The following is a 118,647-nucleotide window of genomic DNA, read 5'->3' as shown; positions in this document are numbered from 1 at the left end:
AGAGGAAGAAGACATACTGTATTTACAGGCCATCTTGTTCATTTTGTTTTTGAAATCAAGTTTTTCATCAGTGTCCTTATGGAAGAGTCCCATGATGTCGAAGGGGAGCTCTTCAATAGCCTGCTTGGCCTGAGGCGTGAGATCCGAAGACCTGACTCAGGCATGGTGTTGGAGGGCCAAGGAGCCCGAAAGCTGCCAGGATGCAAATTAGCAGAGTGTTGGGCTGCTGAAATTTGATGCGAGCCCAATGCGTGGACCCCTCTGCAGGATGGCCATGGCCGTCCGTCTCTTGTCCTCAGGGAGGTCTTTGTAAAGAGGAAGAGCTTTTTCCCAAAGTTGCTGTTGGTAGGCACCCATGCATGCCGAATAATTTTGGATTTTGAGGTCCAAGACTGCAGACCCTCTTTGTCATTGGGGTTCAGAGCCATCTTTGGGGTCAAGCGGACCTGGGAGGCTTCCATGATTGCCAAGTTAGGGCAAGGGTGTTCAAACAGCCAGATCTCTTCCGAGGGTGAAATACGTTAGAGATTTCCAATTTCCTGGTGGAAGGCTGTGCCATAGATAAAGTGGGCCAAAAACTCTTTGCAATTCTGGACATGGAAGGCAGGAATGCAATAGAGGTCGGAGTTGGAAGTTTGTTGCGAACCCTTTCATCAATAGGGTTGAGAGCTTGAGAGTCTGCATGGAGGACCTCAATGTTCAAAGCTTTGCCCATCCGAATAATCTGTTCTGAGGAGGAGAAGGTGTCGTCCGAGAAGGAGGGAGTCTCGAGAAGAGCCAGAGAGCGTGGTTGGAGAGGCCAGGCATAATCCTAGACAGAGTGATCTGTGAAATCAGCGGAGAGTGATCTTGTCCTGGTCTGGGCCAAGAGGGCCTGAGAGGCTATCGGTACGGGCAACGAAGGGCAGACTTGCAAGGAGACAGCAGAGGTCGACTGCATGAGAAGGGCTAGTTCCTCTTGGGAGACGGAGGCGAGGCTCAACTGAAGAATGGATCCAGCAGCTGACCTTGGAGGCAAGGAGGATTCGGCCGGTTGGAAGGTTGAGATGAACCGGCCGCCACACACTTCAGACGGATCAAGAGGCAGGAAGTAAGAGTCCGTAGCTTCATCAAAGATGACATCCCATCTAGGGGGTTCAGCAATGACAGAGGATGTGTCGTAGTCTTCTTCATCCTCGAAGCCAACGACCTCCGAAGTTGAGCCCAGGAGACGTCTGGGTCAGAGGTGCTGCTTATGCACATGGTACCAAAGCCAGGTCGGTATCGGCTGGCTGGGGTGGCATACTGGTGTGGGACTGATGATCGGTGTCAGCGCCCGCAGAAAGATGAGGCTTTTTTGTGGGATGATGGAATGAGTCCTTGGACTTGGATGATTCAGAAGACTTACGCCTCTTTGATGAGAATGGGTGGCCAACCACATCCTGATCCGTGGACCTCGGTTTGTCGGGGTTTTGGGACCCAGAGACATCCGTATGGGGTTTGCCCTCAGCTGCAGTAACTTTGGCATGGACCCTTGGAAGAGACAAGGGGGTAGTGCCCTCGGCAGCAGTAGCCTTGGCAGGGACTCTAGAAGCCAGAGATGAGAGCTTGCCCTTAGCGGCAGTGGCCTTGGCAGAAGCTCTAGAGGAGGGAGGCCTCAAAATTTGCGCATGGAGCATGGATCTCAGGCACATCTCCCTGTTCTTTCTGGCCTGTGGAGTAAAGGCCATGCAGTGAGGGCAGGAAGTGGGCAGAGGAGGCACAGAGAGGGTCCATCGAGTGCCGGGATGTTGGTCCCATAATCAGAGCACTTCTTAAAAGAGTGTGCAGACATTTTCAAGAAAGCCAAGGGACAAAGAGAGAGAATGGTCAAGGAGTCCGAGTTGTTACCATTAGTCAGAGTCCAAAACCAAGTCCAAATCACAATCCAAAAGAGTAGTCAAAGGCAAAACGAAGTCAGAGCAAACGCAATAGACAAAAGCGAAAGCTAAGGAAGGAGCAATTCCTGAGTGAGGTTCCTAAGCTGTTCACGCGGCGGACAAAATGAACTGAGAAAGGGCGGGAAGACCTCCTGCCTATACAGAGGGTGGGCGGAGATACCACCAAAAAGTCTTCCCTAGCAATTCCAGTAGGATCTGGAAATGCTGTGCAGGCACAGAATAACCCATTTGTGTGCTTTGCAGAGACCACAAAGAAGAATGGGGAATTTCTTGTTGTCTTTATGGATTACCAAACAAACATAGGATGCACTAAAAAAAAAATAAGCTAGTTCCGTTATCCTTTTATCAGAGATGAATTACTGAGGAGGCTGGTGTTGAGTGTCAGCTGTTTCAGTGTAATTTGGTATATGCTGACACAGTTAAAACAAAAGCAACCCAGCGGTGTGTGTACCGGGAGGAAAAATACTCAGTAAAATAGTTGAAGTAATTTAGTAATCCTGTCTTCCTCACACATTTTGGTATTCATAATGGGAATACACAAGCAAGCTAGGTTTTTTTTTTTTTGGTGGGGGGGAATACAAGTAAAAGACTTTTATTTAAACAACCTACTACATACCTGTAAATACTTCAGTTCAAGTGCAGTAAATATTTTTTCAGTCTGTCCAGAGACAACAATGAAGAAACAATACTGGGCCTGGTGGGGAATTTGACCTGCTGAAAGGCAACTTCTTGTTACTTATCTACATGGAGCTTATGGAAACTTCCAAGAACCAACTGGTGAGACAACTGAGTTTCTCAAATTTTTATAATTTGAAATAATAGGGAAAAGGCTGACAATTATCATGTGGAATCTCCCATTATATATTGAGAACACAAGTTGATAGACTTATGAAAGTCCACCAAAGATTTATATTCAATGTATCATCTAAATGAACATTCTTTTGTCCACCCGAATAAAGCCTTCCTCCTATTTCCAGGTTTCCTTCCATTAGTATCTTTATTGATGACAGTCAATTGAGCCTAAGCCACCAATCATTATTTAGCTTGCTGTGTGGATGAGAAACCTTCCTGTGATGGTGCCACAGCAGCCTGGAGTAACTTTGCCAAAGCTAAAGAACCAGCGTGCCATAGTAGTTGGACTACAACTCTGGAAACCAGGGTTTGATCCTCAGTTTAGCTATGAAAACCCACTGGGTGACCTTGGGAAAGTCACACTCTCTCAACCTCAGGGGAAAGCAATGGCAAATCTCTGAACAAATATTGCCAAGAAAAGCCCATGATAGGGTTGCCATAAGTTGGAAATAACTTGGAAGGCACACAACAATAATAAATGTACTCTTCTAAGAAGAGAGTAATTTGTTTGTTCAAAGAATGGCTATGTCTGAAGAGAGATCAGAATTTGCAGCCACCTGTGCATTCTTAAAATGGCAGAGGAACCCCCTAGTGCCAATCTCTAGGTTTCTTGTGCTATTGTGGGTAAAAAGGTGCTGCTGGTGATTAGTGTTCAATATGGAAATACGCTGCTGGATTTTGGGATAAACATCAAAGTGCAAACAAAAATCCTAGATAGAAGAGCATATTTTTGCCAAGTGCATTCTGGCAGTTTACACCACAGTACCACAGATAAATGTAACTATATCTTTATTAACTTGTGCATATTCCATTGTATAATGATTTCTGAGTACTTTGTCATGAATGCGTTTTGTATTCTCCCATGCTTTAAAAAAGTATATTTATACATATTTATAGAATATTTATATAGAACAAACCTCTTCTCAACCATAAGTTATCATCACTTGCAATGCGCGTTGCTTTCTTTCATAAAGGGAAAGGAGATGGGGAAGGCAGTCCCATTCAAAGATAATGTGCAATTTTTTTTCCTGGAAAGCAGTAAACATGAATGTATTTACAGCACTTTAGCACAAATCTGCTGCACAGACAAAGATCATTGCTGACACATGGGTGTCGTACATGTGTATCAATTACAAGGATCACCACCATTGATTCTACCAATGGCTGCGAAACAAAGCTAATGTTCTTTCCCACAATTTACAATCCTAAAGATTTACAATTACAAAATAGGTAAAGCAGGAAAAAGCAGACAAATGACTCTATCCATTTTCTGAAGGTAAAGTACATAGTGGGTAGCATAATAAGCTACAGCACAAAGTGAGTAATAGATAATTTTACAGGAGACCTTCCACATTCAAACAAAGGCAACACACAAACTACTCAAAGCTGTTCTCCCTGTTTTTGTAGTGTGGCCTGTGCTTGTAGCCAGGCTGCAAATAAGCATTGTAAGAAAAGTACTACAGCTGTCTTGTTTTTCTTTGGTAGACCAAGGGAGTCCAAACTACTTTGGGGCTGCCTTATTCATTGTTGAGAGGATATGTATGTAGAGCCCCCCAAAGAGCAAAGCCAAGGTCAGCTGTGCACATAGTGTGTCTGACATCAGCTTTTTACTACAGAAATGCTGCAGTATTCACCCACTCATTCTAAAAGCAACAATAAGAAGTAGCCCCATCACCAGTGTGTAAGGCAAGTAGCATATGAGGCAGGTGGTCTGTGGCAGCTGCCGAAGGCTGTTCATGGGAATCCTTAACTTCCCTCAGAAGGGGCTTGTGTGGCAGTGAGAAGATCGCACAAGAAAGGGATTCAAAACTGGGTTTTGGCAGTGTGAAGTACCTGCTCCATACGCACTTGTAGCCTCCTGCTGTACTGACACAGGTTACTCTATATGAGTGGGCTTTGAGTGTCAGGAAGATAGGTTTTTTTTACCCCATCGGTAGGCGGGTGGGAGGATCATAGCAGCAACTAGCCTGATGAAGGGGTGAACCATTCCCATCAAAGAATCAGGCCTCAAATGAATCTCTTAAATGAAATTCATAACTAGAAGTCTTTAGTATGCATTACGTAAGTATTTTAAATACTCAACAGTGCTTGGAACGGCAATTAGATTAATAAGCTCCTTATAATGGATGGAGAAATGCAGCCTGTGGGCCGCATGTGCCCCCCCCCCAATGCCTTCCATTTGATTCCCAAAGTTTTTGGATTTTTCAGAAAAATTAACATGCCTTCACACTCCCTACAAGTGTGAGGGTCCACATTCCTTGTTTTAGGCTTAGGGAGTAAGGAGATTTATTTATTTATTAAGAAACGGCAGTAGGCCTTCTCAGAGGGCACAGGGGAATTTTGAGAAAATAGACAAAGCTGACAGAAATTGTGAGTAATAAAGGGATGTGCAGCCCACTTACGTTAGGTAGTTTCTGATGCCTGCTTTGCATCTTAAATGGAATGAGCTTTCAATGAAAGTTTTGTTTCTGTATATCCAAATGGAGAAATGACAGATTAGGAAGTAATCACGGAAAGCAAATGCACTGTGGTTAAATAGCAGGCACAAGGGATGAAAGCAGTTGGGGGTTGATCCTAATTCCCCTATTCCCTGCTGTTCAACAATTGCCTGCTTGACTCTTTGCCAATTCCCTGCTTAAATATAAGGTGTCATTTGGTCATGTGCTATAACCGTTTTCAACTTTGAGGGAAGGAAAACTTTTAAATGATCCGCTTTTCATTATTTTACAAAAGCAACTAACCATGTAGACTCCACAAGTCTACAGACTCCATCTGTTTTACACCTCTGTTATTAACAAGCTAGAATGATCGCAGTGTGGAAAACAACATTTTGAATATACGCACCTTCAAAATGCGGGGACGCAACCAAACGTTTGAGTTTAAACCGAACCATGATACTCTAGCTTGTAACTATGTTTTCTTTCCCCCCCCCCCCAAAATGAAACCCAATTTATTATTTTAAATATAGAAAACAAAACGTTTGGCAGAAATGTGTAGTGCCCTTTTTGCAACGATACAAAAAATTACTTGGATGTGAGGTTGGTTAGCCAGTATATCAATTAATGAAATTATTATAGAAGTGGAAAAATAGAGGTAACATTTACATTTCAGGTTACTGAAGTTAAGGTGGGTATGAATTCAGCTGTTACTCAGAACAAGTGTGAAGTCTAGTTTTCAGGACTCATTTACATTTAACTCATTCAATGCTAATTAAATATTTTTAATTTTGAGGTGAGAGGTTTTTTAAAAAGTATGCCTCATTTCCAGGAACAGATCACAACATTCAAGGAGATTTGCAATGAAACTGCAGCCACAAGGCATTGAAAACTCAGTTAGGAATGAGTATGAATACATAAATAGTTTTACAGAATAGGAAATAGAGGCATTGTGAAAGAAATGACAGTAATCACTATGCTATTGTCAGGAAACATCTTTAGGTGCAAAGGCAACCAATCTATAAGAAATACAACAATTCTATTCTGCTCATGATTTGAAAAGATGGCGATTTGTGTGTGAGTGAATTGCCCTACTGTGGTTGAATGCTCCTCACGTACATTACAGGCCATTTGTAGTTTTTGAAATAAGGTTAGTAGAAAAGACAATGACAAAAATGATAAAGGATCAATCAGTACCAGGGTGTATGGGTAAAATAAATAGATAAATATTAACGCATAAACTCACCTGGAAAGTTTGGAGGACCAGGAAAAAGTCTGGGAAGTCACACATTAAAATGCCTCAGAAGACATCTTATTGATTAAGAAGATGCCTTCCTGACCCAGCGGTTGCTTTTTGCTTCATGAGGCAAATTCCATGTCAGAGAAACATCGCCTTGCAACCACAACTGGGCCACAGATACTTATGTTCCACACCGGTTAAATCATTGCAAGTGATATTTTATCCCATGCAAATATTGGTCAGTTTTGCCAACATGGGGGAACTAAAGTTGCCCAAAAACACCTGTTCAAAATAACCAACAACATACAAAATAAGGAAGCTAACAGACTGGTGTAGTTGTTCCAGAGCTGTCCTACACGCTTCTCCCTCCCTGGCCTGTGCACCTGGCTTGCAAGGCTGCTATCTGGCCTCTTCTTCACATTGCCCCAATGATATCTTCATTCTTGGGTCCAGCATGTGGTCCAAGCAGCAGTAGGAACAAAGTCAGAGCACCAATGCATTACCAATGGAAAACAACCGTATTCTTGTTGTAAGGCATTAGCAAGATAACGTCAAACATGCTAAAATGCAGTAATGCAAATGGTTAAGGACACTTTATAAGCACAAAAATAGAAGAAACAAAACTCTGAACACTTCAAAAGATACAAAAAAAGTGCCTTCCAACAGCAGTGCTTTAAAAATGCACACAATGGTATATTCTTATTGCTCAAGTAAACTATTCCACAATAGGATAATTTAAGCCCAGGGCACATTTGGGGAAGGAGATCAGCATCAGATGACACAGCACCAAGCCTTTCCTGCTTTTAAAACTCTTCCGGTCCAAGTTGTACCAAGGCAGGTATGTCTGAATTTTCTTTTTTGCTAGGGCAAAATGTTTCCTGTTGGAAAACCTTTTTCTTCATAAATACAAATGGGTCAGGGTGGACAGTTTGTCGGAATGACTAAGCCCAATAAATAACTCCTGCTATCTTAATACTTCAAAATGTGCGGATAAACTGCGCTAACTGCAATACTCACCACTCCAGTTTGGACACAATTCTCTTTCAACTAATCAATGTTTAAAGTACAGAACAAACAGAATGTCCTTCCTCCCTGACAGACAGATACACCTTCACAGCATAAACAATATGCAGTTTACGATAAATGTCTCACAGTAGTCAATATGCAGAATTTTACCACCTGTGTATTGTATTGCACTGCGTATACAGTACTTAGTGTTTTAGATCTAGGAATTCTTCATCTAAGGAAAATACATGGTAAAAATACACTTCCAAAGTTAGCATTCCTCTTATACCACAGGCCCTTAGTATGAAGCACTGTTTTACACTGAAACCCAACCAATCAGAAATGGCAGAAGCTAAGGCATCCCCTACTGTCTAGCTTTCACACTGAATTTTTACCAGTACCTGGTGTATGAGAAATGCATCATTATTTCTAGTGCCTTCCCCCCCAGATGTTTCCTGGGTCAATAAAGCAATTTCTCCCCTCTCTGCTTTGCCTTCTTTCCTCTGCCACCTTCCAGCTGTTTAACTGTTGAATGCTTAATAAATGCTCCCCTTTCTGTAAGCAGCTGAAGAAATCAGGGTGGTAGTTGCATGTACACTTAGATTAAACCTTAACTTGAAAAGATGCATGTGCAATGGCCATATGTAAGCTGGCACACTGGCAATCTGAGGAATGCCAACTGTCAACCTAACTTAACAGAATCTGCTGTCAGATATGCCATCAGCACATCCAGAATGCTTTCAATTGGAGCTGGCAGATACACCATTTCCATTTAAATGCAAAAGACACCCACAAGTACATAAAAAGAATTAAAAATAAAAAACAGCCAAGAATAATGGGTATTTCTTTTATATGATCCTGCCAAAGTAGACCCCACTGAGTGCATTAAAAGTTACTCCCTATAAGCATGACTAGATTGCAGTTGTACAGCCAATTCCTATGCTTTTATGCAGAGGAAAGACCTGTGTTCAATAGGGCCCAAGTGTGCACAGGATTAATAAAGAACAAGTCAATTGTTAGGTATTTTAATTCCATTCGCTCTCTTCTTAACCCTTTTCTATTGTCCAAATATATTCCACTGCAGCACCACTGTACAGCATTTTTTTTTCTATTTACGGACCTAAATCTCAGTAGTATTACAAACCAGAATGTTTTGGTAGATTGTGTATGTATTTTTCAATCAGTTGACAATGTACAGAGACTGGCATAATCTGTCAGCATTGTATACCCGTCAGCAACTGCCAATAAAGGTCTTTGCCAATTTAAAGTGCCCCCTAATATCTTCATTTTTCAAAGGTAAAGGTTTTTTCTAGTTAAGATACACAATCCAAGTTCTCGTAATATATATATATCTATCAGTTGACTGAAACAATAAATACAGATGTACAAAAGCATTCTGGTTATCCCCTATAACTGCAACAAAATATTTCACAATATATTATATACCTACATTTATAATACATGCACCAACATGTCTCACGCTGACAGACAACAGTTGTTTTCCTAAACTGAAGGAAAAAAGAAGTGTTAAAGAGTTTGGTCCAATCCATACGAAGGATTTTAAAACCAAAACATTTCAGCCTACCCCTCATCTGGATAGACCAAATACAGACAGTAAACCCTTTTTGAATTGATTCTGGAAGTAAATGTTGTCATCATAGCTACCATGAACAGCACTTTTTATATGTGACTGTGGATATTAGGAGTCGCAATGCAAGTATGTCAGACCTGTTGATTGTAGCGTCTGCCAGAAGCCAACGTGTATCACACTGTCTTATCACCAGTCTCTTGACAGTTTAGTGTTTTGATCTCTCTTTGGAGGTGCTGGAGGTGGGCCCCTCCGTAAAGTTGCATAGCCTGATATATGACTACCTCCAAAATTGCTGGTCTTCTGCTTATCTGTGAGAAGTTCAGGCGGGGGTGGGGGCAAAGCCATGTCATCCATAGTCGCCGTCGGCTCTGTTCTCGATATCCGGGCAGAAGAGAGGGAGCCGTGGCGGGTGATGGATTTGCGCTGCAGAGTCCTGTTCAGGTCAGCCAGGAAGCCAGGCTGAACACTAAGGCCGGACTTGGGTGAGGTGGGCACTTGTGGGGCGGCTGCAGTCACCTGTGATTCTGCCATCTCTGCCTGTGTGAGTCGGGTGCTGTCGTTACGTTTGGGACGGGTTGGTGGGGGAGCTTTTTTCGCAGAGGATTTAGACCAGGGCTGAGGCTGGGGATTGACAACAGCAACTTTTGGAGAGGTACTGCCTGAAAATACAGCTGGAATCTCTATGGGTGGTAAAGGAAGATCTATTTCAGGAGGAGGTGGGGGAAAGTCTGAATCTGATGGAGGCGAAGGAAACTCTTCTACAGCACCTTTCCCAGGTCCTCCTACGGCAGGTGCTTTTGCTGAAATCCCTGCTTGCTGAAGTGCTATAGGCAGACTGAGCTTTCCTGGCTTTGGAGGCGCTGCAGGAGGAGTTGAAGACTCCTTGGCAGGAGACCCTGAAGGCTCTGGTGGATGTGCAAATTTGCTAACCAGGCTGTCCACAGAAGGTCTCTTAGATTCATGGTACTCTGCCGAGCTGTTAGACTTTATGCTGGAATTGCGCTGAGGAGTAGGGGGTGGTTTCTTTCCACCAGGACTGGATGTCTTACCAGCTTTTTTGACAGGAGAACCTGCTGTCTTATCTGGGGTGGGAGATACTACTAGTGGAGAAGGAGAAGGTGGAGGTGGAAACACCAGGGTACTTTCAGGGGGAGGAGGAGGAAAGTCAGGAGAAGGGGCAGAAGTGGGCTGCCATTTTGGTTTGGCTTTCACTGCTGGAGGAGATGGTGGTGGCACACTCAGAGGGGCTGGCTTTAAAGGCTGGGGCTCTGAGACTGGCAAGGGAGGAGGAGGAAACTGACTGGCTATTTGCTTCACAACTGATGGCACGGGGGATTGTGGAGAAGGAGGAAGCTTACTGGAGTAGTTCTGCTGCTTGGGCAAAGTGGGTGGTGGAGTAGGGCCTAGAGGAACAGGAGACAATGGCGCCGGGGGTGTGGTGAAACTTGGCTGCTTCTTTACTGCTGAAGGAGCAGGAGCTGGAGGTGTGGGATGAGTCACTATAGGAGAGGCAGCTTTTGTGCTGTTTTGGGTAGGCAGAGACATGGCAGGCTTGGGAGGAGCCTGTGGAGGTGGGGGTGCAGGCATTGGGGGTGGAGGTGGTGGTAGTGGCGGTGAAGCAGCAGGCTGGTGAACACTATGATGAACCTGGTGGATTTTGAGAGGTGGGGCTGGAGGGGGTAGTGGTGTGAACTGTGGTACTGATGGGTTGGAGGGCAATGGCTTCATGAGCTGTGCCATGGCTGACCCTGGAGTAGGGGGTGGGGGTGGGGGTGGGGGTGGAGGGACCACTCCATTGGGAGGTATGAGGTTCTGAGGTTTTCCTGGTGGTGGGAGTGGTGTCACTTGCTGCATCATAAGGGGAGGTTTGTAGAGAAGACCACCATGTTGAGCAGCATTTTGTAATCTTGTAATAGTGCTGTACTTCACAAACACGGTTGCTGACCCACCTCCAGATGACACAGACTGGCTAGGGAGAGGGGGCGGAGGGGGTGGTGGAGGCGGAGGCGGAGGGGGTGGTGGAGGTGGAGGGGGTGGAAGGGGTGGGGATGGCTGGGATGTTGTATATGGGGCAGCTGTTTTAGCCTGTGGGGACAAAGGTGGGGCAAGTGAAATAAAGGGTCGGTTCATCGAGTCCATTCTAGCCTGGAAGAAGGAAGAGAAAAATATATTCAAAAATATATTTATGGCAAAATATATTAATTATTATTATTTATGGAAAGCTTGTCTGAACATGCATAGTTATAGTGCCGTATTAAATATTGAATAAAAAGTGTCATACAACTCATGGATAAGTGTGGCTATGTGGTAGGCTGAAAAACCATGTGTAACAATTTCTGCATAGTCATAATTCTGCCACAGAGGACTTGATATAACAGAGTTTGCCCCTTAGCTTTTAAAACTTTAATCCTTCTCAACTGTAGAAGAAAAGAAAAATAAGAACTAATGTATCATCAGTGGAACACATAAATAAAGATGATCAGTACAGAGGAAAAGTATAGGTGAAAACTCTCATGACTTTTGTATCATTGTGCTGGAAAGGCAGTCATGGCATGCATGATACTGTTCATGGGGAACAGCAAGAGGTCAAACAGAACACAAAATACTGGTAAGTCTTGGTCAAGATACTAAGGTAATTTAATTTGTAACATCATATTAACATATAATCTTGGAACACAAAATGAGACAATTCTATGTTTTATGAATGCCTTGCCCTCCTTATGCAGTTCTTTGTAGCTCTGATTCAGATTACGCATACTACTGCAGAGAGCAAGCATCTGAAATTCAGCAAACCACAGCACTGTTTTAATTTTTTTCCACTCTGGGAAGAATTTTCCAGTAACCTATGCTAAAGGAGAACTAGAACAGATTAATAATAAACGTGGGGATGCATAACACTGTTAAATTAGGCAATTAGAGACTCAGACACTTGTGCACTAACCATCGTGTTTAAAGATTAGGTCTCGGGGGGGGGGGGGAGTTAGTCTGCTTGATTTTGGTTGCACCATTCACCCAGGTTAATAGGTCGAACAAGGCCCTGACCTTAACTCTAGCCCTGCTTAAGCCATCACTGCAGTGGAGCTCTCAGCTGATCCAGGTTTTGCGTTTGCCACACGAGACTGAGGCAACAGGAAAAACAAGAACAAAACACAGCATGAACCACAAGGGAGCAAGTGACAAGGTAACCAAGGGGGTGACAGGAAGCCACTGTTTCTGCAACGGCACATTCTCAGAATGTATGAAACTTTTATCGTTTCACACTTAGTCTTGCAAGGGAGAACTCTGGCTTTCTTGTTTGCAAGAATCAAGATTTGCAAGCAAGGCCGAATTTTACAATAGCAAAAACGAACATCCTGCAAAAACCATCACGTAATGCCAACTGCTTATACTTACACTTATCCTACCAGACTCTTCCAACTGAGTACCACGTTTCCAGGCCTCTGAAAAGATTGAACTAACAATACTTTGGGAACGGACATGTCCTGTTTGGGTGTCTGAAAGTCCGCTGTCTGATTGATTAGAGTGATTGGATTGAGATTCTGTTGAAAGAAGTGCAAAATAACAAACCTAAATACATGTTTGGCATCTTTGTTCAAAAAGGAACTGACAAAAATTAATTGATATTTTAATTCTGAAGGATCACCTCCACATCCTTCTGTGGCTGTGGAGTAAATAAGCAACAGTAGTACAGTCTAGCAATTCTCTGATAATGTTCAAAACTGCGGTCTTAACAAGGTGAGAAAAGACACACTTCATTAAAGAATAAACCTGTCTTACCTTGATGGTTACACATGTCTTTACCTAAACAAGCTCTAAGTGTAATCTCTCTTTAACCCACTTCTTTTCTGTCTGACAACCAGTTTATTTCATTTCTGAATTTAGACTGTAAATATCATTTTCAGGTTTCCAAAGGAGATGGACAGATGAAAATGCATATTTTGTTACAAGAAACTGAATCAAAGCTTTAAAACATTGCATTTAGACATACCACTGTGTATTTTAAGGCTTATTGGGACTCACCTGGCAAGCTAGATGAGCTGGATCCTGACTTAATACTAGAGCTGGACAGGGATGTCCAGTCATATGCCGATTCTGTCCTCTTCAGAGCTTCTTGATAGTTTACATACAGTTGCTTTCCATACTGAATAAAAAAATCAGGCAGTGTCAATACTTTTAGAGTTCGTATTTCCCTCTTGCATCATCCAACTCACACCCTCCTAAATAACCTTTAATTTTAGAACAACAAACCTGACAAACCTTGGATTGCAAAGAATAACTGGTGGAAATGTAATGTAAAAATTGGAGTCTTGATTTTCCAAGTCATTATTGAGCTATCTGTAAAGTTAAAACAGATGCTTGCCTTGTGGACTAACAGCAGTAACTATTTGGCAGATACACCACAAGGGCTACAGGGTTAAAATGGACACCTTCTTGTAACGTGCTGTTTCTAGACAGCCTTTCTTTTAACACTGTGGGTGACAAATTTCCAGATACTCTTCTTTAATCTTTGTTGCTTGTGCAGAACACAAGCAACGACAGTGCTTCAATATTGACTACGATGATAAAATAGAAGCCTACATATGCCCACAAATAAAGATTTCTGGCATGTAAATTAGAAAGAGGGACACTGTTATTGGTTAGCTGACTAATATTACAAAGTAGGAATATGACACTTTTAAATGTAAAAATCTGGAATTTCTTTCTTTTTTTAAAATAAAATTTATTCAAAATATATCATACAAAATCTTACAATCATAAGACAATGGTATAAAGAATTTCAAATCAACAAAAATCCTTCCTTATTTCTTAATATGTGACAATGTTGTTGTTAATATTCCACCATTTTCCCAGCTCAGGACTCAAGGTGGCTTACAACAATTAAAGCAAACTTAGCTAAAAATTCACAATATACCCATGTTTAAAATGTAATTAAACTATCAAAAAAATAAAAGCTATTAAAAGCAAGCAAAAAAGATCGCATTCAAGCAGAAGACCACATAAGCACCCATCTTTCTCTTCCCTTCCTCTTCTTCTACAGGCCCTGCAGCCTAGCCCTCTAAATACCATCCAGGAAGATGGGAGCCACATAATGTGAGATATGTTGCTGCACCCACTATTTTCCGCAGTGGTGGGAGTGTGTGTTCCTGTGAGGCATGAGGCTATGTTACTGGCAGGGCCTTCCATGTCAGACAGGCTTTTGCTGAGGAGCCAGACTAAAGATGCCAAACAGCTATTGGGAAGCAGCTGTGGGGTGGTGGTGATACTGGCGGAGGATCTATCAGAGACAACAGCAGGATCACCATAGCTAACACTTGTTAGTACTGTGCAGAAGGAAGCATGGAAAAGCCTCCTTTTGAAGGTCTTTTACCATGAAAACCCTATGATGGGACAATCTAAAATGAAGTAAGAGATATGACAGTCGCATGGCACTCCACAAGCTACTGGGACCTATTCTGGGTAGCAAAAGAGCCAATGAACCCAATTGTTTCCACCCATGTGATTCAATGGTACTGAAGTTACGTACATATGATAAACTTGCCATATTCTTTGCAGCCAAAAATTACTCATTTTAAAGTAAGACCGGTAGCTTTCAATATGCATATATTGGATGCCGCGAGTATGTCCCATGACATAAATTAACAGAATCTGTTTCAATGGATATTCTTCACCATTGTTTCAGGTTATGTAAGTCACCATTTGCAAAGGCATACATATGTTCCACCCAGACTGGAGAAGTTTAGGGTAGAGGAATGGGGTTCATTGTTGACACGGTTGAACCACTCAGCACTAAATCTGTCTGCTCAGTCATAAAAATCTGCTTGTCTTCTGCACTTTTCTCACTACTTTTCTGGCTCTCAGTAGTTCCTTGCTTTAATTTACAGCATTTTCTTTAAGCACTTGGCATGGGTAGGACCAAAACCATAAACTATTGTTTTAATTGATTTTATAACTGGACATTTGCTTGGTCATTGATATATGGAAGTACTGGTATTCCCTTGGTCTGTATTTGAAAGGATGACTTCAAGTAAGCCTTGCTGCCATCACTGTTTACACTTTCCTTCTCTTATGATAGATAAAATTTATAAAAACTTCTGATTCAGGGGGAATGCCCAATCACAAAATTTTGTGAAAAGAATAGAAAAGACATAAGGACATACCTTAGCAATACGGATGCCATTTACCCATTGATGAAGGGTTCTTATATCATCACAACACAAATATTTAATATACTGGGATTTCTTCTGAATTTGGGGGTGCTGAAAAAGAAACAGTTTATCTACTTAGTTCCAACTGGATTAAAAACAACTTTAATATTCCAAATTTAAGAGCCTTTCAAGGGAGGCAGAACAATCATATTCAGAAGCGTTTCTGATCTAATATGTCAATAAAAGTTGATATACTTCACACAGGCACATCAAAGATACAGAAGGAAAACGACTTCAAAACATGGTTAGGAATTTCCCTCTTTCCCTCTTACATTTTTTTAAAAAGGCATCTGTGCTCAGGCTGCTTTTAAGGGGGTACTTCCTAATCAAATTCAAGATGATTGATACAACCTGAAACATGCAATGCTAAAAGAGATTCATGGTTACATTCAATAAGATGGACCATACAGGCAATACAGATACAAGTTGTATTCCATTATCAATTTTCATGGCTCTTTTCCTTTGCGCATCCATTCATTTTTGATATTGGTACACTGAAATTACCTTTAGTACTAGACAATAGTCTGTCGGGGCTTTATATTTGTTCCGATAGTCTTGCCCGTAGTAAACATTTACATGGTCTAGCTGAAGAAAACATACAAGATCTCGTGAGACCTATAAATAGAAACATATTTGATCAGGACAAAAAAAAAAGATAGAACAAGCATTTTACTATTACTCTTTCAAGGCTATCTCTTGGTGCTGAACACTGATGTCCACTTCTAAGAAGCTAGTTTCAGACAGAAACCTCAAGCCAAATAAGATAATCTGTGACCATAAATCTTAAGAGCCAGATTGAATTGCTGGTTTTGATCTACACTCCCTTGTTTTGGCTATATACTCTGATAGCACTAGGACCACCCTTTTGATTGAAACCTACCTGTACCTTGCAGTTGACAACAAAAGTCCTTCTTTGTGTGTCATTCCCAGACAAGTGAGAGAGGGGGAAAATTTGGGGTCTTTTTCAAGGCAGAACCCATGAAACACTTTCATCTACAATGTTTGCTTAGCATTGACACTATTCTTTTTTGATGTCAGACAAGACATTACTTCGGCTTTTTCGGTCCTAGAAATGATGGAACAATTGTGGATGAATTGTGTTCATTATGGATTGTAGAGGGAGGAGGGGCTAGTGCTGTTTGGTGTAATGGCTGAGGTCAGGAAAGGGCACTCCCTAGATTAGATTAGTTTTCTAAAACTATCATTGAGTCCCTTTGGGGGCAGTTCTTTTTCTTATTATGAAAGCAAGGAAAGCTAATGTTTTGATTATGAACATCTCCATTTCATTGCCTTGCTGATAAATATGTGTTTACCAAGTATGTGATTAAAAACAAGAAGACGATGATTAATTTCTACAAATTAACTTTGATAGAGTTAAAGTAAACTGCAATAAAATTTCAACAAAAATTTCAAATTATTGACTGAGTCAGTTTTGCTTTAAAAACATGATAGTCACACTAAGATATTGCTCCTGGAACCTTCTGGCACCAGAGTCCTGCCATTATCTCCTTACTGTGGAGTGATGCTGGGTGGCTGTCTATACATATGTCCCACTGTGCTGCCTGCTGGTGCAAGTCACTCCCTCTGAGGTCACAACAAGGCACTCAGTGTCAAACAAATGGCTGGGCACATTACAATCTAAGAGGGAGCAACTAGTGCCAGTGGTGACACTGGGTGGCACAGTGGGATGCATGTATAGACTACCACCTGTAATTGCTCTGGTGTGCTCTGAATTTTCCTGCAAAACCTGGAGCAAAAGGTGAGTTTTAAAAATCTGATTTAGGCAGGGACAGGGAGGATTTAGTGTAGAACTGTGAAGACAGTCCATACTTAAATTGGGGCTTTGGACCAGTGTTGCACAGACAGGTCACGGTAAGGAGAGAATGAGACTGGTGTTATTGACCCATGTAGACATGCCCAAAGTTTACCTTAGCCTTTCCTTTTGGAACATAATAGATTCCAGAAGCTCTCAGAAGAAAGTAACGCTTCTTCCAAGATTTTTTGCCATCATCTTTTAGCCACAACACTCCTTCAATTTCTGGCACTGTTACTGAGCTTCCACAAAAACACTCCTAGAAGAAGAAGGAAAATTTACCAGAAATTTTCTTTTAAAATTCATTATTTATACTGAAGCATCAATGTTCTCCTTCTCTAGCCCTTAAATGAGCAGTAATTTAAACATGTCATGGTACAGTATTACGAAATTATTTAGACTTGTATCAGTAGGAAACCTGACAGCGTATTTTTTCTCCTGTTTGGGCAATTTAGTACCTGAAAAAGACTCTACATGACATATTGTATATTGCTATTGTCATCTATCTGTCGCCTGCATAATTTCTGTATGCCTTTCTGGTCTCCTCTTTTAATGAAACCAGTTTCCTGCTGAACTGTTCTGAGCCACTGTATCTTCTTCTACCATAGGAAATTAATTAACACAGCTTCTTGGTCCACCCAAAGGCTACAGCACTTGTAGCCTCTTGGATGTTGATGTTCCACTCCTATGATTACTAGTTAGCACAGCCAGTGGTTAGGCATGCTGGGAGTTGTAATTCAGCAGTATCCACAGGTTTCCCAACCTTGCTCTAAAATTTCCCTTTTTTATGAACTGCTGAAAGGATTTAGCGTATGAGCTTCATAGGTGGGAATGCCTTCAGCACTATCAGATGCCATGTTGTATATAATGCAATTAATGGAGTAATCTACCATTATATTATTAATAGGAGTAGTAGTGAAATGACTGCAAGCTCATCAATATTGTAGGAAATCTTACCTCCAATAGTACCTCTTTGTTTCTGTCTGCCATTTCAGAGGTTTCTTTTTTCCCAAGAAGATAATTCTGTAAGAAAGAAATCAAGACTTCAGCTGCAGCATCTAGAATAATTCAGTAGCAAAGCTGTTATCTTATTCCTGCCTCTCCTTAATATTTGTGAGTGCATCTTCCCCAGGCTTCTGAAAACAAGGAAGCTAAAATATTCAGTATCTTACCTTCACTAGGTTTTGGAAGCTTTATGCAAAATATAAACATGTGAAAATGCACAGCACAGACACAGCAACTTCTCTATATATTCCCAGTGACCGAAAATTGCTTAACTTTTAAAATCTTATGAATGTTTGTTCACATTAAAGCAGGCATTACTCCCTTGTAAATTTAGGATTAAATTTTATACCACTTCTAGGAAAATCCCAGCCTGAACCTTCCAGAATGATGGAATTTGAGAAGCCAGCTAGATTGAACTATGAAATCTTAGTATGCTAAGACTAGATGGGATCAGCAGTTTGATTTGTACATTAATTCCAACCAGCCTGGCATCCTTCTGTAGGTCACTAAAATAAGTACCCAGCATGTTGGCGGCAATTAGTTTACACTTTGTAAACCGCTTAGTACATCAGTAAGCGGTATAGAAATGTACTTGCTCTCGTCAAGTACAGTAAAAGTATTATACTCACCTGGGGATTTTTGAAAAGTGCATATTTTTCTATACGTTCAACAAACATAAGTTTGTTTTGGCTGTCTCTTGTCCAGTTGAGGAGGTTTTCAACTAAATTTTCATGGTCTTCAAAGATTCTCTCTACATAATTATAAGGGATACAGTAAATTTTAGTCATGAAGCCTAGCTTCCTGATTTTGTGGACGAAAAGTCAATGATTTGCTGGCACGTAACAAAACATTTTAACAGAGTGCTGTACTGGAAGAAATCCATATTTTTCAATTACAGAGTTTCTATAATGCACCAAGTACAGTGGTGCCTCGGGTTACGAAAGTAATTCGTTCCGCGGCCGCTTTCGTAACCCGAAAAGCCTTCGTAAGCCGAATTGCCATAGGCGCTAATGGGGAAAAGCCGCGATTCCGTGTAAAATAGCGCCGAAAAGCACCAAAAGTTTTTTCGTAACCTGAAAAAACATTCGTAACCCGGAACAATAATTCCCTATGGGATTTTTTCGTATCCCGAAAATTTCGTAACCTGGGTATTTCGTATCCCGAGGTACCACTGTATGGACAGGTGCTCTCCCCATTAATATCAACACCTACAGACTGGAAACAAACTATGGCCCTAATCCTGAGGGATCCAATTATTTTATGAGTGTGTCTGTTGCATAAAAAAATATTTAACTGATTTTGCAAAATTAGGGACCATTTCAATGTAGAAAATCCAAACCTATGGTTCTCTCTCTTTTTTCATTTGCCCCCCCCCCCCAGAATGTGGCCATATTGTACCTCATGCCCCCAAACCACATAGATTTGATTTCATCAAACTATCTGTCTGTTAAAACCAGAGATATACAGGGACATTCTCCATAAAAGGGGAAACATGTATGTGCATCATCGGTGCAGACATAGTACATATTCTCTGGGTGGGGTTGCAAAAATAGTCCTGAGGGTCTACGTACCCTTAAATTTCTACCCCTGGTATAGAAGCTACTACTGTTGTAAAACTTGCAAAGGCAAACTTGGTTTTGTCTAATAAAATGTATCATAACAAAACAGAATTCTGTTCTGTTCATTATTGGCATCTGTTCAAAGGTATCCCAAAACCTGAAATGAAACTCCCAGCGAGGCCTTTCATTTACACCAAGACAAAGGAGAAGATTAATTTTTTAAGTTGTAAGACACAGAAGCATTGTCAACATAGCCATTTTGAAAAGAGATTGAAGCCAGAATGACTAGAAGGAGAATTAGAATGGAGTCACGGGAAAGGGAATATATAGGGGGAAAAACAATACAGAGATGTAAAAGGGGCAGAAGAATCCATCCCATTATCTAAATACTGATAAGACATTTTCTTGTTTATATATTTCCAGTTTCAATAATGGTTTCCTACTTTTTGTTACAATACTTTCTAATTGCCATTATGAGAGTAGCTACACTTGAAAAACACATCTGATCACTTCTTGGGATTTTAAAAGGAGATTCCCACTCTAAAAGTCCCTGAGCAGTTGTAGAACTTATTTAGAAAACTGAAAGCTCAAATACTTCATCAAGTTAGCAAAGAATCCTGTATTATGATCAAGTATTGGTAACCTTCTACATCAGTTTAGCACAACACATACGAAGTAGTCTATATCTCAAGCTTTACTAACCCATTTGTAATTCTGAGATGGTTTCTACCAGAGACCAGTCTAAGCTAAACCCGCAATGAGACTTGTCCATCAAGTTGTCCAGCACTTGTCTTACTGTCTGCCTTTCGTCTACCATCATCGTCTTGGAGCTGTCATCAGACATGTGGACTCGGATTACAAGCTGTATGTTGAGAAAAGGAAGGAGTTTGAGAATCAACCAAATGGAACTTGAAAACATAGAGTGTTTTATCACTTTTGTTCTGATATCTTTTCCTAATTAGTTCAATTTTGCTGTCAATTACTTTGAAGAGGCCACAAATGTGGCACTTAAGAATTTTGGCTTAATGAATCCATATTCTGTGAATGGCTCTAATTGTCCTGTTGGTACTTAAGAGCATGTTAAATACCTGCAAAATAAGGGATGCCCAAATCATCATTGAATAAAATAATTTCAATCATTATAGTTCTTCTCAGTAAAAACAGAGTAATTTTGCTGCTTCCTATTTGTGAAGTTGTGAACACTCCACTATAATATTGGTTATAACAACAATTACTGATTTTAAAAAGTATTATGCTTCAATCTTTATTGACAGAGTCCCCTTATTACTACTATCTTCAGAAATCAAGCACTAAATTGTGATGAGATATAAGCTGCAGGAACTCCTGGGAAAATAACTCAAGATAAAAGATGACATGAATACACTGCAATGTATATTTGCAAGAGGGAGAATGCTTTAGGCATATACTCAACAACAGAAAGCTAGTTTTTCGGACCAGACACAATTGCAAACAAATCTGATTTTGAACAGTGTAAAAATGAAACTATAGTTTACCTTCTTAACTTGTGCTTCTTTAATCTTCTCTAAAGCAACCCTGATCTTTTCAGCCTTTAACTTTGCAGCCTGTTCCTCCTGTGGGGAAAGAAAACATTATTTAACTAACTAACATTGAACTAAGACTGCAATCATCCAAATACTAACTGCTTACTGGCAACAATCACTGGACTAAACAGAAAGGCAAACATCTCCTCTTGAGGCAAAAAATACTATTTGTCAGCTCCCTTATTCATCCTATTGGCATTTTCTCCCATATTCTCAGTTGTAAGTACTTCAAGAAACTTCAACTATAAAGCACAAGTATTTTCCTGTTTTGAAATTACTTCTCACTAAGTAAAGACAGCACCTGTATTAATCCATTATGTACTGCATACCCTCTCTCTTTTTAAGTATTATTATTATTTTTTTTGATTAATAAACATGTGTTATCCATGTTCAAAGTTTTACCTGATCTAACCAAGGTATAAGCATTGTTGCTCTCATGCTCATCTTTTCATCCTCCCAAAGAGCATCTCCCCAAGTCTGTTCTTCTAGCCACATGTAGCTACTTCCTGTCCCATCATTTTCATTTTGTACTACAAAGAGTAGTGAAAAGGCAACAGCTGCTGATAGCAATGGCCTTGTTCATGAGAAACACAATCATCTTCAATGAAAGTGACAAGTCAGTTGATAATAGCAATGATAAATGGGGCCTGAAACATTATCTGAATAGTCAATTAGGCAAGAAACAAAGGATATTATTAAGCTGGCATAAGGGCCCATTCTTATTCAACATGAAGATGGTTTCATGTAGCTTGAAAAGTGAAGCTAGCACAACAATTCTGTAGCACAAATTTAGAAGCAATTGAATTTATGTGATAAAACATACAGCAAAAGAGAATGAAACATTCAAGAAGTCACATCCTCCTTAAAGGGAACTTTCTCAAATACCTTCAGTTTCAAGGAAGGTTATTTCTATTTGATCATACCTATTCAAAAGAAAATGTGCTAGAATTGAGAATTGTGTGTTATTGCCTGGTCTCACAGAATTCAACAGGTACCTGATAGCATTTCCTGTATTGTTTTGTGATGCACTGTGCATTAGCAGAAGAGAGGACGACAGTGATATCCCTGAACTCAAGCAAAGTCTTTGGCCACCAATTCGCACCTGCTAACCTAACACATTACTAAGTAGTACTGCCCTGAATGGCTAACACAAGACAGACCAAAGGCTTAAAGCTTTAAATTAAAACCTTGACATTAAGTGTCGAGGCTTTCCAGGTGCTATATTTTAGGTGTCTGTGGAGCCATATTTTATTTCATCTCAAACTGTATATCTGTTGCTGGTCTATTTGTCAGTGGGAACTTTGTGTCACTGGACTACACTGGACTGTGGGTTTTTTTGTACCACAGTTTTTTAGGTTAATGGTGTGCTTCACACCTCACAGGGCTAAAAGCTATTTTAAACGAAAGGGAATTCCAACTTTAAATGCTTTAAATAAGTAATTTTTTAGAGCTAAATTAGAAGAGTTCATCCCTGCTTGTTTCATTCCTTTATGACTACAGATGAAATGACTAAAAAGCCAGTAACAGACCAATTGCTTTACAAACAAGGCACGGCTTTGTCAGCTTAAAAATATGCTCAGAGGTCTTATTGATCAAGTATCAGTATCTGCTGGAGAGTTCTATTTAATTCTTTAACATTAAACTAAATAGAGGAATTTACTATAAGGAGAGAAAGGCAATCAGAGTTGAAGCTCTGCTATTCCTGATTTCAATGTCTATGGTTATGGAAAGTGAAAAGTACTGAGACATTTTTCTTGAATTCATTTCCATTGCTGATAAAAACTATTTTTTAGCGGACAATTTCATTCAGGACTATAACCTGTTGTTAGTCCTGATTAGAGTAGACCTATTTTACCAACATGATTTAACCTATGTGTTGCCTCATCATTCAACAATTGACTGAATAGGTCAACTCTAGCTGGAAATAAATAATAAGATGTCGGCCTGATGGGCATGGGTAGAACATTTTTACCTGTCTAGATACTCATCTTCCTAAACGAGTGAACAGTTAATTCAGAGTTAAATTATGTGTCTGGTCTACCAGCATACTTAGCAATCAATATATTGCTCTAGGAGAGCTCATGCTGAGACCCACTTCATCTGAGGAAACTACTATATTTACTACCAGCATGTAAATGTAAACATTTGTCCAAGATGAATGACATATAATTGATCATAGTTGAGGGATGGGACAGATGCTTTTAATTATCTGCAAGACCAATGATAGATTGGAAAAGAATATTAACGCAGTATCAGATTTCCCCATTCTATACCCATAGACATATGTTAGGTCTGCCGGAATAGACATGCAAGTTAAGCCAACTTCCGGCTGGTTTGGGAGCATGGCATTTACACGATCATGCTCCCAAGATGCCCAGCCAATCAGACGAAGGTGGCTTCAGGGGTGTGGTGTTTACACACTGCCGGAGTGCCCAGAAGCTGTCCTGAGGTTGTGGCTGGGCCGCTTAAGGCGGCTTTTTACTGGCCCAAATAGGAGTGGATCTTTTCCGCTCCTATTTAGGTCAGTTCAAGGGCAGATTTGGCAGCCCAAACCTGCCCTTTTCAGGCCATCTATTTTGGCCCTATGTTGGTTGAATGAATAGGTCTTATTTGTTCTCTGTGTGCAGTGGTTCTCAACCTGTGAATTGCAACCCCTTTGGGGGTTGAACGACCCTTTTGCAGGGGTCGCCTAAGAACACTGGAAAACACATATTTCTGATGGTCTTAGGAACCAAGATGAAAATAATTTTATGGTTGGGGGTCACCACAACATGAGGAACTGTATGAAAGGGTTGTGGAGTTAGGAAGGTTGAGAACCATTGTCTGTGTGGCTGAAGAATGGGGTCATAAAATCTGATCTATAAATCTACACTCATCCCTCCATATTTGCAGCTTTGATATTTGCAGATTTGATTATTCATGGATTTGATTAATATGTTTTTCTAGGAATATTTAGGTCCTCCAGTGCAACTCTATGGTCAACTTTAACCAAAAGTTGCACTGAAAGACCTAGAGATTCCTAGAGAGAATACTTTACTAGGCACTTGTAGCTCCTCCAATGCAGTTCTATGGTCAGTGTCTTTTGGACGTTGACCACAGAGTTGCACTGGAGGACCTAGAGATTCCTAGAGAGGTGTCCTTTCAGGTAAAAACATGTTGTTTTTGTTATTTGCGGTTTTTCCATATTCATGGTGGTCTTGTGCCCCTAACTCATGCAAATATGTAGGGACAAGGGACAATCAATCAATCAAGACTAGAGTTTGGAATTTAAAATGTACAAGTAGCATTGTTAAAGGGTCATAAGGGTGTAAGAAAGCTACATTTTAAAACCAAATGTAAGAGCAAAGTTACTTTACTAGTGCTTTTAAGAGTAATTTAAGAATAATTTTGACAGAATGTTTTCAAGTTGTACGTCATTCTCTTATTTTTGAAAACTGAGTTTGAAGCTCTGATTTAGAGAGAGCATTATGCAAAAGAGTAACTTTTGCTGTGTGGCTTTATTTCCTTTTCATTTTTACATGTTCTTCCTCCCTTTCCTACAGAACACCTGCTAGAAAAAATTATCTGCTCCAAAAATAATAATGATAATAAATACCAACAATAAATTTCAGGTTTCAGGGCATATTTAAATCACACATCACCACAGCCAACACAGTGCTAGTTCATGCGCAAAGCCAAACTTTAGCCTGACATTACAGTTTCACAAGTTTCTTCCTGATTTGAACAAACCCTAGTTTATTATTAGATTCATGCTGACACACTATAATTTATGTTTTCCTTCTAAAGCAGGATTTCAAATTATCTTCAAATCACAGTTTGCCAATTTGAATATAACAGAAAACTCTGTTATAGTACATGAGGGAAGTATTCATTGTGACACTGTGAACTCTTATGGCTGAACTTAAGCATGTACATAATTTTTGGGAGAAGCACAAATAATCACTCAGATACAGTGGTACCCCGGGATACGAATGCGCCGCCTTACGAAATTTCCGGGTTACGAAAAAAATCCATTCAAAAAAACTGTTCCGGGTTACGAAGGTTATTTCGGGTTACGAAAAATTTTTTGGTGCTTTTCGGCGCTTTTTCGCACGAAATCGCGGCTTTCGCTATTAGCGCCTATGGGTTTTTCGGCTTGCGAAGATTTTCGGGTTACGAAAGCGGCGGCGGAACGAATTAAATTCGTAACCCGGGGTACCCCTGTATACCGTTTACATTCTCCCCCCCCCAACATATACAGTCCGCCCTCTCCTTACGCGGGGGATCCGTTCCAGACCCCTCCGCTTAAGGCGAATTCTGCCTATGCTCAAGTCCCATTGGAAACAATGGGGCTTGTGTGCGGTGGCGCGCGGGGCACAACAGGCGTGCTTTTATTTTGTAAAACAAAAATGCTAGTGTGCTATTTCCTAACATCAGTACAGTAGCCAAAATGAAGTGTTACGTGCCTAGTACCAAATGAGTTTTAGGTTAATTTTTCTCAGCTTTCAGTTTTTCTAACTCCAATTTCACAACCTTTCTGTGCTATGTCTTAGAAATCAGGTGGTCTCCCATCCCAGCAGAAGTCCCCTAAGCAGCTCTTCAGACCTCAGCCATTAGTAAAAAAATGACTGGTAATTCAAGTGCTCATTCAGGCTTATTGCAATGTTTATTTGTTTATAATATTTCTATGTCTTTTGGGACAATGCTTTCTCAAGGTGGTTCACAAGCTAAAACATTAAAACAATAAAATGTTCAAACACCTTAAAATATTTAAAGGAGTTCTGTGAATCTTTTAGATTGTTTCTGAATTTTGTTTGGTAAGGTGAAAGATGAATGAGCACACCTATGTGAAGTCGAAGGCTTTCATGGCCGGCATCCATAGTTTTTGGTGGGTTTTTCAGGCTATGTGGCAATGTTCTAGAAGAGTTTCTTCCTGACGTTTTGCCAGCATCTGTGGCTGGCATCTTCAGAGAAGATGCTGACGAAAGGTCAGGAAGAAACTCTTCTAGAACATGGCCACATAGCCTGAAAAACCCACAAAAAACTAAGCACACCTATGTGTTTCACAGCCTTAGACACCCATCAGATGCAGAAGGAAAACAACTGCCAGTGTTGCAGTGACTCCTTAGTTAGTTTGTATGACAGTAAGATTACTTGTGAAGCTAAGTTCATATTGGGTGAGAACAGCCTAATGCAATTAGTCTTAAAAAGCTATCCAGACTCTAGATGAATGGAAGCTTGAATGAAATAGGTTTTTTGTCCATTCACACAGACACACATACGCTGATCAAATCAATGATTTGCTTACGAACTACAATTAGAATAAACTAATTGACCAGTTCAAGAAAGGACTAATGAGTTCTGTGATGCTGCTCTAGAAACAAACTCTTGATGCTACTATGTGCTACTTATTTTGATTGAAAAAGAGCTACAGTTTGGTTATACAACAGTTTTCAAATGGGATCATCTTCTCACACTAGATCTTTGATGTTAACTGAAAACAATATAAAATTTTACCAGTGAAATATTACATTCATGGGTCTGTGATATTTTGGGGAGGCAATGTTAAATTGTTTGCCATAAAAAATTGCTTCTGAATGATCTGTTCAAATAGAAAACAATGCTAGAATACAGCCACCTTCTGCAACAACCCAGGTACAGTAATGGCTTTGGAGAACACAATGTTTTCATTGAGGTTTTGATATTTACCCCATAAACATGCATTAGAACATGCATCTAAATATAGTCCTCCCCTTTCCAGGAGGTCTAAAAATTACTTTTAACAGACAATAGTTTAAAAATCTATAAGCTGCTCTGAGAGCGTTTCTGGCTCAAGTGCAGGGTATAAATACAGTAAAGAAGTAAATACATAAATCGTGCCACTATATGAACCCCACTCTCAAAAGGATTTTTAAACAAAAGAATATGGAATAGCACAAAATGGCTTCTTTTCATGGACTGCGGGTTCTATGTGCTGCAGAGCATCAGTACTGATGATCTTCCTTAACTGGAATAACTCCCAACACAAAGAGAATTATAGTAATGGACTACTGACTATGTAGTTAATTTTTGCACTTCTAAGTTGGCTGGTGATCTTTCATGATGGGAACAGAAAGAATGGTGGTTTACTGTGAATGAGCTAATTTCATTCCTGTTCAGTTCATCTTACAAGTGGGAACAACTAACAAAACCATCTGTGATTTGTTTAGTGTGATGTGCAAAGCAGGACCTTAGCTTTTTCTTCTTTCCAAGAAGCCAGAATTATAAGTCATCCTGAATTATCTCTTCCTTAATCAGCCAGAGGCCTTACTTCACACAATTTAGTAAACAAACCATGGAGGTCTGCTACTGTTTGTCCATGTCCATTCACAGTGGGAGAGATCAGTGTTTATGAACATACTGCTCCTAACGATAAGCCAGGCTTGCCATGACAGAGGAACAAGGCCTACACGTTGCTCAATACCAAGGCAGACATGATAATTCTTAAGGGTGATTTTCATTGCCTCAGGAGAAAAAAAACACATCCCAATTCATTTTAGAAAGCCTTAAAGTACCTTTTAAAAATACTTAAGTCTGAATCTACCTACTGAAACAATGGAATTTGTACTTATGCACTTCCAGTTATAACTGATGTTATTGCTGATTTAATGAGTCTATTTCAGTTGGGACTAACTGTAGGATTTAGGTCTTAAAATTCAATTGGTTCTAGGTAAATATTCAAGTTGCGACTGAATAAGTAAATTCTGAGACTGAACTGTTTCTTCTGTTGCAACGAAGAAGTAATTCTCTTTACAAAATGTGAGTATGAGTATGAATATCTTATTATCAAACTAAAGCTGAGTCCCCAAAGGTAGGACAAGGAAGGGACTGGTAGGGAAGCCAAAGGCTTTGCTGGAATGATTTGCTTATCTGAGCTGACCTCTCATCCAGTGTGGCAAGAGATGAGCATGTACTACCAGAACTGGTTGACTATACTGAGTACCTTCAACTGCTGGAACTTGCATTCCAATTACAACAAATGTAAGTAACCAGTCCAGAACACAAGAGAATGTTTACTTCACACTTAAGCTCATGGGCTTAAACATAATGAGAAACCATGGTTTCCCAAGACAGCAGGGGTGGTTCTCCAGATATTATTGAATTGCAAGTCCCAGCAGCAAACCAACACTGAGGAATGTTGGCTGGGAACAACATCTGGAAGTCTGCACAATTCCACATTCAAGATTTGGACTGAATCTGGCATCTTGTGTTGCATTTAGATTCTTAACAACATCAAAATTCTATTTAGTAAGGTGCAGTATGCAGTGACAATTCAGTTTTTAAAAGCAAAATGCAGATGTTATTCGTATTCAGTGGGCGGACACTGTCTTCACTCTTCAGCTCATGGTTGCTTGTCACTTTTCCCTGCCCACTCATCTTTATTTGTCCATGCCACAGAAGTTATGCAAACATTTAAATTTTGGTTTCTGGAGGTAGCATTTAAATGAAACACATCTATACCAAATGCTTATCCTGAATTGTACTGATTTATGTAATTCATCCTAGGCATAGGAATATTGCAAACTGTAATTTGGGGTTTTTGGGTGGGGCAGGCTATGAACAAGCCAAGTTTTACAAATGTTCTTTTCAAGGGTATTATGCCACACAGAGAGCAATTACAAATAGCAAACATGTTTTTACTATAGCACAACAAAGATTTGTATTAAACAGAACAGTTTACTGATTTTTTTTTAAAAGCAAGAAAACATCTGTGCCATTTTGAAATGCCTTACTATCCCTGAGAACTTGCTTCTGGAATATCTTAAGTTTACAATGGTCTGATCTTGGGAAAAGACACATGAACAATTTGCAGATTTAGACAACTAAGTATATTTTAAAATAAAGACTTCCCTCTGAACAGAGGACAAGTTATTCTCATAAACACACAAGCTATCAGAAGCAAAATCCAAATGCATACAGAGGCACACACACCAGGAACACCCCTCTATCTACAAGGAAATGATCACATGCAGGTGAGAAGTAGTAGTATCACCTTGGTCAGCAAATGAGAAGGCTTTCCTGCAATGTTTCTCAGAAGAAGGGAGGTTTCCCTGTCCAAATAGGAGTGCTTGTGCAGAAAAGAAAAGAAAGAAATTAAGTCAAAAGGAAGTCAGAGCTGGTAATTTTATAGTGCATGACTAGCAGCAGACAGGTGGTATATTTTCTTCTTTCCATATGAAACACAAAGAGAGAATTCTAGGTGAATTTTCAAGCTGAAAATAAGCAAGCAAGCAATAAAGAGGTTCTTTTTGTACATCTGAGCAACAAAGATTTGTGAACTTTGTAATTCTGAAGTTATGACTACTTGCGCTACTTGTTAGAGATTTTCAAATATATTGCAGTCAAATATAACACAAGAATACAACTCTTGCTGTCAAGGACTCTGTGTGTTCTTTAGTTTTAAGCAAATAAAAACAGATTAGTATAGGATACTAACCGCATCACTCAGAGTTGCTTAAAATTAAAAGCAACCATTTTCCATACAATTTTTCCAAGTTATATCAACACACTAGACTTGAATGGATAAAGTATGATGATGCAAGAAAATCCACAGAAAAACTTTAACCACTTATTCAAACATTTCATCATAAGGCAAGAATAAATTAGTAGTATAGATTTTTGTTTTATTGACAAAATAGGAATGGGCAGAATGTAAGCTTGTTGTAAGCCTCCTTGAGTTCTGTGCTGGAAGAAAGCTAAAATATAAATGAAATAAATGTAGATCCCTGGGTGAGCTGGCACGGGTCGGCAAGGATTTCAGTTATTCAGTAATTTAGCAGTAAAAACAGAATGACTCTTCTCAATACTAAATTCTAATGGAATGAAAGAAAGTGGGGCAGTGGTGGATTTCTGTGTGGAAGAACTGTACACTCTGATTAGTGTATATGTGTGTGTGTTATATACCTTCAAGTCATTTCCAACATATCGTAACCCTAAAGCGAACCTAACATAGTTTTCTTGGCAAGATTTGTTCAGAGGGGGTTTGCCTTTTCCTTCCACTGGGGCTGGAAGAGCGTAACTTGCCCAAGGCCACCCAATGGATCTCAATGGCTGAGAAGGGATTCAAACTTTGGCCTCCTGGAGTCCTAATCCAACATTCAAATTAATACACTATGATAGTTCACTCTGTTTAATGCTGGCATTTAAATCTAATTCCTAGCCCCAACATTATTTAAATCTAAGTGCTATCTTTGTACCAGGCTCTGCTTGCTGGATCACAGCATTCTTGGTTTGTATGAAATCTGACCAACCCTGGACTAGAGAATACACTCAGTTCCGGCAGTTTTCAGATATACTTCACTACACTGCTAGGGATGCCTGGGATTGACTCTACTTCATCATAAACGCCACCTGGAATGTGTGACCAGATGATCCTCTTGTAGTCTCTTGCGTAAAGGCAACTGAAACCCAACAGAAATGGCTGCTCCTCACCTTCTAGGCCCATTACAGCTGCAGGTTTTAGTCAGCCTAGTTCAACCAGAGAGACTGTATAAAACTTGTCTGCAGCTGCCAAGCAGGTGCCAAACTAATCCCAGATTAGCTTTATGCACTCAAATACAACCTGTTCTGTAAAACACAATGAACTCAATTCAAATAGGAGAATGAAAATAAAACTGGCTGGTTTGATTTAGTTCCCTTATAATCCATACTTTTAGCTCATGGGTAGAGACCCCGACTATTTCTGTGGACCTCAAACCCAAACCAAGTCCCATTTTGGGTGCGTGTGTGTGCGCATTGCAGGAGTGCTGATTCACCAGTTAAATATTCACAGCAAAGTTAAATATCCCCGCAATAAAAAAAGACTTTGTTTTCAAAACCAGGCCTTTCAAAAGTAGCCTACACCTTTGGCATTTTTGCCAGTCCATGTGGCCCTTAAAGTTTCTCAAGGGCAGAAAACTGGCCCTCAGACTCTGCTAAAGTAGCCTACACCTATTTTAAGCCACTTATTTCCTGACTCATTTTGATTATGATTTCTCCATTCCTTGTTACTAACCATGTAACTACTTGACCTGAATTTTTAAGTATATGTTGCTCTATTTTTGAAGGGGGAAACTGTGTACTCTACAGAAAGCCTGGACTGGCAGCAGCAAGCCATGAAGTTTTTGGGAGAATTTTTAGGCTCAGCTCAGTTGAGCTCCATTTGAATGTTCAACATTGCAAGAAAGGATGGGGGGAAATAGAGAAATGGGAAGAAATGGCAAGGTGAAAAAGGCCTACTGAAGTTATCTCCTAATAGCGAATGTTAAAAGTTGGTTGGCTCTGCTGGGTTCTGAATCTAAGAATCCTGGTTCAATGCCCCCCCCCCCACACACACACACATTCCCAATTACTGGGAAGCAGCCACTGAAATAGATGGGCAGCGGTTTCCCTGCGCCTCAGAAAGCACTTGGTTACTGTTTCCATTCCCTTCTGTGAGCAATCTCCAGTGCAATAACCAGAAGAAGGACCTATTACAATTCTCCTTCACGTCCAAGACTGCTCTCGCGAGGAGGGAGATTGGGACTATCAGCTATCTGCTTCCTGATCAACAAGGGAACAGGAATCATAGTGGCTGCTTTCCAGTGAGTGGGGATTGGCCCCTTGCTGTTGTGTGCCTTCAAGCTGTTTCTGACTTATGATGAGCCAAGGGTGAACATATTACAGTATAGAGATTTCTTGGTAAGATTTGGTCAGAGAGAATTTGCCATCACCATCCTCTGAGGCTGAGAGAGTGTGACCTACTCAAGGTCACCCAGGGGGTTACCATGACAAAGTGTGGGGTTTGAACCCTGGTCTCCAAAGTCCTATACCAATGCTCAAACCAATACACCACACTGGCTATGTAGCCCCTAAACTGGCTTAGTGAATTCCAGCCACTTTCTTTATTCTAGACAATAGCACTGTTTGTCTTGAAAGCCACATCTTCAAGGATTAGTTAATTGAGTAAACCCATCCTATTATGGATTATTTAATGAATGAAATCACTGTGCTTGGAGAGATCTTGTAGCACCTTTGAGACTAACTGAAAGAAAGAAATTGGCAGCATGAGGTTTCGTAGATTTCAGTCTACTTCCTCAGATGCATTATAACCCACCAGATTTGGTTGTGTACTACCACTGAGAACAACTGAAGACAACTGATAATTATTTAAATGAATGGTGTTCTCAGTCGTTGTGCTGTGCACCCCCCGCCCCCCAAAAAACCCCAACTTACATTTATTTGTTACATTTTTGTCATTCCTTCCTCCAAGATGCTCAAGGTGACATACACAGTTTCCCCCCATTTTTGTATCCTAACAACCATCCTGTAAAGTAGGTTAAGTAGAGAAAGTCCATGGGACAAGGTCACCCAGTGATTTTAATGGCTGAATGTCAACTACAGAAATACCTTGTATAATTGTGTTTTATTACTTATTTTATAACCAGGTTTTTTTTGCCTCATCTCCTTAAGAGAAAGACAGGATATAAATTCAAAACAAAGTTCTATTCCTTATTACTACTCTACAGAGCAAACTTTTATGTAAACGTTCTGAAGAGAAGAGTTTATGTAACTTCTAAAGTCCAAATCAAGATGGAAGTGATTATGTGGTTAACAGCAAAAATCACAACTCTGAACTCTGTGCATTGTGGACTGCAGATATGTTCCCAGGAACAGAACCCCATTACAAGAGATGTTTACTGTTTTTGGAGGCTGAACTGTGAGGAGAGGCTGACCATTATTTTGCACTGTAGAGAAACTGTCTAATAAATTGCTGCTTTCCATAGATTCCACTCTTGAGTTCAAGCTCCCAAGTCCTACTTATTTTCTGTATATGTAGAACCAAATTAAAAGGACTCCACACATGTAGACTTTATGTCCTAGCAATAGATGAAGCAAACAACAAATAATCAACATACACATAAGAAAATAAAATTATTTATGTCCAGATAGAAAGGACCTACAAGAAGAACAAAGAAAAGAAGTCCAGAAAAAAAGGTCTACTAGAGGAACAAATAAAAGTTAAGAAGACATTTAAATGTGCACAGCTAGAACAAATGTAAAGCACAAAATCTGGTAAAAACAAAGACCCTCCTATCTCTGAGAACAGGAAGGTGCTCTTCTATAAAATATATACTGTATATAAAACCAGGGATTCAAGACATAGGAGAGCTTTTAAAAGATTAAAGTATGTTTGTTGTCTTTATATTTACAATGAATTTTTTGTATTTATGAGGGGACGAATCACCAAAAGCTTCCTGATATAAATTGCTTCCTCCATCCTAACAATCAGAGGACTGTTGGCTGATTTTGCTGTCATGTTAATATCTCATCCCATCCCTGACCACACAATGATAAAACACACTGCATATAAGTATCTTCCACACGCACCTACTTATGAAAACAAAATATTGCCTGATAATAACCAAAATATGTTCCAACTTCTATCTTTATGAATAGTAGATTTATACTGATTAACTTTATATTAATAGTTTATTTTTAATAAACATCTTGCAAACAAGTTTTTGCAAACCTCTTTAAAACCTTAACATATAGCTAATACTAGGTGATGTGAAATATTTTAAGTTAGCCTAGCCAATTTTAAATGCAGTAACTTTAGATAATTTTATTCCTATTTTAGTCAGCAGATGGCATTATTGTACAGTACTGTAGTTAAAAAGCAAAATGCTTTCACAAAGGATGGGAAAAATTTCATTCATTGAAATTTCTGGTAGGAGTCTGTATTTGAGAATTAAAAAAAAATACAATGTGGCAGAAACAGAAACTGATTGATTTGTCTGTCCAAGCAAAAGGGTTAGCTTTTTACAGTGCTTAGCTATTAAATGTCGTGCTGTGAGTACCAGCCATGTTTGTTTGGTGGTGAACTTGGGCTTCACTTGATTTTTCTTCCTGACAGAAACCAAGGCCAAAATTCTCTATCAGCTATTTAGCTGCGTACTAATCACCTTAGCTATGTAGGATCTTCTGATCCAATCCCCCTCCGGTCACTATTTATTGGGCAGCTGCTGCTGCTAGCGCCTGGGATCTGTTCCCTTGTTGAATGGGAAGCAGCTGACTGATAACGGGAGAGCCAAAAGCAGGGTCCCTGTCACAATTCCCCTTTGTACCAGAGATTGCTTGTTTAAGGGGTGTGTGGGAATGTCAGTCAGCTGCTTCCCAACGGGAAAAGAATCTTCATCGTTCACAGCATTCACGGGGAACACGTAGGGACTGTGAATACAAACCAGTCACAAATGTGTTAAATTGGCTGTGGAACTGAATTTTCAGCTATATGCACTGGACAAATTCAGCAGATAACAGTTATTCCAATCATGTACCTTTCTGCCATACAGATATGAAGAATGTAGGTCAGAACTCTGGTCCACATCCTTAATATCTGTATGGCAGAAAGGTACATGACTGGAATAACTGTTATCTGCTGAATTTGTCCAGTGCATATAGCTGAAAATTCAGTTTCATACTGTCTTTAAATATTTCTTCATAATGAAGATGGAAAGACATAGAGACTGAAAAAAAATCAAGGTCGAGAGAAAGCAAAATTGAGGTATGCCCATTCTTAGCTTTCACACTACTGCTTCACCTAGTTCTCCATTACACAACTTTCACATTGACAGTGGAAGGAGATAAACCTATACATGGCGAAAAACACTTTTAAACATCCAAGTAATTTATCACCTAATAACTTATACTGTGTTGAAAAAAGAGATTAGCTGCAACTCTTCCAACTGCTTTGAAAGTTATCTACCCATAGACTAGATGTTCTTTCATTTAAGCCTAGAAGGACCTCCATGTCAGAAACTGCTCTTCAAGAGGTATATTATCACAAACCATGTATTGGGCTGGAAATAGCAACACACTATTTAATTAAAATGCACATCTTGAAAACATGCCAGACGTGTGCAAGGAAACAGGCAACAGATACTGTATCTCTTCATACTCTGGTTCACTTAAGGGCTGCCTGATTTCACTGAAATATAAACTATCAAAACATTCACAGGCTTAAGATTTTCTTGTTATTTCGGAGGCTAAATGAAGTCTAAGGCACGTTACAGACTGCCCAGAAGGGGCGGTCTGCCGCCGCCTTCATTTGCAGCGCGGAGGAGCCCCAGCGTCCAAACCGCAAGACTCCTCCGCGCTGGAAATAAGCGCCAAAATGGCGCTTCTCTTTGCGGCGCAGATATGATGTTGCGAGGCGCCAATGGCGCACTCTCAGCATCATATGCGTTGCGTGACGTGTGGATGCAATGCGTCCGCTACGTAAAGATGGCGGCTCCCGTATGGAACGGGCGCCGCCATTTTGTACGGACTTGGTCCGTATTAGGGTTAGGGGCGTCCGGAAGTGACGCCCCTTTCCAATCCTAATATGGACCCAGTCCGTACTTTATGCCCGTTTGTAACGGGCCCCAGTTCCCTTTTGCATCTTTCCAGGCATTGTGCAATTGTCATACTCAGTTCATGGTTGTGCAAGTGTTACTGGTGTACATATGGTTGCATGGTCATGTATGGTGTGTAACTATTTGTTAGTATCTTCACCAAATTACAGTGGTGCCTCGGGTTACGAAAATAATTCGTTCCGCGGCCGCTTTCGTAACCCGAAAAGCCTTCGTAAGCCGAAAACCCATAGGCGCTAATGGGGAAAAAGTCGCGGCTCTGCCGCGGCTCCATTTAAAATAGCGCCGGAGTTTTTTCGTAACCCGAAAAAACTTTCGTAACCCGAAACAATAAATCCCTATGGGATTTTTTCGTATCCCGAAAAATTCATAACCTGGGTATTTCGTATCCCGAGGTACCACTGTACCTCTTGATTCACTGAGGAGGAAGTCTGAATCACAATTTAATTAGCAAGTGACTGCCATGCAACCCCCTCATTGGCCAATGGAAAATAAGTAAGCACACTGACAAATACACAACTGATTGTGCAATACTGGCACTCATAACAGCGGTGGTAACCACTGCGCAGCTTCATGGCATAAATTTACACTACACAACTGCAATGTAGAGGCTTGGCCTATGTGATTAACTGGGACTGAGTATGCAAGAGTTACTGAGTTGTAACCTTTGTCAAGGACTGGTCCCATACAAACCTGCCTATGACTAGCTAGATAAATCTTTCTCAGCATGTCTCTGTCAATGTAGATCAGACAAGTAGTCGATATCAAGCTCTTTCAAGAATGAAACTCCAGCTCTGGAAAGCATTTTCTCTGTTTTATGTCCTCTTGCATAGGCTTTTAATTTTGTTTCAGAGTAAACTGAGCTGATTGCTCTGTTTCTTCCAATGTGCATTTGACCTTTCTGTTGGGTTTAATGCAGCTTGTACTAGTGGAACCCATACTGCAGGTTTCTTCCTCTATACATTGTCTATAAAGGAACTACAACATGCAGATGCACACAGACAGACACACACCCTACCAAAAACTTACAGGAGCCAATTCGGCCTCTTCTTCAGAAAAGTCAATGTGACGTCTGGCTTGCTTGCTGGAATGTTCCATAGAAACAATATGCTGTGAAAATGTCAGAGGAAGAAGAAAGGGGAAGGAGAAAAGAATGGGGGGAGGAGCAATTTACTATCATGCAGGATAGGGGCAAGGAATGGTAATGTGAATTAAATATATTGACCAGCACACATCATCCTTGCAGACTCTATGAGTTGTTTTTTATAGAGTTACCATTTTAAGGAAAATATGTATTTATTTTCACTCTTTGTCATATTTTCTAATATACAACTTCACAGTTTCATTCAACAATGAAGACAGAACAGTCACCATAACCAAATTCTAGGTAAAACCAAAGTTTGTGCTGTCTCTTAAGCCAACTGTTGAAACACACAGGATAGGGATATACATGGGATTTCACTTTAAATCTATTTAGGACTGATGAGATAAATTCAGTGTCCTCCACTTAACAAAAGGGGCCTGGGCTTCACAAAGGATGGAGGCATGTTAGATTACAAAGAAGCATCTTTTCTGTTTTGCAAATAGATGTTACATTTCTTGGACTTTGAGAATCTCCCACTGACCACATGGCCAGAAGGAGGAGGTTCCAGCCTGAAAGTAATACCATCCTGAAAGTAAAACAGCAAAATGCAGGCCCATGACTAACATCTTCATTCCCCCCCCTTTCTAACACCTTGCCTGATGAAGAAGCCAGTGGTGCTTTGAAAGCTTGCAACATGTAATTGTGCATTTTGGTTGGCTCAATAAAGATATCATTCTTTGGTGGAGTTAGGATTGAGCTGCAAGATAGTCTTTACTGTTCCACTCATCCCTTTGTTCTTTATTTAGAAGCACTACCAATGAATGAAGAATCAGAATGAATCAATTAATGTACAGGAAACCTATCCAGTACTTTCTTTTTCTGTCTGCTGTTTGTATTGTGTTTTACTGCTTCTGTAATGAATTTTAAATTGATTCTTGCTACATGCCTTTATACATACTGTATTTGTATGTTTCCTTGTTTGGGCTCTGAAAAGAAATACAGAATAAATAATAAATATTTTACTCCAAACTCATATGGTTGACATTTGGGCTCTCTAAGAAAGCGAAGCCCTGTTTTAGCTCCATCTCTGATGATTTTCTGACCACACACAAAGACCATTTTATTCCGATGAGCCTTTGGTGTTCCAAGATAATCTCTTATCAGCTGCAGCTGTTGGATTTTAATTGGCTGATTTATTGATCTGTTTCCTTTTTCACTGGCTTGTTTTACTGTATATACTGTTCTGTGTTCTGTTTTATTCTGTTTGTTTTTATTCACCTTGGGCAATATTGTGTGTGGAAAGGTGGCATATAATGAAATAATAATTTGGCATAAAATAGTTAAGTACTTTCTCACACACAATAGCCATGAAATGCTGCAAGGCAATTTTTGTTCGGAGAAAGATGTTAGTCTTAAGGATATTATCTTGGAACTATTCAATTAAATGCTATTCCACTGCTCATTTGTGAGCCAGTAGCTGAATTTGTGTATCATATTTGCATATATGATGGCTAAAACCCAGTTTTATATATGCCAAATTAAAGTCCAAACACACACAAAAATGCAACGTCCGCGCTGAATGCAGCAAAGGAAAAAATCATGTCCAAAGATGCTGGTTTGTGGTTTAAGAGTCCAGTGCATAGAGGCATTCTATATGGATTATGTTTATCAAAATTATGTTACTGAAAAATATTTGGAGATTTCTAAAAATCAGTTCAATAAGTACTTCAGAGATGTGACTAATATTTCTGAATATGGGATTGGATCTTCTTAAACCACACTTATGATTATTATTTCCCTTTCCTGAAACCTGTAGTGCATATACAAGACTTTAATTACGAGTTTAGGCTACTTTGAATAACTCTGCTGGACCTGTTCCAATGGAAGAGTGAAAGCTTTGCTTTCATTTTTGTTCCAGAAATAACAGATGCTAAGCTGCTGATATTTATGCTGCCAATGCTGCAGGCCAAAATAATACTTCAAGATCATTGCTGATAAATATTCTATATTTTTCTTCTGAATTAACACACACAAAACCTCCCACTGCTTATGGTGAACTATCATAACTTCTGTGCATTTTGAAAAGGAGTGTTCTGCTTAAGGAGTTACATATGGAAGAATCCCTACACAAAAAACAGTTTGGTTTAAATTACCAATTATCAATACAGAAATTATTTTTTTAAAAACTATGCTCTTATATAAATAATTTTTATGATAGTTGATACTAATAATTGCTTTTTATAACACTTCATACTAATAATTAGTGATCACTGTGCAAATAACAATATGGTCGAAACACTATTGGTCTGACTTTTAAATTATTTTATAGTTACAGGAAAGAGATTTTGTTGTTGTTGTGTGCCTTCAAATCATTTCTGACTAATGACAACCTTAAAATGAACCTATGACAGGATTTTTTTGGCAGGATTTGTCAGAAGGGGGTTGTCTTCACCTTCCTCTGAGGTTGAGAGAAAGTGATTTGCCCAAGGCTGGTCACTGGGTTTTCATGGCTGAGTGGTAGTTCAAATCCTGGCCTTCCAAGTGTCTCAATCCAACACTCAAACCACTATGCTACAACACCCTGGCTTAAATGGATGATTTCCAATTCACAAAGCTGACTGTCGTTTGCAATTCTGTTGACTAAAATGGAATTTAGATTGCTGGAAGTTTTAGTAAGCCATATGTGACCTGGCAGACCATGACCCAAACAGAAAGGAATAACATCATGATTCAGAGTAATTTAAGTCTGTCCATACATATGAAGAGAACAGTTACAGGAATCACACTAATATTACTTTATTTCCAATTTACCAGTGAAACAAAACACTGGATTTTTTTCCTCTGCTACTCTTGATTCTTGGGAGGATGAAGCTTTAAAAATAACTGGAGCTATACGCTGTGAACATTAGCATAACTACAACACTCAACAATTATCACTAAATGAAATTGGTATCATAGATATGAACTAAGCCAAAAATATTTTATATGAAGTAAAGGGACACTGAAAATCATAGCAACTGGAATCATGTTGGAAGATTTACATATGCGTAAACACCTAGTAATGGCAGATACAGTAAAACAAGAAACTGAATGTATCAACATTGCAAAACTTGGGAGTTGACAGGAATGGGACATTTTGAATCAGATAATTACACAGTGTTTTACTCAGGAAATGAAAATGTAACAGGAAATGGGGTGGCATTAATAGCGAGGAGAGAGGCAGCAAAAACAGTTAAAACATATAATGCAAAGTCTGACTGAATCATATCAATAAGACTTCAGGGAAACCTATAAATATAACCATAATCCAAGTTTATCCTCCAACTACAAAGGCAGAAGAAGAAGAAATTGAAAGATTCTGTGCTAGAATCAAGGAGGAGACGGATCACACACCAAAACAGGGCTTGTTTTCAACCCCAGGTGGTTGGAATACAAAAATAGGAAACACCGCACACCTTCCAATGAGTGATCTCCAGTGTGACAGGCAGAAGCTGGACCTGAGTCACAATTCTGCCTTGGGCTGAAGATCACTTGTACGAGTGAAGAGGTGGAACTGTCAGGCACTTGCTTCCTGATCTGACAGGGGAATGGACTTCCATCAACTGCAGTGGCTGCTTCCCGGTAAGTGAAGGCAAGAGGATTTTCACAGTCCCTATGTAGCCCCCAAAACAGGGGCTATATAAGGATCATGAATATGAAAGAGTCACCAGGGATGTAGCCAAGGGTGGTGGTGGTCCTGTAGGGTCCGGACCCCCCTTCTGTTAGATACAATGAATGGTGTGTGCCGCTGCACCCAAGCACCATTATAATGGTGTCACTTATTCTGGACCCCCCCCCCCCGCTTTCCCAAAATCCTGGCTACATCCCTGCAGTCACAAGTGTGTAACTCTAGGGTGCACATTTGTAACTGCCCAATAGGATTCTGGCCATAATGTCACTTCTTGCTGCCATTTTGGGGAAGCAGGGAGTGGGGTTCTGGAGGTGGAATACCCAAACTATGCCATCTGCAGGAAGTCTGGGGACTCTGGATCAGATTCTGGATCACGCTTTTATGACTCAGTCCCAGAAGGGACTTTGGGGGCCATAAAAGTTCTGTCTTCTGCAGACAAGATCACACTTTCCCTAGTGTAGATAGGTAGAAGTGTGGTGTGACAGCAACTTGCAAAACACATCAAGATGTTTGTTTTCCCTTAAATCAACCCAATGGACTCCATCAGGTATTATGGCTCACTGATTAAGTTTGTGATCTATAGTAGTAGTGAAAACTGTCTTTTTGCAGGGGGAAGGCTGTACTTGCTTCACTCCAAGACATTGGCTTGGTTAAAATTTTGTGGGTTTTAAAGGTTAGAGGGACACTTAGCATACTATGTCTACTTCCACATGACACTCCAGTCCCTGCCTTCTGACTACTCAATTTTGAGCAGGATTGAGTGACTCTGCTGTCTCAAGAATTTAAAAAAAAATGATTGACATAATTCTATAACAATAATAATAACTATTATTATGTTTTAAACGGTATATACAGAATAAAATCTTCTGCCTTTTAGGGACTGCAGTTTGTATGTGTGTTTCCATCTAACACCAACAGAAAGAACAGTATTACAAACATTTTCCCCTACCGTAGCCAAAGAAAGGCACAAACTTTGGAGTCGTGACTCTCAACTTGATTTAGAACCTAGGTTGAATTTGACAGTTCCCAAATCAGTCCAAAATAAACCAGGCCATTTTCCAAAACACCAAATCACACTTTGACTTGTGCAGGTCATTATCACAGTGTTTGCCCACTGGGAAGCTAGGGTTATGAATTCAATAAAGAGCTTGGGGGAGGGAGTGGAAATTCACCTCAAATTGGTCAGAACTCCATCCAGTTATTAGCAGCTCCACTTTGTCATGCCCCATTTCCCACTACTCAGGAACCTCTCAGAAAGGCAGGGGAAGAGGGGCTTTCAGAGAAAGTGCAGGAAAACTTTTTTCCACGATCACTATCATGGAAATGTTATAACTTCTGTTAAAATGTTCCTTAAATTTAACTTATCCATTAACTTATGCCATTATATTGCATTTTTTGTTTAAATTTGAAAACTAATAGTACATGATTTGAACAAAGAGTCCTCCAGTTTGACATTTTATCTTACATAGTGGCTAATACAGAATGCATCAGAAAAGTTCCTAGGAGAAATCAATTGCCTCCATTTATACATTTGTCAAGAATGTCAAGACATTTTGACTGTGGTTTGTCATCACTTAACTCTCATAACATAAATTAATCCCATATATTATAGACAACGAGTTTTTAAAAATAAAAATAAAATGAGAAACAACAAAAAATCTGTTAAGAAACATATCTCTTCTGTGGGATTTACAGCACCCCACACAGAGATAGGAAGGACCATGAATATAGTATATGGGTGAACAAGAGGGAACCTGCCAGTATGATACCTAGTTTTCATCAGCAACTCTTTCCTTCATTCTGGGACTCCTTCAGTTATGTCTACGTGTGACTGTCTCTTTGTAAGACTGATGCCCAGCCAGTGGGTCCTCCAACTTGATTGTGTTAGCTACTTGGAATGGGGGATATCCATGAGACTCCTGCAGAGGTGAGGGCCACTACTATCAGGAGAAATCACAATGGGTGAATGTCCTCTTGGAGAAATCAGTTCAGCTTCACCCTTATACTACCTCTGTTCAGCTGTTTTAGGGAAGGGAGGAAAACTACCTGCTTATTCACACCTCTCTGCCAGAATAAGTTGCTGGCCATTCTTTTGGATCGTATTGTCAACAAAGCACTTGTGTATTGCTGAGGGGTGGCAGGAGGCAGAGAGATTATTAGGCTTCTAGAGCAGGTGTCACAGTCATACAGAGCAGAGAGAGTTTTGCGACCTTAAGGGAAATGTTCACACTGCAGTGTTGGTGATTCCCACACAGTTCAAACAGGCTGGATAACTATGGTAACAGTCCCCCTGGGTTGAAAATACTGGTGCCAAAGGCCAGTTTGGTAAATGAAAAAACAACTGTCATTAAAGACTTGATCCTGGATGAGCAGGTGGACCTGGCCTGTACTACAAAGACATAGTTGGAGGGAGGAGTAGGATGGAGACATATCTCTCTCAGCTTTGTCCACCAGGGTTCTCTGTCCAGTAGCAGCAAGTGGGAACTGGGGGCCTTGGAGGTGGAGTTGCAGAGTGTATCAAAATTCCACCCCCCATTCTACATTCTGCAGGTTTTGAAAGTGGGTGGTTGGAACAGGTTAGGGAGTTGGCTAGTGTATTGCTCAGTAATACCTCTTCCTGAGCTAACTGGAGTGGTCCTGGAGGTTTGGAGTCTCCTATGCTAATAGTGCTCTGGGACTTGTGCCTCCCCTGTCAGGAGTGGCTCAGGATTTCATGGCCATGACAACTATGGGTCTTTTCCAAATGGTATCTAGCCCTGCTCATGTTGCCGGGTACACAGTGTAGACATTGTTTTTTGTGCTGAATGGGATGGCGGTGACCTAGAATGGAGGCGCTTACTGGTTTCATGTGCAGGTCATTTCTTGGTAAAGTTTAGACTTGGTGGAACTCAGAACTTCAGCAAGGATGGGGAGCCAATTAAGATAATTTGCTTCAGGTGATTACAGTATATACTTGACTATAAGTCGACCTCATGCATAAGTCGAAGGCAGGTTTTGGAGCCAAAAATGACCAAAGGATAAGTCAAGGATAAAACTTAAGGATATGTAACAAAGGATCTAAAGGATGAAGCAAAGGAAAATAATGTCAAACAACTTACAAAATTCCAGCAGGCATAACAGTTTGTATTCATATTAAAGACTGGATGGATGAGAGAATAGAGGGGGACAGTGTTTTCAGGATAGATTATACTCTTGCCTTCCACCAGAGGATGATTCCTTGCTTTATAAGAGTTGAAGAACAGTACTTATATTGACCAATGGATAAGTTGACTCTTGCTTTTTTGGGCAATACTTTGACCTAAATTTGTAGACTTATACAGGTGTATTTATAGTAATAGATCTGTATGGTTTCTTGATGGTTTCAGGGGGATTTTCCTCTCATTGAATGGAGCTAAACCATTCCCTAGGTTCTCCAAGGAGCTGTCAGTAATGAAATCAGTAGGACGGCAACTAGAGGGATGTTGACAGACGACCTAGAGCAGGTACAATAGCTGGGTTACAGCTATTCAAAGTCTTGTGCCATGGCAGTGTGGGCACCAAAATTAAAATACTTTTTCTATGCCACCAATATTTGCAAAGAGCCATCAGTTTCAAGTAGCTATTGGTCTTTCATAACCTGACGCACAAGAGAACTGAGAACAACAGCCATACAGAAAAGTTTTGCCCAGAACTCTGAATATAAAGCACCTTGGATTCAAACCAGCATGGATGCTATAGTTGACACAGTTTTGTTGCATGTAACTTTAGTCTCTATTTGTCCAACAGATACTTTTTAAACCCAAGGATGTGAACAAGATCCTTGGAGAGGTGAGATCCAACACATATATCTCTTGGCAAATGAAATAGACTGTAGGTGGGACAGAGTGAGTAATGGGAGTGGTCAGTACCACTTTAAAGCAAGGCAGAGTCCCAACATGCCTGAAAAAGGCTGTTGCGAGATGCGTACTGAAAAAAAATTTCTTCTATTGACTTCAGCCTCATTATAAGAACTGGACAGGAGAGGTCCAGGCCTCAGAGAGAGAGAAGAAACACTGGACGTAGTTCCCTTCCCCACTGCCATTCCCTTCTCCTTTTGTGACATGACTTTTTAGATTGTAAGCCTGAGGGCAGGGAAATGTCTAATTAACTAATTAATCTCTGCAAATGCCATGTAAATTTATGGTGTTATATAAATAAACATTATTATTATTATTATTATTATTATTATTATTATTATTATTATTATTATTATTATTATTATTGAGAAATATGTCCCTCTTGGTGCTCTTAGATCTCTAGACAGCGTTCATTATCATCAACCATGGGTTGCTTCCCTGAGATGGGACTTAAGAGGCAGTGTTTTACAGTGTCCCCATCCTTTTCTAGAGGGGAAATCAGAAGGTGATGCCAGAGAACTCCTGTTGGACTACTTGGCTATTGGCTTGCGGTGCACCTCAGGGTTCTGTTTAGCCCCACATGTTATTTAACATATACATAAAATTACTAGGAGAGGTCATCTAGAGTTTGGGGGCAGGTGTTATCAGGATGTTGATGACACCCAGCTCTATTTCTCTTTTACACCACCTTCAAGAAAGTTGTATATATGCTAAACTGATATCTAGCAGTAAATGGCCTAAATAAGGGTAAACGAAGTTTAATCCAGACAAGACAAGAGTACTCGTGGTCATCTGAAATGCAAATCAAAGAATAGGGATTCAACTAGTCTTGGATGGGATTACACTCGCCCTGAAAAGGCATATATGCAGTGTGGGTATACAGTACCTCTAGATTCACCCTTGAGTCTGAGGTTCCAGATTTCTATGGTGATCAAGTATGCATCTGCATGGTTAAAGCTAGGATGCCAGCTGTGTACATTCCTAGAAATGTCTAATTTGGCCACATTACACCTATATTTGTTTTATGCACAAAAAAGAATGTGCATGTTTGAATGTGCAGACTTCAGACTTTTCCACCTACCCTTTCTTTGGAAACCACTCTCTCAGACTCCTCTGTTTACTGCATCTTTTCCCTTTTAACCACATGCATCTGGTCTTTGTTATTTTAAAGTGTTCTCCCTTGCTGAAGGTCCTCACTGTTAGTTTCAAAGTTCACCGTCTATCCAAAATGGTTTCTCCTGTATGAGGTTTTGATCATACCCTGCCCATCTTCACAGAATGGGGGCTATGAACATTTCCTTGTTTACAACTCTGTTCCTTGAGCAGTTGGAAAGTGCAAGACCCTCAAGCTACATCAGTTTGTATTAGAAAGCAGTGCAGTGATATAACGCACCAAATGCCCAGCGTAAGAGCTAAGAATAGGTCTAACATGTTCCTGTACCAATGAAGCTTCACAGGAGAGGAATGGATGTCCAGTTACCCTTGTGGAAGCTTTTGCTGTCTTTGCACCTGTACAAAGACAGTGGCATTAAGATGGTTACTGTTTTAAGATGAAGTGTACTAGCTCTGGCCAAGGAATCAATATAAATTCTGTCACTTTGCTGTTTATATTATATAGCCCTGACCATTTACACAAATGTTTGAATACTTCAGTGTTCAATATGCAATGTGAAAGTAAGATGATCAGACAGGAAGATGGCATTCTGTTCCAAAAATGTTTGAAATGTATATAAAACACATTTTACAAAGTCACTGGGATGAACGAATGAGTTGTATTTTAAAAGCTTAATTACTATGAAGAATAAATTATACTTTACCTCACTAACAGGCTGCCCTTGTTGAGTCAAATCCAGTTCCTGGGGTCTTGTCACCTTATCGATGTCTAGGGAGTCCATACTAGAGGCTGCAGACGTGATGCTAGAGCGGGAGGAATTACTGATAGAACGGACTTCAGCATCACTCACAGTACCTGCCGATGCTGTTCTTCTATGCTGTGTAGCAACAACAGGCTTACTGTCTTCCATTACAGGTTGCTGAGCAGCTTCATCCATGCTAAGAGATGCCTTCTCTAATTGTGCAGTAATATCATCCAGAGAAAAGATGGCATGTGAAGGCTTTGTTACCCTACTTGATGATGATAATCCTTTCATACTGCTGTGTTTGGCAGCCACTCGACCACCACCAGGTGGTTTCTGAGCTGTTTTTCCATCTGTGGCAAAGCGCTTCATTGACATACTGTTTGCTGACTGTGATCCAATGCTACTGAGCTCCTGCTCTATGGAACAAAGATCGGCCATGAGGGCATCAAGATCCACTGATTCTCCTTGATTCAAGGCTTCTGTAATGAACAAGAAGAATAAGGTCAACAACCAAAATTCTACTGCTATGTTCAACTGTGTTAAACACTTCACTGTTCTACTGCTGAGCTTACTTAGTCAATCTATGGCAGCGATTTTCAAATTTCCTATCTACACCGATGTCTGATGAGAAACTGAGGGTCTGTCACAGAAACCGTATTAGTCAACGTCAATGACATTGCATGTCTGTATCAGTGTGCCCACGCTGCCACTGATGAGGCAATGTTCCACTCTGTGGATGGCCTGCTGATACAGCAGGCCCACTGTATTTTATAAAAAATCCTAGATTTTAATACACACACACATGTATACATGCACACTCTTTTGTATGAGGAGCATCTTAATTCAAAGAATTTTCTTCTTTATTGAAAGTCCGTTTAGTAAACCATCTTACCATTGATATTGTACATAGAAAAGCGATAGGAGAAGTTGGCAATGTTAGTTTCTTGGCGAAGAGGGGATCTTTTTACAGGTTCCATGGGTTTGTCTGTATCCAGACTCTAAATAAAGAAATGGGAAGAACAAGCAAAATAAGTTAAAGTAGTGTAAAACATAAATGAACAAAATGTTTAAAACATAAATGAACACATTCGAGCAAATAATCATTTAAATGCCTGTGTCATTTAAATTTAAATGTACAGTGCGCCTGCACCAGATAGGGGTGCACTATTCATGGCTTCCAGCTTACGCAGAAGCCCCATGACAAGAAAAACAATGGTGCCTGTGTCTGCACCGCCACATACACGCACCCCATTGTTTCCAATGGGATGTAAGCATACGTGGATTTCCCCTTACACAGGGGGACTGGGAACAGACCCCCCGCGTAAGGGGAGGGCCCACTGTATCTTTTTCTTATATATACTTGCCAGTAAACATTTTAATGGGCACCAGTGCAGTCAATCTAGTCAAGAACAAATTAATACCAACCAAGGAAAACATAGTCTCTAGTGTAGCTTACTATAGTACAATGACATATTCACTGAATATTACCATGGAAGTTACAAAAAAAGAAAGAGTGAACTGAGAATAGCCCATTATAATCAAATACCAATTTAACAAATAGTGGGCATTAAGCCCACTATGCTGAATGCAGCATTAAGCCAAAATGGCTTATTCGTAATGAGAAGCTGAGTAGTCCCTCCTACCAGTGGGAGCAGTTGAAAAAATCAGACAGCACTGGCTTGTTTAACAGGACTTATGAACTGAGATTCTGATTTCTACTTTATTTGGGAGGGACAAACCATGAGTCTCATATCACAGCAAGAGATTGAGGTTGTTTTATTTAGTTACTCCCACTGGCAGTAGAAACCAAGCAGGAACAAATGAGCAGTAAAAAGATCCACATTCATCACAAATGAGGCAGAATTCTCAGTGACTATGGTTTACCACTCTATGCAAGTCAATAGCTACAACTTTCTTCACAATCTACTGTATATGCTTGACTATAGATTGAGTAATTTATGCCCAAAAAGTGACACAAAAACCTGGGTCAGCTTATATACGGGGTATTACTGTAATAGGCTTGCTCCTCAAGCATCTTCCTCAGCCTGGCTGCCTCTGGAAGGGATAGCTGGGCTAAGGAAGGGCTTGGGAGGCAAACATTTGCTTCCCCATCCTTCCTTAGCTTGAGTGTCCTCCCGAGGTCCTCTAAAAGGACAGCCAAGCTGAGGAAAGGCAAAATCCCTAACTTTGGTCCCCAAACCTGCCCTCGACTCATACAGGACATCGACATATAGTCAAGAATATGTGGTATGCTTCTTTACCATTTCAAGTTAACATATCCAGATACTGAAAGATTTACACCCATTTTGCAATTCCTAATCCATATGCTTCACTGAAGACATACAAGAAGTGTAAATTGAAACCCCAAATCAACTATGTACTCACAGAATAAGAACATTTGTAAATTTATACTTTTAGGATTCTAGCAGAAATTTTATCATCATATAGCAATTCTGGACATACGGATTTTTGATGAAATGCAAGATGGAAAAAAAATAAAGAGTCCATTACCAACTCACATGACAACAATATTTTCATCAAAGTCAATATAAAGTGGCAAGATTAACAACTGTCAGATTATCAAGTACTCTTTTCCATAATTCCCATTTTTAGAAGATTACAAATGCTATTTTGGCATCCCAGTTCATCCATTCATCAGAAGCAAGCTACAATATTTTAAGTCAAAGTTAACATCTAGTATCACCTTCTGAACGAGTTTTACCCCTTCTTACATTTCAGAAACATCATTCTACCTATCTTCTGCCACAACCAACTGGAATATCACTATGTTACATGGAATAAACATCAGAGATGTCAATTTATCATTCTGTCACCTGCCCAGTAGTACAGTGAGGAATTGCACATATCAGTATTACTCCCTCTTGCTGGTATGACCAGTTGACAACAGCAAACAGCGGCATATCATACTAAATTAAATGTGACTTCCTTTGCTACGAAATGCCAAAAGTATTGGAGACAGACTTTAACCTGTGTGAGTTTGTCTAACTCTCCCAGCCAGGCCCCAAACATCTTGTCCAAATCCTGATCTTCTTTATCACTGTCTTCTTCTGCACCATGATCAAGTTCTTCATCAGATAGCTGCTCCATCTAAGAGAAAAAACAAATGAAGATTTAAAGGCAAGTCCACTGTATATTACAGTATATTACCTCACAAGAATACTAATGCTCGATCCTCTTCCTAACATTTCTTTATAAATAAATGACCCCTGCAATCAGTTATGTTTGAAGTGTTACTGGGTCTTCAGAGACTGAGGGCCTGAACAGAAAGGCCAAAATAAAGCTGCTTCAGAGATATGCTGTTTAAATGACACACATGCATTATTTAAACAGCATACCTCCAAAGTGACCCGAAGCAGCTTTATTTTGACCTGTCTGTTCGGGCCCTCAGTCTCTGAATTGGAAAGATCCCACAGGTATTGCTTGAAACTCTGAACAATCTGCAATGCCAGATAAAATAATGGTTATGGAACACATTCTAACGGGAAACAAATACAGATTAACCCCTCTCTCATTCAAAGTGTTATTACATGAATGTATATGCCAATATTTTATTGACATTCTCTTCCTTTTATCGAACAGATCTGTTTTTTTAATGTGTTCTAACAAGGAAAATATGATGGCTACAACAGGGAGTCATCATGAATCCCCAAAACATTTGCATTGTATAAAAAACTTCAACGTCACTATTTATGGGGTTCCAAGTTGCACCCAATGTGAAAAATATAAAACAGGCTGATTTGAAAGTTCATCTTGTGTTAATATATCTCCAGAAAGAGTGAACCACAACCTAATGCTTTAAATCAAGAGTTGGCCATGTATGGCCTTCTACAAGAGAAGAAAAAGCAGAAGAAAAAGACAGGAAGGCAACATCTTTTCTTGAGAAGAACCCGTAGGTTTATATCGGCAGATTAAGAAAACATGCTTCCAAAATGAGTCTATACAAGCCATTTTTCCTAATGAGTAGAAACCCAACGAAAACCTTTCCAGAATCCCAGCATGCATCACGACTTTACTCAGGTTAGTAGCTGTTGATTTTCCACCAACTGATTTTGCACAGGAAAAAAATGATAGCACAGAGATTATGAGCTGACCATAAATTGTACAATACAGCAAACAAAGAAATGTGCATTCTCAGATAGCTAAGTATACTTCTACTTACAGAAATACTGCTTATATGGCCTGGAAGGTGTCCAAATACCTTCAGTAATGGTGTGCACAACATACTCTTTCCATGAAATTTTTTAAAAAGCAATTGCTTTTACTGGAAAGTGAAGTGGAAAATACTTTTACCCATCTTCTTTTCTCTCAAGAGAATTATGGAGACTATTCAACAGGAAGTCAGTTATGTGTTATTATACAATCCAGATGATGCTATCCCTATAACCTATGCAAAGTTTTGTTATTAAACAGTAAATGCTGCTGAAGGTTTTCCAAGTAGTCAATCCTGAGTTTCTCAACTGAAAAATTACTTCAGTATACATACATGGTCATATGCTCTCAAATCACTTGTTGGCTTATGGTGACCCCATGAATTTCACAGGGTCAATACATTCTGAGAAATTCCAATAAAATTCCAATAAAACAACTATACAAATTTATGTTTTTAATAAAACCTAGAGTTAACATGAAGTTTGCTGTCACTTATGGGACATTCAAAGCACTCTACATATATTGTCCCAGAATACTTTATAATCCGTGAAGATTAGTTGGCCTAAGGGCGCTTGATAGGTTTATGGCTAAGATACAATATGAAACAGGAATGTTGTAGCTTCTGCACACAGGCATCAGACTATACTAGCTACCTCCCTCACAATTTATGAACTGGTAAAAAACCTACTCAATATTACTCTAAAAACAAAAAATTCATTTGTTGAGATTCACTCACAATAAAAAATGCAATATACCACATTTTGCCCTTGATGTGAGTCAGTCAAATCAAAGAAATCAGACTGGTGAGCTGGGGAAAAAGTCAATCCCAGAAACCTTTGCTGTCACTCATGGGAGATAAACAGTAAAATAGACCAGTGACTGGACATAAGGTAGCTTGGCATCTTCACAAAAGACCAAGAAACCAAGGAGGCATCTCAAACAAGACTGTTTTGCATGAATACAATCCTATGACATACAGAGGGACAGGCCAACAACTCAAGATAAAAAGAACAGATTTTCTGTAGCAAAATATATTGAACAAAATTCAAACTCTGAGCACTTGAAAGTGCACAAACCAGTAGGAGAGCACCCTTTGAGAGACAATTACTTTGGACAGTGAGCAAGGCATCCACTACTTTTATTCAGACACTGAGAAATTCTGCCAAAGGCTTTAAAATATCCTGCTTTCAAATACTCTCGTTCCAACTGCCCTCTGAATGTCTAAAGGAATTGTAATGTTCCCCCCCACCCACCATTTGTTTTTAAAGTTTTTATCCTTGTTGATCATGGTTGGAGGGTTCAGCTATTTAGTTATTGTGAGGAGGTGGTGAAGGAGACAATGATGATGGTGGTGGTGCAATCTGAAGGAACTGCAATGAGCCCTGGGCTCTGATGTTTCCCCTTCTTTTCCTATACAAACAGCAGCAGGGGTCACAAGCACTGCATTCTGCTTTCGCCATGTTATCTAGGCTGAACTGTGGTTGATATTAATTACAACTGGCTTCAGAAAAGCTAGCTCCAGTAACTATGGCCTGAACCTAATTTGTAATTAAACGCAGTTAACATTGAGCCCAAAGGTGCAAAGCCAGTACTAGATCACATTTCTATTTTCCTTGAAAGATCAAGCATGCAACTTGGAAGTGATCCTGGCATGAATGTTTCCGGTGGAAATGTTGGCGGTATTAGCATCTAGGAGACTCTCTTGTGACATTAAGCAGTTTTTCTAGCTAAAGCTCTATTTAGAGTGGGTGGAAACAGTCTTCCATGAACTAGCTACTTCCAAATTTAACTTCTGGAATTTCTTTTACCTTTAGCACTGTTTGGAACCATCAATTGGTCCATGACCTGCACTGGTCACCAGTGCATTGCCACACCAAATTTAAGGTACAAAAATGTTTGGGGCCAGGTTTTATAATGCATCACCTGTACACACATAATTCATGTTCATAGCAGGAAAACCAATTGGGTAGGTGGCCATAAGAGACAGGGGCTCCCTAAAGGAGGTCGCAGAACTGTGTAATTCTGTTTAAGGTCCCTTTCTGTGAAATTATAGCTTTAAGGTCCAAGCTTTCGATTGTGCCTTAAAAACCAAGCTGCCTCTTTTAAAAAAGTGTTTTAAACTTGATCCATCAAATGTATCTCAACGTGATTCATCTTGGTGCATGTCCTGAAAGACAGCACATGGTTTAAATGTACAAAAAATGCTCTGTGCTCTAACTACTTACGTAACAATCTGTATTAAGACAACACTGTTATTAAGGCTAACTCAAAGGTCACACAAAATAGTGGGGTTTCAGAAGAAAAAAGCTGGGGCAGGGAGTGGCTAATGTCTGTATTCTGTCTTAAGATGGAATGTGGGAGGAGGGTGCAAACTGTACTTAACATTCTTGTCTCACAGCTGTCTCGTAGCGGATGCGCCATCGGCGTTTGAAGCTCAACATGTCCAAGATGGAGCTTCTTGCCTTTCCTCCTAAGTCCACCCCCTCAACACTCCTTTTCTGTCTCTGTGGACAACATTTCTATTCAACCAGTCCAGCAAGCCCGTAGTCTTGGTTTTATCTTTGACTCTTCTCTGTCGTGTATCCCTCAGATCCAGACCACAGCCAAGGCTTGTAGATTCCTTTTGTACAATATTGCCAAAATCCAACCATATCTCTCTGCCTCTTCTGCCAAGATCCTGGTCCATGCCCTAGTGATCTCACGACTTGATTACTGTAACGTCCTCCTGGCTGGGCTTCCTCTTTCTCACCTCCGTCCATTAATTTCTGTCCAGTATTCAGCTGCACGCATTACCACATCCGCCCACTGCTCTGACCACATCTCTCCTGTGTTGGCATCCCTTCACTGGCTCCCCCTCCCTTTCCATATTCAGTACAAGCTCCTGCTGTTGATGTTTAAAGCCCTCCATGGGCTGGCCCCTCCTTACTTATCAGACCTTCTTTCTCCTCACCTTCCCACTAGGGCCCTCCATTCTGGTAGTCAAGGTCTGCTGTCCCAGCCCAGGATTTCCTCTGCCCCATCCCGGATTCGCCCCTTTTTGCTTGCTGCCCCTCACTCCTGGAACCTTCTTCCCCTGCAAGCAAGAGCCATCACTTCTTTAACCAGCTTCAAAATGGAGTTGAAGACCATCCTGTTCAGGGAAGCGTTCCCAGGCATGCATAACTGTCACTTGCTATTTGATGTTCTTTTGTTGCCTGTTTTATTGAATCATTTCCTGTATTGCCATGTACTTTATATGTATTTTGCTACTAGAGAGGTCCCTTCCCCACCACCACTCCCTTCTCCTTTTGTGTCGTGTCTTGTTAGATTGTAAGCCTGAGGGCAGGGAACCGTCCAATTAAAAAGATTGTATGTACAGCACTGCGTAAATTTACAGTGCTTTATAAATAAAGGTTAATAATAATAATAATAAGAATAATAATAAGAATAATAATAATTGAAACTGCCTCCATTGGTAGGTTAAATACACAAGTGCTTCATAGGTAGGCGGAAAACAAAAGAAGAGAAATATTATATTAAAAAAATATTAACAGACGAGGGACATATTTTCATACAGTGTGCTAAGTAAAAGGAGTCAGTAGCCAAATTGGGCATCATTGCCTAGCAGTTGGAGGGGATGCATTTTCACAGAATGAAGTCCCTGCTTCAGGCAGCATAGATCGCTGTTTCTCCCAAGATCTGGCTGTTGAATGAATGGTTCCATTCAATATTCTCCAGTTCACACAAAAAAGAAAGGTGTCTGTGTCTCCCTGTATGGAAACCAAACTTTTTTCTTATTGCAGCATAGCTAATTTTGACTTTTGTGGCACTCAAACAAGACTAGTGTTTGGTTCTTCAAATATGACAGCACAGTCCTGCCTCCAAAAGTGATCTGAGAAAAATCATAGGCTTCCAAGTCTAGACAACAAATTAAACAAATTCTAGTGGGGCATAGAAATGTGAACATATAATATACACTTTCTACAAGTCATTTATATCAGGACAAGATAGTGTGAAATGCATTTTTATATCTAATTTATAAACTGCCATCAATGTTTGCATCTACTTCAATTTAATAATTCATCCACACAGAATATTTTAACATCTCTCCTACTGCAAGAACCTGTTCTTGAGAAAAGGTATCATTTATATTGATTTAAAAGTCTAGGGCAAGTGTTGCTTTCTGAATACATTTGAATCCTCTTCTCATTCCAAAATGCTTGCTTAGTTCAACAGAACAGCCAGTACATTCTCCTCCAGCACCTGCAAGAAAATTTAAGTACAACACCAGCCAATTTCATGAAATCTAAAAAGAGCCACTACTCTGTAGATTATCTTTAAGCAAGTGGAGGAAAAGACACTAAAAATTCCTAGAACAGTGGCAGTAAGATGAGCAAGAAGAACATCTGAAGCCTGCAGAGTGAAAAACGAACACAGTAAAATCTTTATTCATGCCTGCATCCTGCAAATCCCACGGCAGCAGCTTGCCAAATCCAAGAAAAGGAAGAGCTTTATCGTTTAGTTCTTGATTTCTTGAACAAGGACATCAGTCAGAGAACCCAAGTGGTTGTTACACCAGCAACAATTACTATAATAGTGTTCTAGCAATACATTTTAAAACCACTTAATGCACTTTGAATCGCTCTCTTACTAGAGCAATAGGAAAGTTACTAGTGGCACCCCACTAAAAATGGATGTTCTATAAATCTTTCGCTACCACAGAGCTATTTCTGGTGCATAAAAAGGAAGTTCAGGCAGGATGTGTATGTAGGGAGCATTTAGTTGTTTTTTGTTTTCTGCAAGAGACAGCTGTTACCTTGTTAAGAAGAGTCCAATTATTGTTTTGTGGAAAAGATGTTTATAACCAAGTCAATAATTCTCCTTGATTAATAATGTTATGTTCATAAAAGGGAGGAACACACTGCATGTAAAAAGGAGGTAATCATTAATGTTGCCAAAACAGCATAAAATAATTGCCGGAGACTATCACTGGTCTACAGATATCCTCAACGGAAACTAAATAAATAAATCCTTTGTTCTATCTTTTTGATGCATTTAAATAAATTTACAATCTGGAGTAGGCACACATGTTGCTAGGACTGACAGTAGCCCTGAAGTTAATAATCCCTGGCCATGTATCCATATTCTGTTTCTCTAATGATGAGGGAACACAACTAGGATTATTATTAGCAGCAGTATGTGTCTTCAAGACATCTGTTGACTTATGGAAAGCCCATGATTTTCATAGGGTTTTCCTAGGCAATGAATTCTCAGAGGTAAATCTGATTATGGCAAGCAGCATGTAAAGTAACTAGTACAGTGTATTTCAATTTTGGTTGTGGAGGTGAAGTGAAACTGTTTGCAATGTTGGGAGCAAGCTACTTTCCAAAATGGCATCAGGCTATATCTGTAGCCTTAGCACCATCAGTTGTCCTGAGATGGAAAAGATCACCTACCTCCTCATAGCCCATTATAGATTCCCCATTAAAACCCCTTCAGAAAGCAGAAGCTATAAATGGGATGTGGTTATGGTAATACTGTGCCCTTTCCTGTTCCATAGGAAACAATTTTAAAAAATCAGAAAAGCCACATCATGGCTTTTCTATACCAACATTAGCCCATGCAACATGCAATCTCATGTGCTAATGGAGTGAATGCCAAGGGAGCCCTGGTGGTGCAGTGGTTAAATGCCTGTACTGCAGCCATTCACTCAAAACCACAAGGTTGCGAGTTCAAGACCAGCAAAAGGGCCCAAGCTCGACTCAGGCTTGCATCCTTCCGAGGAGGGAGCTAAAATGAGTACCCAGACTGTTGGGGGCAAATTAGCTTACTTGCTAATTAGCTTACTTGCTGTTCACCGCTATGATCTTTGGAATAGCGGTATATAAATAAAACAAATTATAATTAAATTAATTAAGATGGCCACCTGGCAATCAGCTTTAAAACAGACAACCAGTGCATTCCCCGCAATCACTCAATATTTGACATTATGGAAGGAAGTCAATCTTTTACTGAGAGAAACAAAATGAATGCACCTTGAATAATGATGGCATATTTTCTTTAAGTCTCCCAACACATAGGATTTTTGTTGTTATAAGTTGCTTTCGATATAATTAAAATATATACTTAACACTTTGTACATTAGCAATGTTTGTTGGGACTGGGTTAGTTAAAATCTACTTGTCCATCCCTTAAGTAGGATGCTGTTTTTGGCAGGGACATGCAGCAACAGATGTCAAAAAACAGGAAGTTGCCAAACTCTGAAATATTCCTTCACTGAACAGTGGGGCTGGCACATTCAGCCACACACCAAACTTTGCTGACTTGCACTAATTAATTTTGGTCAGCAGAATAACATCAAACAAACTGGACAAGCAACACTTTCAGCAGAAGACACCCAGTACTCAATGAACCAGTAAGAAATGGAAACTTAGCACACTGTAACACAACTGAAAACCTAAGCACTTTCAGATGCCACTGTAGTTGGACTGCTCATCCCCCTCAACCATGCAATAGCCCTAAAGTGTAGAATGAAGTAAAAATGCAGGGAGAATATTGGATCTGGATACTGTATTTTCCGAAGTGACAATACATAAGAATGATCAACCCTCCTCCACCTGTGAGGAAATTAGCTTATCTGTTAATCTATAAGTAGAAAGTCTTCAATTCGTTGAAAGCATCCTCTCATCTGAGCAACAATTTTCAACAGGGGTATCTATGCTAGTTTGTTATAGCAAAGGCAAGCCAGACTCTTATAACACTTTAAAACTAACAAATGTACTAAAATATAAGCCGGCATGGACTAGAGTCCACTTCAAAAGGTACATGAAGTGTCTTGCCTATAATACATGTATATACAGTGCTGAGGCAAAATTTCATGTGTCTGATGAAGTGGGCTGAAGCGCACGAAAGCTCATGCTATGAATAGTCTTTCAGATGCCACAAAATTCTCTTGCTCCATGTAAAGTATACTTTGTTTAATACTTTCTGAAGAATGTTTGGCAGATGGTGAATTATGAGAATTGGATAGCTATTTTCAGTATTCTGTTAAGTCAAAATCAACATTGAGGCTGGAAAAAATATTGGAATGTGAACCAAATGGAGATTTAAGCTGTACAAGGGACTACTTAGAACAGCCTAGGTCGGCCAGATTGCTATGTGTTAAGCACTTGCAAAGCATACAACATACAAAAATGAAAGCAGACTGGCTCTGTCCATGCACTTACTATCTGAAATAACCTGGAAAAGAGAGGGAGAGAAGATGGAAATTTACTCATGGGTGGAAGCAAAATTACTGAAATGTGGAGCAACAGAAAAGCTGACTGAGAAATCATGAAGCAGTCTGACCTAGGAAGTTAAAGAAGAAGCTATGGTCAGTCACTGCGCAAGAAAGAGATTTCTAGAGATTTTTGTTTTTAATTTATTTTTATTTTTTCAGGAGCAGCTTAGAAATCTTCCACTTACTTGTGGAAGCATGTAATCTGGGTCAGCCAGAATGACCAAACAAAGAGAAAAGCGGGTCATTATCAGACCAGTTCAAGCAGATCTCTAATCTAGAGCTTCTTTGGTTATGGTGAAAGAAATGGTCTTCAAAGGTCTAGGAGACAGAAACAAATCTATCAGCCAGTGACTGGTTACTCAAGGTGCTCTTATTCAACAAGAGAGATGCCTTATCAACCACACACTATTCCAACTTGCCAGCATCCTGCAAGGCTACTTGAGTTTCAAAGATCCTCTTACCTCAGTAACATCTCAACCTGGATATCTTTTGTAAATTTCAAGGAGAAATACTTTGTTGGCAGGCAAGCAATTACGGACAGCCAGGGATGGTGAAGTCAGCTACTTACAAGCCCACTTCCACAAGTTTATTTATTTTCTTTTTGGATTGAGAACACAGTTACCTCAAAGATGGGACCATCTCACCAAAGTGTGGAATCCTTCACAATCTACACAATCTCTGAAAACACTGAACGTTGTTTAGTGGATGTTTTGCTTTGTTTTTAAATCTAGCCATCTCAGACATCAAGTTTCTGGGTCTTCTATCCTTCCAGTTCGGGCTTAGATTGGTTTAATATAGCTTTACACCTTCCGACTAGCGTCATCTTTCAGGGGCTCCTGCACTTAAACACATCTTAAGCACAGGCAACCAAACATAATTGTAGTGAAGTGTTGTTGGCTTTGTGAGGGCCTCTTCAAACATCAACAGAAACATAAAGAAAAGAATTCAAAGGAGGTACGTTGGTCACAGAACAATTCAAGACTCTCTTATTCTAAGTTCTTGGTATTTTTACGTATTTTGTTTCTTAATTTATATTTTAAATGATAACATGAAAAAATAGGGCTAAATTCTACTGTTAGTCCCAACTACAATACATTTGTTGTTCCATTGATTCAATAAGCCTTATTCTAGTTAGGAGTAACAACTGCATTTACCTTACAGTGCCAAGAACATTAAAAGCATAGACAGCAGTACATTTTAAGGATGTCTTGTGAAAAGTATACTATGTGTAGCCCAGAGGGCTGCAAAGTAGAAAGGGAGATCTCAGTTTTCGTGCAGCACTGAATATTAGGCCTTAAACTAGGGTATAATAGGCGTGGTACAGACCACTGGCACCGTGTGGATGTCATGCGGTGCTTACGTAACAATGGTGGCGCCCGTGTATACAGGGCACCACCATTATTACACCCTCGTCACGTGCTAGGGTTGTGGGGCGTGTGGGCGCTCCACCCCAAGGCAACCCTAGCACGTGACGAGGGCATCACAGAGGTCCTGTATGTACCAGGCCAGATAGCCAGAACTTAGAGTCTTCCATCTATGCCTCATTCTCTCTTTCAGCACTCATATTCCATACTGTTCCATGTCCCAGCAGAGTTTCAGATGTCGAAACTGGCTAGAGGATACGGTAGTTGCTGCATTTGTAAGGTTTTTCCACTATATGCATGTTATGCACAAGAAAAAAGAATCCTCATGTTCTAATGATAAATTTATCTCTAGGGTTAAAGAGAAGGAACAAAACTGGGGGGGGGGGGGGGGGGAAGACAAGATTAGTTTGCTATGTTTACAGTAGCGAGCGCCAGCATGGTGTAGTGGTCTGAGCATTAGACTACGACTCTTGAGACCAGAGTTCAAATCCCCACTAGGCCACATTTTTTTAACCGAACTCTTCAGTAGCGTAACATGACAAGCAATGAATCCCAGTATACCAATCTCATAAAGGTAGTCCCAATTAGGTGCAGAAATGTACTTTGAATGTAGGTGCTAGATATGTCTTTAGCATGCTGATGAATGATTATTCATTAATTTTGTAGACTGTCTTAACCTTCATTCTATTTAGTTCCTGTTTTTTTAAAGTAAAAATGTGCTTTAAAAAGCAGTCTACTGTATATACACTTGTCCCTGCCAATTTGCAGAGGATCCGTTTTGGATGTCCCTACAAATCAGAAATATTGCAGATATTCAAGGCCCATTGATTATAATGGGAGCACGCTCCCATGCACACTGCTGTGCACATGCTCCATTTTGTCCCTCCACGCTTGCCATTCGCAAAGGACCAAAACCACAGAGCTCAAGTCCGTGAACAGGGGGGATGAGTGTACTCATATATAAGTCTAGAAATGTGGGTAAAAAAATTGACCCCCAAAACCTGAATTCACTTATCCATGGGTCAATGTATGTACTGTACTTTAACTCTCATTAAGAAAAAGAACCATCCTCTGGTGAAAGGCAAGAGTGCCATCTGCCCTGGAAGCACTGAACTCCCTCTAATTTCTCATCCATCCAGCCTATAGTATGTGCACAGACAGTTATAACTATTGCAATTTTGTAAGATCTTTGGCATTGTTTTCTTTGCTTTGTCCTTTACATCCTTTGTTAGATGCCCCTAGGTTTTACCCTTCACTTATCCATGGGTCATATCAAAATCCGTAATTTTGGTACCAAAACCTGCCTTTGACTTATACATGAGGTAGCCTTATAGTTGAGTATATACGGTATTCATCCCAAAGGAAAACATACTTTATTGAAGTTCTTTTCCATGTTCTTCAAGGCTTCTGGTTGTCCCCTTGAAAAATTTAAAATCTGTCATCAAAATGTGTTTGCCCCTCACTTATACGTGAAAAACGCATATACTCGAGTCCCACTGAATATAATGGGGCTCGGGCACGGTGGCGTACGCACACCATGGGCACGTGCACCATTAATTGTATTGCTGTGTGGCTTCAGGGCAAGCTGAAAGACGCGTACTGTGCGCCCACGTATGGTGCAGGTGCACTGTACTATGATATGACACACATGGTGGCTTAAGATGACATATTCTGAATTAATCACGTCACAGTAAGGCTATCTGCTTATGATTTGTTTATTTAAAGTATTTCTGTATCGCTTCGCAGCCCACATGGGCTCCTGAGTTGATCAACTAATATTAATCAACTAAAACAAAACAAAGATAAAACACCTTTAAAACACAGTAAAATATTCCATAAAAACTCCTAAAAGCAGTCTAAAACAACCTTAGAATCCAGTTTTGAAACTGTTAAAACAGCTTATCTGTTTTAAAAGATGTAAGGTTTATAGATAAATTTGGCATCAACATCCAAAAAGCCAGCTCAAAAAATGAGAAAAAAAATTCTCATTTTTTGAGAAAAGCCATAAATAATAAACATCCTTTGATTCTCTTTAAAGCTATCCTTTATAAAATGATTTAAGTGGCAATTTTGCTAGTGCCCACTTCTTAGATTCTCTGCCATGTGAGACGTTGTTAGTTTGTACAATGTGGGTACTTATCCAGTAAAACTCCAGAGGAGCTGCCAAATTCCTTTCAACAAGGACTCTGTATCAGCATTTCAACTGTGGTATGTTTTTGTTTTCATAAAGATGGACACAATCTTCTAGCTGCTACCATTTTTAAAAAAAAGATGTTTTCCCGCATATACCATACAGAATATATAATTATAGCTGACTGCCAGTAAACTAAACCCAACTACAATCTGATTCAAGTTTGTAGTTAATTCTTATGTTAACAGCCTTTTTTTTTTGCTGTGCGACAGCTACTGTGTATCTTTGAAAAACACACTTCAAAGAAATGGTGCATACAGTCCTCCCTCCATATCCATCCACAAACTATTCATACACACACACACACACATAAAGAAAAAAAAAATCCAAAAAGCAAATCTTAATTTTGCCATTATATAAGAGACAACATTTTACTATGCCATTGTATAAAATGATATCCTTGATGGGGTCCCACAACAAAACCACAGTTAGTATCAAGGGCCCACGCTATATAAGCATATTTAACTGGATTTTAGTCAGTTAGTGTGAAGAACTGAGTCACCAATGTTACCCATACTCTGTATTGTGCTCCCAGGACAGACTTCCTGGGAAATCTCCTAAGAGTGAGAGTGTTGGTCATTGCTTGATATTATTCGTGATTTATTGGCTGATCATCCTAAATCCATCACATTTAAGATTGTCACCTTTGCAGAAGCAGCACAAAAGTATCCCACAACTCACACAATGCACTTTTTCTTTAACCTTGGTTCATGAGGCTTCAACTCTACAAAAAAAAATTGCAAGAAATGAAATCTACTCCTAAACCTAGTATTTTCCTCCCAACTTATATGGTGTGTGGGACAGTGTGGTATTGGCCTTCTCCAGACTGGCCCCACACTTTCTAGGCTTGAGTGCCTGCCTCTTCCACCCAAGCCCTTCATAACCCCTCCTTGGATTTGGGGTGACTGGATCTCCAGCTGATCTCACTGTGGACTACTAGTGTGTGTATTAGCCTTGTGTTCTTTATGGTGAAGGTAGAAGAAGATAGTTTGAGCCAGAGTTAACCAAATAACAAGAGAAAAAATGTGGTTTATTATAACCTGTAGAACAGTAAAAGTTTTAACTGCATTAAGTTCTTAGCTCCAAAATATAACAATATTTAATTTGAGTTATGTCAGACCAACCTAGCTAAGTGCTGGAAAAGATGATCTCATTTTAAGGAAGGGGAAAAAAATTATATAACGATATAGAGGTAGAATGCAAGCTGCTTACAAACATAAACACTGCTTTAAAATAAGGAAGTTTAATATAGCCAAGGGTTGTTTGTTTTATTCCTTTACTGAAGTGTTTGAAGATTTCATCCTTCGTTTACCCAAGGAGACAGCTGAATCCTGACCCTGACTGTGGACAAGGAGCTTCCATTTCTCTATTGTTTCCTACAGGCCATGGGAAAAAGCACTTCTACCACCAATGCACATCAACTGTGAATCTAACAGCCCAATCTCATGCATATTGAAGCAAATCCAACTGAGTTCAATGGAACTTAATCTCAAGTATGTTAACATGTATTGTATCTGTGTAATTGTAATTTAAGAGTCAGGTCTCACTGCATTTTAGAACACTTTATACTAGAGGAAGACCAGCAGTGAGCATCTACCACATGAAAAAGCAATAAACCCTACCGTGTCATTCAATGGCTGCAACCATTGTTTTCAAGAATGAGAATGAGAAGGAACTACATTGGGCCCTCCATATTTGCTGGGGTTCAGGGCTCAGGACCCCTGTGAACATGGAAAAACTGCAAATAAGAAATTACTAGATTTTCAGCTTGAGAGAACACCTCTCTAGGGATCTCTGGTGCAATTCTATAGTCAACATCTGTGGAAATTTGACCACAGAATCATGCTGGAGGACCTATAAATGCCTAGAGTGGTGTTCTCTCTAGGAATCTCTAGGTCCTCCAACATGCCTTTGTGGTTAAATTCCAGAAGAGTTGCACTGAAGGATTCAAAGAGTCCTAAGAGAACATAGCAATGAAATCTGTGAATAATCAAAGCTGCAAATGTGGGCTGACTGTAGTATCTTTTTGTGTTGTCAACACTGTAGTGAAAGGCCAACATAAGCCATAGACTAAATACCTGTGTTGTTTGTGGTAATGATCTGCACAGGAATATATATTTTAGAATCATGACAGAACATGTTTTGGAGATCAAGAATGGTCTCTTATTATTTTTACAGTATGTGATTCTGATGCATTTATTCTCTTCCTGATGTGATCTAACCTCATAACCACACTGTAAAATCTATTCAGAGCTAATGGGTTAATTCTCAACCTTATCCACAGTTCTAAGTATAAAATACCAGCCATAATATAACAAAAGACACAATCAAATTCTTGCTCTATAGTGCCTACAATGTCTGCATGCTATGCCACTATGGGCGTCTGCCCATAATAATCCACCCTCTTCACTCACACCTCATTTTTTTTAAAAAAAGGTTTCTTTCCAACACATATAATAAGTAGAGCTTTCAGCACATACCAGAAAGAGATGAAAAACTAGCCACTACAGTTTGTAGACAAGTGGAAAAACCTGGATGTGTGAAGACACCTGTAATTTTGAATTCTCACCTGCAACAGTAGTTTAAGTGAGCCACTCTTCCTGCGTAATTACCTAGCTAATTAGTAAGCAAAAACAGTGTTGCAACTGTTCAATTGTACTGCTTGAGGCAAAGGCAATTCTTTATCTTATTTAATAAAACATAGCCTTAAAGGATGGCAATCTTTCTGCTTGGTCTGTGAATTATAACCACACAGTCTGGCTGGCACAGTGATCGCAGTAATATTCCTTTTAGCAGGCCTTTACAGGTACTTGGTTCACTAACTCAAGGGCAAACAACCTGGTCAGCATAGCACTGTTCTGTTTCTGGATGAAATAGGTTGAAACTGGGGAAGTGGGACTGGCTCTTCCCCTTTAGGGTAGTGGATTTTGATGAACAGGTAATTTGTCTTGGATGTATGGGAGAAGCCAGACCCATCCTGAAGGAAGCCCTCCCCACACTGCTGGTAAACAGAGGTTGGCATATAAATTTTAAAAACCTGCTGCTGGCCCCATCCATTCTTTAGCTGGGCACTGATAATGCCAGCTACATCTTCAGGGCAGGTAGAAAATGCTCTAGCACTGTCCAGGTGAGAGGCCAATATGAGGCATGACAGAGTTGGCAGATGAAATAAAGAAGGAAAATGAGGTGATGGTGATGGGCTTCCTGTGAAGAGAACAGAAACAGTGGTTTGCAGGCCTGATATGATGACCCAAAAGGTGTGCTGTCTCCCTGAGGCAAAAATCTGTGATGTAACAGAGAGGGTAAGAAGACTTGTCAAGCCCACCTTCCTTTTGGTCTATGTGGGACTCAATGACATTGCAAAACATACCCTTTAGCTAATCACAGGGGATTGCAAGACTCTGGGTAGGAAGTTGATAGACCTTCATGCCTCTCCTCCCAACTGAAGGGCATAGTCCAGGAAGGGAGAGAAAATAGTAGTGGGGAACAACTGGCTCCCCGGATGGTATCACTGGGAACAATTTGGCTTCTTGGACCATGGCCAGCAGTTTCATGAAGATAGACTTCTGACAAGTAACGGGTTGCACTTCACAGCAGCTAGTAGGAATGTTTTTGCCAAGAGGCTCACAAATCTTATCAGGAGGGCTTTAAACTAAGTTACATCAAGGAGAGAGACAGTATTCTTGAGGGCAGGAGTTCATCAAGTGTTGGAGATAGCAGCCTGAATGTTATAGAGAGAACTGGATGAACAGTACAAGAGTCCAAAAGTGGGAGGAAAGAAAAAAACTTAAATAAGTAGATAGGGCAGTGGACCCCAAACTGTGGCCTTTCAGAGATTTCGGAGATCCGGTTTCAGAAGCCTCAGCCATGTTGGCCAATAGTCTGGGATTCTGGGAGCTGAAGTCCAAAATCCCTTGAAGGGCACAGTTTGGGGACCACTGAACTAGGGGGAATGACCCATGGTCTTAGATAGCTCTACACTAATCCATAGAGCATGGGAAATAAACAGGATGGACTTGAACCCTTAATATAGCAAAACTAATATGATGTCAGGCATCACTGAAACCTAGTGCGATGAGTCATGATTGGAAATGTAGTAATAGAGGGGTATAACCTATTTCAAAGAAATAAACTGAACAAGAAAGGAGGAAGAGTTGCTTTATACGTCAAAGATGTTTATGTCTGTGAAAAGATCCATGATTTGAATCCTGGAAGCCAGGCTGGCAGCATCTGGTTAAAAATAGAGGGGACAGGAACAATAGTGATATTATTTTATTTATTTATTTCATTTGTATGCCAGCTTTCTCCCAGGAGGGACCCAAGATAATTTTTTAAAAAATCAATAACATTCAAAACAATTAAAATAATCTACATACAATATAAAATCACATAAAAATATAGAAAAGCTAAAAGCATAACTAAAACACACCTGCTCCATAAAAACCACCCTGATATGAATTATAAATGACCCGAAACAAACGGGCCCAAAGTGGTGGTTTCTGTCCACTTCGAGGGCATGGCATTCAGATGGTGCTCCTCCCCAAAGTGGCCAGAAGCTGCTGGAAAAAGGAGTGGATTTAATCTGCTCCTTGCGGTGGCCCACTTTGTGAATGGGCCATGCAGTCACTGTGGTCCTGGGCCAATTGCCGCCCAATCACCCAGAGGCTGCTCCTTGCTGCCCATCTGTTTCAGGCCTGTAAATCCAAGAGGTAACAAGGGGATCAGCTATTTTAGATCTGATGGTAACCAACAGCAATGACCTGGTTAATGCTGTAGAAGTGGCCAGATCCTTAGAAAACTTTCCAGTTTGTAGTGTCATCCCTCTATGTCCACAGATTCTTTATCCATAGATTCAACCATCTACTGCTTGAAAATATTTTAAAAATTTAAAAATATATGAATTCTAAAAGCAAACCTTGATTTTGCCATTTTATATAAAGGACTGCATTTTACTACTTCATTAAATGTAATGGCACTTGAGCATCCACAGATTTTGGTATCCACTGGAGGTCCTGGATTCAACCCCCAGTGGATATCAAGGACCCACTGTATTGGAACAACAATAATAACAACAATAAAGAGGACTAGAATAATCTTCTTTGCCTGGCACTAAAAGTGGACTGTCTGTGAGAGTTTTCCCATTTTTTTTTTACTTCAAGTTAAATCCTCTCTTTGCTGTGATGTTATTCTAGAGCACTATTTCTCAGGCTATCTGATGTGGGGAATTGGCAATTATTTTCCCCCAATGAGCCAGGGACTGGCACTAAATTTGTGCACATTTAGCTACAAAAGTTTCTTTCTTTCCTATGACACTGGAGCACCAACAACACTTAACAGCAAAAAATGACGCTAAAAGGATGATTCAGGTGTAGAGCCTATGTTCCTATCAGGTAAAGTCTGCACCAAGATGGAGGTTTCATAACATTCCCAGAGCAATTCTGATTTTATCACAATGGGTAGCTAAACAGAGTCAGGCCTGGTTAGTACTTGGATGGGGGACCACCAAAGAACATCAGGTGTTGCAGGCTTCATTGAGAGGAAAGCAATGGCAAATCACCTCTGAATACATCTTAATCAAGAAAACCATATAAAAGTCATGGGAGTTCCCTATGTCAACAAGTGACCAGAAGGAACAAATATACACTCAGAGCAGTTTGGTTCAACCTGTAATTATAAGGTGCTCAGCAGTCAATCAGCCTCTTATCCAGAATCTGAAAGCTAAAATTATGCTGCTTTCTGTTTCCAGAATGGAACAAGAAAGTAAATCTGTTACATTAAGATACTGTTGTAAAGTGTTTTACAGTGGACAGTAACTTCATAAAAATTCTCAAAATCATAGTTCTGTGCTGTTAGAACAAGTATGAATGAAGGAGGAAGGAAGTTCTTATTTACGCCCTCAGTTGAACAAAAAAACCATTATGTCATCTCAGCAGCTGTGCAACATATTGGCACAGTTCAGATAGATTTTTGAGTGTGAATAACATCCCAAAACAACAATTATTTTCCTTTCCTCAAAAATATCCTTTTTGGCATAAAGATGTGAGTCTGCTGGGAATTACATGAGCCAAATCTAGGACACAAGGTATAAAAATTAAGACTGATTTTAATATTGAAATCTGCACTATCAGGTTCACTGCATTGGCCTGGTTTGTTTAGTCATATTTCAGCTTATCTAGACACCATTATAAATGAGCCCTTCGCCAACAGATACAGTCCCTATTCCCACTTCCACAAGAACCAAGTTTATATATTCCCTGGTTGAACTGTGGTTTTCCTGAAGGGCTCTCACACATGGACACACTCATTTGTATCTATTAATAAGAGACAAGATCATCTAAGCATGATCAGTGAGTGAAGAGTCGTTTGTAAATCCTTTCCTGTGTTTCTTGTTCCTGAAATAATGGGGGAAAGAAAACTAGTTTTATAAGTGTAGTTGGTATTAGAATATAAAACCAAACTTTGGAGCTGGTTTGCAAACCCTAGTTAAAAGATCTTAGTCAATGCAAACTACATTTAACATCTATGGTGATATAACATGCCTTTGTTAAAGGCCAGCAAGGGAAGGGCAGGAATATGTCCAGAGCAAAGAAGGAGAAAAAATGGGAGGAACCTGCAGACCCTGCTGTGAGTACCAATGATCTGGAAGTTAATTCATATCTAAGGTATCACTCAGTTTAACTGATTAATCTATTACAGCCTTTAAAGAAGTTTTAGTAATGATAATGCAGCATAGGAATGTGGCCTAAAAATGCTGAATTAAATTTGAATATGAATATCTTACAGACGATTCAAATACCAGAAGCAAGCCACAATATATTTTGAATGCCTCTGATAGAGAAATGGACAGAAACAGAGCAGTGGTTCCCACACTGACGTCTCTAGGTATTGTTGGACTACAATTCCCAAGTTGCCAAGCCATTGGCTATACTGGCTGGGATTTTCAGAAATTAAGTCGAACTTCCTCTGATAATTTAAAGAATCAAGTCCACCATCTTACTAACAACAGTCTTCATCCCAGACACCTTAAATCTTAAATTATACACTCAATTATGCACAGAAAGAATACAAGTAGGATAGGACTGCTAAAAATTGTGGGTCAATTCACATGTCAAACAATGCGAAGTAATTGTTTTTAAAGGATTCTGTTTATTACAACATGACAAAAATACTTCAACAGATTTGATACTTATGCTGATTAAAAACTTCTGTTAATAATATCTGTGGTACATGCAATTGATGCTTTTAAAAAATGTTATGAATTACAACTTTTAATAATAGCTCCATTCAGAAAATCCATCCACCCAGGACCAAAGCAAAAGTGTTATTCTTGTGAATGCCATCCTTTCATTTACAGATATAAAACAGGCAAATGTATTATCAAACCATAAACTGATAAAGCATCTTTTGGTCAAGCCTTCCAAAATAAGAACTGAAAATGGTCAACTGATAGGCAGTAAACTGATAATCTCTGACTAGTAAATTACCATGCTAATTCTAAAGGCAAACCACCTCAGCTGCATTCTGATGATCATTCCTGGTCAAGCCCACTTTCCTCACCTCCCTCATCATAACACACGTCAGCTTCAACACAAACCGAACATCCTGTCTCATATTAAGCCAGAGTTCCCCATTATCTACAAGCCAAGGAAATCTGGCTTGATTTCAGTTAAACCTCTGTGCTACACTAATTCATACCATTGGAGACATTCCTGGCACACTCTCCTGGATGAGAACCCACTATTGTTAAACACAGTCAGCTCATATCGTCCAAATAAAATACTGTTCTTTTATTTCCTAGCTGCCAGGATGGTCACTGCAACATGGTGAGACTGGCTGACTTTTCCTACTTCATAAGGGTTCTCCAGCACCTAGGATATTGCCTCAAACTAGGAGGACCAGTCACCCCAGATTCAAGAATTTAAATATTTAAATATTGATGGATGGATGGATGGATGGATGGATGGATGGATATATATATATATATATATATATATATATATATATATATATATAACCACAAAAACAGAAAAGCATGAAAATTTTCATTGTTGTTGAAGCTGGTCAGAACAATTATCCGTCTAACCTTGGTTCAAAACACACTGCAGAAATAATCCAGTTTGAGACTACTTTAACTTCCCTGGCTCAAAGGAATTCTGAGAACTGAAGTTTTGTGAAATACTGTACAGTATTTATAGCCTTCTCTGTCTAGCACTGAGCCAGGGCAGTTAAGTGGTCTCAAACTGGATTATTTCTTCACTGTGGCTTGGACCCTAGTTCCATCTCCTTTGTCCAATGTATTAGACAGTATTTATTCCAGACTATATTACATAACACATTTCAACTGAAGCTACTCAAAACTGGGTACTGGACTGAATACTGGAGCTATGACCCTGTGGCTCTTCCTCAAACACTTTGTTTGGTACCTAGAAAGTATTATGTCTCACACACAAACCTACAAGAAAACTCAAAACTTCCATCTAATCAAGGTACAGTATGTAAAATTATTTTCTGAGGGCACACAGAATTGCCTTTTTATATCTGCAATAAAGCATGATACCAGAACTCCTGAGTGTTTTCAGCTACCAATCCAGTCATTTTAGGAGTCTTCTAGCAGCACAAATCCTGCCTATTTATCAACATAATCTTGGCGTGATGTCAACTGTTGGGCAGAACTAACAACCTGCATGTGACAAGATAGCAGCAGTGTCTTCATAAAACTTCTTACCCTTATTTTTTTATCATTTGGTCAACAGCGGATCTGAAGCAGACCAGTTTTTAACTGCACCAAACAGGCCCATTGAGCACAGTCCTACTGCCAAATCTCTGTTCAGTTAAAATCTTATTATTGTTTTAGGTTGTAAACAGTCTGCTGAGCTTGAGTTATTTCCACTGCAAAGCTATGCATGCAAACAATGAGTTTCATCCTCTACTTCCCAAGACTGAGGCCTTATCTATATTGCCCAGGATACTCCAGGGGCAGGTTGGAGTATCCTGGCCCAAGAGATGCCTCATTTCCCCCCATTACCTAGCCCTCCATTTACGTGCCATGCTCTCCACATGTGCGTCCCACTGGGCCAGCACACCTGCTGCTGCTGCAGGTTGCTTGCTTCTGAGGTCAGAACAAGGCACTCAGGAATGGTCGCATGGGAGGTGCAGTGTTCTGACCTCATAACAAGCAACCTGTGGTGGTGGCAGACACAACTGCCACCCCAGCAGGACACTTGGGCAGAAAATCACTGTGCTGTGAAAATGGAGAGTTCCAGATCTTCCAGGAAGAGCTGGATCAACACATAATTTTAAAATGTGTTTTAGCCTTGTTTTACTCTGATTCTGTTGTGAGATGTGTCGAACAGCATCCAGACTTTCCACACCAGAATCAGGGTTTGGACTATATATATTGTCCGGACAGACCACACCAGAATGGGAGGAGGGGGGGAGGAAACAGTTTTTCTGACCCATGCAGACAAGGTCAAAGTCACTTCTTGTATTCTGCCCAATTTCAGTAGGAAACAATGTCTGGAATCCATTAGTCTTCCCAACTTCGGTTCAGTTGTGTCACCTACTGATGTAAAAGAAGTAGGAAGGCAATCAGTTTGAGGGGGAAAACATGCTTTGCCTGGGCAGTCATTTCCCCATAAGATACTGTTGACAGAGCTCTAATGTACACATTCTCTCTCTCCCACCCTGCTTGAGCTTAAATCTGCAATTTTTTAGGAAAGCTGTGAAAATACCTCTCCAGGGTCTGCCTGCTAGCCACTGTAGATTTTAGAACACAAATGAGAATAATCAGGACAAATTGACACATGTTCATGAAAACCCAATCATTTGTTACTTAAAGGATCCTGGCTGAAGCCCTAGCTGACAAATAATTTACATGAGCTATATCTGAATTGAGCAAGAATTGGAGCTAGGGTGGGCAACATGTTTCTCTTCAGATTTTGTTAGATACCAGCTATCATTAGGCCTAGACAGTATGCAAAAGGATCTTACAGCACCTTTGAGACTGTGTGAAAGAAATTGTAGCATGAGCTTTTGTAGACATGGTCTCTTCCTCATGCTACAACTTCTTTCGCACAGTTAGTCTCAAAGGTGCTGCAAGATCTCTTTGCCTCCTGATATTCCAGATTAACACAGCTATGTCTGAATTCTACCATTTTAGGGCCAAAACAGACCAGCAGTAAGCGCCAGCCTGGGGATGGTGTGGGGTGTGGCATTTAGTTGACACATGCCCCGATGATGCCCTCAAGCCAGTGTCATGCTGCCTGCTCACCCAGATGGTGGCCAGCATTATGGCACTCTGGTGGCGTAGCGTTTATATACTGCACACCACAGGAGCACCATAAAATTGTGGTGGTGGTGGAAAAGCTGGCTTTTTGCTGGCTCAAAAAGGACTGGCATTTTGCCGCCTCTTTTTGAGCCAGCAAAAAGCTGGATCGGGGACATGGCGTGAGATTGTCACGGCCCTGGTCCAGCTTTCTCTGGGGTGGCTTGAAGTTGCCCCTTCAGGGCCATCTGTTTTGGCCCTTGTTGAAGATTATAGGAATTTCAGTCCAGCACTACAGGCCACCCCCATCCCAAACTAGACAGGAAACGACAATAGCTCTATTCACTAATTAATGCTTGCAGAACCAAAGGTGCTTTCAAACAATCACACCATTGTCCTACCTGATTCATGGAATTTTTGGGGTGCATGTGATATCTCCTTCAACTGGAAATTCCCTGTTTTTTCTCACAGCATCTTCATTTTCCTCTTTATTGCCATAAAATCCATTGAGGAAAGGAGAGAATATCTGCACAATGTCTTTTGTTTATGCTAAGATGCTTTGATTTAGGAAATGCTTTGGAGTCCCTCCTTCCTAACATGAATGGCTTTGATACAGACTCCTCTTTCAAAAGGGAGGGTGTTGGGTTTGATCTACAGACTTACACACTAAAAGGATATTGCTTCCACTGTGCATCTCTATGGTCTCCAGGACTGACCAAGAACATCCTCCTGAATCAGAGTGTTATCCCCACATCGCCACAAACAAAATAATCATATTGAGATATTTCTCATGACTGGGCATTAAGATATCTTGAGCTGCAAGTAACAATTAAGGAGTCTCTGCTTGTGAATGTGCTGAGTAAAAAGTTTAATAATACATACAACTGTGTTCTGTGATCCATGTTGCCACTGGCATAATTATATTATGCTCTGAAATAACTGGAACTAAAGCAGCTACTCTTCCAAATTAATTACTTGCATGCGGATTCCAACAAAAAACAGTTCTTGACAAAAACTACACACTTTGGAAGAATCGGGATATCCACATTTTATTTAAATTAAATACAGCTGGAAGGATGTATGAAGCAAGGAAAAAATAGGCATTTATCCAAAAGACAGAAGATTCTATTGGCAAATAGTTTTTCTTGTGAAATAGTCCTTAGATCTGCAATAGTTTATCCATTCTCCAGAGAAAGTTGTGGAAAATGCATCTTGCATGTGAGTGCCAAGGAGAAGCAAACTCTCTCAGCCAGTTAAGTAACTGTTAACCAATTTCATATAAAATAAAATGATATAAACATGAAGAGAGAAAGAGCTGAATTATAGGATTATATATATATAGAACAATGGAGCAGAGAGTAGAATAACAGCAACACCTTTAGAAAAAGTGCAGTGTGAAAAGAAATTACTGTAAACACAGACACTTCTATTTGTAATGGAAAGAGAGAAGCCCCTCAGTTTGAAGTACTTGTTCTAGTGCAGCCAGATCATGAGTAACAACTAGTGGTATAAGATTGGCCAATGCCTTCAGTGGCTATTTTTTGGGGGTAGGGGAAAGAAAAGTCAAGATAGAACCCAGCAATAATCTACATCAGGTCCCAGGGGAATATCAAGAGTTTCTTGTTTATCTCCTGGACTTCTTTCCAGAATGGCATGAGGCAGTCCACAGCAGTCTCAAATCTTGTCAAGGTGTCATTTGTTCCGGATCATGTGTAACATCAATCAAAAGTGTAAATGACAATAAATTTAAATAGACTCCCCAAACCACTTAAGCTAGCTGTCTATATTCAGCCTTGAGAAGGCTGTTGAATGTGATTATATTATATTTTTTGAGCCATCATCGCAAAATAAATAACTATGTAAAAAATGCCAATAGTAGACTTTTCACACTGTATAATTTGTTCAAGCAGCTTCAGGGCCATATCACCCTATTAATTTTTCCTACAGAAATATCTTATCACTGTAGGGAAATGATTTTTTTAAAAGGTATGTTCTATGATTTATAAGGATTAAGAAAACAGGAAACAGAGAAATAAAACAGATTGATAACATATAAAATGAGAGAAATCTTACACAAGTAAGATTTTTTATGCCTTTCCCAAGTAGCTGTGTCTTTCTTTAGATAACCTGGTAATTATATTAAAATTAAGCCTATACTTATGCGGTTTACACATTTATTCCATGACCCAGTATTAAACACACTGAGCTCTTCAATGCAAAGGAGAAATGTGGGAGAGAGAATATGCTTTTTAAGGTCAGGTGTTATGAATATTTTACTGATATCTGGCACCCGCATAAAGTAGGGGGTTCGACAAATCCTACTAGCCTTGTCCACCAGATCTCTGCCTACCTCAGTTTACCCAAAACTTCTCATACCTGACCCACCCAAGTTACTCTTATCAGCTATGGTAAATGTTTAATATCAGGTGTTCAGAGAATAGTGTTGTTTGCAAACCAAAGTCAGCTGTCTGCTCTGATAAGAGGAAATCTGAGCACTACACACCATGCACTGCAGCAAATGGGACTAGATGTGCAGAAGTTAGGCTCTATCTCTTTCTTATATTCAGTTTGGGGGAAATTGGTTCTCTATGATCTGCTTCCAGTAAAGGCCTAGCAAGTGCTTCTGGTATCAGAATTAACTAGTCACATGTTACTTCTTCAAACATACAATTTATAAAAGGTATTGCTGAAAGGCCTGGCTAAAATGGCTTTTAAAAGAAACTACAGTACATGGGACTTTTAAGTCAAATTTAAACAGGCTTCTGAACCTGGCTTGCTTGCATGTTACGGGAAGCTGTATTTTAATTCAGGAGTAGGGGAAAATGCAGCCCTGCAGAGCTTTTCTACAGCCCGTCCAAGTTTTCCAAGACCCACTGAAGCTCTCAGAACCACACATCCTTCCCAAAATACCAGTAGGATCAGTGTTTTGCCGTAATCCCAATCCCTCAACCTTTCTACGTATCTGGAAATCAGACCAAAAGAAGTTGAAAAAGTGTTAAAATATATGCATGGGGGAGGGGGGCTGGCCCCTGTTTATCTCTGGTTTACTGATGCCTTGTCTACTCTTGTCTACTCTTTCATGTAAAGGGAGGAATGAAGCTGGATGTCATTCATGTACATCCTAGTATATTAAACCACAATTTCTGCCTTAGCACTATGGACAAACAGAACCAGTATTTATTATGGGCTCAGTACTGTGAACCAGAAAACAGCATATTGTCATAGACCTACCCTCTGGATCCAGGACATCACCTATTAAATAATTTTCTACAACATCAGAAGAAATCATATACTACCAGTTGGTAAGCTAGTATAAATTACCTCCTTAATTGTAAATTAGCATTTTAATAGTTACGTCAACTTAATGAGCATGCATTTTTATTTAGAAGTATGTAAAGTGCAGTAGGCCCTTGGTATCCACTGGGGTTTGGTTCCAGGATCCCATGGATACCAAAATCCATGGATGCTCATGTCCCATTATATACCATGGCCTAGTAAAATGGTGTCCCTTATACAGTATAATATGGAAAAATCATGGTTTGAAATTTGGAATGAATGAATATATATATATGGAGAGAGAGAGGGAGAGAACATTTTCAAGCCATGGATGGTTGAATCTGTGGATAAAAAAATCCATGGATATGAAAGGCTGACTGACCAAACAGACAGCTTGGTTTAAACAACTAGTTACAGGATGAAACTCCTATGCTTCCCCATAGACAGGGACCAACAAGGCCTTTCCAAGACCACTAGTCCTAAGAAAGATACTAATTCAAATTTACTATGTGATGATGGTATAGTAATAAGGCAGATACATATCTTCCCTTATGTATCCAACAACATAGTGTAATCATATTATGCTATGTTAACAATGCATTTGTTATTTAACAAATAATGAAATTGTCTTAAGTGGTAGCTTTCATAGCTTACTAGTTCAGCAAGCCAAAATATAAGGAGGAGAGAAATGAAATAGATACTGTACTCAAGATGACAAATACTCAAGATGACAAATATGGGACAATGATGAGCCAATGGTTTACAGACACTAGATGAAGATAGGCTACAGCACTTACACCTAATTTGACAAGAATGCCACCATATCAATAAAATACACCATCATGAGGTTGTAATAATTGTAATAATACAGTAAAAGAAAAAGAAGGAAGACTGTGCCCTTGCTTCACTTTTCTTTGTATTACTTTTTTTGCTGGTTTTCTAGTCTTAAAATAATAAATGAAATAAAGAGACAATTCAAACGCAAGAGTTTGTTTTAGAAATTCAGTGGTCCCCAAACTGTGCTCTTTAAGGGATTTTGGACTATTGACTGACATGGCTGAGGTTTCTGGGAGCTGAAGTCCAAAATCTCTTAAAGGGCACCATTTGGGGACCACTGGCTTAGACTATGTCACCACTTATATCCCCCCCCCCCTACCCTTATAAAGGCCATTTATTTGTAGGTGAGCACCTTTTCCCAGCAAAGCCAAGTTCACAGCCACTGTGGCTGGCATAATTTTCAATGAGCCAGCATGGTGTAGTGATTTGAGTATTGGACTACAACTCTGGGGAACAGACTTCAATTCCCCACTCAGACATGGAAACCCACTGGATTTCTTCTGGATGAGTCACACACTCTCAGCCTCAGAAACCCCCAGTGATAGGTTTGCCTTAGGTTCACCATAAGTCGGAAATAACCTGAAGGCACACAACAACAACCTATCAGCCTTCAAGTTGATTCCAATTTATGGAAACCCTAAGACAAACCTATCATGGGGTTTTCTAGCCAAGATTTGTTCAGAGAAGATTTGCCATTGCCTTTCCCCTGAGGCTGAGAGAGAGTGACCTGTTCAAGTGGGTTTTGTGGCCAAGCTGAGAATTGAACCCTGGTCTCCAGAGTCATAGACCAGCACTCAAACCACTATGCCACACTGGCTCTTTCCTCTAATGGAAATTGTGTGGTAAATACATTTTGGTAAGTAAGTTCACAGAATGGCAGAATAGGAATATACCCCAAGGCTAATCTAGTCCAACTGAATCCAAACATTCTTCCTAATGTTTAAACAGAGCCTCCTTTCTTGGAATTTGAATCTACTGGTTTGGGTCTTGTGTTCTGCAGAGCAGGAAAAAACAAGATTGCCTCATCTTCAATTTTGACAGCTCTTGAGATATCTAAAGATGAGTATCATATCACCTCTCATTAATCTCTTTTCCAGACTAGACATGGTAAACTCCCTCAACCACTCTCTTACTGGGCTTTAGTTCCCTTAGCCTTCCTATCTACTTTTAACTCCTCTGACCAAATTCCAGCTTGCTGATATCCTTCTTAAACTGGTGCCCAGAACTGTCCTATGTGAGATTTCAGCAGCACATTTTGAAATGGGGGGAAATGAAAAAAGCAACACAAACAGAACAAGAATAAAGGGTTTACTGCTGTAGTACAAGACAAAGATGAAGATCAGGGAGACTTGTTCCCATACCCACAGAAAATTACCATTAAAGGTGCAATTTACCAGAAAGTCAGGGTAGTTTCTCAGTGTAAAGAAAATGGAAGCATATCCTGAAGGACAGAATAAATGAAAACAAAATATATCTAGAAGAATGGATTTGGCTGCAACAAAAAAGAAGAGACATTTTTAAAATACTAGCTGAAGAGATTCAAAAGCAATCTGGGGTGGCACTGCATTGTTTTCTGGATCTCTACAGATATTATCAAATGTATCTACAGAATCATGAAGGAGTGCTTTGAAGATGTGGCATATGAACAGAAATGGACAACCATGCTAAAGCTAGTGTCCAAAGCATGACCCCCCCCAAAGAATAACCATTTAGAAGTAATGACCACCTCTTGATGGTATATGCAGGAAGCAGTAAACCCAATGTTTATGATTTGAAAGCACCATGAGATGATAACAACAACAACAACAACAACAACAACAAAACCCTACCTAATATAACTAAAGGAATTTATACACAGCTGCTGCTGAAAGTGCATATTAAATATAACACAAATGGATCATTAACATGTTTTGTCTTGGCATGACGAAATGGCAAGATAAGCATAAGTTACGAGGTGTATGTGCCATTATAATTATGCGTGCGTATTTGGAGTCCCTAAGACTGGATGCTGCTGTGTTCTGAAAGGACACTTAGAACATAAGAAAACAAAAAAAAAGGGAGTGAAAGATACATTATGTAAGAGTTTTTAACATATAGTGATGACACTAGGCACTGTGAAATGGGAAGGGAAGACACGGCCCTGACTTGATGGGGAAACTCAGAAAAATATTAAATTATATGGCAATTATTTCAGATCTGATGTAGTTTTTTTGTACAAATCTTCAAAGAATGATGAGTAGTGTCTATATGAGTGTGTACCTTCAAGTCACCTGTCGACCGATGGTGACCCCATGAATTTCATAGGGTTTTCCTAGGCAAGGAATCCTCAGAGGTGGTTTTGCCAGTTCCCTTTTCTCAAATATATCCTATAGTACCTGGTATTCATTGACTGTCAGCACTTGGTATTCACTGACTGTCTCTCATGCCTTGCCATATTCATCTTACAATTATCCCAATACTGGCCTTGTTCTGTGAGGCAGAATTCACCTGCCCTTGGTTACTAAATATATTATCATATTTAAAGATGTCTTCTCCTGCCAAAAACTGCTTTACAAAAACGAGCTAACGGTTGCATGCCCATATGGTTACTGCAGAGTCCAGAACTGATTGCCATAGTCACAGCCTATGTATGGACATGTTTACTCAAGTGTATTCACTGTGGTTTATAATTTTCTGCCAGATAAACATGAAAGGAGAGCAGCCCCAGTCTCTCTCTCACAATACTGCCTACACACATGCTAAAAATCACAAGTAGTGGTACATTTCCCAAGAGCTGTCTCCTTAAATGTGCTTGTTCTTAGAAACTCCATTAGGAACCAGTGCGACATACAGAGGAGGGATACATGCCAACTGAAGCATGGTAAAACAATTAGCTCTATATTCTGCATGCATACCCCTAAAGAGAAACTGGCACATGAACAGCCAACACTGTTAAATTTAGTCACTGGAGAAAAGACACCAAGACACTGGATTCTGATTCAGCATTTTTCCACGTTCCTCAACTTCTCCACCTCCTTCATTTACAAGGGGTTGTTCAGCATGCAGAGAGCTATAATTTAACAGGCTACATAGAGAGGAAGAAAACTATTCTCTACTCATTTCTACACATATGGTTAGTCTCACTACAACAGGTCCCAGAAAAAGAAATACACTTTTGGTTTTTTTGCTAAAAGTTTAACCACACACATATAGCTGCAATTCAACCAAAGAAAAACTGTGATAATCTAAACCCATCTGGGATGAAATTCACTTGACTCTGGGTTATCACTCAGTTTTATCCAGCAGTCTGAAGCATCATACACTCAATTCCAGTTGTGCAGGCAATAAATCATAACATTTCATTTTTGTCAAAAGCAATAGCACTAACGTATCGCAAATTGTATAAAACACTTCCGTTCAGACTTTCAAATATAACAGATTAGCTTTACAGAACTTCCAGGTTCTGTAAAATATTCTGCATTACACAACTAGGTTCGAGATTTACTGGTGTAAATGAAATAAGAACAGAAATGGCATCCAAGGGCTTGTTTTAGGTCTTCTTGCCCAAAATGCCAATGTTAAACTAACGCTTGCAAAAAGGGTAAGTTGCCAGGAACAAATATTTGCTGGGCAATCCTCTACGTTACAAAATACACCCTCGGGAATAGCAACAGTCCTATTTCCACCACACATCAGACGTGTCTCTCTTCATTTTAATCGAGGAAGCCACCAGCTGTGCCTGCAAGAGTCTTCCGTAACACACCAGCCCACTTATACTCCGGTTATCGCAATGCATTCTAAAAGGAAGCACAGATTTCACACCCATCAACACTTTCGAGCCCTTAACACCCCGTTCTTAATATCCTTAAGTGTTCATGAATTATTCCACGCGAATCTGCATATGCCTGTAGAGGGGAATGGTGGGGTGGAGTCCCTGCTGGAACTGACAACTGTCTGAATGCCTCTCTCTGTGTGTGCGCTGCACAACCCTTCCTCCTGCAGCCCTTAAGTTTATTCCAAAGCTTCAGCTCAGTGATATTTTTGCTTCTCCGTGTATTTATTTATTTTTTGATGTGCAAACCTCTGCCGGTTTGACAGCAATCTTTGTGTGTATGTGTGCGGTGGGGGTTTGGCAGATTTCAGATGGAAGGGGAGAGCTAACCAGAACCTTAGACCCACACCGGAGGGGTGACCAGATGTCATACCCACCAAGGAGGACAGACGTGGCGCCGCAAAATGTAGGACCTTGGAGAAAAATGCAAGGCGTTACAAAATAAAAGCTGAAAGCACTCAAGAGAAATGTAAACCCATGCTTCTCAAACTTGCTCAAAATGGAGGGCATTTTGAAATCCCTTGTGGGAGACGGTTAAAATGGAGGACATGTCCTGGAAAAGGAGGATGTCTGGTTCTCCTTTTCCACCTTTCTCCTCCGCTTTTCAAGCCGGTGCTTGACTGTTTCGAGAAGGAAGAAGGCGAGAGACTGGGTGTGGAGCCTGGACCCCACTCCCAGGCAGAGGAAAAAGGATGTGATGCTGCTTTTTCTGTCGCAAGCCCACCCTCTTCCCTCTCCTGCAGGCTGGAAGGAGGAGGAGGAGGGGGACAGAAGCCCCACAGCATTGCTTTCCTAGGGAAGAAGGAGGACTTGGCAGTGCCTTTTTCATACTGCACACACACATATCCAGCAAATAACCCCCTCCCTCCCTCCATGCACCTCAAATATAGCAGAGATGCCATGCAACACCCACCCAGACAGACAGACAGACAGGGCGGGCGCACACATTTTGTGCCTCCAAATAGACTGAAAGAAGAGATGAGGGAGGAAGGGGGATTCAGTGCCAACATATTATTAATGTATTTCTTCCCTCTGGAAGGGTGCATTTCTGGGGTGGGGAGGAATTGGAGAGAAATGGGGGGTGTTGTAGTTCTGGGATGGGAGAATTGAGGGTAGTGGTGGTTCTGGAGTAGAGAGAAAATAGGAGGGGGTAGTTCTGGGATGAGAGAAATTGGGGCTAATGGTGGTTCTGGGGTGATGTTGGTTATAGGGTGGGGAGAAAGTGGGGTGGTATTTCTGGGATGTTAGAAATTTGGGGGATTTCTAGGCTGGTGTAATGGGGGTGGATGTAGTTCTAGGGTCGGGAGAAATGGGGGATAGTAGGCTGGAGAGAGGGAGAAATGGGGTGATAGCAATTCTGGGCTGGAGAAAAATGGGGTTTATAGTAGTTCTGGGGTGGGGAGAAATGGGGGGATAGTAGGTCTGGAGAGAGGTGAAATGGGGTGATAGCAATTCTGGGTTGGGGAGAAATGGAGTGATAGCAGTTCTGGGCTGGGGAGAAATGGGGATGGTATTTCTGGGATGGGAGAAAATGGGGGTGCTGCAAGTTCTGGGGTTGTGGAGAAACTGGGGGGGGTAGTGGTGTTTCTGGGATGGGAGAAACTGGGGGGTGACAGCAGTTGAGGAATGGGGAGAACCTGGGGGTGATGGTGGTTAATTCTGTGTGACCCAGAACCAGAGACAATAAAACAAGGAGAGGAAAACACTTCCCCCTGTCTCCCTCTCCCTCTTCCTCTCCCAAGCCCAGCCCCAGAGGAAAGCTCCTTCTCAGCAACCCCAGGAAGAAAATGGGGGGCAGAGGAGGAAGAAGAGGAAGAGGAGGAAAAGGGGGATGAAGGAGGAGGAGGAGGAGCCCCCTATCCCCCCACAACCAGGCTGAATCTCTCTGCCCCCCATTCATTTGGAGAAACAAGGGAAATGGAGGTCTGGAGGGAAGGAAGGCGTGGTGTTCCTGCTCCTGCTCCCTGAGTCGAGAAGGGCAGAGGATGGGGGACTCACCGTGAAGGCGCCTCCTGGGTCCTCCTCCTCCTCCTCTTCTCCTGCTAATCCTTCTCCTAATGCTCCCTCTCAGGAGCAGCGCCTAGTTCCTTGTCTCTGCTATGGCTGCCACAGCAGCAGCAGCAGCGCTAAGAGCACTAGGAGCAGCAGCAACAGTGGCTTTCCTCGCCGGCCGGGCTTCCAGGGCGCTCCCCTCCCTTCAGAGGCTGCTGGGCAGGCGGCGCTCACTTCCGGCGAACAGGCCTCTCCTCCTCCTGCAGGCCGCCCTTTTCCCCTCAGCACCTCCTTCCTCCCTTCTCCTCCTTCTCCTCCTTGGGCTCCATTCAAAGGAGGCCTCCTGGGCGAGGAAGCAAAGGGGGAAGGAAGGAAGGAAGGAAGGAAGGAAGGAAGGAAGGAAGGAAGGAAGGAAGGAAGGAAGGAAGGAAGGAAGGGCCTTTCCATCTGCTATAGTTATATCTATAGTTATGTCTTTATCTTTTCTCAGTCTCTCTCTCTTGAAGCGGCCAAAGGTCTTCCTCCTTGATATTCTCCTTGGTATAAATAAAATCAATATAAATAAACCAGACACATCCTCCTTTTTGTAAGACCTGTCCTCCATTTCAGCCTTTCCTGCCCAGGAGGGATGTCCTTCCTTTTATTTATTTTAAGTTACTGTATTTTATTTAGATTTTATTTATTTTAAGTTGTTTCCAAGTTATGGTGACCAAAAGGGGAATCTATCATGAGATTTTCTTGGCAAGATTTGTCCAGAAGGGGTTGAGTCTTCCCCTGAGGCTGAGAGAGTGTGACTTGCCCAAGGTATATATCACTTGCTGCAAAAACCCAGTGGGTTTCTGTGACCAAGACAGGATTTCAACCCTTATCTCCAGAGTCATAGTCCAATACTCAAGCCACTACGCCATGCTGGCTCCCGAGGTTCGTCTTAAGGTTGCCGCAAGTCGGAAACGACTTGAAAGCACACAACAACAACAAAGAAAGAAAAGGGAAAGAAGAACAGGGCAGGAGGGATAGACATATTTTCCTGGCTCTCAATAAACCATGACAGGAACCATAACACTACTATCAAAGATCAAGGGGAGCAACAACAACAAACCACAAATACATAACAGTTAAAAACACATATCAATTAAAAGAACAGACAAGACACATGCATCTTAAAACAACCCACAGCTCGGAGGTCACATAGCTATCCAAAGGGTTGTTCAAATCACAGCTTTCTAGTGCTCACATGAACTGATACATTAAATTATTACTGTTTAGAATTAACAGTAAGAATGTAAAGCAGCACAATCAGCATTCATGTAAAACATTAAATATAAAAAACAGACTACAGCAATAATATAGAGTTCACATACAGTACTATAAAACTTGGAGCAGGTTCAAGTATTAAACTAGGCAAGAGAAATTTATAGCCAGACTAAAAGGCCAAATGAAATTTCAAAGACTTGACCTCTGGGCTGAATGTTGAAAGGGTTGTACAGCCTGAGTGTCCCAAAAGAAGAGGAGGAAGAGGAGGTGGCAGCTATGGTTGTTTCTTGTCATCCTCTAAAATCCAAAGTAGAGAACAGGTTGTCCTCCAGAGGTCTGTTTATGTAATAATATTTTTATGTTCCTTTTTATTTTTATAGCAAGGCCTCAAGAATAATTTACAATGGTAAAAAGTAACAAGATACAACGAAATCAATTAATATAATAACATTAAAATGTGCATCATTAAAATCAGAGAAGAAGGGGTGATTGATAATACGAATTGTCAGGAAAATGCCTTGACAAGGAGGTGAATTCAGACAGTGACAGAAACCATATGTATAAGCAGTGGCTGATAGCTCAAATGCCAGTGTGATGGTTAGTCTGCTCCAGCCTTTAGTCTAGACTTTATGGCACTGATTCCCAAACTTTGGTCCTTCAGGTGATTTGGATTTCAACTCTTAGAAACCCTACTCAGCTTGATCAACAGCCAGGAATTCTAGAAGCTGAACTCCAAAACAAAGGACCAAAGTTTGGCAACCACTGCTTCATGGGATCTATACAAGGTACTGAACCTATTTCGGGGATAAGGTTCACCACCTTAAACAACTTCTTTGATTTCAACACTAAAGTTTATTGTCCGACTAATATGTAAGCTACCATTGCCTATTGCGTCTTTCTCAGTGGGAAATATTCTTCCACATTGAGTGTGTGTCTCCACACGTTACAGTGGAGAATTGTTGTGTTCCTTCAAGTCATTTCTGACTTATGGTGTCTCTTAGGTTTTTCTTGGAAAGATTTGTTCAGAGTAGGTCTGCCTTTGCCACCCTCTGAGGCTGAGAGAGTGTGACTTTCCTAAGCTCACGCTTAGGGGGTTTCCATGGACAAAAGGGAGAATAGACAAGAGAGAATAGACCTCACTAAATAAACCTCACTAGGCTGTAGGGCCTAAAGGCACCAGATCCCATCAGATCTTGGAAGGGTCAGCCCCAGTTAGTACTTAAATGGGAGACTGCCAAGAAATACCAGGTACTATAGGCTCTATAATTCAGAAGCAAGTGGCCAAACCACCTCTGAGTGTTCTTTGCTTAAGAAAACCCTATTAAATTCATGACATTGTGATATGTTGACAGGCAACATAAAGGCACATACACACAGAGGCTCCAGTATGATTAAGTAGGACCTAGATCAGTGGTCTAGATCAGTGCTTCTCAAAGTGGCAGTCCCTAAACAGGCACACATATTCCCTGAGCCATTGGCTGCTAGCCCCTGGTGAGTTTCAAGAAAAGAAAAAGCAAAAACTATGTAGCTAAAGGACACTGACATATACTTGCCACGCAGGAAGCAGGTTGAGGGGAAGGGATTGCTCCATTTGCCATACTCAGCCAGCTTCTGCTACTTGAACATGGTTTGGTAGTTTACTGGGAGACACACTGCCACATTTCAGCTAAAAATTGTCCAAAAATCTCCAGGTTGTCAGTATATTTTGAGATGGATCCTGTGGGGAGGTTTTCACAAATCCTGTGTCAGATCAGTGGGGTGCACACATTCTCTTAGCATTCCTTAATTACCTTGATTACGTTGCAAGCCAAGGCCCTATAAATCCCTTTAGTCACTCTGGCTGCTACCACACACTGAAATAAAGCAGTTTGACACCACTTTAACTGCCATGCGTCAATTCTATGGAATTCTGCGATATGCAGTTTTGTGAGAAATTCAGGCTTCCCTGTCAGAGAGCTCTGTTGTCCCCACCAAACTACAAACCCCCGAATTCCCATAGTGTTGAACCAGGGAGTTAAAGTGATGTCAAACTGCTTTATTTCTGCAGTGTGGCAGCAGTCCCTGACACGTAAGGTTAAAATGTATTGTGGATTTTTGCCTTGCACTCAGTGGTAAAAGTAGATTACATGTTTTGTTAGAGTTCCCAGATTGTTTTGCTGGTTACTCTAACTCTGTGGTGAATGTGGGGTGGAAAATGTTGATGAAACTCCCACTGGGACCTATGCAAAACACTCTCCTGAAACCTCTTCAGCACATTTATGGTGTGTGTGTATGTGGGGGGAAATGGGGTAAAGAAGTGGAGCCAGCATGGTGGAGTGGTTTGAGGGTTGAACTGGGAGACCAGAGTCTGAAACTCCATTCAGCCATGAGAGCCCACTGGGTGGTCTTGGTTGGGCAAGTCAACTCATCCTAAGTGAAAGGCAATGGCAAATTTCCTCTGAATGAATCTTGCCAAGAAAACTCTATGAGAGAGTAATTACAGAATTAGCTTGAAGGCACATAGTGCAATAATAACAATGTTTAGTCATCTGGGCTTCTAGGGAGACATTGGGCTTGATCTGTTCAAGGACCCATTTATTTGTCTTTTTAGCAGTCAACGATATCTGTAGAACTCTTCTCCAGCACCAGATTTCAAATAAGTTGATTTTCTTCCTGTCAGTTTTCTTCACTTTCCAGCTTTCACCGCATACATAGAAAAGGGAAATATGGTGGCACAGACCATTTTAACATCAGTATTCAATTATATATCTTTACACTTCAGGATCTTGTCTAGTTCCTTCATACTGCCCACCTAAATCCCAGTCTTCTGATTTCTTGACTACAATATCCATTCTGATTAATACCTGAGCCAAAGTATGGGAAAGATTAAGCTATTTCAATGTCTTCATTGTCTACTTTAAAATTATGCAAATAATCTGTGGTTATTATTTTCGTTTTCTTAATATTCAGCTGTAGATCTGCCTTTGTACTTTCTTCCTTGACTTTCTTCAGTAATTGTTCCAAGTCTTCTGCTAGTAAAATGGTGCCACTGCTGAGGTCCCTTCTTCATAATTTTCACGTCTCCTTCCTCTGAATCTTATCCTGTTTTACATATGATATGTTCAGTATACAAGTTAAACAAATTTCATGATGAAATGCAGGGGCGAGCCATAGTTCTTCATGATCTACATAATCAAAGGCTGATAGATTCTTCTGAAATTATTTGGTGTGCAGTGTAATCCCATGTATGAGTCTATATCTTTTCTGAATCCATTTTAATAATCTGTCATTTCTTACTCCATACATGTTAAACGTCTTTGTTGTAGAATTTTGAGCATCACTTTGCTTGCATAGGAAATGAATGCAATGGTCCTGTGGTTATTGCAAACCCTGGTGTCCCCTTTCTTGGGGATTGGAATGTATATTGAACATATCCAATCTGTGGGCCATTGCTTTGCGTTTCATATTTGTTGACAGATTTTAGTTAGAACTAGAATAGATTCTGTTTCTGTAACTTGAAGCAGTTCTATTGTTATGCCATCTGTTCCTGGTGATTTATTTTTCCCAAGATCTCTGAATGCAGGTTCTATTTCACTTTCTAAAATGATAGGTTCATCTTCAAACAGTTCTTCCTTGAATGAATCTGTCATCCTTTCAGCTCTTTTCCCTTGCTGGTCATATAGCAGCCCTACTCTTGGTGTAAGTTTCCCTTTGATTTCTCAGATCTTGTGGAAAGGGTCTCTTGTTCTTCCTTTTTTGTTAGAATCTTTTATTTCTATGCATTGATTATTATAGTAGTTCTTTTTGTCCCTGCACACAAGTTGCCGATCAATTGCATCCAGGATTCTGACACTATTTCTGTCCCCTTATATTTCTCATGCATCCTTAATTGCGTTAAGAGTTTCATCCATCATCCGTTGAGGCTTTTCTTTCTTTCTTTCTTTCTTTCTTTCTTTCTTTCTTGGTACTCCTCCCTGACAATATCCTTGGCTTCAGTCCGGAGTACTTCTGGCTCCCACTCAATTAGTTTTCATAATGCAAATCTATTTTTATATCATCTTTAAATTCCACAGGGATGTTTTTCAGGTTGTATTCTGGCACAATTGTTGGTTTAATGTTCTTCTTTAGTTCAATTTTAGTTCAACTCTCATTTTTTACATTCTATGTTCATGGTCTGTGCTACAATTTGCTCCTGTTCTTGTTTTTGCAGAGAATAGAAGTTCTCCATGTTCTGCTTCCAATTATGGAGCTTATTAGATTTCTATATTGGCCATCATGTGATGTTCATATATACAATCACTTCCTAGGATGCTTGAAGAATGTGTTTGTGATGAACAAATTGTTGGTCTTGCAAAATTCAGTCAGTTTCCTGCTTCATTTCTTGATCCTAGGCCAATTTTTCCTACAAACTTTGATTCTGTTCTGTTTCCTACTTTTGCATTTCAGTCATCCATGATTAACAAGAAGCCCTGTTCTGGTGCATGATCAGTTTCCTCCTGGGCTCCAGCATACAGTCTTTCAATCTCCTTCTTCTCTTCTTTTTTTCCCTCTTCTTCTGCCTCTATAGTTGGAGTAAGAACTTGAATAGCCTTATTGACATGATTTGGTCAGACTTTGCATTATATCCTTTGACTGTTTTTGCTACACCTCTCTTCCCTATTAATGCCACCCCATGTCTCCTAAGTTTTTTATCTCTTGAGTTACAACTCTGTATAATTATCTGACTCTACATATCCCATTCTTGTCCACTTTAGCTTACTCACCCCAAGTTTTGCAATGTTTATACATTCCATTTCTTGTTTAAACTATGTCTGGCTTCCCCTGATTCATGCTTTTCACATTCCATGTTCCCATAACATATGGACTTTATCGCACCACCTATGGTGCCTTATTTACCTCTTCCAAATTTGAGCCAAATTCAGAAGTTAGGCTGATTTTATCACATTGACTTTCCCCTCAAAACGGCTTCCCGTTGCCCCCAGTGTTGAACTTGGGCCCCGTAAGTTGCTTCAGCAGCCATTTTTTCCCATCCAGAAGCTTCCATCATGGGTTTCTCTTGATAAAAGACATTCAAAAAGGGTTTACTGTGCCCCCTTCTGTGCAGTAGTAACAAATATTAACCATAGTGCCACTGCGGTTGTCTGTTTCAACCTCCCACCCACCGACCGACCGACCGACCGACCGATACACTACTGCTGTCCAGCAGCTGTTTGCTACATTTAGTCTGGCTCCTCAGCAAAGCCCTGTCTGACAAGGGAGACCTTACTGACAGCACTGCTGCTATAAGCATAACCTCTTCCCTCACAGGAGCAGGCAATCTCATCGTCATGGAAAGGTAGAGCCCTTGGTGGGAAGTACAGCTGCTGCCAGTATGGAAAGGATTGTGGTGTACACACCTGTCATGAAGCTGTTAAACAGTTGGAGCCACCAGAAAAAGGAGGAGGTAACCTTAATTCATCTCTACATATGTGGCTAAAAATATGGGGATACAAAACCAGACTTCTAGGTATTCAAAGCCCTCTGCAAAAATGGGAAGTTTTACTTTTCACCCACAACTGAATTTTTAAAATCTCAGGTTCTTTCCATTCAACTGGCAATGAAACATACATTTTAGGAAGGGCTTAGCCAAAAATTAAATGAGTGGGAACTTCATGTAGTGTTAGCCAGATCAGAAAGTGGTCAGAAAACTAGTGTAGTGATTTAAGAAGAAGCATCAACTGTTCAGAATAGCAAAGGAGGTACATTAGTCTGGCAGCAGAAGGGTTGAAGATGAGATGGTGGAAAGTTAGACGATTTCAGAAATTTAGTCTATTTCTGTTGTTATGTAGGTTATGCAATATTATGTAACCCTATTTAATGTTTGCTAATTTAGACACTGACCACTTCTGGGGGGTAGGGTTGAATCAATAGTGTTTAGAATAACTTTTCTATATAAAGCAGAGATTCACACTTCTATCATTATTTAACTTTGTTGCAAAGCTTATTTTAAAAAAAATAATTAGTTAGAATTATAATTCCAAATCCACCTGTCCCTATTAATTAATTACCATTACAGTTACCATTATAAAAAAACCTAAATGCAAAAAACTGCTGGTCTTTGGTACAAAACACTCTCTTCTCATTCACCTTGTCATTGGCTTAATACCCACAACAGAACATGAGGAACACTATGAGCCAGCACTTGAACCATGTTATATTCCTCCTCCACTATTTAGGGAGACCACAGCCTTGTAACTAGAAAGGTAACTGGAAAGCTAGAGTAATACCACAAAAAAAGGGAAACTATTTAGCCATGTTAAAGCTTCAGTTTCAACATTATTATACATTATTATTGGGAAAAGGAATTTGTCAAATCTAGTCTCCAAATAACTGGTAATTTATAACTAGTTGCTTCTAAGCACTGCTTAAAAATATAAGAATAGTTGACATTTTCATAGTGCTTTATGTGCAAAGCATCTCACATCCATATATTCCTTACAACAACTCATATTGTTGTATTGTCCTCCATTATGCTGAGGATTTGAGGAACTGAGGCAGAGAAAGAGAGACCTACCCAAAGTCACCTAATAGTAAGTTCCTGGCAGAGGCAAGATTTGAGGGATTTCCTCATGCAGAGCTTGGCCTTGTAGCTACACGCACTCTAATTATGTGGGTGTTACAGTGTGTATAATAAGTCAACGAGTACTTGGTTCATTGGAAATTAACTTATGCATACAGTGGTACTGACCAGCTCAAACTCAATCAATGAATTAAAGGAAAAGCAAAGCACTTCCCAAGGCAAAAAAATAACCCCGGTTGCCGTCTGTTTGTGTGGCATGGAGCAGCCCCACACCCAGTTCTAACATGCTCAAAGGGCAATATGGCAAGCGGTGCCAGATCAAGAGGGCACACCCATGTTGAACCACTTCCCTGCTGGACAAGTGAAGCATGAGAGGACACACCCCGTGGAGCAATGCCCAGGCAAGAATAAACACCCTCCAAGTCTAGAATATATTTATATACATCTCTCCCCCAGCATAGACGGAGACACACCTAAGAACAGCAGCTGTTTGTTGTGCCCAAGGCAATGTGAAATTGCTGGATAATGAAAACAAACTTCATATATATATATATATATATATATGCATTTCTGAATGTTCAGGATGCTCCACTCCTTGCACTGCCTCAGCAATCCTTTCAACAGCCCTGCAGTGTAGTATAATTCAGGAAAGGAACTTTTCCCAATGCTGGTGCAGCCTAGTTCTTATCCCCATATTATAGTTGGGACAGCTGTTATTAGGAGACTATTGGCCTGTTGAGCCAGTGGTTTGAATGTTGAACGATGTCTCAGTCCCCATTCAACCATGGAAACTCACTGGGTACCTTGGGTAAGTCATATTCTCTCAGCCTCAGATAGGCAAAACCTCTTCTGAACAAATCTTGCCAAGAAAGCCCCATGTCAGGTTCACCATAAGTCAGAAATGGCTTGAAGGCACACAGCAACATTTGTTCTGCTAGTCATGCTGAGGCTGCAACTCTTATAGCTGATGTTGATATTTGAACAAGGGCTTCCCATGTAATAATCTTGGCTAACTATTATTCTGCATTAAGTCCCCAAAATTAAAAAAAGAAACCTGATAGATCCACTTAACATATCAATATAACATAATACATTCATTTACTTGAAATGCATTAGGTCATGTTTTTATTGGGATACTTTTAGAATTGTAGGGTATTAGAGCTGGGAGGGATTGTTACTTTATTTAAACTAATTATAGTTTAGGGAAATGTTTGTCACATATGTAGGTTGTTTAAGAAAACATAAAAGTGCAATATATAATATAAAATGTATGCAACATAAAATAACTCTAGGCCAACTATCATTTTAAAAGGTAAACACAAAATTAGTAGCCAACCATAGCAGTATAGTAAGCAGAATTTAGCCAGCATAAAAGAATTAAAATGAATTATACATAGTGTTAATAGGTCCATAGCATCTTCCAGGTGAAAGTAACCCAAAATAGATTCGGAATGCTTGGAAATGGGTGGGTTTTGGACTACAGTTACCAGACTCTGCCAGCCACATGACCAGTGGGATTCTAAAGCTATAGTTCAAACAGTACCTTTTCCAAACTATGGGCCCAAATAGACAGGGCAAAATAAAGCTGTTTCGGGTCACTTTGGAGGTAAGTTGTTTAAATGCTGCATGTGTCGTAAGAGGCCAGAAGCCATGTCAAAGCCATGCTCCAGTCCTAAGGACTGGAGCACAGCTTTGGCACAGCTTCTGGCCTCTTAAGATGAAAGTGTCTTTTAAACAGCATACCTCCAAAGTGACCTGAAGCAGCTTTATTTTGGCCTGTCTGTTTGGGCCCTATGTTAGGTAGTGCTTTAAGCTTCAGAGTGGTTTGAGTGTTTGGATGATTTGAATGTTGGACTACAACTCAGGAGGCCAGGGTTTGATTTCCTGCTCAGCAATGAAACCCACTGGGTGACTTTGGGAATGTCACACACTCTCAGCCTCAGAGGATGGCAATGGCAAACTTTCTGAACAAATCTTGCCAAGAAAACCCCAGGATAGGTTCGCTTTAGAGTTGGAAATGACTTGAAGACACAAAACAACAAGAACAAGAACAATGGGCTTTAATATCAGTTCTAAAGGTCTGTAAAGATAAAATGTTCACCCTAGATTCACTCTGAAGAGAGCTTGACAGATGTGTGCTGACAGTGGAGAAGACATGCCGGTTTTGAAGGATCTTCTGGGCATATGAGGAAAATGTCTTTGAAGCTGATTTAAATCACAGGCAGACTGATATTGGTGAGTGAATTTCCAAACCTCACAAGTCAACACCAGCAGAAATCTAGCACCAGAAATGTTTCAGAAACCAATGCAACATATCTAGTATTGGTGATACATGCTCTGACTGCCTTCCTGCCTCTGACATCCTGGCAGCCTCATTTTGCTTCAGCCAAAGACTTCAGATGGCTTTAGAGGCAGCCCCATGTAAAGTGCATTTCAGTAGTCTGGCATGGATGTCATTAATGCATTGGTAATGAAATCCACTGGGTGACCTTGGGCAAATCACATACTCTCAGCCTCAGCGGAAAGCAATGGCAAACCGCCTCTGAACAACTCTTGCCAAGAAAACCCCATGATAGCTTCGCCTTAGGGCCACCCTCAATTGGAAAGGACAAGGCACACAACAACAACAACATCAACATCAATGTAATCAACAACAACAACAACAACTGCTTCTCGCTTCAGTAATCTAAGCTTATAGAAGGGACTCAAGGTGCATCTACAGAAATCAAATAAAGTGGTCTCATGTAATTTTCACAGCGAGCTGTCCAAAAAACCTGCAGCCAAATCCAGGCCTTTCCATTTCCTCAAGGCTTTAATCCAGAAAAAAAGGGGATTTATGCTGAGTTTGAGTAGGAAATCCAGATATTTGCATGTGCGTGGGGACTTCACTCCAAAGCAACATCAGTGTGAGGCTGGAGGGAGTAGTTCAGAAATACATGCATTCTCACACATTGGTGGTGGAGGGGAGAAAATTGTAATGACCACGACTGTATGGCTTCACATACTGCGATGTATTGGACCGAGGTGAGTTTGCAAGAGAGAACTGTATGTACAGTTCTCCCAGTCTTGTCTCTCTGTGTGTAGACAAGCCTATGGTTGGTGCAGATTAGGGTAACTTGAAGATCAACTGGATTTTCCTGTCAGTATAAATACACCCCTAGTTCCTGCTACCCTCTATTCCTCTACAGATACCACAGAATTCTGGAGGGCCTCCAAGCTGTGAAGTTGTTCCTGCAGGGTACCTTCCAGCCCCATTCAGTTCTGTTTACATCCAAATGGTTTGTTTCCTCCCTGGCAGTATTCCCATTTTGTCTGGATTTAACTTGTTGTCCTTGTTTGCCTCACAAATGCTTCCAGACGCCATTTAGGAATTCCACAGTCTCATGCAAATGAATAAATAGAAATATGTCCAGCAGTATTACCATCTGAAAGTTGACCTTGGATGGCTTATGGCGTATGGTCTGCAATGTAGGATGTAACTACAACTTCCATGATGGATGGCAGTCCAGCCTGGGCTTTCACAATCCAGAAACGGTTCAGAGTTTGCCAAAAAAAAAAAAAAAAAAAAAAAAAATTTAGAAATTAAAAATCCCAGAATCCCTCAGTAAGAAAGATTCAGTTTTGGTAGAGACTTCTCCTTCACAATCTCAGAAACAGTGTTGGTTGCGGGATTCTGGGATTTATTGAATTGATGTGTCTTTTAACGAATATGTTTTTAACTGATGCCATGTATTTGTTAATAGTTGTTGTTCCCTGCCTTGATCCACCACGAGAGGCAGGTAAGAAATATTACCACTACTACTACTACTACTACTAATAATAATTCTGAAAAATAACTTTTCCATGATCCGAAATGATGTTTTATTAGTTTCACTGGATGGAAATCCCATGGCCACCCTCTGGGTTCTTGTGAAAACAGAAAGATATGCTATGATTTTATAAACAAAGGAATAAAATATTCATCAAAATAATCCATATACTGACCATATGGTCTGATATAATTATATCAGGATAGAGAGAGAAAACGTATGGGTCAGTGATATTTCCTAAGTGGTTGTATCATCTTCCCCTTCCAATTCCCAGTCTGAAAGCAGAAAAACAGTAAAGATCGCAAAAGCCCTCATTGGCATGGCATTTGGAGGCAATCCTAAGGAATATAAACCTCCTCCCCACTCCAGTTTGCCTTTTATTTACACTGCCAGTAACAATATGTGAAGGGGAAGTGTCTAGCACTGTCATTCTGATGTGTGTACACATGTTTTCAAAGGCACATAATGTCATATATTGTATAATAAAGATCTCAACCTGCTCCGGGACAAAGCAACCAAGAGTATAAAACCAGTAGAATTAGCTTGGAAATGTTCGAACAGCTCAGGGCTGTTGATATTATGGTTTATAAGCAGAATTAGGTTGTTTTGACCCAAAGGCAGCGATGTGATTAGCTCCTTTTAAAGCAGATTTAAATCTCCCCACTTCCCCCGAGAGACCAGAATATCCTTTTTATTTATTTCATTTTTGGCTTTAAAATATTTTAAAATAACATCTGCATATACAAATCTTGATGTTTTGCATTTTCAGCTACTATTTAAATTCAGCTGCCATACTTCCACCCACACTGCTTCCATTGCTGGTTATTTTCACCAAAACTGAAATATGACATCCATAATTTCTAGTCAGGAGCATCTGACATGAATCAGACAAATGAGGCCTTAAAAACAATGACCTCACTTTGCAATTTTTTTAAACAAAACCCTTAGTTTCATTTTGTATTTCAGGAATAGCTGCTGTAAGAAATGACAAGGTTAGCAAATAAGCTGCGACATACTCACTAGGATACTTTCCTGCCTTTGATTTATTTGTATATTAAGAGCTGTTATTTCTTTAAAAAAATACTTCCCATCTAAATTGATTGTAAGTCTTAAAGTAGTGAGAAAATATTTTGTCTTCTTTTCTTTCAGTGAATGTAAATTACCTTTCCCGGGTCCTCTCCTCCTCGCTTTATCTTTGCAACAACCTTATGTGGTAGATTAGGTTTAGAGAAAACGATTGCCCCTAAGATCAACCAGTAACTATCATGGGTTAGTGGGGAGTCCAACTTGGGGATGCATCTACACTGTAGAAATGATGTTGTTTCACACCACTTTAAGTACTGTAGGTCCATCCTATGGAGTCTTGGGATTTTAGTGTTATAAGGTCTTTAGCTGTCTTTGCCTAAGAGTGCCTTTGCCTCACCAAACTACAAATCCTATTATTCTGTAGGATGGAGCCATGGCAGTTAAAGTGGTGTCAAACTCCATTATTTCTACAGTGTAGATACACCGTAGGTCTCCAAAGGTACAGGCCAACCTTCTAACCACTATGCCGTACTGTATATAGTTGTATGGACTGTTGTACTAACTGACATTCAGACAGAATTGGGTGCAAAGAAGACCACTCGACTGTCACACTCACTCTTGTAATGGCAATGCAGTTTGACTCATACAACTGTGCTAGCCCATTATACACTGTATACACTGGCAAAAACTGCAGCAGTTATCTGAGACAGATGGATCACATCACATACATATGTTGTGAAGCACAGACATCTGCTTGGGCTTTTTGTCTGAAGTGGTGAGCTATCAAAGGTGCTTGGATAGTTCCTTTAATCCTATCCACAATTCTGTTTGGGGATACGTCTCAAGTTGTTGGATAGCCCATTGGAGCTCTAACTAAAACCCAGAACAGATTCACCATTCATGGAAGCCAACAGTAGTCACTGATGGGACAGAGTTAGGGAAGGCCAAGGGGAGTAGAGAGATGTTCACTAACACTTTAATCTAAAACAAAAATGCAGAACGTAGCACGCTCCAGATATTGTTGAGCTGCAATTCCTATGACCTTTCTCACTGGCTATACTGGCTAGGGCTGACGGGAATTGCATTTCCGCAACATCTGGAGGTCATGTTAGAAGCAGAAAACAGTAAGGAGACAAGCTCCATGTGCTCTTAAGATGCTCAACTGCTTATTCCATTCAAAATGGACCAAATAACCTATTTTAAATAGCCTGTTTTCAAAGAAATAAACAGTTGACCCATCTTTAAGCATGTGGAGCTTGTCTCCTTGCTGTTTGCTACAACATCTGGAGGACCATGGGTACCCCACTCTTATTCTGAGACTGATCTTAAAGGCCTAAAGAATCAGACTGCCATAGTTACACCATCCCGCACAGACCTATCAGCTGTACTTTAGTGAACAAGTTGCAACAGGATTGCAGTTTACAAACCCATAATCTAGGCTGGATGGGCAAAAGGCAATGCATACTCCTGCAGGGTTAATTGTGACTGTAGTTCTAAGAGGCTCTTTTATTCATTTTTTTAAAAGAAGACTTTTGTATTTGTATCGTCTGCCACTTGAGAGGTTGCAGAACACATGATAAGGACAGTTGGCTCCCTCCACTTCACAACATTTGTGGCTACTTTACTGAAAGATAGAAGCTATCACAACAAGGCTACCCCAGTCGTGCTTCTTATTTTAGTTTATCTCTAAAACACAGTGCATTGTATTAACAACAAACTATTTCACATTGTGTCTTTACAGTAGATATAGCACCGAAATATATAATATTGTGACAATCTGAGGAGATTCTGAGTACAAGCGTGTATTTCTTTGTTTTAAAAAACCTCCCTCTTCTATCTCCTTTACAGAGCCAACTGAAATAAAGTAGAGGAAAACTGGCCTTGGATGAACAGCTGCAATGTAAAACAAATCATAATCCATCATTTCTTAACAAGCATGTAAAGTTTGATTGTCTATATTAGAAAAAAAAGAATTACGGAGAGCACTGGGCGAGAGGAAGAATGAGGCATGGCTCCATTAAGGAGGGTCAGACCAACCTAATTCAATAACCTTTTCTCTTTGTTTAGACAGCTGGTTTTCTGGATCAGAAAAAGGCTGCTGATGTTTGGATTTCAGCAATGTGAACAAATGTCCTGAGCCACTTTAGAGGCCCCAGAAAGATGGCTGCATGGGAGAAGGGCAGATCTAGGGTGTCCTTAAAAGTTAAAAGAGAGAAAGAGCGAGAAAAAAAATGATGGATCTAATACATGGGGCCCCAGTGCTCTAGGAAGTTCTAGGAGGTTTATGGCCTGTATACAGTTAGGGACCTGTTCCACAATGGGACGACTATCACAACGGAGCAACTAATCTGTGCTCTGGGCCCTGGTCATCAGAACTGGTATCAAATAATACAGATACAATTATTCTTAAAGAAACTGCTTCAGATACAGGAATATCCTCTCCCACTTACTTATTTTGAAAACATGTGTGTCTCTCTGGCTATATATTCTAAAGGCCAAATAGCAAGCATATATAATTGTCTGCTAAGAAGAAACATTTGGGAACTCAACGCTTCATAAGACAGGATGGGAAGCAGAACTTTCCCTTTCGATAGTAAGACCTGGGAAAATATATGAACTCATTTACCATTTAAAACTAGGTTCATTGCCATTAAAGAGAATATTATCATGTTGATCCATCAGTGGTACCCACCCCAATCAAATTGGCTTGTATGTCTACCAATGATAATCCTAAATGCTGGAGGGGCTGTGAAGATAGGGAAGCCTTTGTACATATGTGGTTGGAGTGTATGAGTACAGGACAGAAAATTTACAACTAATCTCCAAGATCACTAAACAAAGTATACAATTATCACCACTCCTGCTCTTGTTCTCCATTTGTATGAATGAAAATAAAGCCCAGCAGCATAAAGAACTTATTAGTTTGCTTCTGGCTGTTGCCAGGCTTGAGATAGCGAAGAACTGGAAAACTGGAAAGTTGAATATTGCAGGATGGTGGACTAGACCAGTGATGGTGAACCTTTTACAGACTGAGTGCCCAAACTGCAACCCAGACCCTCACTTATTTATTGCAAAGTGCCATGTCCCTCTGGCTTTCTAGTAAGAAACTCTGGCAATCTCTGTGCTAGGGCTCCAGCATGTGTGCCCACAGAGAGGGCTCTGAGTGCCACCTCTGGCATGCGTGCCATAGGTTTGCCATCACTGGACTAGACTCTGGGACTTGTGGTTAATGGAGAAAATGGCAGATAATAACAACAGAGCGAGAGGCTTACACTCTGGATTGACCTTTCACAAGATTTGGCACCCATTTATTGAATACATCCAGCAAGATTTAGTCTCTAGACATCCCCCAATTTTAGCTAAAAATTTATGGGAAAATGTCTTTCAGGATCGCTGAATATACCATTTATCTATAATTTTCAGGGCCTTATCTGGATTATTGTCTTTATTTATTGTTGTTTTGGTGTACTGTTTGTTGTCATGTTTTGTTTTAGAATGTATTAATAAATTTTAATTTTTTAAAAAGGAAGTTTTCTTACTTATGTCTTTGGTTGCTGCCACACAGTAGAATTAAGGCAGTTTGATACTGCTATAACTGCCATGGCTCCATCCTATGGGATTTGTAGTTTGTTGTGGCACCAGAGCTCTCTGACAGAGAACACATAATATCCCCCAAAACTACAAATCTCAGAATTCCATAGCTTTGAGACGTGGCAGTTAAAGCAGTGTCAAACTGCATTAATTCTGCAGTGTAGATGCAGCCCTTGTTCAGTCCCCTTTCATTTCAAAGGAGTTTGTATAGAAAAACTTCCCAGTGGGTGGTGCTCCATGTTAATGCCAAAATCTTATTTATTTAGAACATTTGTATTTTCCCATTTAGTCAAAAGGCCTCCCAGGCTGGCTTGCAAATTGTTAATTTGACAGTCCCCTGCCCTCAAACTTACAAATGAAAAAGACATGAAACACAAGGAAAAGTGGATGGCAGTGGGAGAGGGGATTAAGTCCTGCAGAAGCTGGCTGCTCTTCTCTCCCTCGGAGGGCACAGTACTGACAGCTGGCATGGAGAGATGTTCTCCCACCAGCTGCTGGACATAGGGACTCTTGTTTTAGGTTGAGATCACCTCAGCACATACAGCAGGACATGCCCTTAATTTAATCTCTGCCTTGACAGGATAGGTGGTAGTCACAGAGGAAAGTGACAAATGGCATTACACTGTTGTCTTGGTCTGACTACTTCCTGGTGGTCTGAACTTAGATTCAATTCCTCCCTGCAGAAGTTGGGGTCCATATTAGATATAGTGTCCCAGAGACTCCAATACAATTCTGTGTGCTGTGACTGAATGGATCTGGTGATCATGCTGAGTGCCTGGCCTTACTTTGGAATGGCAAGATGAAATGGGCCATTGATGTGGTGGAGAGCTGTTCATTGACTGGCTACTTCAGGGAGAAGGCAGTGATGAAACAAGCTGGATAGCACTTTGACCATAGATGGCAGATTTCTGGTTGTGAAGTCATTCAAACACATGTTGGAGGACATCACTGTGCCCATTGTGTGGGTGGTAAGGATGGTAAAAAGGGCTTACTTTAATATCTCCATTGAGAAGTTCTGCTTGGCCTTATTCTTGTTTCAGATTGTTATCAGACATCCAACAGGTTCTTGAGATGATCTGGGTGTTGTTAAAAGCAATTCCAGTACATCAGGTGCTCCAGTGGGTGTGGGCAGCTTCAATGGGTGTGGCGTTCAGTTTTGCCCCCTCAAAAATATTAATGCTTTCAACTTGTTTTCAAAATTCTGGTTTGTTGGAGAAAAACCCCCTCAAGCCCCTATACTTTGCTTTGAAAAATCCCTGCTCCTGGAGACTTCCAAAAACAGATATAGTCATTTTTTTTTTTACTATGAATGGGGAAAATGTAACTGGGGAGGTCAGGAGGGGTTGGGTCCTGCAAAAACAGTCTCAAGAGCCACGTTTGTCCTAGCTGGGGAGACCATATAATTTTCAGCCCTGCTGGAACTGATGCCTTTCTGTTGGAGTACACAGTGCACTTGATGCCACATTTACTGCAGTACCAGGTTAGGAATCCAGTGCTGCAACTGGGGTCATTTTCAGTTTTTGTGGCCTAAAGACTTGGGTAAGGTGTTTGCAAGGTTTAAATGTGCCTAATAACACACCTCTCGTGATTCTTGCCCTTTGTTACCTTTTAAAGCTAACTGAAGAGTGCTGAGTGAGTGAGTTCTGGTTAAGATAAATGTTTGTAGGAGGCGGTGGTGCCATACCCTCAAACTGTCTTCATTTGGCAGGAAGAACCCTGATTAATTCTCTGTGATACCATTTTTGCAGCTGGATTGAAAATATCCCCATCTCTCTCTTTTCACTGAAACTTTACCCTTTGTCCATTTTCTTCCATTGCTGCAAACTGAGTTCTAAAGTCAAAAGTAGTTAATTCAGCAAGGAGAGAAGAGGATGGGGTGGAATCTTGCCCTTTCCAAGAGGCTCAAGCAAAAACAAATTTCTGCAGCATTTCCCAGCTTATGTGTTCTTCCTCATTAATTGTTTCTGTCATCTTGACCATACTCTGATGTTGCTTGGCCACATGTGTCCTCATTTTCAGAGAGTATGTGGTACCTGTTAACTCGAGATAGTAGTGCAATAGTTCACAAGGAAACTCACCCTGAATGGCCTGACGTTTGACAACTGGCACCCAGTTACAAATGATTCGGTTCCAGTTGGCTGAAGGACAAATCTAAATCGATTCTGATCTGCTTCTGGTTCACACTTGCATTGAATCAATTTAGTGAAAAAGATGTTGAAAAAAATCAGTGTCAAAAATCCACGAATTAAATGGGTCTGGTGCATGGCCCCCCTCACCGAATCGCTTCAGCAAATTGATTTAAGTGGGAGCCAGAGTCGTTTGAATGGTTCAAACTGAATTGCCATCTGGTTTAAAAGGTAGTGGGAATGCGGCCACAGTTGTTAAGTCAAAAGAAAACCTGAGTTGCAAAACAAATATTATATTTTCAAATGCTGGTTGGAAAATATTGGTTGAAGATGAAAAGAAGGTTTCCTTTAGAAGAATGGCTGGGTAGAATAGACATGGAGAAGCTGAGGACTGCATTGACAACTTGAAAATAATAATAATAATAATAATAATAATAATTATTATTATTATTATTATTATTATATTTTTATTTAACAAATATAAAAGGAATCACTTACATGGTATCACTCAATCTTTTGCTTCATGTCTTAATAGAAGAGGATCGACATAGTGAGAAACCTCTTCCCTCCCTAGATTTCTCTGTTGACATGAAGAGGAGGTGACAATTAAAGGTGAAGTGGTAGATACAACTAGAGTGATACTGAAGTGTGATAAGAATTGTTTTTCCCCTTAGGAATGCAAAGGTCAGTGACAGGGCTTCCACGCAACTGGTAGATGATGAAACAAAATGTTTTCCCTAGGACACTGATAAATTTAGGTACATTTTTATTCTTTCATCTTTTTCAATGCAAGTATGATTTCAGTGAATAATCCCAGGATTGTCTTCCTTCATAAAACATCTACCATGTAATATACATATATATATATGTATTACATTTCCACAAATAGATTTCCCAGTTGTGCCAAATTATGTGTGTGTTGGTTGCCTGATTTCATATCATCAGAGTGGAATATATTCTCCTACACGCTGAATTCATGATGGTTTGCACCAGGGATGCAGCTGGAGATAGGAGCGAAAGAAAGTATGATGTTGCCCCTCAAAAAAAGAAACCTGCCACCCCAAATCAAAATTTCTTTCAGTCCCCATTTTAATAGCATTCTAGTAATATAACACTTCCATTGAGAATTCAGAAACAGAGCTTAGTCACCCAAGGAAAATTAATAATAATAATAATAATAATAATAATAATAATAATAATAATAATAATAATACAATTTATTTATATTCCACCTTTTCCTTATGGAATCAAGGAATCCGTCCGTACGAAAAAGGATCAGGCAAAGTTATCCAGGGGATTTGAACACAATAAATGTAACACTTCTGGATGGGAACTGAAGGAAAAAGTGGTGCAGAATTCTTTTTGTAGGTGAGGCAATGCTCTCATTTTACCACCTCTGTAGCTTGAAGGCACACAACAACAACAGTGAGCAAGGGCTGTTTTGCATGTGCATTTACATTAAAAAAACCCCACCATCCTTACATTACAGATACACTTCTGAGCATGTTTACTTGTGAGTTGTCATACAGACAAATAAGTGAGTTGTCGTCCACAGTGGCATGATGGTAAACATACCTCTGTCACCCCTTCATATGTAAAACAGGTAGGCCTAATATTTGATGATCCAGAAATCAATCCTCCTGGGTGTTGTCTTGGGCAATGTACATTGATCATGCAGGCCTTCACAGACAATCAGCTTATCCTGCCCTGATTGTCCCTTGTATTGTTTTAATCTAAACCACACAGCTGCAAATGTTATCTTTGGCTACATAGCTCTCTAATCCTCCTTTAATTCTACCAGACTATTTGCTCAGTGGCTTTCTAGAGTGGTGGGATTCTGGGCAAATAGAAAATGCACTTTATGCGTTAAGATATTTCTGTTTGACTTCAGAACATACTTTTGTTATAGGATAAAAACAGCAGATAATTTTGTGTCCACTGCCTCTATGAAGTTTTTTTTTAAAAGTTCCTTTTACTTTTCAGGAAGTCACCACAGTGAATCTGTCATATCTTCCTGGGGTGCTTGTCACTTCAAAGCTGAATCTCTAGTAATCTCATCCGTTGAATCGTGTTCAGCCTAATCACTTTGCCCATGCAAGTTTTCTCCTCCCTACAAGTCTGCTGTTGACTTTCCAATTGCTTTATGTTTGATGAGGTAAGTTTTCCTGCTTATCTTGGGTCTTGTTAAACAATTCAACTTCTGGGTGCATTACATAAGAAATAAACCCATATAAATGGGAGCAGGAAAAGGAGGAGGAAGAGGACAAAGAGGAGCCACCACTGCTGATGCCAACACCACCAATTGCAAGGGGCAACTGTGGAGGGTCTGAGGGCCATGCCAGCTGGATTATTCTGACAGCAGTGACTAGCCCATGGTCACCCAGTGGGTTTCATGATCCAACTGGGAATCAAACCCTGGTCTCCAGAGTCCTAGTCCAAGACTCAAGCCATTATGGCATGCTGGCATAATTAGTGGCTCAGATTTAAAAGCCTTTGGGATCAGCACACCATTCAACAAAAGAAGGGGGGACATTTTGGTCAGCGTCTTTGGAGAGCAGGGCCCCTGACGCCTCAACCCCTGTCTGCTCAGACTCATAGAGAGTTCCATTAACAAAAGATTTTCAGTCAGTAGAGCTCCAACAATAGATTACTGCCGTTCCTGGCAATCTATCTCCTCTCCTTCTGAACTGTCAGATTTTGGAGGGTGTGTTATGACCGTGGCTTCCACATAAGACTGACAATGGATCTGTTCCAGGTTTTAGTCCAAACTTTAAAGGAACTATCCAAAATGCTGAAGTAAATATAGGATTCAGCACCTTGGATTACTCCTTTGAAATTTGAGCTGAACCCTAGAGTAGATTCACAGCTCCATGGACTTCAGAGTCACCACCCACCACTGTCTGTTAACTTGTGCCAAGCATGTACAGTCACCTGACTGTGCCTTTTTCTTATCAGTTTGCTTTGTGTTTTGTCTTCTCTGCCAGCAATATCACTAGTATTCAACAAATCAGTTGCAAGCTACACCTAGTCAAGTCACCTTTCACTTTGTCATGGCATTTCCTTAGCTTATAAAAGAATTAGTACTGTACTTGTTCGTAACCACACCTGCTAGACCTATTCTCCTGAATCAAAACCGATACGGACTGTGAAATGTATGACAAACTACCAATTGAAAATGACCAATGATTATTATTAATTTTTTTGCATTTGCACACAGAGATGCAACAATTGCTGTTTAAATGCACAGACTTTTACAAAGTGAAACCAATCCACATATTCTCTCCACACCCACTGAGAGTCAAAGCTTTTTTACCTCAGTCAAGGAATGGTTGTGCAATATCTCAGGACTGTTGTGAGGATAAAAAATAACAATGCCCTAGTTGTGCTGTCCTTAGCTAACAGGTAGAAGTGTGGGTTATAACTAAAAAAAAACAACAGATATAATCATTTTTTCAAATGGTAATTCTTATTTGAGGGTCAGATTTATGCATTTACTCTGCAAATAATTTTTTACTTATCCCTTGGCTACTCTTGGTTACTCTTTCAAAAATGTTCTGCACGGCAAGGCAACTGTCTGAGGGCTCCAGCCACAAAGTGACCTCAGCCTCTCCATGCTCTCACAGCGCCTGACTAAATGTTTGGAGCTTTCAGATTACTGGCTTCCCATATTGCTGGGGCAACTCCTCAGTAATGGTTTATTTTCATTAGTAGCCCTTTCTTAATACACAGAAACAGTGCTACATTTGTGGCACATCCAATGAGATCCTGGGATTTGTAGTCTGCTGAGGCACTGGAGGAGCCCTTTGGCAGAGAATTCTAAGTTTGCTGTAGTATATTGCCATCAAGTTGACTTCAGCTTGTGGTGACCCTATGAATGAGAGACACGCTGTAATCAACAATTTTGTTCAGGTTCTGCAAAGTCAACAGTGCAGATTTTTTTGACTAAGAACTTTCTCACATCAGCATGTTCTCTCCCAACAACCACATTGCTGATGCAAACAAGAGCATAGTGGTTGGAAAACAATCACTATCACACTTCACTGCTGGTTTGGCTATCTACAATCCTGTACTTGTTAATCTGCACTGCCTTACTAACCCTGTCTTCTTCCCCATGTATGCCCTACCCAGCACATGCCTTTCAATTTTTAAATTTTTTACTTCTGCTGAAATTGCATAATCAGGGTAAAATTATGAAATTAAAAAAAAGAAATATTTATTAATACAAAAATTAAACACAAGAACATAAACACTAACCAAAATCATGAAAACAAATGAACAGTGAAACATATTGTGTGCACATTTAACCTGACTGCACCTTAACAAGATGCAGCTGGGACGTGGTATGCAAGCAGGAATTATCATACATAATTCACCACTGATTCCAATGGCAAAGTACAGCCTCGCTGCCTCCCAGCTCCCAGGCGCACTTCAGAAGCCACTTTTCAAAGCTGGGAGCTTTTTGACTTGGAAAAGCGGCCACCGAAGTGTGCCTGGGAGCCAGAATGTAGCTGGGCTGTACTCGGCTGGCAGAATCAGCAGTGAATTACGTGTGATAATTCCCGCTTGCATATTGCGTCCTGGCTGCATCCCGTTAGGGTGCAGTCAGATTAAATGTGCATGTGATAAGCTGCATAGACAAACTATCTCCCTCCCCCCACCACCATAAGACAACTAACAAAGGACTTTCTGCCTATTCTCTAATTAGTTTCCTAAGTACAATAAAACATTATTACTGCTCTGTTAATCATCTATTTTCCTCTTTTGAAGTAAATAGTTATAATTATACTAACTAATATTCCTTCATTAGCACCGTAGGTTAGAGAAAGTAATATAGAAAAAACAAAGTAGCACTGTGGGGATAGTACATGGTGGCTTTTGGAAGTACAGGTTGAGTCTCCTTTATCTGAAAGGTCTTTAAACAGAGGCTAGATGGCCATCTGTCAGAGATGATTTGATCTGGATTTCCTGCATGGCAGGGGGTTGGACTAGATGGCCCCTGCGGTCTCTTCCAATTCTACGATTCTATGATTCTATGGTTTCATTTTTTTTTGGAGGGATTTTAGAATATTTGCACATACATAATGTGATATCTTGGAGCTGGGGCCCAAGTCCAAACAAGAAATTCATTTATGCTTCATATATATCTTACACACATACAGTCATCCCTCCATATTTGCAGCTTTGATATTTGCGGATTTGATTATTCACGGATTTCATTAATATGTTCTCTCTAGGACTGTCTAGGTCCTCCAGTGCAACTCTGTGGTCAACTTTAACTAAAACTTTCACTGAAAGACCATTTGTAGCTACTCCAGTGCCATTCTATGGTCAGTGTATGTTGGACATTGACCACAGAGTTGCACTGGAGGACCTAGAGATTCCTAGAGAAGTATCCTTCAGGTAAAAACATGGTGTTTTTGTTATTTGCGGTTTTTTCCATATTCACGGGGGTCTTGTTCCCCTAACCCTAGCAAATATGGAGGGACAACTGTATTTTTATACATAATATTTCAAAATAATTTTGTGCATGAAACCAAGTTTGCGTACAATGAACCATTAGAAAGCAAAGGTGTCAATATCTCAGGATTTCAGAATTCTGGATTAGAGATACTCAACCTGTACTGCATTCTACTGCAGCATCATTATCTCATAGTCTCCATAATAGGGCCACCTCGCGATATCTTGCTACTTGAGGCAATGTTCAAGATGGCATCTCTCCCCGATACATCCACACATGCAAATTAAAAAGACTGGCAGTCGATTTTCCTCCAGCACTGGTGACAGGACAGCACACATAGCTCTTTTTCCCCCAGCACTTTGCTATTGTTTTGCACCTTTCAACTGCCTGAGGCAGTTGCTTCACTTTCCTTAATGATAAGACTGGCCTGCCCTATTCTCTGCCAACTACCCCTACACATTTCATGACCCCCACGGCAGTCTCTTGTCCTTGGACAAGTCAAAAACAAAGGAATACGCTCCAGAAAATGAGAAACATTCTTTTATTTTCTTGAAGCCTGGTGTGTTGCAGTTCGAGATCTGCTGTCAAGCCTATTTGGCTCCTTTTAAAATTGGGTTTATTTACTGAAAGCACTTAAAAACAGGAAATGTTTCCTGCGGCTGGCATTAATCATTCTTACCAAACAGTCTCTCGCCAATTAGAGAAGAAAAAATGTATCGTATGGCTTCCAAAACGTAGTGAGCAATGTTATGGATTAGATGCTTTCTCTCCCCCTCTGGTGAGGCCCAAGTCCAAATATATTGTGCAACAGGCAGCACATTGTGCAATTATATAAAAATAGAATGGGAAACAGAGGGAACTGAAGCTGGCAAAAGGGTCTGATTCAGTGACTAAAGAGGAGTAGCAATTACCTGCTCTCTCACTATTCACTTCATTCAAAATAAAAGCTAAACTACACTTTACATTAAAACCATTTTTAGTGTAACATCCTTAAGGGCTTTTTTTTACTCTGCACAGTTATGACATATTCTTTCCACTTTAAATGCAATGGCAACATCCTGAGAAATGCTGGGATGGACAATTGAGGGAGAGGTCTTTAGGACCCTTAATAATAATAATAATAATAATAATAATAATAATAATAATAATATATTTATATCCCGCCTCTTTCATTTTGGGGATCGAGGTGGGTAACAGCAAAGTTTATACAATATACAACAATAAAAACAACAAGCCCCAGAAGACCCCTTAACTGGGGAATTCTTCTCCTGAGCCTCAGACTAGACAACAAAATATAGGAGGATTCCATAGGATGCACTCATGGCAGTTAAAGTGGAAGCACAATGCTATAACTGTGTAGCGAGAAGACAGGCCACAAATATGGGACATGATGATGATGATGATTTCCCCAGTTCAAGACTCAGAGTGGCTTCCAACAAATTAAACTACGTATTGTTACAAATCCACAAGCTATAAAAGTTAAAACTAGATTAAAACACGTATCATTAAAATGCATCCACACACCAGCACAATAGCACTATTTAGCGCACTGTGTAAGATGAGCCTTACGTAGTCACTCATCAAATACCTGTTGCAAGAAAAAAGGCTTTACTTGTTTGCGAAAAGAAAGTAGGGAAGGCATCAGTCTAATTTCTCTGAGAAGGGAGTTCCAGAGCCTAGGGCCAGCCACTGAGAAGATCCTGTCTGCCTTTTCACCAGATGTACCTTTTCCCCACTAAAATTACAATTTTCCTACTAAAATGTATCCCTCTCCAAAGCTGCTCTTTACTTTCAAATGTGATATTTGAAACAAATGGTACTTTCAGGGCCAGACAAGAGTGAGGGATAGGAAATAGGAAAGCACTGTAGGTGGCACAGTTCTAAACTGGATGAGGGTGGACATCAGCTTTAATGGCAACATGACCAGATCTAAACAAGCTGTTTTTGAAGTAAAATGTAGCATGGCTCTGAGGTGGTATTCTGTGTCATGGTTAAAGAATTCCATACTGAAAGTCTGAAACTCTAATGACAGCATGCATCTATACCAGTCTTGCCAAGTCAGGACTATCTCAGACCATGAGATTGAAGCACCAGAACTTGAGACCTGGTGATGTCATTCAGCATGATAACATTAACAATCAAATATAGTTGCACAGAATATGGCATAATAACAACAACAATAACAATCATTATCATCATCATCTAACCAATGAAGACTATACATGTCCCTTTGTGTGTGTGTGTCCACGCACATGCGTGCGCGTGTGCACGCATTTTAAAGGCAGCACTCTCACCCTGAGATTCCTCCCTCTTGCCCTGAGTACTGGAGAAGAGAGGTTGGGTCTGAGATCTGGAAACTCTGTTCTTGTTGTTTTGTTCCTTCAAGTCATTTCTGACTTATGGCGACCCTAAGGTGAGCTTATCATGGGTTTTTCATGGCAAGATTTGTTCAGAGATGGTTTGCCTATCTTCCTCTGAGCCTGAGAGAGTGTGATTTCCCCAAGGTCACCCAGTGGATTTCTATGGCTGAGCCGGGATTCTAGCCCTAGACTCCTGTACATCTGTAGTCCAATGTTCAAACCACTACACCACTCTCACTAATTCTATTTCACATACTAAAAAACCAAAACAAAAAAGTAACCGAGATCAATTCTTTGAAGACCAACTTGGATGTAGGGTTGGTAAACACATGGTCTTAATTATATCTGCTTTATAAAATAAAGTGTGGGTGTAGGATCATATTTTAACAGTAAAAGTGGTACATAAGAGCAACAATGAAACATCCGCCCCTCCAGTATTTCTCTCTGGTCAGCCCATTAATTCCAGGCACTTAATTTTACTCATGGGCATGGTCACGTCCAATACTGAGTTTAGCATACAATTTAGCATACTTATATATCCTATTTTTAAACTCTTTTCTGTGCTTCAGTTGCATAGTTGGCAACAATACCACATAATGAGAACTGTCAATGAACCTTCCAATGCTTCAGCTATGCAAGTTACACAAATAATATACTCTGGAACCTGGTTAACCAGCCATGTTACATTTCCTTGTGAAATCCCCTTGATGGACATTTACTCCAGTGAAAGACGGGGCCTGATATAGCTTGTCTCTTTTTCTTGCCAAATATTTGAAAGGGGCCTCTGGACACTGAGATGGAAAAGAAATTGCATTTACTGGAAGTTTCCACTGCAACTGCAAGATACCTGTCCTATCTAAATAAAAAGAAAAAAGAAAAACAGAGAAGTATATTTAGAGGCAGATAGCACTTACTGTACTGATTTTGAGATAATAGAATACAAGAATGGAATACCCACAAAAGCTGCTGCAGGAATCAGAAGGATCTGTTTCTGTGTTGAAATTATGTCCCAGCTCTCCATTAGCAGAGCCGGTCCTATCATTAGGCAGAATAAGGAATCCAAGTTAGGCAAGAGATGCTGGCAGGAGTAGGGCAGCACTAGTAGTCCTGCTGGTTCAACTATTCTCCTTTCCTCCTTTGAAGGATAGAGCTGAATGTTCCACCAGGACTGCCCTGATTCACCAGTCTATGTCCTGCTGCTGTGGTAGAGGACGCTCTTCCGTCACCAGTGCTGAAAGTGAGAACCAGTTGCCAGATCAGTCAACTATTGAGTCATAGAGGACGAAATGAGGACATTTCCTCCATCAGATAAGAATTCTGCCCCCGGTGATACTTTCCTTCAGTCCCCAAATTTCTACCATTGCAGAGAGAGAGAGAGAGAGAGAGAGAGAGAGAGAGAGAGAGTTGGCTCTCCATATTACAGATTTTTTAATCCACAGATTCAATCATCCACAGCTTGAAAATTTTAAATATTCTAAAAACTAACCTTTATTTTGCCATTTTATTTAATGGACACCACTTTACTACCCTATTATATTTAATGTGACTTGCACATCCATGGATTTTGGTATCCATTGGGTGTGCACGTGTGTGTGCGCGCGTGTCTCCTGGCACCAAACCAAACCAGCAGATACCAAGGGGCCAGTGTACTGAAAATAGTTCATACGTAGAACTCTTACATTTGCTGTGTTTGAATTCACTTCGTAACTTTATGTATGTATTTATTGTAAGTCTGAGGGCAGGGAACAGTCTAATTAAAAATAATAATTGTAAGCTGCTCCAAGACCCTCTAGGGCTGAAGGGTGGGTATAAATACAGTAAACAAACAAACAAAGAAATAAATTGATGTGCCTTCAAGTTGTCTGTTGGCTTATAGCAGCACCATGAATTTCATAGGGTTTTCTTAGGCAAGCATCCTGCAGAGGTGGTTTCGCCACTTCCTTTCTCTGAAATATAGCCTACAGTACCTGGTGTTTGTTGGTGGTCTCCTACCCAAGTAGTAACCACGAACTGATCTGCTTACCTTCCTAAACCAGATGGGATCTAATGGTACCTTCAGGGTATTTAGGTTCACTTTGGTAATAGCAATAGCAAGTACATTTCTATACTGCTTATCAGTGCACTTAAGCACTCCCTAAGCAGTTAACAAAGTCTAAGCTCATTGCCCCCAACAATCTGGGTACTCATTTTAGCGACCTCGGAAAGATGCAAGCCTGAGTCGAGCTTGAGCCCTTTCGCTGGTACTGAACTCGCAACCTTATGGTTTGTGAGTGAGTGGCTGCAGTACAGGCATTTAACCACTGCTCCAGCAGGGATCCTGGTAACTTTGCCTGCTCCTTTTTCTTTGGTTGCCTAAACCATATTTCTAGATTCTCAGCTGAAGTTCAGTTACTGCAAGGCTACAAATAGGAGATTTTTATTGGAGGGGGCAGAATTCCTATTTGGCAGGGGTCCTCATTCCCACTTGCAGCAGCTATGAGCAGTGATATCTTGCCCTTCACCTGAGACAGCAAAATATCTTGGCCCAGCTCTGTTCACTTGTATCCCTAATTTCCAACTATATATGCTGGAAGAGTAACTGAAACAGAAGAGTGGTGACATCATTTGTGCTATTTCTCCCCTACCAATAATTTGACAAATTATCCTAGTGGCTCTTAGTCTTGGAGAAAAGCTAAAAAAAACCAACCAACCAATAAACATACAGCAAGGAGCTGCAAATTTTAGCAGGATGGGAGCACAAGTAAAAGGGGGTACAGTACCCTCTGCCTCTCCTGCCTGTCCCTTTACTGCATGAAAGCAGCTTCTTACTTCCTTAGTATCTCTTCAGTGGTGAACCATGTTTTCATCCAAAAATGCTGTCAGATTTAGTTACACTAGAAACATGAACAACACTACGAATAAACTTGCACAAAGTAAGTACTGTACATCAAATCAATACAAATATATGAATACCTCATTTATTTTATATAAAACATATATATCCTCCTTTTCACCATAAAGTTTTAAAAGCAGCTAACCAGCTGCAATAAAATATAAAATGGGTGAATTTCTGTGTATATGAGAGAGATTGTGGCTATGTTGCCTGGGCCAAAGTTAACAATTTTGAAGGTACTCTTTTTTATAAGTGTTGTATCCAGTCTTTATACAGGCTGAGTCTCCCTTAACTGGAATTCCAAAATCCAAAATATTCCAAAAACCAAAATTGCCCACATGAGATGGTAACACTTTTGCTTTCTGATGGTTCAGTGTACACAAACTTTGTTTTATGCACAAATTTATTAAAAATATTGTGTATAAAATTACCTATGTATATAAGGTCTATATGAATCATAAATGAATTTGCTGTTTAGACTGGGTCCTGTCTCTAAGATATCTCACTGTGTATATGCAAATATTCTGAAATCTGAAAACCCCCAAAATCCAAAACACTTCTGGTCCCTAGCATTTTGGATAAGAGAGACTCAACCTGTATAACTAATACATTTAGATAAAGAATTTTTAAAGATGGAATGGCTGGCATCCTGTTAGGCATTTACATCATTGTCAACTGACCTACGTACACATAAAGGTGAATTGTGATAATGTACAACATCTGTATTCTCAGAAGGGGAGCAGAGATGTAGCTATGTCTTCAGGACCATTGTCCAAACAGAACCAGCAGTGTGGCTGTCATGCAACAGGTTCTGTTATACATCATGGTGCAATGTGTCCTGCATGACAGGACACTGCATGAGTTATTCCAATATGCACTAGAAAGTTTCTGTATCATGTCAGGGACATTGTTTTGTCATTATAAAGTTATGTGTTGTAGCCTCTGATATAGTGATCTTAGCTAAAGTATTGATTAGAATTCTAAATGCTGTACTTTAGTTACATACAGTAACTACCTTAGTTGTTATACAGCCACCTAGTTGTGTTGCTAAGTAGTGGCATCAACCATGTAGAGAGAAGAGGGTTTGTTCTGTTGGCGATCAAGGCATAGGAAGATGACATTTCCATTCCCCTTCTGCCAGCAAGAAGGGCTGTGCCAATGAAGTGTAAAAGAGGTCTTGCTTCTGATTGTGGTAGCCTTGTTGCCTGGCTAGAAGTGTGTGTGGAAATTCATCTGCTGGTGCCCTGATCACTGGACAAAAGAACCTCTTCTCTTCATGAGGCTGATGAATGGTAATGTAGGTTGGTGGGTAATTATGAACATAAGCAATTGTGCCATGATTGTGACCATGTAGGGACTGTGGATATGGATCCTACTCCAGGTTATGCATTCATAGGTCTAATCCTGCATTCTGGCTATTTTAAAATGGAAAAATGAGGCACAGTACACCCCTGTGTCTGCAAGGAATACATTCCTGGACTTACTATGGAAACATGAAACTGCAGATAATAGCAAATAACAAATAGATAACTTTGAGAGGAAGGTAAGCATAGAGTCACACAGGAGGAGCTTAAGGTTCCTAGAGATAACACTAGATTACTAGATTCTTTATCATGACTCTATGGTCAACCTCCACCAGAAACATACCATAGACATGCTGGAGGGCCTAGAAAATGCCAAGGGATAACATTTTTTCAGACATGGTTAAAAAAAGATTCAGCAACCCAAGTAACAATATACATATATGAAATGGAACAACCAGGTCATGGGTACACAGGTTATACTGTACTGTATAAGTTATCCCAGCAAACCTCATGGGTCTTCTCCGAGCTGCTAGAAGAATGAAAACCAGTAGCCATCTTCGTTGCTCACTTTACTGGCTGACTTCTATGATGGTGCTTGTTAAATGAATGGATGTCTTCATAAGCAGGTGACAGTTCTACAACTTGTCTTACAGTGTGGTCCAAAGAGAGAGAGGAATTGCACATGATATTGCAGTAGTCACCTCTCTAGTCCCACATGTGAAAATGCTGTTTCATCTAACCAATAACTCTAGATTTATCCCAGCTAGGCTTCAAGCATGCTTATTAGGATTGCTAGATCTCAGTTTTCATGGGCCCTCTCCAGGCAGGAGACAAGGGTGCAGATTCTCCAGTTTTGTAGGGTTTAACACCAGGCAAGACAAAACGACTGTGTGCTAATTTCCAGTCCAGTTGGGAGAGGAGTGACTTGCTACATGGCAATGGCAGGGGAGAGGATGAGGAGGAAGAAGGAAGGAGGAGGAAGAGGCGGTGGACACTCCAGATTATTTTGAAAATGGAGGCACCACCATTTTCAAAACAATCCTGCGTGATCCAGATAAATCTGGCAGTGAATTCTCACTACTAAAGATCCGGATTGTTGTGGTGCTGCAAAAAATATATGGTAGGCAATCAAGGGATCCCCCCCCCCCCGCAAACTGCACCGAGTGCAGTCATGGAAAATGTAAATTCCTATGAAATAACCTGGGTTTCACACTGCATTATTTCATAGTTTGAATGAGCCCTTAGTTAGCATCTTCCTTTCCTCCCAGTTGTGGTCTTGTCCTCTGCCCTGCATCCACTTTCTGTACCAAGCAGGAAAATATGCGCTCTCTTTTGTCAAGCTTCAAGCAACTATGATTGATACTTAATGCATAACATTTAATGAAATCACCAGGGGTATCGCTAGGTATCAGGTTTTGGCCCAGAAACTTCGGGCCCTGAGGTGATTCTGAACTGGCAGATAAATCTGCTTACCCCTGCAAGGCTCTTTCTCTCTCTGTATATGTGTGTTGCTAGCTGTACGTACTTGTTCTTAGTGGTGTGGCCAACTGGATAAAAAAATCAGCAGATCAACAAATTTTTCCTCCTATTTACAACCCTTGTGGAATGGCAGATTGCTGATCAAGTGAAGCCATACAAATCCTTTCCATTCTGCAAAAGGCAAATCACAAGCACATATAGTTTGTTGCTGTAGACCAGCTACAGCCACATGTCAGACCAGGGAAACAAAGATAAACTGGAATTAATGTGGACATGAGGGAAGGCATCGTTACACGGGCAAAGATTAATCCAAATGAGAAGCAGGAGGTGGAGGGGAGGGCAAATGAAAACAATGAAATTTACCTAATGACAGTGAGTAAAAATGTGCTAAATGGAAAAACAAACACATGGGCATGACATCACATCTCAACAAAAGGCCCCCTCCACGTTTTGTCACAAAATGTTACAACTTTGCTATTTCTTTCTTCCATATTCTTGAATGACTTCCCCCTGCCTAGTTTCCCTCAAGTAATCTCTCAATGATGTGTCACGCTGCATTAATCTGCCTTTCATATCTTACTAGAGCGTTCCTCTACCTGGTTGCCCTCCAGATATGTTAGACTACATGACAGGACTTGTGCAGTCACTACATGATGGGACTTGTAGTTCAGTGTACATGGAGGAGATCAGAACTGAGACAGCTGCCTTACTGTAACTAGGCCAGATTAAGTGTAAGTGAACCAACCACATATTTTCCTTCTGTACATTTATTTAGAAATTTATATAGGCATACCTCAACTTCTGACAAAGAAGTTCCTTTTTACAAAGGTCACCCAACCCACTCCATTTTCATCCTTGATCTATGTCAGCTGAAGGTTTTAGCAGCATTTTAACTAGATGGATGGTAAAGGGAGGGCTAAAGAAACACTGACATTTGGCACCAGGTTACAGCAGCATGTCTGCAGTACACAATGCAATAAGGTTTTTGCTGGGAAAGAATGAGATTTTATTGTAGTTCATCCTCTGGTGGCTGTGTGTGTCTCCCTAAAACAGGCAAGGTAAACAGCGGTTCCCTCCAGAATCCCTTGCTGAGCATCCAAGAGTAGCAAAAGCGAGAAAAGGCAGAAGCAGATGGGTCTGTCTCACTAGTTACCTCCAGAATATTAAAGAAGTATAGATCTGTAAGTTTACCCACCAAAATGGAAATCATAAGAAAAGTGGAGACTAGTGAAAGAAAAAGTCATCCCTGGCTGCATTTTGGAAGAATCTTTCAGGTGGTCACTGGAAAGTCCAAAATGTTTTTGTATACTTATGTAAAAACTACTTGACCTGGTTGTTCCATTTCATATATGCATATTGTTACTTGGATTGATTAATCATTTATTTATTTATTTTTGCTGAAACATGTTGAATTACTCCTTTTTTGTGGTGTAGGAACATATCCTTACTCCTTCCATGTTACTTCTGTGTCTGGTATAAAATTTTCAGTTAAAGAAATAATGCCCAAAAACACATTTACTTCACGAACAGATTCTTTGTATGTATCTGTCTGTAAAGGGATCCTGTAGCATCTTTGAGACTGTGTAAAAGAAGTTGTTGTTGTTGTGTGACTTTAAGACATGTCCAATTTATGGCGACTCTAAAGTCAACCTATCATGGGGTTTTCATGGCAAGATTTGTTCAAAGGAGGTTTGCCATTGCCTTCCCCTGAGGTGGAGAGCATGTGACTTGCCTAAGATTACCCAGTGGGTTTCATGGCCAATTTGGGAACTGAACCCTGGTCTCCAGAGTCGTAGTCCAAGAGATTATCACACAGGGGAATGGGACATCCTTGTCCCATCCCTGTCCCGTCCTTCCCACTTGATTGAGTGAAAATCATCACATAGTGTCATTATTATTGCGTCCATGATATATTCTTATCATGCAATTGCAGTGATAAGATGATGTCGCAGATGATGTCGCACTTATCCCGTCCTTCTCCCACCCCTGAAGTGGCAAGTCAGTTTGCATTAGCAGAAACTTGATGGTGCCACTGAATAAGTGCAGATGTGATCCCTCCTTGCCCCATGTGGTAATTTCCCAACACTCACACCACTATGACACACTGGCTCTCAAAAGAAGTTGTAGCATAAGCTTTTGTAGACTTGGGAGATAATTGCACACCTTTTTCATCTGATCTGGGCACGGGCACCCATTAAATGGGTGAAAATGGATCTTATCACATGCCTCCTTGCCCAACTCAGCTGCATCGCATACCCAATCTGTCCGGGAAAGTATAGTTCATTCAAAAAGTACGACAGGAGTCTGGATCAGGTATGCAATGCGGCTGAGTGTTGACTCAAAGGAATACTTTTCTTTCAACTTCCATTTCCTTCTATTTCCACTATTGTTTCCTTTTCTAGAATGTAAGTCCTTTAGGCAGGGCCCTGTCCTCACTCTTTCTTTCAGAAGTATCATGGACTGTACTATATGAACAAAAATAATTTTTAAAAATCATCATAAGGATTTCAGTCATTCAAATCCACAGTCTCACCCAAATTAGTTCCCATTTCCTGGGGTCTCTACTATTCTTTTATTCACTTTTTAATTCTTAGCCTAATGCTGTGGCACGTTTGTTAGTTAATAAATAACTTGCTTCCAATTCATTAGAGACAAATTCCTTTGTATGAGATGTTTTGAAACTTGAGGTTTCACCCTCCCAAGAATTCCTGGCATTCTTAGCAAAGGCTCAGTAGGAGTGACTAAGGCTTTGGCAGGTATGGCAATGTTGGGCAGGCACCATCTTGAATTATTTTTGGCCCTAAGAGTACTCAGCAAATTCAGGGAAACTAAGGTGGTAGTGCTTCAGTTTGCAGGCTTATCAGAATATCAGAGCTTGGATAGATCCTTTTTTGGACTACAGTCCCCAGAATCTTCCAGTCATTGGCTATTGATGTGCCTTTTAGGATTTCTTAGAGCAGTTGTGAAAAAAAGGGAACTTTTCCAAGCTCTGTTCTGAACATTCCAGAAAACATCAGCGCAGACCATTTGGAAAATTAATTTTCTTCCAACAAGTCTCAGATGAAAACAGGGTCATTCCATTCTCAAACCAAGATCCGTGCCACCACATAGGCACACAAACAGGAATGTTTTTTGCATTTTTCTACTGGGATGTGTGCTGTCCTGTCAAACTTTATGTGGTTTTCTTTCATATTAAACCACCATCATCACCACCAGCAGAATATTCAGTTTCAAAATAGATCTGTTTTTACTTAGAATAATAGCTGCAAGTCAGACATGTTCAGCAACAGCTAATATTTCAGTAGGGTTTTCTGAGGCTTCAGTTTAGGGTTGCCATAAACTGGAAATGACTTGAAGGCACACAACAATAACAAATCTGAGCAAAATGTAGCCCTAAAGACCACTTTTTCACACCTCAGAACCTCCTAGGGCCGGGGAACAAACATGCATGCCCATCCAGACCCACCCACATATCCAAATTACTTTTCTTGTATTCATTGAAAACAAAAACACTTTCTGTATGGGCCCATTGTCTTAAGCTAAAGTAATGTATGCTAGCACAAACCTGCATGCCCATCCAGACCCACCCACATATCCAATTATTTTTTTTGTATTCATTGAAAACAAAAAACACTTTCTGTATTGGCCCATTGTCTTAAGCTAGTAATGTATGCTCTTTCATGTTATTTCAACACAAGGGCAGAAACTTTGTAGTCCTCCATGTGTTCTTGGACTGCACCTCCCAGCATCTCTCACCATTGACTATACTGACTAGTGCTGCGGCCACATGATCTTAACTCCTGTTTTAATTCCAATCTGCTTCGGTGTGTGTGTGTGTGTGTGTGTGGCGCGCCTTCTGGTTTTTAAAAGAAGCCGATTTGGAATTAAAACAGGAGTTAGATCATGTGGCCGCCAGCACTCGTCAGTATAGTCAATGGTGAGAGATGCTGGGAGGTCAGTCCAAGAACACATGGAGGACTACAAAGTTTCTGGCCCTTGTGTTGAAATAACATGAAGGAGCATACATTACTTTAGCTTAGACAATGGGCCCATACAGAAAGGCCAAAATAAGCTGCTATTAAATCTCGATGTTTCCTTCTGGTCACTTCCAGTTTCATTTGGCGGCTGTGGCTGATGGAAGTGCAGTAAAGCCACAGCCATCAGCCCCAGAGTCACTACCCATGGCCTAAATAAAGTGTCTTTTAAAGGAAGTAATAAATATGAAGCCGAGGCAATGCAGTTTTATTTAGATAAGGAAGGGACCTTCATGAATACTAAGCTAACCCTGAAAAGTTACTATTCATTTGTGCCCATTATATATTTCTGCTTTTGAGGGTCTCACATTTTGTACTTTGTTCTCTCATTGCTTCCATTTTAGTTAATCCTGTCAAAAGGCTGCTTCATGCACACGCTCTTGTGATAATGTCAAACAATTCTGAGAAGCACACTATTTTGACTGAGTCAGCCAATGCAAGGTTGTACAAGCAGTGCTCTGTTGCCCTCATACTCCCTTTGCTTGATTTCCTTGACAGCTCATATCTCTTAAAAGCCTATATAACTGCCTAGATTGTTGAAATATTTTTTTTTAAATGGCAGTGGGAAATCTGAAGTGCCCTGTTTATTTTCATATTATACACATCTTATTTGGTGTGGGAGAACTTACATTATCCCAGTTGAAAGCTATATTAGTTCGAATCTAGCAGTAGTAAAAAACAACATGGAGAAAAGAATCTCAAAAAGCAAAAATGGTTTTATTCAGACAGGCTTTTAATACATAATACATAATAAAAATACTCTTATTTGCTATTTGAGTTTTTATTTTATTGCCTGTTTATTGAATCCTTTCCTGTTATGGTAGTATTATTTATATGTATTATACTATTATTTTGATTGTATGCCATGGGCAGGTTTACTCTTCTATTTTATTGTTTGTATGTACAGCACTATATAAATAAAGCATAATAATAATAATAATATAATAATAATGGGGTGGCTTTTTATGGGTGTGAATGTTTTTGTAGTTATGGTTTTTTATGTATGTAATTTATACAGTTTTTATTTTATGTTTTAATTGTTTTTAAAACTTTTATTGTAACTTTTTTTTCCATTTTTTAAATTTGTGAGTTGTTGGGTCCCTTTCTGGGGAGAAAGGAAGCATAAGTTAAATAAATCAAATAATTTTAAAAACTACTATAGTCCGTCCTCGTTTTTGTGGGGGAATCCGTCCCGACCTCCCCCCGCTCAAAAACAGAGACTCGCATTGTATTCAGCCCCATAGGCTTGAATGAGGTGCATCGCTGTGAGCGCATGGGGTGTGTGTGCTGCGGTGGCGCCACCCATTGGGATTAAGGGGGTCGCCCCTCCATGTAAAAGCAAGAACGTGGATCTCAAGTCTGTGAGAAAGGAGGGGCCATTGTATTAATGAAATAAAGCAAATGTTTAAAATGAAGTACTCAGCAACTGAGTTTGTTTTGCTCCTCCAGATAGTTTGGACCTCAGCTCCCAAGTTCCTAATGCCTGGCCATTGGCATGACCCGCATGGTCAGTGATGGGGGTTATGGGAGATATGGCCAAAAACACAATGCAGAAAATAATCCAGCTTGAG

General features: G+C 40.2%; 1 protein-coding gene across 5 annotated transcripts; it reads right to left on the bottom strand.

Moving 5' to 3' along the window:
- Positions 1 to 3,804: 3,804 nt before the first annotated feature.
- Positions 3,805 to 81,419, bottom strand: RAPH1 (Ras association (RalGDS/AF-6) and pleckstrin homology domains 1). 5 transcript variants are annotated; one of them, XM_042467353.1, is made up of 16 exons: positions 81,232 to 81,419; positions 49,051 to 49,170; positions 46,955 to 47,060; positions 46,021 to 46,541; positions 36,604 to 36,684; positions 29,199 to 29,273; positions 21,140 to 21,217; positions 20,328 to 20,487; positions 18,696 to 18,817; positions 18,019 to 18,084; positions 17,177 to 17,320; positions 15,753 to 15,863; positions 15,201 to 15,299; positions 13,063 to 13,183; positions 12,436 to 12,581; positions 3,805 to 11,187 (listed from the first exon to the last, which is right to left on the bottom strand). In XM_042467353.1, exons 2-16 carry the CDS (start codon positions 49,168 to 49,170, stop codon positions 9,229 to 9,231), a joined length of 3,909 nt encoding a protein of 1,302 aa, XP_042323287.1. In that variant the 5' UTR covers positions 81,232 to 81,419; the 3' UTR covers positions 3,805 to 9,228. The 5 variants fall into 5 exon arrangements, with proteins under 5 accessions (XP_042323287.1, XP_042323297.1, XP_042323304.1 ...); XM_042467363.1 differs by lacking the exon at positions 29,199 to 29,273 and having other exon boundaries at positions 49,045 to 49,170; XM_042467370.1 differs by lacking the exon at positions 36,604 to 36,684 and having other exon boundaries at positions 49,045 to 49,170.
- Positions 81,420 to 118,647: the final 37,228 nt, after the last annotated feature.

Source organism: Sceloporus undulatus, chromosome 1 (assembly GCF_019175285.1).
Source record: "Sceloporus undulatus isolate JIND9_A2432 ecotype Alabama chromosome 1, SceUnd_v1.1, whole genome shotgun sequence".
Classification (NCBI taxonomy): Eukaryota; Metazoa; Chordata; class Lepidosauria; order Squamata; family Phrynosomatidae; genus Sceloporus; species Sceloporus undulatus.
This window is presented reverse-complemented; position numbering and strand designations above follow the sequence as displayed.

Excerpts from the sequence above, each read along its gene's own strand:
- RAPH1 (XM_042467353.1), bottom strand. The coding sequence starts at position 49,170 with ATGGAGCAGCTATCTGATGAAGAACTTGATCATGGTGCAGAAGAAGAC. Across the intron at positions 17,321-18,018 it reads ACAAAGAGGTACTATTGGAG|GAGTGTTTTTGTGGAAGCTC; the intron begins GTAAGATTTCCT and ends TTCTTCTTCTAG. Across the intron at positions 11,188-12,435 it reads AAGAGTCTGGTAGGATAAGT|GCTAGAATGGACTCGATGAA; the intron begins GTAAGTATAAGC and ends TCCTTCTTCCAG.